Source organism: Lemur catta, chromosome 7 (assembly GCF_020740605.2).
Source record: "Lemur catta isolate mLemCat1 chromosome 7, mLemCat1.pri, whole genome shotgun sequence".
Taxonomy (NCBI): Eukaryota; Metazoa; Chordata; class Mammalia; order Primates; family Lemuridae; genus Lemur; species Lemur catta.
The window spans coordinates 84,938,549-85,041,504 of record NC_059134.1 but is presented as its reverse complement, the minus strand read 5'-3'; the positions used below and the strand labels follow the sequence as shown (position 1 = coordinate 85,041,504).

The 102,956-nt window shown below is 43.0% G+C and overlaps 1 protein-coding gene and 1 long non-coding RNA gene across 14 annotated transcripts; both read right to left on the bottom strand.

The window, feature by feature from the left end:
• Nucleotides 1-2,564: 2,564 nt before the first annotated feature.
• Nucleotides 2,565-7,842, bottom strand: LOC123642594. Its single transcript, XR_006736492.1, has 3 exons — nt 7,828-7,842; nt 7,193-7,340; nt 2,565-2,684 (listed from the first exon to the last, which is right to left on the bottom strand). It is a non-coding gene; the product is annotated as an uncharacterized LOC123642594 (long non-coding RNA).
• A 7,670-nt stretch (nt 7,843-15,512) lies between these two features.
• Nucleotides 15,513-94,232, bottom strand: CD44 (CD44 molecule (Indian blood group)). Of its 13 annotated transcripts, XM_045557812.1 has the most exons (18): nt 93,959-94,232; nt 61,766-61,931; nt 58,139-58,272; nt 52,865-52,936; nt 51,807-52,040; nt 45,335-45,463; nt 43,932-44,057; nt 41,377-41,490; nt 40,786-40,902; nt 37,856-37,984; nt 36,288-36,416; nt 34,136-34,237; nt 32,291-32,380; nt 31,210-31,416; nt 28,142-28,207; nt 24,713-24,784; nt 22,485-22,563; nt 15,513-16,428 (listed from the first exon to the last, which is right to left on the bottom strand). In XM_045557812.1, exons 1-18 carry the CDS (start codon nt 94,023-94,025, stop codon nt 16,224-16,226), a joined length of 2,238 nt encoding a protein of 745 aa, XP_045413768.1. In that variant the 5' UTR covers nt 94,026-94,232; the 3' UTR covers nt 15,513-16,223. The 13 variants fall into 13 exon arrangements, with proteins under 13 accessions (XP_045413768.1, XP_045413756.1, XP_045413757.1 ...); XM_045557800.1 differs by lacking the exon at nt 45,335-45,463 and having other exon boundaries at nt 40,786-40,905; XM_045557801.1 differs by lacking the exon at nt 45,335-45,463.
• Nucleotides 94,233-102,956: the final 8,724 nt, after the last annotated feature.

Genomic DNA, 102,956 nt, shown 5'->3' with positions numbered 1-102,956 from the left:
CCCCTCACCTGTGGAATAGGACAGATCACGAGCTAGGGGATTTGATGACAGCACATCCACAAAGTGGCTAGCACAGTACTTGGCACATAATGTTCAATCAGTGACAGCTGTCATCATCATCACCATCACCATCATCTTTATCATAATCACTATCATCATCCTTAGCATCATCAATCACACCTGCTTTGTGACTAAGCTGGAAGAAGGCCTTTTCCCTAACCATATCCCATAGACACACCAGCAGGTAACCCACAGCTCAGCTGCCCTCCCAAAAATCTGAGCTTTGTTGACCGCCCATGACCTCTACTGACCAGCCTGGGATAATTCCTCCTTTACTCCAGAGGAGCTTCTTGGACGTGATGCGTTTGTGCTATCTGATGTTCCAGATGCCTTCTGTTACTTGCAGAGGCTCTGATGCTTGGCAGTGAGGAAGGCACTGGATTTCTTCAGGGAAAGGAAGTGAGTCTCAGCCTGGCCAAAGTGGCCTTTCACTGGGATGGGAGCCTGAGTTGGCCCCTCCAACAGGAAACAAGACATCCAGAGATGAAGCAAGTCTTTCCTTCCCTGGAGAAGTCCCTCAGGGAGTCCCCGGCTGAGAGCCTTGCATGTCATGAGAAAGGCCATTTCTGTGGAATGTGCCCAACCCGGCAGGACCCTCCAGAACTCCCTTGGCTGGGTCTATTCCCAGCAGTTTCCCTTCCCATCACCATGTTCTCTGTTGCCCGGTCTTCTTTCACAAATGATGTTCATTTTCTCACCCAACCCTTCCAAGAGCTGAACTTGGGAGAACCTCTTAGGAGCATTTTGGCTGGGGGAGCTGCTCCTTGGCTACGCTAGAACCATCTGAAGATGGTGCCCTCTGTGGTTTGCAGCAGCTTCAGAGCACTGCCACTATCTTAAAAGTCTGCTATTTATTACTAATAGTAAATTGTTGACTAATAATTATGTTAATAATAATAATACAATTATTGACTGTATTAGGTGGGGATCCCTAGAGGCAGAGCCTGAGGCAGGATTCAAGTTCACATGATGTTTTGAGAGCATGCTTTTCAGGAAGCCTGTGAAGGCATGAGGGAAGCAGGACAGGGAAAGGAAGGGCAAGAAGAGAGGCTCAGGGAAGGTCTCATTTTCAGTTTCCCCCCTTGAGGAAAGGAAGTGTATCTTCGGGCACCTGTATCAGTCAGTCATTGGCTGCGGGCTACTTACAGAAGCAGGTGGAACCTCTGGGTATAGGGGAATGGCTCCCACCTGCAGAGAGCCATTTGCTGGAGAAGGACTCAGCTGTGAGTTGTTAGCTGTCAACCCGGCAGTTGGGGGATGAGTGCACCAACCTGGGAAGGAGATCTGGGCAGAGCACCAACAGCATCTCCCAAATCTTCCATTCCCCACATGCCTACTACGTGGCAGGCTCTCATGCACATTAGCTCATTTAATCCTCGTAAAAACTCCGTGAGGTAGGTGCTATCACCCTCCCTGTTTTCCAGATAAGGAAACTGAGATTCAGAGAAGGAAACATACACACCTAGGAAGAAGCTGGCCTGGAAGTCTTTCTAGTTTCAACACTTCCCACTCAACTAGCTCTGTTTTCCCAAAGAATCCAGCAGAGTATATTGCCACATTATAAGTTTCTGGTGGTGTTTGAACCTCTGTGCTGAGTGCAACCCTCCTTGATGTCTCATCTTGAAGCCCAATCATGCATGAGACTTTAGGGCACTCAAAGAGGATTGGTTGTGTTTGTCACCCCATAGGGTTCCACATCACCTACTTGGCTGCCTCCTGGAATCATGAAACCTGTGTTTGATAAAGAGGAGATCACAAAGGATTCCTGCAGCCCCTATATGCACCTGTAATAGTTGGCCTAGCTAGTTAGAACAGATTTTTCTCTTCTCTAAAGCATTTGCTAAGTCAACAGGCCAATGAGTGTCACCTTGAGTGTCAAGTCTGATCAACTGAGAATGAGGAAGATTCTCAGGCACTACCTGGGCTCACTAGGAAAGACTCAGAATTGATTGCAAAGGAAGAAGGAATGGGGGATGACTCATGTTTGTCTTATATTTGCTATCCTTAAAGGTATCCATCAGAATGGGCTGAGTTGTGCTGCAGTGACAAACAATAGCCAAATGTCAGAGGCCTCAACAATCGAAGTTTATTATTGCCTCTTATCATAGTTCTACCACAGGTCTGCAGAAGATTCTGCTCATTGTAGTTACTTGGGGACCCTACCTGACAAACCAGCCACTATCTTAAACAGGCTTATGTTGTCATGCCAGAGGCAGAAAAGAGCTCTAGGAAAGTCCTTGTATGAGCACCTCAGCTCACAACCCACTGGCCAAAACTAGCCACATAATCCCACCCAGCTTCAAGGGAAAATGAAATGCAACCCCACCATGCTCTCAGAGGGGGAATTGGGGGGTTTAGGGAGGATGAGGGAGATGGTAGGTAGAGGGAGAGATCCAGAAACATTTGGTAAACGGCACACATACATTACAACAGCCTGCTTCTCTGGCCACTTCATATTTGGTACACTTTGTTCCCCATATGCAAAATGCACTCACCTCCTCCCAAACGGAGACCACATAAAAGTCCCATCCAGTCATGGCATCAAGCTCAAAGTCCAAGAGCTCTGTGGGATGTGCCGAAGTCTCTACATACAGTTCCGATGTGGCTCCTGTTGCCCCATAAATCTGTGAGCAGAAAACACAAATTTTCTGCAGCTCTTCCTCTCCCCCCTCCACCTCATGCACACACACTCCAACGGCGAAACACAGACAGTTCAGTTACCATAAATACTTCTGTCTGGAAAGGGGACCACTGGTAGATTCATAAGTCACTGAACCACAGCATTTCAGAAATCCCGGTGGGCACACATGTGAGGGCCCCAACATTATACATAAGGAAAATTTCTTGATTAGATCCTGATATGGCCCCCCTGGGAGGGCTTCCCCCATCCATTTCCCCCTGTGGCCCTTAATTTCACCTTCTAGGAAGTCCTTCCTTTTTCTTTAGACCCCTTTGCTGCATCCAAAGAGAGCACTAGGGAATCATCTCTCCTTCAGCAATATCCTCTGCTTACAGAAAGTTAGAGTTCAGAGCTCATTTTAAGTCTTGAACCGTTATAGAGTTTTCTAATTGAAGTCCATGGTTTCTTCGGAATCACAACTCTTAACATCTCTGCTGGTTTTTATCTATTTGACTCCAATCAGCCTCAAATACCAACAGCCCTTTTAAAAACATACCCCTTTCTCTTAATTATGGGTAGCTTTAACCAATTAGGCTTAAGGCAGAGAGAGACATCCTCAGATTTATTGTTCCCTTAGCCATTTTTTAAATGAGAGAATATGCTGGATGCAACATTAGTTCATGCAAAGGTTTTAACAATAGTGATGGTGACCATGCACTTGAATTGATTTTGCCTTTGAGGCTGAGTTGGCTTTTACTGCATAAAGCATCTCTCTATTTTATCTTGTATTGTTTGGGATTGAGAAACAATTGCCTCTTCCAGCTCTACAAGTATTTACACTTCTAAAACCTTTCTTTCCCTTTAGCAGGTAATAGAAACATTTTACATGACAACTGTGCCATTGGTCAGGGTCTGTGAGTGACTATGAGGACAGAGCCTGTCTGGGACCTGTAAGGAGTATGGTATGAATGAGCAATAAATCTCTGTTATTTTAGGCTACCAGGAGTTTGCAGTTGCTCATATTGCAAACAACTGACTAATACATTAGGCAAATTTATCTCCTGCTCCGGTGTTTCAGCTTAGATGTTTCTTCTCTGGTATAACGTCATTTGGAAACAAACTAAAACACTTCTTAAAGTGCCAGTAATAAATAGTGCCTTATGAAAATGATGTTTAACTGTCCTGAAGAAATCAGAACTCAGTTACTAAAGAAGGCTTCCAAAGGCAGGATGGAGGAAAAAACAGAATAGATAAAGTCAGTTTCTGCAGATGTAATGTAACAGTTGTTTTCCTAAGCTTAAGCCTAGAGAGTTTCAGAATCACAGAAAATTATTTTTTCTACACCAATTTCAAATTAAAAATGAGATTTAAAAACAGCTATGTTATTGGAAGCTAAAACAATGGATTGATTGATTAAAAAATAATCAAAAACTAATGTTACACCTTTATTTCTACCTCCATGGGATGGATCTGTAGCTATCCCCTGAGAGATGGAAGTCTTTTTCTCCAGCTCGGTTCTTGCTGTAGGAAAATGCCTAGTGGAGCGCAGAGAGGATGCTCTCGTTCAACACGCATTGAGCACGTCCTAGATGCCAGGCACAGGTCTATGTGTATCTCATATGTATCGATTAACTGAATCCCCACAACTCAATGGCATAGGTGCCTGTATCAACTCCATTTAAGAAACCGAAGCCCAAATGCATTAAGTAGGATGCTCTCAGGCATAATGTCCAGTAAGTAATGATCAGGAGGAAAGGATGCCCCAGTTCTGTTTTTTTCTTTGATATTTGGAGGTTGTGAGGAAGACTAATTTTGCCAAAATGCAAACTTCAGCCAGTGAATTAGGTTCCTCTTTTTTTTTTTAATTTTTTACTACCTATGATGTCTCTTGCTATCATTCATTTGTGCATTTATTCAACACACATGACTGAGTATCTCTGTCCCAGGTACTCCTCTAGGTGCAGAGGATGTTACAGGGAACATGAAACTTATTACGAAGATTATATACTCAGCTACTGGTTGTTTGAAAGCCTCACATAATGATAGTAAGGGTGGGATGGGGAGAGGGACACTGGGTTTCCTTACCTCTAAGCCACAAACTGGCGTGTGTGTGTGTGTGTGTGTGTGTGTGTGTGTGTGTGTGTGTGAGAGAGAGAGAGAGAGAGAGAGAGAGAGAGAGAGTTGCTTCCTCCTGGAGAGGACAATGTGAAGAACACCTTCTTCTCCTCCTTTTAATTCCTGGGCCTCATCTTTCTTCCTTTAACCCCATCTATCTCTGGTGTCCCCACAACCCTCCGTTTCTCTTCCTACCCACAGCCCCTTCCCATAGAAGACAGATGGTCCCCAACTTGTGATGGTTTGACTTATGAGTTTTCAACTTTACAATGGGTTTATTGGGATATGCAGTGCATTTTCAACTTAGGATGTGTTCCAGGGACATGGCCCCACTGTAAGTCAAGGGGATCTGTGATCCACTCTCTGCCCACTTCAGCTCTCTGTCTCCCCTCCGCTCCCCTAGCCTTCCATGTTGGCCACCAATTGCTCCCCTCCTGCATTTTGCAGTTGCTCCACAGGGACAAGGGTGAGCTTGGGCTCCGTGTCCTCTGGATTCCCCCGAGGCGAGAGCTTGTCTCTGGAACTGGAGGGGTAGGAGAGGGAAGAAGGTGAGAGATGGCCACCGTGGGCTGTGCTGGGTTTCCCCTGGGTTGCCTAAAATCAAATACATCTCACTATCTGCAGGATTAATTTCCTTCAGAAACCCCCTGCTCTAACCTGTATGACAAATGCCGTTTTCTCCCACTCATTTTGACTCTCTTCCTAGCAGAATTGATACCCTGGAATTGTTATCCTAAAAGAACATTTGCACCCACCTTACCTCTGAGGTAATTTATCAGATAATTTACTGTTATTTAACAATAAATAATATCTTGTCTGAATCATGCTTCCCTAACCCCTGGAGGCAGAGGGGAATCTCAGTTCAGCCAGTCCTGCTGATACAATTTGAAACGTGATCCATTTGTGTAATTTGTTAACAAGATTAGAGGATGCTTCTCAGAAGAGAAAACATTTCTAGCGTAAAATTTCTGGGAATAAAAAATTTTCCTGAAAACAGATATTTGGTTGTCTATTTACCTTTCTGTAGAAATGGAAAATAGGTCATCGCTTTTGTATTTTCAAAGTTAAACTCTTTTTAAGGAACAATTAAAGATAGCAAATAAGCCAATCTCTTCTTTGAGTAGTCCTAGATTCTTTTAGCAAATCCATTTAGCCGAAAGAATCATTCCAAATGAAAACCAAGAGCCAAGGATTGGCATAGTATTGATCTTTTCCTCAAACACCAAATGGAAAAGTAACCTGCGCTACTGTTAGAATTAACTAATGGACATAAACTGTTTTAAAGTCCTTGATAATTCTGAAACTTGTTTAGTAGCTCATCAGTGGGGACACCAGCCGTCTTTAGAAACTAACGAAAATTATTCCTGTTAAAAGGATTGGTATGTTCAGGCAGAAGCAACGTGGCATAGGAATTAAGAGAGCATGTTCTGGTTTTGGGCTGCTCATGCTGGCATCCAGCAGTTACTGGCAGAGTGACTATGCTCCCTGTGACTTGGATTCTCCATCTGCAGATACAAGATAACATGTTACTTTATCTCACAAGGTTGTGCTGCGTCTCATTCCATTTTCTCATTTTAGCACACACTCAGTGTGCTCTGTGCCAAGCACTGTTCTAAGACCTTTAAGATATTAACTTGTTTAATTCTGATATCTTTTTAAACTATATTCTATTATCTAATAATATTTAATTATGGAGAGGTTAAATAACTTGAGTTAATACATACATCATGGGCTGAGTGCGGTGGCTCATGCCTGTAATCCTACTACTCTGGGAGGCCAAGGTGGGAGGATTGCTTGAGCTCAGGAGTTTGAGACCAGCCTGAGCAAGAGCGAGACCCTGTCTCTATCAAAAATAGAAAAAATTAGTTGGGCGAGGTGGTGTGCACCTGTAGTCCAGCTACTCAGGAGGCCAAGGCAGGAGGATCACTTGAGCCCAGGATTTTGAGGTTGCTGTGAAGTAGGCTGATGCCATGGCACTCTGGCACTCTAGCCTGGGCAATAGAGCAAGACTTTGTCTCAAAAATAAAAAAATTAAAATTAAAAAAATACATATAATCTGTTTAAGTGAGTGCCTGGTAAACAGGAAATGCCTGATGTCAGCCATTATAGCGCAATACTCTCCTATACAATCCTTTTTCATAGCAGGTACTTGGCTGCAATTGTCTGTGATGCTGAGATGAGGATGTGTAGCACAGCACGTAGTAGGTATTCAGAAAATGATGATTAAATGGCAACTATAATGTCTCCTCTTCATGATCTATACATCCTTTTCAATACACAAGATGTTGATCATAAAGAATAATGTGGACCATCAGTTGTACCCTGACCTTTTGTCCCCCCCAGACAACCCAGTCCCACTCCCATGTCACACTAAGCCTTGAGTTTGAGGACACTCACCAGCACCCTCTTCTTCCTGGTTTTATCTTGAGGACTCAAGGACTGAAGTCAGGCAGCGGAACTCAATTTCCACGTGGACCAAGGGGACGTTCTGAAGCCTCCACTAGGGGGCGCGTGATCAACAGGCCAAAGAAGGCCAACAAGATGGCTGAAAATATGAAAGAAAACAATTTCTGGAAAAGATGTGAACCTAGATGGAGAAATTCCCATTCTTCACATCCTTGGCTTGCCAGATGAACACAGAGGACTTTTCTCAGCTCGTATGCAAGGGTTGAAATTTTGCCCCAGGGGAGAGTGATCTAAAACTAGGAGCTAGGGGTTCCTTGGTTGTTGAGAGAGGTCCCAGTGTGGTGCTGCCCTAAGAGAGAGCCCGGTGTTGCCAAGGACTCTGCACCCCAGGCCAGGCTTGGTACTTCTGAGTTGCTGTGCCCCCAAACCCAGTGACAGTGGGTTCAGAGGGTGGAAGAGAAGAGAGGCCCAATGTGGCCAATCCAACCTGCTCTGGAAATGCAGCCAGCAAACCCCACTGAGAATTAGAGGAGAGAGACTGAGACTCTTTGGGGATTACTTTATACCTATCAGGACTTATATATCTGCTATATATACATAGACAGTCCTATTAAATAGCTACTCACTTTATTTTATTCAGAACAATTGTTGAAATCTTGCTCTTCTTGGCATTCCTCTAACAATTTTTACCCTTCTGGCAGGTTTTCCTGACATTTCTCCCTTCATTTCTTAATGAGATTTAAAGAATCCTGGAGGAGTTGAAAATAAAAAGTAAAGCTCTTGCTGAACTCTAGTAACCCAACCCAAAATGTGAATTTTCCATAAGCCTTTATTACTGCAAACCTGTCTCTCCACTTCTGCATGGATGAGTTCCCAAGGTCTAGGATCTTCAGGATCTTTACAGCTGGAATTTCAACCCCATTTCTTCTCTCTCCCCATCTAGGAGCCACCCCAAACTTGACTCTGGTAGGGCCTTTGTGTGGTAAGATGTTGGCAATAATAAATCTGCATATTCCATCTTTGCTCAGAAAGCAGGAGGGGGAATCTCTTTTCCTTTTTGATGGCTATTTGGAAATCTTAGGTTGGGAGAGGGTGGGCTTTTAGGACTCCAATTCTTAGAATGGTTTGGGAGAGGCTCAGAAATTCTTGGAACACCTCCGACTTCCTACAAATCATGGTTCATATTCGATCTAGGTCCCTACTACATATCCACACACAAAAAGTTTTGAAGATGGCAGGAATGAGGGGAGGAAATCTGTATACATCTACTATATTCCATCATTTTACATAAATTATCTCATTTAATCCTCCAGCATTCTTCCCAGTAGAAATTATTATTCCCATTTTACAGTTGAGGAAACTGAGGCACAGAGCTGTGCAATAACTCAGGAGGTCCATACCTAAGTAAGTAGCAGGAGTTGGATTTGAACTGAGAGTCTTATTTTAAAGACCACCTTTTTATTAATAAAACTAAACTTCAGCTGCCTCTCCTGAGGTTCTTGCCATTCCTCTTTGGGGAGTGAAGAAGGAGGAAGTGGTTTAGACAAGACTTTTGGAAAACAGCAGTCAGTACATGATGAGATAAGCAGTCTGGAAGCCTAAGGGGGCGGGATGGAGGAGGCAGTTACAGGGAGGCATGACAGGCAAACTACTGGTGTTGAAGACCAGATGTCAACACAGGCAAGGAATGGGGCTTGAGGCTAGGGTACTCAGCCAGACTTCCTGCTCCCCTGACCCTTCGCCTGAGGCATCATGGCAACAGTCCTGTTTACACATGACCTGATTCCTCCCCTCCCAATAAACAAAGCATCTATGAAGTTGTTTATGGTTTCCTAAATTAACTCCATTGTCAATATGGCCTAAATAATGAGTGTGTCTTTACTTACTCATCCTCAAATCTTTCCAGTGTTTTCTGGAAGCCTTCTTCGCCCCACCAGGCACAGAAAGCTCTGGAGTGCTGACCTGGTTTGCAGCATTTGGAGACGATCCCTTAACTTCAACAAATTCAATTTACCAAGCTTCTGACAATAGGCAAACAGGCATGTTAGGTCAGAGACTTTGCACAGAGCTGAACTCCATTCCTGGTTCTACTATGTGTGGTTTGGGGACCTTCATGAATTACTCTGCACCCTCAGGTGACTCACCTGTTAAAAATGAGATAAGGACTTCTTTCTCATCAGTTTTTAGGGAGAATTCAGAGATATGTAAAACCGGTGCTCAGTAGTGTTAACTTTTGAGGTTATTGTTGAGCTGAGTTTTCTGATGTGCATTGGAGGTACAAAGCCAGATTCTGCTATCAAGTGGCTTTCCATACAGTGGAAGAGACATGCTCATAGGCAGAATAATGAAATTCTAGAGTGAGAACTACATCAACAACATGTGGACAAAGTAAAGGGGTAGAACCACAAAGAGGGGAATGAGGTCAGCCCAGTTAGGGTTGGGGTGAGACAACTTCCTGGAGATCATGATCAAAGGCATGGGCGGATGCCCAACTTTGGTTAATCTGCAGCCACAATTTGGATGGCCAAGATTTCATCAAAGGATGCCAGCTATTTGCTTCCTGGACTCCTTGCTCTTTAGCCTTGCTTTGAAAGCAAGACTTTCTATTAACGTCAAAAGGCTTCCTTCAAGAGGAGTTTTGGATTCTGAAATAATCTGGTTCCAACCACCCTAAATTAAAAGCAACACACATTTAAAACTCGTTAGGGTTCACAAAATTGGAGATGATGGTGAAGGAAGAAGTTAAGTGCCTACTGTGCCTATGTGGAAGATGGCAGGTACGAATTAATATTTTTGAGGACCTCATATACACCATGAACAGTCATGTAATTATTACCTCATTTAATCCTCATAGGCACCCTATGAAGGTTTGTTTTACTATCCCTCTCTTACAGATGAGAAAACCAAGACTTGAAGTATTTAAGATGTGTGAGAATCTAAGAGGGTTGCACAGCTAAGCAAGTAGTAGAATCAGCATTAAAATTAAAACCCAAGTTTGTTTTTGTCCAAAGCACATGCCTGTGCCAGGCAATCTCCCAAACATATATTTACACATGACTTTTCTCCCTCCTTTTCCAAGAACCATGGTATTTATGAAATTGTTTATGGCTTTCTAATTTATTGCCAACCTGGCTCAAATGGTGAGTGTTATTTTAAGCATAAACATGAGAGGTGCCCTTGAATCTTTCAATATATCTGTAAGAGACTGATTGTACTAATGACCCTGACAACTGCCCTCCTTTTAGCCAGAATCTTTGTAATGTGACTTTGCAGCTTCTCCCATTAGAAGGTAGAATCTATTTCCCTTCCTTTAAATATGGGCTGCTCTGGTGACTTGCTTTGGCCAATAGAACATGGTGGAATGATGGAGCGCTAGTTCTGGGCCTTCACCTTGAGAAGACAAGTGAGCATCTGCTGTCACTTGGAACCCTGCCAAGCCTGGACCGGCCAGTTCTGGGCATGTGAGAGACACATGGAAAGGAGCTCCAATCATTCCAGAGGAAGCCATCCTAGGTCAGACAGCTTCTAGCAGACCTGTTTGTTGACCACACATACATGGCATGAGTCAAGTCAGCGCTCCCCAGAACAGCAGAAGCACCCAGTCAACTGGTGGACTCATGAGAAATAAATAAATACGTTTGCTGTTTTATGCTACTAATTTTGAAGTGGCTTTTTAATGCATCAATAGTTGGTTGATATAACCAAAAAGTAATTGCCTTTTTAATTAGAGGTCAATAAAGGGAAAACATTGATTCAATTACTAGTCAGTACTCCAATTGGGACTGATTGTTCTCTAGATCTGCTGAAGCTGTCATCTCAGAATCTCCCTTTATCATCATTTTGGGAATGCCCTTTACTTTGTTTTCTAAGACTTGTGCCTTCCCCTTTCTTGGTAACTCCCTTGTTTTGATGGAGTACATCTTCTGGGAGTTGCCTGAGAATGGGTGAATAGTTCTGGAGACTATGCATACCTAAAATGTCTTTATTCTATCCTTATACTTAATTTGTGGTTTAGCTAAGTTGGAATTCTAGCTTGGAAACAACTCCCTCAGAATTTTGAAGGCACTGTTTCACAATCTTTTATCTTCTAATGTGGCTGTTGAGAAGTCTGATTCTATTCTGATTCTTTTTTGTTTGTTTGTTTTGCTTTTTGTTTTTATTTTTATTTATCTATTTTATTTCAGCATATTACAGGGGTACAAATTTTTGATCCCCTATATGATACCTATTTCTCCTTCCTAGAAGCTTATAGGATCATCTCTTTGCCCTAAGTATTATGAATTTTTAAGATAATATCCATTAGTGTTAAGTCTGTTTTCATCCATTGCACTAAGCACTCACTTGGCCGTTAGTCAAGATATTCATGTTCTCAAATTGCGGAAATTTTTCTTGATTTATTTCTTAGATGATTTATCCCTATTCATTTTCTTTGTTTTCTTTGTCACTCCAATTATAAGAGGTGCATGTTAAATTTCCTGTACTGGGTCTCAATCTTTCTAATATAGTCCACTCTGTTTCCATTTCTTTGTTTTTGCTCTATTTTCTGGGGTATTTCTTCAGTTTTAGCTTCCAAACGTTCTATGGAGTTTATTTTTTAAATTTGTGATCACACATTTAAATGTTTAAAAGCTCCTTTTTTTTTTTTAGGTGTTCTCTGTATGTTCCTCTTTATGCTAGCATTGTGTTTTTGCTTCATAGACACATTATCTCCTCTTATCTTGCTGAAGCTATTAATGATCTTTTTTAAAAAAAAATTTCTTCTCTGTGAAGCTTTTTTCTGCCAAGTTGTTTTTTCCTGTGTACTTTAGTACCTGTCATTAATATTGACACCTTCTTCAAATGTCTGGTGCTACTTGGCTGTGGCTCATGTATGAGAGTGAGCCACACGAAGCTGACTGAGAGTGCTGTGTGTCTGTTGGGGTTTGAGTGAGATATTCACTGTAGATTGCTTTGTTGGGTCATTTCCATCGGAAACTGGGGAACTACCATGTTAGTATCTTTAGGGTTTTCTCTTGGGCTTCTAAGATTCCCCAGAAAGACTGAGCTTCTTCCTGGAGGATATATGCTTGGTTGCCGGAATTCCGGGAGCCAAGTTGTGGGGAGAAGTCTTGGGAGCTTCAATATTCCTTACGCATGGTTTCACTTTTTTGGTATGGAATTTCTAAGGTCAACTGTGTACATCATGCTGCCCTTTAACCAGAAACTCTCTATTTTGCCCTTTTCAGAGTATAAACTTCTAGACTTTTGCTGAGATTGGGAAAAGAACAGGACTCAGCTACATAGAGTAGGGAAGGGGACCTGGGGCTCTAACTGCTTCTTAAACAGACTTTAAGCCTATTCTAATTTTAGCCTCAGCTTCCCCGCCACTTCCAGAGTAGCTAATGAGCTTGTTGGTGGTTCCGCCATGTCAGTATAGTGGCTTCTCGACTTTTACCACCACTGGCCTTGGATTCAGTTTTTCCAGATTTGTTCAGTTTTACTAATTAGCCACCACTTTTCAGCTTCAAATTTTTGTTGCTATTGTTTCTTCTCGCAAGCTCTTCAACTCCTTCGTTTTATTCCTTTTGGGGATAACTCTTCACTGTCTTTTTAAAGATTTAAATGAAGAAATGGAGGTGAGTGTGTTCACTCTCCTCTCTTTAACTGGAAGTTCAGGAGTAGTTCTTGGCTTTTAAAGAAATAACACTTCATAGCATCTCATTTAGTTTGAAAAATGTGGACCACACACCTCCTGTGGAAAATCAAACTTTCTCCATAAGAAGACTCTCAAGAGATGGAAACCTATGATTTTTCCTTTTAGAAAAAAGTGAGATGAGTGTGAGCCTCAGCTACTCAGAAACCTTTGACTTTGTGATTCTAAATCACCCAGACAGCCAGATAATCACAGTTGTGCCTCTCTCAGCCTCCCAACCCCTTAAATTAGAGATTCCTGAGTCCATTTCCTTTAGTCTTTTAATGTTAGCCTTTTAATATTTTCCAATAAGTGCTTTCAACTGAGCAACATACATATCATGCTTTCCTCATTATTGGTCCATCAATAAATATACAAAAATTGTAAGAAGGGTGTGCTCTGAAAAATCGAAGTAGCAATAACAATGGTCATCGTACAGTACATGCATGAACAATGAGCTATTCTTTGAAAACTTAACACAAATGATTTGCCAAAAGACATATTTATGACAGAAAGGTGAAGGACTATGTTATTCTTATTCTTAAGTACATTTTACTCTTCCAGAGAAGTAGATTGTTTCCTTCCTTCTACTCCTCTGCTGTAATAGTGTTGAATGAATGTTGGCTATAAAATCCATTCTTGGTCTCATGGACCTCCATGGAAAACTTTTCGAAAGGTTCTGCTGGAAAAATCCGTTCTGCTAGGATGGAAATATGGATTTGAAGGTGCCTTTTGCCTCATTTGATTTTTTTATTCAGAGCTAAATTTAAGAGAAGCCCTCAGGAGACATAAAAGATTTACAGTTGCAGGAAAAACTACATCTTAAGCTCTCAGGTTGCTTTGCAAAATAATTAAATTCTGGCCCCTTACTTTTATTAACAAGACCCAGTTTAATGAATTAGCCCAGGTCACATGGTAGGAATGTAGTCAAGATGTGCTTCCAGAGTTATGGCCATTATGGTCAAGGGGGTGAGAAGGCATCCTAGTCCATGAACTTCAGTCAATATTTCAGGGTTATAACAAAGACTTGGACAGCTCTCCACTCATGGTGGCCACAGAAGGGAAGCTCTAGACCTCCCTTATTTCTATCTTGAGAACACAGAGGTGTATCCAAGTGGGAGACTACAACAATAATAAAAGGAAAGATGATATTTAATTCCAAAATAAAGTTGAAAACAATCTCCTATTCTAGCCTATTTGTTGGGAATGTCTAGAAGGGGTGGAAAACCATCCCCACCTGTGAGACTTGTGTGACTGTCCATGGCCCCAAGCAGAATCTGGGGGACAGGCAGAACCTGGCACAGCCCTCTTGACTCTGGTCCCAGAGTGGCATATTGTGTTTGTGTTAAAGAGCCTGAGTGAGCCTGTTTGGCTCCGTGGCAGACCCAAGAAAGCTCTGGGAAAATAAGGAGCAGTTAATACTAGTGGCAGTAACAACACAGAGTGGTCTAATGTCCTCTTCTTTCAACTTGAAAAGAGAATATAAAGAAAACCAGACAGCTGAATATAGAACTGGCCAATGATATTCACAGAGGAAGAGAAGGAGGTTTTTCAAGATCATGGGGTAGGGGTGGGAGGGAGGGAGGAGAGAGGAAAAATGCGAAAGAGCAGAGGTTGGGAATGAGTGCAGAAAGTTGGCATCTCTGCTTTAAAGATATCTATCCTTCAGATCAACTCTTTGTATAAACCCAGCCCTGATTTAGGTTGGAGCTTTTCTTCTTTTCACTTTGTGGTCTGAGAAATATCGCCTGTAAGCCTGTAAGTTCAGGTAACAACTGACCTTTTATGGGAGCCTAAGAAAGGGGGTCCAACTTTATAGAAATTCTTACTTTAATAGATTCAATGACTTCTATTGCAAGTGGCCTTTGGAAGTTCCAGGACCAACGGGACATCCTGACTAATGAATAAATACCACAAAGAATGGCCAAGTGGGGGAAAATATGAGGTCAGAGGATAAAGCTATTATTCTCTTGTTTGGTCCTAAGCTTGCCTATCTGGTGATAAGATTCCAATGGTGGGAAGCCCTGCAACCTTTTGAGGGACTTCCCAGGCACTTAACTCATCCTGAATACCAGCTACCTCAGGGACAGACAGAAGCTTGTTAAAGTATATACACTTACAGCCATAACAATAGTCAAACAAACAGGAGCTATACTTCATCCTCCCCGACTGCAAGCCATCCAATCGGTTGGCCACTGACCATACTCTTTCATTTCTATTGGCTTCCCCTTTTATTATCACATGTCAAAGGCACTGCATATCATTTATGGAAATCACTAATAGGGTTAGCATCTATGAAATGGAACCCCACAAATGATAGGTCATGCAAACTTAATGTGGTTATTCAAAGCACTTAACGAGAGAGAAAAGGTGGCCGTTAAACCACAAAAGTGACTGAAGCTCCTCCACTCACAATTCCGACTCCAGGACAGGACAGGAAGCCTTTGGGCATCTCAGAAATCAAACAGTGCTGCCTTCCTTGATCTCCCATGAGATTTGGCTGAGTGGATCTGAGTGGGGACTGAGGGGCTCAGAGATGAAGACTTTAAGGAGTCTTCCTCCCATTCTCAGATATTCCTGGTGAGCTCTAGGGACCCAGACCTTGCTGGTTTAGAAACTGAAGGATCACAGCACAAAAGGTTAAGATGGAAGAAGTACAGATGTTTATTACGACTCAGTTTGAACCCCTTTATGCCTCTGACAAAGTAACTTTAAAAAATCATACTGATCAAAGGACCTCCAGGGTTTAATATCTCAAAAACACAGATAAATAGCTTACTACAGATAAATAGCTTCACCCTTTGGGTGTCTCCCAGAAGTATCTGAAAATTTTCTAGGAGGTCTGTAGAAGGGGATGCATAACCAGTACACCCCAATCCCCAAACCCACGGGAAAGCGATGCCCAGGGATTGGGCTGCTGAGGGGGCAATAAGGACCCTATCAAATTTCCTCCCAGGGACCAATCCCTCTTAGCCCTGGGGAACGTCCTTAGCTGATGGCTGTTACCTGGGAGTAGGGCTGGGGAAGGTTGGGGATCAGGACTATGTATTTGTAGCTTTTGTTAGAAGCCGTCCTTAGCACACCCAGGGGAGGAAAGGCCTCTAGGCGGGAACTGGAACAGTCACTGATTATTAACTGGGCCCTCATTTCAGAAAGCAATGCTGTTTTTATAAATTGGACCTGACTTTAAAAAACAAAACACAAAAAACAAAAAGGAATAGAAAACTTTATGCTAAAAAAAGATTCCCAATGAAACAATCAGTAGCACATTGCATCCATTAAGTGTCCCAGTTCCCTGTAATATAGTTATGTCTCCAACTGTTGTTTCTTTTCAAGATAACGGTGTCAGTGCTACACCCCAATCTTCATGTCCACATTCTGCAGGTTCCGCGTCTCATCAGCTGTCATAAACTGGTCTGGGGTCTCCGATGGCTCCTTGTTCACCAGATGCACCATTTCCTGAGATTTGCTGGCTTCTCCGTTGAGTCCACTTGGCTTTCTGTCCTCCACAGCTCCATTGCCATTGTTGATCACCAGCTTTTTCTTCTGCCCACACCTAGTAAGTTTTGGAAAATGGTATGAGAAAGGTGCAACGACTCAGTCATCATCATGACGATCATCGCCCTTGTAGAACATCATCACAATCATCGCTGTGGTTTATGATGGTCTTAGTATGTGCCAAGCACTGTGCTGGGTGCCTTCCTGACTTTATCTAAATGACTCTTGACAACCAGCCCTTCTCCAAGTTAGGTCCCTGTGCCAGAAGTAAAAGCATCATCTGGGAACTTGTCAGAAATGCAAACGCCTAGTCACACCCCAGACCTATTTAATCAGAAAACTCTAGGGCTGGGACCCAGGGTCTGTGGTTTAACAAGCCCTCAGGGGGCTTCTGATACACAGTCAAGTTTGAGAATCGGCACCCACAATTCCAGGAAGCCGGTGCTATTATTATTCCCCTGTTACAAGTAAAGAAGCCTTAAGGATCAGAAAATTCAGTAACATGCTTCCCAAGTTACTGAGCAAGTAATAAAAGAGTCAGGATTCAAATCTTGCTCTGTGTGATTCCCAAGTTCTAGTTCTCCTTCCGCCATACTGGGCAATGGAAATGTTTGTCTCTTTTAATCACTCTAGCAGTCTCTGCAAGCTGAGCTAAACCATCAACAGGATGATTGTAAATCATTCTGATTTGTGTATTCAAGAAAGTCTGGTTACTTCCTCTTCCAGTCAACACTTTTTTGGCCTTGCCAGTGTTATTATTACAAGAACTGAGAAGAATAAAACATTTTTCTAGAAGTATAAGGTCATATTGATGTTCTCCTAATGTTGGTCAACTTCCATATAATCCTGGCATAGGAGGTTTAACAACATAAGACAAAGTGTTCACTGTTCCTTTAAGGTTTCTCAAACATCACATAAAGTTTACGTGCAGATGAGGGTTTCTGTGGAAGAGCATGACCTTGATCTTATCCCCCAGTACTGTCCATTGCCTCATCCCACCCAGCCTGACGAAATGCTTCCTCTTTGCTGTAACACGTCACTGCTATGCATATCGGTGTCAGATCATGCTTAATGGAAGCAAAGTTGCACAGCCTCACAACTACAAGCAAGATGGGGAGGGGGAAAGTGGACTAACATTTATTGGATACCTCCTGAATGCCAGACAATTCACCAGTAATTTCCTATAATTCTTAGAATAATCCCACAAAGCAGCTACTATCCCCATTGTAAAGCAGTGGAAATTGAGGCCTACAGAGGTTTAATAACTTGCTGGAGGTCACACAGGGAGTAAGACTGACAGAGTCAATATTCAAATCTAGGCCTTTATGACCCTCTGCCTGGCTCTGCCTGGCTCTACCCATGCTGCCGACCATCTGGAGATTTGGAAACGTATGAAGTTGGAATTGTTCGCTTTGCCGCTGGATATTTGGGAGCGGTAGAGACAAAGCCTCTATTATTCATGATCATGGGCCATTCCATGTAAAACTGCCAAAGCCATAAACTTTAATCTCTTGTTTGGGGAAATGGAAATTATACCTCCTCAACAAGAGGTAGATCCTGTCTCCTCTGGCGTGAGGCTTGATGGTGGGGGGAGGAGGACGTGAGAACCATGAAACAGATCACGGAGGCTGGGCACAGGGACAGAGACCACAAAGACAGCAGAGCACACTGGTCAAGAGGAGGGCTTTGAAGACCTGGTTTTGAGACCTCACTGCTGTGTGACCTGGGACGACTCACTTAACCTCTCTCAGCCTCAGTTTTGCATCTGTAACATCAGGCTATTAAGAGTACCAATTATCACAGGATGGTGAAAAGCCCTTGAAACAAGGCCTGGCACTCAATAAATGAGTCTATTATTGTTGTTGTTGCTCTTACGAACAAATGTGGGGTGACAAAACTAAGGCCTTGTGGATAAGCACTTAGAATAGTGTGTGGAACTCAGTGTTCAAGAAGTGCTGGCTGCAATTGTTAATATAACGAGAGCCACAAGAAATCAATTTCGTTTGTTTCTTCTGGCTACCTCCACCTGCCTTGTTATATTTACTATGAAGACCACTTAAAAGGCTGAAGGCAGAATGCTGCTTGTATTATTTCACATTCTCAGGTGCTACCATGTGTTCTTTGGAGGAAACTTGTCTCATTAAAGTAATTCCCATTTGCCTACCCAAAGGGTAGTCGAGAGGTGGAATGAAATATTGTGGGCAAGTAATTTATGAGCATAAAAATATGTCTGTGCATGAGCGTGGGGTGGAGATTAATGTTATTAATCTAAATGAAGCTGATTTCGAAAGGAGATAACGTCCGACCTGCAGAACATGGGAATGTCGTGCTTGGGCTTGGGCTTCCCGCATTCCCCTTTGGATTTCTGTGTCTCTATTATCTGAGTCTTTCAGGAGGATAGGACCATTCCCATAAATAACTGAGTCTGATGTTTAGTGCTGTACGCATCTACTAAGTACTTTTAAAAGACAAATTCTAGTCTTTTCATTCTTCTTAGTTACAGGAATTCAAGAAGGAACACTAGAGCCGAAGGTGCTCCTGAGATCGAGCCCAGTCTCTTCCTTATGTAAACCAGACACTGAGTCCAAGAAGTCAAGGATATTGTCTAAAGCCACTGCTACTGATGGCATGGCCAGAATCACAACTTGGATTTTCTAACTCCAAAGATCAGACATCCTCAGTGAACTGCATGTTACCTTTATCTCCTCTTTCCTTAAATCTCAGGCATTAGCTGAGCATGCGAAAACCACACAATGTGGAAAGAACCGGACTGGGACCTCACCAAAGAAACCGGGCAACATACGTTTAGGGCATAGTGGAATTTATCTTAAAAGACTTAGGTGGGTTGCTTAACAACTAATTTCATGTCTCTTCTACCTGGCAATCCTTAAAGATATTTAGGGATTTATTCTGCATTGTTTTAGAGCAGCGCCGCCCAATACAGTAGCTAGCAGCCACATGTGGCTATTTAAATTTAAACTAATTAAAATTAAATAAAGTTGAAAATTCATTTCAGTCGAACTAGCCAGAGTTTGCGCGTTCTCTAGCCAGAAGTAGCTAGTGGTTATGTATCAGACATGTGCAGATATGGACCATTTCCATCGTCACAGAAAATGCGGTTGGATGGCACTATTCTAGACAGTAGGATGAGGTCGGGCGAGTGTAGATTACAGGGAGCTAGGCTGTAGCGTAAGAGAAGGAAGGCACTTCTAATTCGTGGAAATTTATAGAGGGGACCTAACCAAGCAGAGTACGGGTGACACCCTGCTGGAGCTTATAGAAAAGACGATTATTCCCATGAAAGTGAAGGCTGGTGAATGCCTCTTCTGCACCATCAGCACAGAAACATTTTTAAATCATTCCTGTTTTGTGAAGCCTTCTCTGGTAAAGTCCTCCTATTTTTTCTCCTCTTCAGACAAATCAGATAGATTCTCTAAGGCAAAGGATTCTTCTTCTCTTGGGCCTCATTCAATATCTATCAACCCAACTGACACCCGAAACAACTGTTTGCTCTCAAGGAGAGTCAATAAAGTACGGTTTCCATTGGGAAGCTGTCATTCAGGAGTCAGGTGACATGAAGGACAGCAAAGAAAGCTGTTGTGAATGATGGCAGGGGTGGGCAAAGCTGAAGAAATAACAGAACCCCCTAAACCAGCATCTTTAAGATGACATGACTCGCAGATCGCTTCATCATGGGAGTCCTTGGTCAGTCCTTATATGCCCCCTGCAATGACTAACGCTTTTCCACTTTTGTCGTTTAACCATAATTCATATAACAATGCCTGGCACAGAGAATGTTCTCAGTAAATATTAGCTGACTCCAATTCAACAGGCCAGTACTGCCACTAACCCTCAAGATTCTTTTAGGAAATGGAAGTTACTCTTCTCGAGTTTTACTTCCTTTCCTCCTCGCTGGCGCCCATAGTCTTAGGCGCCGCTCAAAGATGTTTGCTGAATACGTGAATCCCTATTGGGGGCCCCCTTTTCAATCAAACTTTCCTTGATGAAAATAGGATTCTCTCTCTCTCTTAAATTTAATGCTGAAAGCAGCAAGGCCCCAGCCTTTTAAGAAGATTAGAAATGGGTTGTCAGCTTTAAGGGGCCCATGCAGCCGTCAACCACCCTTTAGCTGCGTGGCAAATCTGTTTTCAATTATCAAATCAGGACATAGTAATTTATGGCATCCAAGCAGCTACTTTCCCGGTGAGATACTCGCTGTGCTGGGTCCTGTGTGTCCCTGTTTGCCTGTTGCTAGGGCGACTGCCTGTCCTGGGAGGCGGGAGAGGGTAGCAAGGAGGCCTCTTCTCTGTTGCAGACAAGGCAGGGAGTGACGTGGGAGCCACCCAGCTACAATGCATGGGCTCCAGCTGCTCTTGGGGACAGCTGAGATGCTTCTCCTAGGTCTCCCCCACATCGACAGCTTCTGAGCCAACATTGCCATGGTGACATGTGCAAAGCTTAAGGACTGTGTATGTGAGCAAAAGTGGTGCATTCTAGGGCCTGGAACAAAAGGGCTGGTTCCAAACAATAGGAAATTCATATTTAATTGAGCAAAAGCAATCCAAGGGAAAATAAGGAAGCTGAGGGGAAGTATAAAGACTCTTTGTAAGGACTTCCCCAAGTCACGTTATTTAAATTCAACTGAAAAAAGAACTCTTTCCATTTAATCACACGAGCCCTTTAGAAGGTCTTTTAAATTTCTTGCCCTAGTTTTTGTTCCTTATGTAATCAGCTATCATGACTGCTTTTTTTTTTATTATGCCCTCAAACATATAGACAGCAGCACAGCTATTTGATTTCAACATAGCGCTTTTATTAACTTGTACCAGTGTAAAACGGCATTATCTGATTTTCTCAGATAATTAGAGAGGCTCCATGGACTGCGCCTGGCATGGAAATTAGCTGTTCGGTGCTCTCCAAAAGCCAATAAGAAAGAGTCTATAATTCCTTTATGTCTCCTCCCAAACCGAAGGCCCTTTTCTGTCCCGTGAGATAATCTAGGGTCAATGAAGGTGGCCCTGCTTGGAAATAAGATTCTTTTACCTTATGAGAAGCAATCTCAAGGGATTCAAAAAGTTTAATGTTCCCATGTATATGCTCGGAGAAAAATCATGTGTCTTTAAAGTATTATGGATAGGAAATTTAGATTTATACTTTTGGAGTAGCCCTGTTAAATAAAGTTCATTTCCTCTGTTGCTAGAATTATTATTTTCCTTCACTTCACTTTAGGTAGTGTTATTTCTGGAATCTGGTCATGGCTAAACCAGATGTGTGTCTGTGTGTGTGTGTGTGTGTGTGTGTGTGTGTATGTATGTATCACGTAAATAAACCCCAAAACAATAGGACTTGTTTGGGGTAGGGAGAGAGAGTGGCCTTTAAAGATATGAAAACAACCCACATGCTGGTTCTAGGAGCTGACTGTCTTCATTCAGACTTTCCTGAAAAAAAGCTCTTCATTGTTTCCTAGACCTCACGGTTAGGAAGCTCTTCCTAGGCTATAACCTGAATCCTTTCAACTGCAGCTTCCAGGAAATAGAAAATACCATCATTATGAAAACAAACAACACACAGAAACACAAAACCAATGCCTGCTTTGGGTAAAGGTTCTCAAAGGTTCCGTGGGCCTCAGATAGGCTAGAGGAGATGACCAATCCCTAAATCTTTATACAACATTTTGTGTGTTATGAATGTGCTTGCTATTTGTTTAATGAATTAATGATGAATATATACTTTTATATGCCTTCCTGGTGAGGTATTTCATGACTTTTATCAGATAGAGTCTCCATAAAGTTTAACTCTGAAAAAAATTAAAAACCACAAGATTCAACCACTATTTAAAAGTGGCATTTGAAACAATGAGATGTGTCTTCATTCTCTAAATAAAGGGACAGACAAGGGTTTCTTAAACTGTACCCTGCACACAAATTCCAGGAATCTTGTTAGAACGCAGACACACATAAGAGGTCTGGGCTTGGGTCGAGATTCTGCATTTCTAACAAGCTTCCAGGGTGCCCAGGCTGCTGGTTCCAGGGGCTACACTCTGAGCAGTGATATAAAGCCTACATTTAAATGATGCTCTTTCCAAGTTGAAATCCCCGAGGGACATCTCCTTACCTTCTTCTACTGTTGACAGCGATGCAAACTGCAAGGATCAAAGCCAGGGCCAACAGGGATGCCAAGATGATCAGCCATTCTGGTGTGGGTAAACCAAAAGACAGGTATTGAGCTTCAGGGATATGCTTTGTAAAAATGAAAATGCGCTCTATAAATTGATCTGGTCCAAACAAGAACCACAGTGAGCACTGCAGAAGGGTCTGACCAATAGGTCCAGCCAATAGGCAGATAATTCTGGAAGAGCAATTTTGCTGTAAGTGTTTGTCCAACAAGGCTTCTTACTTTAATCTTTCATCACCAGTCAGGATTTTCAAGTTCTCCCAAGAGAAACATGTTTCCAAAAGTTGAAACTTGTAGACGCCTTTGGTGCAATATTATTAAGTAGATTAAAGGAAAGTATGTGTCCTTTGAAAGGAACATTCTTTTCCTATATACGAGCACCCAGCTTACATTTTAACTAAGAAACAAAAATGGAAGCCACCTTCTATTGATAGTGTGTGGAGCAAAGGACACTCCAGGGGAGGGTGGAAGGAGAGTGAACTTGTGCCCACTCATTGGAGGGTCATTTGGCAACACTTGATAATAGCCTTAAAAATATTCATGCCTTTGATCCAGGAGTTACACTTCCAGGAATTTATAGGACCTCAGAATTGGCTATAAAGATGTTTATTACTTTGCTATTTATAATAGTAAAAGTTGGAAACAACCTAATATCCAAAAGTAAGGAATTGGTTAAATAAGTTAGGGCACGTGTATTATGTCTACAGTATATAAAAAAAATTTATATATTTAATCACATGCAAAGCTGTGGTCAACAAGTAAAGAATGTTTACTAAGCAGCATGTATGAATCATATTTTTGTACATAAATTATATTGAAAAATGACAGGAAGGACATATGATAAAATACAGTAACCATGGCATTTCTGGATAGTGAGATAGATAACAAATGATTTACATTTTCATCCTTTTGTCTAGTTGTATTTTCTAAAATATCTTCAGTAATTATGTATCACTTGAGGACTAATAAAATATTATGCACATTTTTTAAAATCAGGCTTTAATAAAATTAAAATATGACTTGACAACTCAGATAAATTCAGTCGCACAGTGGGTTTCTATATGGGTGCAATGCATAAGGGCTTGAGAAAGAAGAAGGATGGATGGCAAGTCATTCATTGTCCCTTTCTCTTTGGAAGTCTTGGTTTTCCTCTGATTTCCTGCTCGCCTTTACCTTTGCCTCACCTCTACCTGGTTTAGAGTCAGGGGGCTGGCAAGAAGGTACCATTGCTGTGCCCTCTTCCCACCCCACCCTGGCCCTGGTCTCCAGCCCTGAAATGTCCCACACTCACTCTCAGGACAGCTGAGAATCCTGATGCCTGATGACAGCCAAGACTTCCTGGTTCCCCCTCCCCCTCCTCCGGGCAGCCCACCCGTCTTTCCATCTGCGCTGCCTGCGGGTGCGCCCGGGCAAGCTGTGGCAAAGCAGCAAGCCCACAACACCCTCTTCTCTTTCCCCAGGGGTGACTCACTCTGGAGACCCCTGAAGAAGGGAGAATTAGAAGGGTAATTTACAACCTTAGGAGAACCCCCTTTTTTCTGTAATTTCCCTTTACAAATTTGACCCCAAACAAATAAAGATTTTACATCAAATGCCTTAAATCTTGACGCTCAGGAGAGCCAGTATCTCAGCTCCTTCACTGCACATGTAACACTTTCTCGGAAAAGTTTCTTCTGTCTGGATCAGCAGACAGACCCTCAACAAAAACCATGGTTTGGGGACCAGAAGAATGTTCTCACGCTACCAACACAAATGGCTCTTGAAGCTCCTCCCCGTCTGCAATGTGAGAGGAAAATTGCATGCTTCACCCCGACCCCAGAGATAAAGGGGAAACTGGATTGGGACAGGAAGGACCTGGGTATGACATGGATGCGCCAGGGCGATCACTCATTTGGGAAAGAAGCTTTAGTACCTAACACAGGACTTTTTGGAGCCAGGTCTGAATATGAGCTTAGCCAGTGTAAGGGACCCAGGGAGAAGAGAGTATTCCACCCTTATCAAGACTCTGTAATACTCTCATCCATCCTATAACTTCCAAAATGGAGCAATCGGGTTCAAAAGTTGGGCATTTAGGAGAATGTGCTTTCCAGTGGGTCTCTTCTTCCTTCCTGGGACATTCTGAGAAATCTGCTTTAAGCACCTTTTCTGCTTCACAGTTCAAAACTCACCTGGAATTTGGGGTCTCCTCACAGGACCTGAGGTTGTGTTTGCTCCACCTTCTTGGCTCCCACTTGAGTGTCCTAGGGGGAAAAACAACAACATTTCTCAACTGAGTTTGGAATGCACAACCGTGAGTTCCCTATGGAGCAGCACAGAGGCCCACTCTCCACCTTCTGAATCGCTGAGAAGCTATTCATGGATTAAAGCCACTCATGTTTATAAAGTGTTATACAAAAGATATTCCCCCCAAAAGTTCAATTTGATTAAAGCCAAAGTTTGAAATGTCAATCTATATCAAGGAACATGGGAATTCTCAGTAGGAGTGTTGTGCGGTGTTGAAGACTTTGGGCTCAAGAGCTGGGCAGCTCTGGATTCAACTCCTCCCTCTGTCTCTTGCTAGCTAGCCATGTGTCCTGGGTCAGGTCACCTTCTCCAAGTCTCGGCCTTTCTCACTCATAAGATGATGGTGGTAATAGAATCCACTTCATCATAATTTTATAGAGGTTTAAAGAAGCTCATAATGATGGTAGTCATGTGTAGTTTTCTATTTTTAATTTAGGATATTGCCACTCAGAGTGTGGTCCCTGGACCAGCAACACAGACATCCTCGGGAGATTGCTATGAATGCAGAATCTCAGGCCTCCTGTCACATCGACCAGATCAGAATCTTCATTTTAACAAGCTCCCTAGGGAATCGTGTGTTCCAGAAAGTCCAAAGTGAATCTGAAAACCTAGTATCATCATAGAAGCCAACATCAACACTAAAAAATAAGGGTTTGGAGTGGGCAGTGGCTTTTCCTACGAAAAATCATCCTATTAGAGTCCCCGCTAATATATTACTGAAACACTCCTTGATGGAAGAGGCAACATTTTCTACTGCTAAAAATAAGGAAATGAACAAAAAAATCTCAAACTGGAAGGAAGGATCCCAAGTCAAAGGCTCCCTAAAATGACAGTGGCTTCATGCTTTAAAAGAAACTTTTAAGACATCTTGTGAAAAGACTCCCCTAAATTGAAGCTTTATGGATTTTTAAAAATTCTTTTTCCATTGCTTCAAAACAAAATTTGAAAATGTCTCATTAAAATGAACTTTTCCTCCCAACTCATGGGAACCTACTACAGAATCCTGAAGGTCACCAAGGGGAGAAAAAAGCCCAGGGCCGTCTGTTTGGCTAATCAATGAATGAAGATGGTGAAAGCTTTCCTTAGAGAGTCAGACTTCAGACTGTGCACACTGAAATCTTGATTGCAGTGGTTATCTGGGGGTAGGATGGCTCTTGGGTATGCAATTTGATGTTTTGTTAGAACTCAAAAGAGAGCAAAACAAGTTCTTACCAGACGTCTGGCCATTTCAACATACCCCATCTCATTTTGACAGCAGCCTTTTATTTCCCAAGCCTCTAAAGGAGTCCAAGGCTACTTTCCCTCCCCGCCTTCCAGTGTCCTTGGTGCTTGGCAGGTTTTCACCTGCACAAGTCGTGGGACACTGGCCAACTAAACTGGAGATCTTTGGCCTTGAAAACCACCTAGGCAGTACAGTCACTCTCGCTGGTCTCTTTTCTGACTCACAGCAGCCTTTGATATTTCAAAGAGAGGCCATTAGTGGATCATAATCTCTTTATTTTGATTTTCCAAAAAAAGTGCTCCCAGCAAGGAAAGATCTGGGTGTGTGTACAACAAGATGAAACCTCCTGTTTGAACAATAGACACCTGCACAGGAGCCAAACAAAAGAGCCCAGCTCCCGCCCACCTGATTCTCACTTCAAGCAAAAGCCCAAGAAGATGGATGAGAGACAGCAGGCCCTGCCTTGGGCCCCAGACGTCCACAAATCCAGCCAGGGTAGGACTGGCCACAGTGACAAGTTCCCCAAAGAGAAGGGGCACTGGATATTCCAGCTGGGAAATGAGATCCATTCTGAGACATGTGCACAGAGATCATTCAATGGCTTCAACTGTGAGGAAAGCAGGCCAGGACGAGCTTCTCAAACTTTAATGTGCCTACAAACCACTTGGGGACCCTGGAGGTGGGATGGAGGAAGAGGGAGTCTGGTTAAAATGCAGATGCTGATTCAGTAGGTCTGGGTTGGCCAGAGATTCTGCATTTCCAACAAGCTCCTAGGTGATGTCTGATGGTTCAAGAGCTACCCTTGGAGTAGCTAGGTTCTCCCTACCTCCTACTGCTCCTACATAAAGGGTTATTCTCAAAGCCACCAGGCAAATATCCATCTTCATACTTGCTTTAAATGTGTGAACATTTAAACCTGATGGTTACCCTCACTCCAACCTGGGCATTAAAAAGGAAGAATGATAATGTTTATGGATTAACTGGTTTGCATGGGGTCACCTGGATTTGTGATGCCCCAGGAGACCACAGTTAAGGCAGAACCTTTCAGTAGCCCCAGCATTAAAGGTCATTAGCAAATCTGCCTCATGTCAGACTTTTGCTGCCTGGAGTAATGTTTACAGGGGTGTGATCTGAGTCACAACAAACAGGACTCTGTTTACCAATGCATACCTGGCAGTGATTGTGGTCATTATGGAATGCTTTATCCAGACTGTGATTATGAGAAGCCATATGAGACCCCCGGGCCTGAAACCTGGTTCCACTACTCCCTGGTCATCCCAACTCTGCCAAGCCACTTACCCTCTCTGAGGCTAATCTCTACCGGGCTAATAATAGTACTTATGTATATCACAGTGTTTGTAGGGTGACTGAATGAGTTAGTATTAGATGAATTCTGAATTCTACAAGCTTGCTGATACTGACTATTCTTGACCTAGTGATGGCAGTTTCATATGGTCCAACCTACTCTACTACAGGTAAAGTATTTGGAGCAATGCCTCTGGCACACAATGAATTCTCAATAAATTCCAGCTAATATATCATGTGCTGGGATTATGCTAAATGCTTTATCTGTATTCTATCATTTAGTCTTTAAAACAATGTCCTGTGACAATTATTATCATCCCAAGTTTCTTAGTGAGGAAATTTTGTCTCAGACCCTTTAAGCATCTTGCTCAGTTCATATGTGGAGCTGGGATCAAACTCAGGCCATTCTTATTCCAAAATCCAGGCTCTTAATCATTCTGGCATAATGCAATGTTAAGTTGGGACACTGCTTGAATTCTTCCCAAGTCGTTCAGATGCAACACTTTTCTCCAGAGCAGCAGTTTTCCAAGAGTAGTTCCTGTCCCAGCAGCATCAGCATTTGTATCAGGGAACTTATTAGACATGCAAATGCTCGGGTTCCACCTCAGACCTGCTGAATCAGAAATTTTAAGGGTGGAGCCCAGCAATGTGATTTAAGGAACCTTCCCTGAATGTATGCTAAGAAAGTTTGAGAACCACTTCTCTGGAGGCACTGACTCATACTTCATTAATAATCATCAGGTTCAACGATTATGACAGTAAATGACTACAGCGGTTCCACACTCACCAGATGATTCAGACCCGTGAGTGGTACGGCCGCCCCAGCTGGGGTCCATGGAAGGGTCTTGGTCTCCTGTAAAAAGTAATCGAGGAAAGTCAGGACTGTGCGTTTCCACATATGCTGCCATATGCATTTCCTTATGTTTGCATTTTCATACAGCCCATCAAAAGTTTATAGACTTTTAAAAGTAACTAAAAAGTGATTGCAAAAGTGCCTTGAATAGGTCCATGATATTAATTACTGCCAGGCTGGGCATGGTGGCTCATCCCTGTAATCCCAGCACTTTGGGAAGCTAAGGTGAGAGGATTCCTTGAGGCCAGGAGTTTGAGACTAGCCTGGGCAACATAGTGAGACCTTGTCTCTACAAAAAATAAAAAAATTAGCCAGGTGTGGTGGTGCACACCTGTAGTCCCAGCTATTCGGGAGGCTGAAGGAGGAGGATGGCTAAGGCCCAAGAGTTCAAGGCTGTGATGGTGCCATTGCATTCTAGCCTGGGTGACAGAGCAAGACCCTGTCTGAAAAAAAAAAAAAGGGGAAAAAATTACAGCTCTTCTGCTATTTGCTTAATCCACTGGGTAGTAGGCTAGAGCTTTACTTAAGGAAACCAGAAGAGTAAGAAGGATGACCATAGGAAGTTTGGTAGAAACTTGGGTTTGGTAGAAATCCAAAACATGTGGCAAGGACCACTTTAAAAAATATATCATGATGTCTTTGCAGATCTGAGGTTGAGACTAGACATTGTGTATTTTAAATAAGGACTATATGAATTGGATTATGAGAAATATGATCCCTGGAAATGGGTATACTCTGTCCTAGGGCATGAGACATTTAAAGAGATTTCTCTGAGGCAGGAAATCGGTCTGCAACAAAAAATTTGGGGATCGAATAATGTAAAGATTCAAAGAGAAAAGTCAACTACTTATTTTGAGAAAAAAGAGTTTGAAAATAAGTGAAAAAAATAATTCGTGAGATGATAGCTAATATGTAAACCATGTGTACCTGGGTATTAGAGTCAGTTTAAAATACTAGTTTTCAAAAGTTAAGTCTGTACTTTCAACAGGAATGGTTAATATAATCCCATTTTCTCAAACTTCCATCACCAGAAGCTTTAGATTGCGATAAACGCATGAACTGCTGCAAATCTAAATCCACAGGTCAAATCTTGAAGCCAGAATATGGAAACTCCCTCTCCTGCCCTCATTTTTCAGGAGTATACTGGAATCTTCTTCTTTTTTTTTTTAATCACAGGACAATGGTTTCATAAAATGGCTGTAGTCATCCATTCTGAAGGAGGCTGTGAGGAATGTGTACAGTAAGCTGCTCATCACCATTTCCTTGATGAGAGAAAGTGCAGGTGGGTGACCTGTAATCATTCATACAATTGTATTGAAGAGACAGGTTGCTCTGTTCTTTGGCTGACAGTTAAAATAACTGAAAACAACATTTGCTGAAGTGTCACCCCCATGCTCCCACTACCAAAGTCACCATCACCAACCCCATCACCATCACTGTCACCACCACTCACTGTCATCGCCACTGTCACCACCACCACTGCCACCACAATTCCAAATGCTTTAGTTCTTAACATGAAGCATCGAGATTACTGAGAAAATGTATGGGCAGAAATGAGACTTATATGAGTATTTTAGAAGAAAACCAAAGATGAGAATTGGGTCACTTAATCATTTAATCCATAGGCAATCACGAAAAATCTATCCATACCACCGTGAAATAGAGAAGGAATCAGCGTGGGTGAATATCATATTGATTTTGTGTAGAGCATTTCATTTACTAACAACTTGAGGATGTAAGCCCTCGAAGATACTATAACTATTAAAATTGCCGTTTAAAATTTAAATTCATTAGGTTGCACACCAGGCCTTATTTTGCCAAGAGAAACGAGGCAGTGCTCTAAGATTTATTTTTGCAGATGAATATTGACAGTGGTACTTGGAATGTTTAATATGTGACAGCACGACCCTGCTGAATAAAGAACTAGCAAGTCTAAGGGGCTTTGTTTTGCCAATGTCACTGAGGTCGGTATTTTTCTTAAATTGTTTTCCTTGAAGCCCTGGGGTGAGCAGCCCAGAGGAAAGAGGACAAGCCTGTGGCATTCTGGATTTTCTGTACCCATCACAACTGTCATCTGTTTTATATATCGGGTTCTTATTAGGTATCTTTTGCTGATTTTTTTTTAATAGGGGAAAGGATCTCTGCTCCAAAAAATAAATATGTAAAGTAGTCACTAATTTCTAATATGCATTAGTGACTGCATTAAGAAGCACTTGAAAAACTGGTATTAGGAGGAGAGAATCAGTTTTTAATTTCTTCACCAGAGTGTGTATTTTCCAGTTCCCCTTTCTCAGAGCCAGTTTCCTAATGCAAATGGAGAAACAAAGAAAAGCAGAAGTAGAGAGGATTGCTTATTTGAGGGAAAAAAGTCTCATTCAGGGTCCATGTCAGACTTAATTAAGTCATCTTCAGTCATCTCTGCCATGACAATAAGAGAAGTGGCCCCTATTCATTAGTAGTAGATTATATCATGAAGTTTTAAGTGTGCATTGGAACTAGAAGATGTTTACCCACTGACCCATCACCAAAAGTAAAATTGATCAATCCATCACACCAGAAATAATTTCAGAGCAAAGATACTAGTATGTGAAAATTATTTGTCAGTTGGATAAAACCTTATCAAAAAGGCAGCATATATTCGTTGAATCAAATGAAATTGCTAATATTCAACTATTTTGACCTACAAAATGATCAATTTCATATGGTTCAACTGGATATATCACAGGATCAGGAACAAGACAAAGCAATTCCAGCATAACAACCAATCAAGTTCGCATACACACACACACAATTGGAAAGTACACTGGCAAATGGAAGCATTATTTTATCTGAAATAAGTCCAAGCTTCCTTGCACTAGAATTGATGACTAAGGTTGAAAGCCATTGCCATATCACAAACCAGTCTAATCACAGCCTATGCAGAAAATGCCCCCTGTGATATGGAAGTATACGTTGTTTTTCTCTATAGAGAAAGCAGACCCGATACCAAATGACCAAATTACCTGGGAAGGCATGATCAAGTTTAGAGTTGGAATCTCCAACAACAGTAACTTCAGTAACTCCAGAGGACCCAGTCTTAGCAGGGGTCACGGGGACGAGGGTGCCATTTTCCTTTGTGTCTGGATAACGAGGTGTATAATCTTCCAGTAAAGTAGCTGAGCCTTCAGAAGGGTTTTGACCTCGTCTTCCACCTCTGACAGGATTCCTGTCTGTGTGGAGGTGGAATCAATGATAAACCCACATTTGCAAGATTGCCACCCACTGTGTGCTCGTCTTCAGAACATGCAATTGCTGCAAAGGCGTTTCACTTGTTATCCACAAACAAGGAGCAAAGGATGGTGAAGTTTGTCACACTGTTGAACAGAATCAATATTTTGCAACAGACACAGCTGGGCATCACTCAACAGAAGAGATTTTGGTGATCCTAATACCCAGAAGAGGCATGTGTTGTAACATTTGCCTGGGTTATTAAAGTAAGGCTTATGCTACTACAACTGTGACCTTGAAGTCAATTCAGGTACTAGATAATCTTGAGCTCTTTCTCAGTTGGATCCACCTTTGATGAAGCAGAGGAAACACACCATTGGATTGAAAGGTAAAATTATGCTGCCTGCAGCTGGAATAGGAAACGCAAGGTTTCAAAGACCTGAGGCTACTAATTTAATTATTGTTTCCTTTGCCAGAAGGGAACTCCTTTTCAGTCACCAGCACCATGGAGTTGAGGTCCAGAGGACAAAGGGCAAAAGAACTTTAATGTAAGGAATAGAGAGAGTGATATAATCAGACTTTTATGCCAATTATAAATTCTATATAAACAATCCATTATTTTTAAACCAAGTCACTAAATCTACAGCGTAAGAAACCCAACCTTTAGGAATTATAGTTTTCAGTTAATATACAGTATCTTCTAAGAGGTCTATAAAGCAGAAAAATTAGAGAACCATCACCAGACACACCTTTTGATCAAAAGTAACAGCATAACAGCAGCCAACTGATGCACCTCCACCAAAGACACTGCAAAAGCACCCATAATTTATTGATTTTTATCAATAGCTGGAGCCAACCGGGCTTTATAATCCTTACTGCTTGTTGTTGGAGAAGAAGTTGTTGGATGGTCTTTGTCTACTTCCAAGCCTTCGTGTGATGTAGAGAAGCTCTGAGAATGACTCTGCTCTGTTTCAATAAGGGATGAATCCACCATTAATTTGAAACCATGATATTAATCCTGTTATCTGCTAATGGGGAGGATACAGCTATAACAGTGTCAGATGGGTAGATACCCAGGAAGACCAAGATCTGTGCACAACATTCTTCTCTGATTGACAGAAATATGCAGACAAATTCTGTTTTACCCCTAGTTGGCTCCTAAGACCCTTGTTTCTCAGTATAGTCTACAAAGGCAAAGTGGCAAAGTGAAGACTGAGCTAAAACTTTGTCTGCCCTGGATCATCCTGGCCCAATTGGAGTGTTGCTCCCAGTCACTCAGGAAAACCAGAGAACATGGAGACAAGGAAAAAGGAATGTCTGAATTCCAGTGTTTCCATCAATAACCAAGAGCACCTAACTGTGCGTCAAGAAGTGTAACTATAGGGAAAATAAGCACTATGACAGCCTATAGTATGCCTATAACCACAAAAGAGAAAGAAGCCCATCTAGAATGACCTGATCAAGTAACTCAGATCAAACGTATACAAGGAAATACTTAGCTCCCTTATAAAGATTATTAAATTAAAGAAACCATTTTACTCTATTATTAGGTTTTTGATCTCATCTGTGGACAGGGATTCTCATCATCACTCCAAGGAAACGCTTGCCTGGGCAAACACAGGGCCCTCAGTGACATATATCAATCTCAGGTTGAACCATTGCCCATATCTGAAATCACTTTGACTGTTTCAGTTCATTTCTTTTGTGTTCTTCAAAGAAAAGGACTGACCTCTGAGTTGCAGGTGCAAGAACTTCATAAAGCACACTCATAAGCCATGTTCACCACAAAATAAATATTATAACCAGGAGAGAGACATTCACCAGATCCCAAACCCAACATTAGAACAAAAGCCAACAGTGACATAAAATGGAAATACAGGCCTATTTGCAAATCCTTTGATGCTTAACACTGTGCTATTTATATTCCTGACGGTCAACACATGCTTGCTGATTTTTTCCTTTGTCTGAAGAGCTCCTATGAAGGACTTTGTCCATTACGTGTAGCAAGCAGTAAAATAAGGCCTTCTTAATTCTTGATTTCTTTTATATTCTGCCAAGAAATATGAAATTATGAATGACTTTGGACTAATCTCTAGGATATCCCTGCACATATAGTAGAAATTAAGTGTACTAGAAGTTTAACATTGCTTCCTACTGCTTGTTTAGTGATAGAAAGAGATATTAGTAAATGTTTCTTTTTTTGGCATCCAGGACCCGGCCTCCTTTGTCAATTGTCTACAACATGCCTTGCCACTTCTCCATGGGTGGATGTGATTTCCCTACTCTCTATGATTACCTAGCCCCCACAATGTCTGTTTACAGCCATGCAAGCAATCCTACTGCTCTTCTGCCTTGACTAAAGAAAGGATGGGAATCAAAAGGAGATAGTCAGTTAAAATATAGAGGAACCACTGTCCTGCCTGTGGTCAGGTTTCACTGATAAAACTACTTAGAGAAGGAAAAGTGAGTTGAATGGAGTCCCACATCCTTTTTTGTTTTTTTAAACATAAAGTCATTGAATCTGGGAGGCACCAAGAATGAAGGCAGAATCAGGTTTAAAGAACCCCACAAGAAATGTAGACAATGAAGGCAGTTTTACACTCTGGGCTGAGCTGAGCTGCACAACACTAAATACACCATTCATCACCACCAAGAGCTACATCTTGGCCAATGGGAGCAAGAGCTGAAGCAGGAATAAGGAATACAGGTCGTTATCCTTACGCGTTGTCATCGAAAGAGGTCCTGTCCTGTCCAGCTCTTCCACCAAACCTGTGTTTGGATCTGCAGTAGGTTGAGGCGTTGTACTATGACTGGAGTCCGTATCTGAAGGAATTAAATCAATGTTATTGCTTGACTTCCTAAGCCACTACCTGAGAGTGGTTTGTGGTCTATACCTGAATTATTTTTATATTCAAACCTGAATAAGAGGAAAGAAAGCACATACTGATTTATGTCTCCAGAATTGGTATACATTATTATTTCTTCACAAGAGTATTACAAGAACTGGCTTTCCTTTAAGGGCTGAGTTGTACAAAAGCTACGACTTTTTGTTTGTGCTGAGCCTGGAAGGACTCTACGTGAGCACATGATGGGACTCCCAAGCCTTGCAGAGAGACAGAAACATCGCCCTTCTTATACACACCTGCAATCTGACACGTGGAGAAAAGAGAAAGAGCCCTGGCTCAGACACCATTTCGTCACCTCCCCCTTATAAGTCATAAGGGCTTTCTTTTAATAGCTCTTCCCTCACTTAGTCCTTTTTTGCTTCACAAAAATCATCATCCAGTACCACTTAGGTGGAAGTACACAGGGGCAAGAAATAAGAAGTAGTGGATGTCACTGACTTATTCTTCTCATAAACATGAGTATGAAGAGGTCTTTGGATTTTAACATGTACAATGTTGACTGGTACTGAAATTTCACTGAAATATTTATAAATGTTATTTTTCATAGTTATCACAGATCTATTCTGCTGAAATACCAAGTTCTGAGTGAAATGGGGGCCAAACAATCCATGAACATCATCAGTGTTGCTGGCTCTCCAATTCAGCCAAAGCCCATGCACACTACTGCCTCTGGGGAGTCTTCATCAGTTCCAGATGACTCCAGAGGGAAGTGCTGGAATGTTGGGCACCCACATCTGCACTGCAGCCTTAACATGCTAAAAGAAAAGAATCAAGATCTTTTCCAGCCTGAGCAACATAGCAAGACCCTGTCTCTACAAAAAATAGAAAAATAAGCCAGACGTGGTAGTGTGCATCTGTAGTCCCAGCTACTCGGGAGGCTTAGGCAAGAGGATTGCTTGAGCCCAGGAGTTTGAGGCTGCAGTGACCTGTGATGATGCCACTGCTCTCTAGCCTGGGCAACAGTGAGACTCTGACTGAATTTAAAAAAAAAAAAAAAAAGATCTTTGTAGGACAAAAATGCGGGTGACTCTACTACCCCAGATTTCAAAAAAGAGGAAAAGTCAGCTATCCCAAATCAAAACTACAAATGGATATTGTCCCAGAAAAAAGTCCTGCCTGCCTGCCTGATGATGGGTTCTAGACACTTGTGTTCTTCTTTCCTTTTATAAGTAGAATCCTTCAAGAGGCATCACACCATTTTACAGTTGGAGCCAATTGTATTGTCCTTGATATGTTTATCAATTTCATGGAATCTCTTTCTCTTCATCAATATGAAGTCTTAATATTGATTCTCACAATCTTTTACTGGCTTGGTTTTCCCCCATGGATGTCCTCAGAGCCCCCAGGCGCCTTGCCCATACACATGTGTGCTGGGTCTGCACATGGCACACCAGTCACTTAACATAATGGCCCTGACCTAGCCACTCAAACACATCTTCCTTTACATAAACAGATCCTCTCACTTTGACATATTCATTCTTTGGCTTTTCTTCATTCATGCTTCTCCTTACATGAGTCTCCTTCCTAGAAAAACTTCCTTCCATTTCCTTTCTCTGACTATCCAGATTTTTTTTTTCCCCCATTTCTCAAAAACCAGATCCAATTCACCTTTCTCTGATGCTCTTGCAGGGTGTGGGAGGGTTCTCTGAATTTCCTCAGCATTAATTGTTGGCAACATTCATTTCACATCTATTACTTACTGCCTCACATTGTTAGGTATGTTTTGATGTTAAATGTTTTTTTTTGCCAAAGCTCCTGCTAAATTCTATGCTTTCTGCTCAGGACTTCCTATTCAGATGAACATGCATATCATTTTGACCAAGAAAACTAATTTTTGAAGAAACCTCCAGTCCCTTAGAAAAGTAGATTGGTCTAAAACCAAGGGCATATTTCTACATATTTCCAGAACAATAGTCACTTGGTAGATTTCAAAAATATAATATATAAAAAAGTTCAGAGGCTATTACCCTTCCTTCTTTCTGTTTGATGACCGTGTCCCATTGGATGTGAGATTGGGTCGAGGAAATCAGTCCAGGAGCTGTCTTGTTGGCTCTGTGTTGTCATTCTTTGACTTGGATGGTGGGTGTAGGTTGAGGCTGTTGTGACCATGCAGTTCAAGCAATTGTCAAAGTGTTAATGGACACTTGGCCAGGGATACACTGATTTTTTAAAAAATATCTTATTCTCTAGACAAGACAATGAAACCATCTTCCTGGTATAGAGGGCAAGGAAGTTGCATAAATGCAGAATGTTTTAGCAGGTTTGGGTTCATTCATGCTCATTTTCTTAGCAATCAGCATGAGAAGTGGAGGACAAAAGCATGAACAACTTCTGCAGTGGATAGAGGATGAGTTATAGACATCAAGGGAAGATGAAGGAAAAGTAGTTCTTGACTGATGCCATGCTGCCACAGTCCCTAAGGGTGGAGGTATATAAGAACCTGAGCACATGATGTCATTCTGAGACAATTGCATTTCAACAAAATGCACATGAGGCTGGTAGTGATCTTAGGAAGAAATCAGGTAACAGCTTCTCATGTGATTAACAAGAAAGTCAATGTCATTCATCTCAAAAGCACAAATGAAATCCATTAGAAGCATTATCTTCTAACAATGGGATTCATAGCATAAATGACATGTAAGAATGCAGCACATTGCTTCATTCTGAGCCAATGGAGAAGGATAGGTAAGAAAAGATTACAATAGTACCCCCTTAGCAACAACCACACCACATAGCCAGTCACTGAATTCACTGCTCTGTGAGTAATTCATTCAGAAGTTGCCATGCACTGGAAGGACATTATGCATTATATTCTATATTGCAAATGGAAACATGGAAATATTTCTCACTGATACCAACTGAGAATGTGTAATCCACATTCTTTACAAGGCAATGCATTTCAATACTTATGTCACACAGAGAAAAAGATCATGCAAAGAATTTGGCAAGACTGAAGTCTAATTTCCACAGTCACACAATTCAAGAGTACAGAAGGTGCCTCTTTGTAAAAATAAGAAAAACACATTATACACTCAAGGAGAAAGTACCAAACAGACATGATGAAAAGGCCAAATGACATCAGATAGGTGTCATTTTTCTCATAATGTCTGGCTCCATTTCTTTAAATACTGGGGTTCTAGAAAAATGCTTTCTCGCAAGCCAGTGTTTCATAGAATCATATTGTGAAGTCTGGACCCAAACATAGAGTAGATTCTTTGACAAAACAAAAGGGAGTATTTTAGAAGATCCAGGTCTCTGCTACCACCTCACTAGGGAATGCCCAAAACCAGATCTGAAAGTGACATACGAAAGGGCACGTCCCTGAGTGTCCTTTATATGCTTGTATCCGTTCTTGTTCAGGTGATTTGTTATGAGCATATGAGGTTTGGCTCAACGTTAACTGCAATATAATTTATGAAGGAAACTAATGTCTTGTGACAATTCCTTCAGTGTCCTTTTGTTAGTATCCTCCATGCCCAACATTTAACCCAAAAGGAAGTTCCCACCCAAGTTTGCTCGTTAAGCCATCCATTACCAGCTGTCCCTGCTGCTGGATGAGAGTCTTCTTTTGGCGTTTGGGGATACTCCCCAGGCCCTCCGTTGCCAAACCACTGTTCTCTCTGGGTGGCTGTTTCTTCAGTTGTGCTACTAGGAGTTGCCTGGACTGTGAGAAGAAGGTCAGTTGTGAGCCATGACTGTCTGAGTTCTCACCCATAGCTGTTACATATCTTCCTACTTTAAGGGTATATACACAGGGAGAGAAGGTAGAAAAAGAAGGCAGCAAGGAGACATGCCACTGATAATTGAAAATGGATATTAGAAATTAAATGGATCAATCCTTTAATTTTTCATATGGGAAAACAGAGGCTCAAAGAGCATTTGATTTGCCTAAAATCATATAGTCAAATTGGTATAAAGCTAGGACTAGATCACAGCCTATGAAGTCCCAGTATTATCCTTATTTTACTGTAGCTTATGGCTTCATGTATCCTGTCTGAGAGAGTTGTTTGTTCAAGGAATAACCCCTTTGCTCCAGTCATTTTGGGGAAGGAATGTATTGAATAATGACCTATGACAAGATTAGCATAGTAGGGGGCCTTCTCAAACGGTGGTCACGTAACCCATGATCCCACACACTGGCAATGCACCAGCAGTGGATGTGCCCAGCATGAAGATGTTGGGGTGGCTGGGATGCTACTCCACTGACACTTTACGTGGTATGTCCTCATGGCATCTAAAATTGCTAAAATCCAAAAACCTACCTAACGGGTACAATGAACACTATTCGGGCAATGGGCACACTTACAGTTCTGACTGAAGCATTCTAAAAGCTATCCACGTAACAAAAACACTTATACCCCCTTAATATTTTGAAATAAAATTATAAAAAATTAAAAAATACAATTGCTAAAGTCACTTTTTAACAAAATTAATTTAGTGGAAGGAAAACTAGTCTAGCCACTTTGGGGCATTATATAAACAATAGCAATGTGTGGCAGACCTAAAATGTCAACTATTGTTTTAAAAAGGACAAAATGAACGGAATAAAATTCCATCAGCTTGCCTTCAGGAAAAGTCAGAAAGCCACTGACATTTTCGTCTGTGGCAACTCATAGTAAATTTTCAGTCCATTAAGAAAATGAGAGCCTATAAACTTGCCAACTTGTAAAATTGGATATATTTCATTATTTTAGAAAATGATACATGTGAATTGATGACAGCAAAGATATTTAAAAAATAAAACTTTCTGTCTTCATTTTACCTTTACATTGACCAAACTGTTCCTGGGGTTAACTGTTTATCCAGAGGGAGGAAAAAAAGGCCAAAATCTTAAGTTTTACCTCCTACTGACTAAATAACTACCACTTGACAAATAATAAAGTTAGAAAAACCACTGAATATAGGAATTACAAAAAAGGAAAATTTGACCCAAACATAGTGCCATGTTACTCAAAGTTTAAATAAAAGAAATAAAGAACAGTGCATGTGTGCATAGAGAAGAACTCTCTATTCCTTCTATCACTACCTTTATAAACATAATGACTTTTTGAGTGTCCAGTAACCCCCTATTGTTTTCAGCATAGATAGGAATGGGTTAGCAGAACATAGGATTTCCATTGTGAAAGATGAAAGTTGATTCTCTTCTAGAAGTTGTGATGTTCATTTGATAGAGCCCAGAGGTCACCAATCAGAATCCCTTTAAATTTTGCGAGTACAGATAACAGAATTGCCACAGTTGCCACCTTCTCTTTGTCAAGTCCCATTAAATCTGATTTTTCAACTACCCTCTAGCATTGATGCCCCTCAACTGCCACTTTTTGACAACAGGCTCATTAGTTCCAAGCTTCTGAAGTAGCTTTCTGCTCTGTAAGTACAAACTGTCTAAACAATCTCTAAGATATACTGTTAGAACCCAAAGGGAACTGGTACAGAATCCTATTCCAGAGAGACTTCTGCTTCCTCTCTATTTCCTTTTCTTATTAGAAGACTTCTTTGTTGACTCAAGCCCATAATCCTTACGCATACATCACATCCATTGGGGCAAGTGACAGGAGGTAAATCCTGTTGGATATGTTCAGTACAATACCCAGGACTTAGGAACCCACATCGTAGCTGATGTCTGAAACTTTTCTTTTGCTGTCTGAAGACATCTCTCAAACCATAGATTCCTAACCCCCTTTGGTTTCTAAGTGGCTGCTTTCTCTTTAGGCATTTTGAAGGCTGTGAGAATGATAGTTGATCTATTGTTTTAAAGAAGTTTGGATGCAAGCTGTTATCCAAAATAAATACTTCTTTGATTTCAAGTAAGATAGGCCTCTCTCAGTGGCATAGAGGAAAGAAGAGCACATATTTCTTACTGGGGGGCAGGGAGGGAGTTTATCCTAATAGTCCACTGATGGCACTTGAGATTGTTTTAGAAAACCTGAGATGTTTGTAAAACAGTAGGAGTAGTAGTAAGAACATCAAAGCCTCCCCTGAGTTACCTCGGGCTTAAAAATAGAAAAAGAGCAGTTGTAGAACCAAATATAGACTATATATTTGAAAAAGAAACTGTATTCATTAAAGATCTTCACAGAACATAAGGATCCCAAAGATCGTTTCACTTGTCAAGCTTTCTTTCTAGATTCCACTACTAAGCACCAAACAAATATACTCTTCACCACACACTTCCATAAACACACACAAATCACCCAAATGGAATCTCTAGGAACCTTTAACACAAAAATCGGATCTCAGATGTACTTTTCAAACATTGTGGCCTTTGGACAACCTAACAAGTTAGCATTTTTCTTCCAATTTCTAAAAACTGCGTGCAGATTTGGCAGCTTTTCAGGCTCTGGGGATAAAAGAAATTAGTAAGTGGAAATAGAAGATGTAGCCAGTGTCTAAACAAAGTCCTCCCTGTCTCTGGAATGTCTTCACTAACTCAGCTAGACCAGAGCTGCTGACCGCCATCCTTCTTACTTGTGCTTGCAGAATGCGGGGTCTCCTCCTTGTCGTGGTGCTCACGGTGAATGAGAGGAGGGTGTGGTTTCTCGGTCCAGTTTTCTCCATGAGCATTGCTGACACTTCTGTCTACATCTGCTGTGATGACGGTTAAATACACTGTGACTTGTTATCAACCAGCTTTTAATGACTCTGTTCTTCCATTAAAGTACCTGCTATTTAACAGCTCTATGCCTAACTGGTACCGCTAAGCATCTACTTTCAATAATTTTGAGTGACTTCACTAATCTGTCCCAAGAGAAAATCAATGGGCATGGAATTTCTTCATGATTACTTGTTATTCCACTATAATCACTTTGTCAAGAGCAGGACCATAAAAGCATTCAAATATACTCATTTTTATAACGAAGTAACATAATACCCTGTGCCCAGAAGGTATGGTTGATAAATGACTCCTAAATGGAACTGAGTACCCTCGTGAAAGTTCACTAAAAATTTATTGATGAGAGTTAACTAAATTTCCCACTGTGTCCCCATCATTGACCTTTGAAGCATCATAGGCTTTGAAGGGAAAAAAATATCTTTAATTAAATATGCATAACCCATTACCAGTCATCCTTGTTGTTGTCTGAAGTAGCAGTTCTGGATTTGAATGGCTTTGGTTCCACTGGGTCCAATCCTGGTTCTGTTTTGTGTGGTCAAAAACCCGTGGTGTGGTTGAAACTGTGATAATGATGATTGAAGCAATTAGGAAAATGTTATTTCTTGAGCCTTCACCACTTGTTTTGTGCATTTCTCCCTTCTGCAGTCTATGCAATGAATCATCTATACCAGGTTGTATAGATGGATGCATGGAAATGGAGGGAAAGCAGAAAGTGCCTTCAGCTTAATTCAGCCACTTGGTAAGCATCTCAGCGTCCTTTGCATTCTGTCATACCTTGGAGTTCAGAACATGAGATCTTCCAGAGAAATCAGCCAAAGAAGCTGCAGCAGCAGGAAGAACAGCTTTGGAAACACCAGCCCTCCACCGAGGATAACCAAAGACGTCAGAGTTTTGCCCATTCATGCAGTCTGTAGCATCCCTCTGCACTTGAAAGCCCAAGGACTTTGTGTCACTACTGCTACCTGTGGATCCTCAGGCTGCAGCAGTAGATAACTGAAAGTTATGCAATGGTGATCACTTTATTCTGTTAGTAATTTTGGTGGAGAAAGAAACACCTGAGCAGCCAGAGCTTTCCTATAAATAATTCTGAGAACAAATAGCTACCTAGACCAGCCAAATGGTTTAGCTATACATATCTGAATGTTTATCAAACACGTATGTATTCTCATCAAATACATGAGCAAGTCATTCATAGCCAATGAAAGAAAAACAAGACACATACATTCAGTAGAAAAAGGCCACAGGTAACCAGCCACCATCATAGAAGCACCAGTGCCCTGATATTGTCACCAATATGTTGGGGCTAGAATGGGAGATGCACCGAATAGAAGGATCATGATAAAATCAGAATCAATATCTTTAGTGAAAAAGTTATTTGCAAATCCATCCTAATTCTTTCAAACTTTATTTTGATACCCAACTAATACAAAATTCTTTCTAGAACTGTAATACTATCAGCTCTATTTCACAAGTTATAAAAATCACATTTAAAACCATTAACCACATTCTCAGTAAGCATGAAAAAGTGGCAGTTATCATACCCCTCAGAAGAAAGAGAGCATTCTGTTGAATTATGTGCACAGGTGCTAAGTAGAAAAGTAAACAAATAGGAAAATATGCCATGGAGATTAAAAAAACACCATAGGAAGTTCTTCCCTGTAGCCTGACCATACACAACTTACTTGCAGGTTGATCTGTTTGTTTGGTTTGCCACCCAAGGAAGTTTAATTTCTCAAGTATTAAGACAACATCTTTAGGAATGAGCCACCTGCAGGGCTGGGCCACACAATAGTAAAACTCTAGTGTTTTTGGTTATTTGTTTTTTTTCCCTGAAGTTACTAAAAAGAGTTTCCTTTTTTTCCATAGACTAAGCTCTGCAGAAGTATCAGGTCTAAAAAATACAGCACTTAAAGGTTTGTGTATGCAAATCTAGTTCATACCTATTATTTGTTGTATCAATGCCATATACCCAGATGCCTTCAAGGCCTAAGCTTGTTTTTTTTTGTTTTTTTGGATGGGGGGGCTCCTCCCTCCCTAGGTACTACCCATTTGAGGATGAAACTCTCAGGTTTTAATGGGATGGATAGAACTTCAGTGACCTGTGTTGAAGGAGTCAGGTTCAGGACTCTCAGCTCTGTTCAGCAAAATCTTAGGCCATTACAGCTATGTGCAGAAAATTCAGTCATCTGGCAGAATATTAGGCAAACCTTTGCATTTTTTTAATTTTTTAAGGACATTTTCAGCTCAATTTCCATCTCATTCTCAAAAAGTTTTATAATTGCCACAAATATGGGTACTATTATATACAAACAGTGGTTTCACTATTTGCTTTTAATGATTGGCACTGTCTTGTTCAAGTTAAAGCTGAGCTGACATTTGCCTTTCCCTTCAATGTCCTTCTGTTATATTGGTGTCCAGCTCATTTGTTAAGACTCTGGATTTGTTCTTTTGACCTCAACCAGGTTTTGATGACCTAAGACAATTCTTGAGTTCGAGCGCCCATCTTTTAAGGCTTTCTAGGGCCTTCAGTTTGGGATCTTCTACAACTTTTAATTAATACCCTCCTAATCACATTCTCCAAGTCTATGAGTTCCTTGAAGGCAAAGGTTCTTGTTTTTTCCTCTTTGTGTTCCCTACATTTAGCACAGTAGGTACACAATGAATATTTGTTGTAATGTTTTAACATGTCCCTTCTCTGATAAAGCTTGATAATTCAAAGAAAATCTGTAGCAGAGGACCTCATAGATAAAACAGGAAGAACATAATGCATTAGAGATCTTATAAGAGATATTTTTCCCATTACTTTTCTAAATATATTGTGGCTTCCATTCAAAATATTCTATTTCTTCCTTCACAATCTCATCAAAGTATAACTAAGGTATGATCATAGGTTCACTCGTTTTTCACCTTAACTATTTCCCAAGAGAGATACTATTTGGTATCACTCAGGTGAATCAGTAAGTCTTGCATAAATGGTTCTACTGTAATTGATTATTCTTACTGGTACTGGAGATAAAATCTTCATCATCATCAATGCCTGATCCAGAAAAACTGACGTGTTTGTCTCTTTCATCTTCATTTTCTTCATTTGGCTCCCAGCCTGCTGAGATGGTATTTGAATCCGTACCTGTTGTGGTGACTTGCATTAGTGGTTGAGCTGAATGCCAAGCAACCCACTTGCAAAGGAAGGAAATTAGACACAGAAGGTATAATGGATTTCCCAAGATTTTAAAAGGAAAGTGAGAAAGTTGACTTGTATACCCCAAATTCTTATGTCCTGGCTCTGAAGTTAATATATAGATCTCAAAACAATTGGCTGTGATCTTCACAACTGAACATTCTCTTTAAGGAATTTAAAAGAGTGAATACAGATATAACCCCACCAAAGAATTTTTTTAAAAGCCAGTGAAAACTCCCTCATGCTTTCAGATGCATTAATTAACTCATTAAGCATGTACTATTAAAGCTAGGACATCAAGAATAGATTGGAAAAATTTCATGTGCCTATTTTCTTTGTCAAGACACCTCCAGAAAAACCTTGGAATGTAAACCCATTTCAGTCATTTCTAAAATCCCACAGTTGTGTTCACAATTTGCTGATTCATTTTTTATCTTCCCTAGCATGAGATCATTGTAACTCTACATGCAAATGGAAGCTATAATGCAGTTCCCAACAATACCTTAGCACAGAGCAAAAAAAGTTAAGTCAATTAGCAGAGAAATAATTCCTGGCATTTATTAACTAATAAATAACTAATAAGTTTAACTAATATGACTGTAGTTGAGGTTTTGAGAAATTCTCACTTTTTTCTTTTTGATGCAATCATAAAAAAGGAGATGGAAACTTTCCACTTCTTCTCAGTGGTTATTCTAGAAGATGTCCCATTACTAATAAAAAAGAGATTTTCTGCATTTTGAACAAGATTCAGGCTATCTTAGGGAATGACCATTTGTCTTTTCATACTGTTAGTGTCTACTCCAAAAATGGTTCCATTGATGCAGATTTTTGTATATTTTATCAGATCTAGCTCTGTTATTTTATTTTTTCATGAAATGTCAAAAACTTTTTGTGACTATGGTAATTTTAGGATGTACGTGAATAATCTTTCAGAGTCACCATTTTGTTCTGTCAGCAAAAAAGACCTGACTTCTCTTCACCATCTCCATATTAGCCTCTTTCTGGGACATAATAATCCTATAGAGTAGAAAGAAGAAATCTGTATATTAGCACTGTAAAATCAAACGTATAGATCCCAGAGCTCATGAGTCCTCTTAAGTTATTGTGAACATTTGTGAGAACAGAATTGACTTTAGGCTTTAACATCAATTTTCATTGATAGGTCAACGAAAATTGTTAACGATTATCAAGGAAACAGACGATATGAGATAATCGTAACTCATTACCAGCCATTTGTGTTGTTGTGTGAAGATGATTCCTGGACTTTGATGGTTGAAACCACCATGAAAACCAATCCCGGGTTTCTTGCCTCTTGGTTGCTGTTTCGGGAGTTGTAGCACTAGAGCTCATCAAAGCTGTTGTAACCATGATTGAATTGATTGTTGAGAGATTAATTAATTGTCAATTCCTAAGAAATAGCACTGTATATGTTTGCCCTCTTTTACTTCTCATGAAAGTCATCTATATTTGATATAGATGATAGGAAGAAAGGGAAAAAGCAAAGAAATTCCATTTCTTTCAGAGGCCCAAACTGAAGTTCATAGAATGTCAGAGATGGAAGGACCTTAAATATCATCTGGTTCATGCTCTTCATCTTAAAAATGAAAAATTTATGCTAGACAGAGCCTCTGACCTGTCTGAAGTCAGAAGGCTAACTAGCAACAGACAGGTCTCAAGGAAGGCATGAAAGCTGTTTTTGAATTTTGAAAGTCTCTAACGTAAAAGAGGGATTAAATTTTTGTCTCTGGATTCATGAGGCAGAACTAGGATCTGTGGTGAGAATTTCAGGGCGATGGATGTTCTTCCAAACATTGGATTTAAAAAATCAATAACCTGAACTATGTAACAATGAACTTCTTCATATAGTATTATTATTGTGCTCCCCATCATCAGAAAGATCACTTGGCAGGAAAGTTGTGTAAGAGATTAAATGATTAGAAGTGTTGACTGAACCAGACCATTTAACATCCTCTCCAAATCTGAGACTTTATGATTCTAAAATCCAGGTGTTCAGAGTCCTAGCTCCTTAATCTTCTCTGCAATCTATCTTGGGCAACCAATATCATTCTCCAAGAATTTCGGATATGATATTTCTGCCAGCAATCACAGACACTTAATCCCAGCCATCCAAAACACAGAGAAGAACGGCATAGAAGTAGAAGATTGAAAAAGATAACTTTCCACTTTTCTCCATTTAGAATCCAAAATCTCTAGTAACCTTGCCCAAGGTCATCTCTTATATAAACACTATATTTTGCAAAGCAGTACAGATATTTTGAGTCTCATTTTTTGAAAATAGGATAATCAAACAGGAAAGACAGAGATGAAGTGATCCAATGATCCCACTAATAAGACCAGAAGCAAGAGTCTTTGATTTGAAAACTTCTAAAGATTGCCATTTCTGCAATCGTAATGTGCATCAGAGAATGTTAGATAATAGTAGACAAAAAAAAATGAGAAAAAGTTCAAGCAGAGAAGCTGAAACCATCATTAAATCCCCAAACACAAAAAGTAAGGTAAGTTAGATTTCTTTTTCCAGCTATCGAGAAAGCCCAGAAATGACCCAAGATGAAACACTGCCAAGAAGACTTTTTCCTTTACATTGTTTGTCCTACAAAGATAAATATCGTAAACATTGCAAAATAGCATTGTCATTATTTTGCAATCTCTCTCTCCCTCTCCCCAACCCAGCATGATCTTAATCACTGTGACATGAAAAGCATAACATAACATCAGCACTGTTTTCCTTACTTGATTATTTATAGAAATAAAGGGTATAATCCATCCAATGTCTTCTAAGCTAAACAAATGTAAAGAACCAATTGTCCATTTTTATTACTCTCCTCTGCAGAAAGAATGTCTAGTTATTTTGAAATACATTTATTACCTCCATCAATGAAAGTTAATAAATGAAGATATGACTGTAATCTCCCATTGTCATAGATTTTGAATCTTTTTCCCCAAAGCTCCCATATCAAAATACTTTGCAGGGATTTAGAGCTAATAGCCAAACATCCAAGGAGCTTATTAGAGGCCTAGATTCTATTGTAGAGTGACAGGTCATTTCCTAACTTTACACTTTAGGTTTTAAGTGTCCAAAGAAGTACTCAGGGCCTACACTTTAATAACAGAAGGAAACCAGCATTTCCTTCAATTATTATTGACTGTGATAATTAGATCAGCAGACAGCAGGAATGTGCATTTTCTGGAAGGCTTCTTTCTAGAGGACATTTTCTGAATGAATCACATAGTCAATTCATTCATACTTTTTCATAGTTTCATTCATTCATTCAGAACATTCATTCAGGTTTTTCTTCCTTTGAAGGAAAAATAATTCTGGTTTTATGTACACATGGCCAAAAGGAAAACAAATAGGGCATTTGGGAGTGTTCAGTCATATCCACAGATCCACAAGGCTCTTTGATAAATAAAATGGTACCAGACCCTACTCTGACTGCAGATGGTGAAGGGGGACCAGTAGGGAACTTTGGCATGATAATGGATATCCTTTTCATTAATGCTAAAGGACCTGGCATTCAGGACAGCTGACAAGCAGAAGATTTCACTGTTTACCTGTTGTTGCTGCTGTTGTGAGATCCTGAGTCTTAGGCTGGAAATTACCAAACCAGGACCACATCCAATTATTTTGCTCCTGAGCTGCTGCGTGGCTGTTTGAGTGCACAGTTGAGGTAACTGGAGCAATTATGAAAATACCATTTAGTGAGGTTCCCTCTAAAAAAACCTTTACTTTCAGTTCTGTCTACATACGAGGTCTGTATCTATTACGGAACGGAAATTAGAAAAGAAAATCTGGGCCTGGGTTCATCTTTCCAGCCTCCTAAAGTCTCCCAGAATGTTAGAACATCATCAGAAATGCAAATTCTGTGTGGATATCAATTCAATGCTATTCATTCTTCAAACTGAACCCCCCTGAATTCATGATTTCAGCAAAATCAAGCAGCAATTTAATAACCTGTAATGGAAAGAGATTTTCTGTTGACTTGATTGGGTTGGATTTATAGCTATAAACTGGAGACCTTCAAAGCAACATTTCAAAGGTTGCTTTCATTCATTTATCTTTGGGGTGCTTGCCTGTATCTTTCACATCTGTCTAGCATTGTACCCAGGTAGCTTGTGATGACAACCAGCATTTCAAAGCACCACTCACACTCATCAACAAGTCAAACTTTATATTTGAGCATGAACTTTGCAATGGGTGTGTGTTCAGAGTGTTGAAATCAGATAAAGCTTTCTCAAGTATCCATCAGTCACTTCTGCCACTTTGGATTCTTGAATTCAGTATATGTTTTTGGAAAAAAACCCAAACCTGCCAAAGTTAGAGAAATTCTGGACTCTTCTCAAATTAGAGAAAGGATAATTAGTAATGTTTTGCAATTGGAAATCTCTCATTTGACTCTCAAGTTTGACTTGAGTCCAAAATGTTCTCCTACTGAAGCAGAATGGCAAAAATCATTGAGATAAATACCTAAGCTAATCGAGATTTTTTTTAGAAAACCATCTTAAGTCATATGTTCCCTTGAAAATCTGATATAAGTTATGGCCTCTGTCCTCAAAAAAAGTAACCCTATATATGAATACTCTCAAAATTTTGCATATTATTCAGGTGGCTCTTGAATACCTCATAGCCTATCATTGAACCTACTGAACATCTATAAACCCTAGGTTAAAAATTTTGACTCTATGTATACCAAATGCCAAAGACTGGCATGATACGTTCTATGCTATGAAGAACACATTAGGTCAGAACACAGAGTTGAGCAACAGGAGCCAAGTTCACCCATGATGCTCCCAGATAAACCGGAGCAGCCCCTAGAAGATTCAGACCCCGCCTCCAATTCTCACTCTAAAAACTTCATTAGAGAAGCAAACTTCCTACCACCCTCATCTCAGAGTACACCAGGAAAAAACAGTACAAGAGGAAATAAACCCACATGACAAGATAGACATAGGCGTTATTTCTGTCTTCCTGAAAGAAGTTGTATGAGAGGGAAAAATGGAGACAGCTACTGCTCAGCCAGCAGAGTTTCCAAGTTTCCCCACCCAAGTAGGCCATGCCAGACCAAAAAAAAAAAAAAAAAAAAAACAATTCCTTTGACATGGAGATGATAAGGAAATAGAGTGTTCCAAGGCAGGAGGCTGCTTCCTGAATTAGTTTAAGTTTCTTGATTCCAGAGAGTTGCAGATCACCAATAGGAAGAGGCTGATGACACGCCTCCAGGAGGGCTCTTCCAAAAATAACACTTATAATAAACAGCTGGAAGTCCAGCACTACCCAGATGGTTGTTCTTATTAGCCTTCCCTAATGCCACCCACTAAGGACCCTTAAGGAAGGAATGAGCCAGCTAAGCCAAAGGCAGCTTCTTCTGTGCACTCAGCCAGCCCCCTCTTGACCTCCACCCTTTTGCAATCACTCCCTCTCACCCTGTCCCAGCTCTCAGTCCAACAGCGATAAGGGTTTGGGAATCTCCTCACTGGACTCTGAAAACATGATTCCATTTAGGAACTTATCAGTGCTAACTTTTCCTGGTATGTCATGTACTACATTTTAGTTTCTACCTGGTTGGTTTCTTTGATGCCCTTCTTTGCATGAATTGATCTTCTTGGAGTTGCCATTGGCCTTCATGGATCCTACAGTACTTCAATGACTCTCAAGTTAGCCCTGGACTCATCTGGTAGACAACTTAGTCTCTTTCTTCTTTAACTACTGAAAGAAACTCAGCTAACTGCTCTGGAAGAAGGAAAGCATAATTCTTTTCTCAGCTCAAATCCTGAACTGTATTTTATTGATAGTTAAGTCTCATAGCTCTCCTTTTACTAGATTTCTGAACTAGTACATTGTCTCCATGAAGGTAGGTCCAACTCTGAGTTCCCAGTAACTACAGCAGTATCTGACCCAGAGGAGAACTCAAATATTGGCTGAATGAATAAATATCCCACTAATCCTTCCTTTTCTTCAGTATTACTTTCTAAGTGTTTGCCACTGGATCCCAAGCATTCTAATAGGCCTGATACATGGTAGGTCCTCAAAATAAATCTGTCGACTAACTTAGGCAGGAAGAATGGAGTCCTTAAGAGATGTGCTATGGATGCTAATAAAATGTGGTAATTGCCTTTTCTAAAACGCATATGAAATACTGTTTTATATAGGCTATTAGTGGCTTGGAAGTTAACTTAATCTAGTCCTCACAAGTTATGTTTTGTCAAGATTTTCTTCTTTGGTGGGAAATGGTACTTTAGGGCAGACCTGTTCTGCTTCCTGCTGAGACCGCTAATTATCGTGTTGGCCAACATTTGGCAAAACTACATGCCCTAATGATAAACATCTCCAACATAGTTACTTGAAAAAGGCCAGAAACTCAAGAGGCAGCAAGTAGCCAGCTGCACTGCCTCAAGAAGTGTTGCCCACGGAGCTACAAACAACAAGGTGATATCATCTCCAGAGAGCCAATAACCCAGGAAAGCATGGGCAGTTTGAAAATACTTGCTTTTCCAAATGCTGCAAAGAATCTGCAGGGAATCATGGGAACTTCAAGCCTATTTCATATCACTCCCTCCCCTCAGCCAACTACTAACAGAAATTTAAAACACCGTTGAGCAAGTAATGTTAAATTAAATCAGAGTGCTGTGGGCATTTCCCTGGCTTCTGGGTGACACGGAATAGGAAACAGTCCTGTCTTGCATATTCACAAGCCAGTACATTTCTGCCACTGCATGGAAGCCAGAGTTCCACCCCTCCGGAGCTGTAGCCAGGAAGAGAGAAAATGCACACCATACTAGGAAAACTGCTTGAGATTGCAGATGCCCTTTTTGAGTTGGACTAATCCTTCACAGAAGGAACAAAGCCAACCTGGAAACCTGTTTTAAAACAAACCACAGGGGAAAAGCAAAGAGGGAAGCAAAGAAGGGGACGAGAGGGAGATGTAAACACTGCCCAATGAACTGAAGCACAAGGCACAAAAACCCAAAGAAACATAATGCCGCGTTTGCCCAGTTCCACTCTTGCAGCCCCAAGGAACGAATCACCCACACACACCAAGTAAGCATGCAGAACTCGCGCCAATAGGCTGGGATATAGAACTCTTAAGCTGATTCGATTTGATTATAAAACTCCTCCAGATATGCTTCCTTGGGCCAAAAAACAAAGGAATTATTTAGTAAGTCATGGTCGATGAATGTGACTGAATATTACACAATCAATAACACAGGTATAAATCAGGTTAAAACATAAAAACACAAAGTTAGGTTAAAAAAGGTGCCAACGGAATGGTATGCATACTCTGTGATCCCAACTTCATGAAAAGAGTCTTATCCATAGTTGGATAAGAACAAGATGGAAACATGCAAAAATAAAAATAGTTTTTGCATCAGGCTTGAATTGTCATCATATGTCCAGGGACAAGAGAATAGGGGGAGCTCTTCTAAAAAACTTCTAATATGGCGCTTCTTATCCCAAGGTAAGAAAAATAGAGTTATAGATGGAAACAAAAAATGTAGGCAGTAGTAGTCAATGTATGCAGAGCACTGACAACCACAACAGCCCACTTCCCCAAATGTCACCTACATCTCGATGTCCACAGACAGGAGAAAATCAACACGTGAGTGGGCAACACTCAAGAAGATCAGAGATATTTTCCCAAGAAATCGCTATTGGAAAGCACAACGATTCATTCTCCTTACTGGTAGCAGAGGTACTCTCTGTGTTGTCGAAGATCAAGGAACCATCTTGGTCTGTGGTCGGGTATGTGGTTGGAAGGTGGGTGTGGAAGATGCTGTAACCTCCCGACGTGCTCCTTTCACCAGGGGATCCACTGCTCATATCGTCCTCAGGAGCATTGCTGGGGTTGATGTCATCAGGGTTTGTTCTGTATTCCCCTGTCTTGGTGTAGCGAGTGCCATCACGGTTAACAATAGCTGGGAGAGAGAGAAGGTACCTTCAGAACGTCATGGCTGATATTTTGAGTATAGGAAAGATGGCAGATTATCATATAACATAGTGACTTCAAAGCTATTTTCTTTTGTACTAAGAAAAACAACACCTAGTGGTGGGAGAGAGTGGCTGATGCCCTAAGAAAGTTCCCCATCCCCTGGAAATGGGGAGGGAAAAGAGGAAGTTCTGGGGAGTCCTCACGTTTGAATCCCAGCTTCATATAGCCCTAGACAAGGTAAACTCTCAGAGCTTCAGGTTCCTCATTCATAAAACGGGGACCATATAGTACTACTTTGCCATTATGAACATTATGAGATACATTGTAAGTAAATTGCTCAACACAGCATTCAAAATAGAGTGGATGTTCAGTGAATGAGCTAGACGTTTAGCAGCTAGACATTAAGAACATTATTTAATTTTTCTTACATTTAAATTTATTATTCAGGTTGCCTTCTCTTCATGAGAAGTGATGTTGGTGTTTTCCATGTGCAGTTTCTTTTTTATAAATAAATGAATTTAGGTAGAAAGGAATGGGTCAATCAAATGGAAAACATCAAGCTGTGTACATGGATATGTCAAAAAAAGGTGAAAGTGATTTTCAAATGACTGAAGTTTGAGGAACATTAGAGTAAACCAGGGAGCAATTTTAAGCCATTGCAGAAAAAGGGGAAGGGACACTGAATCACAGCCAACCATCCCTAGCCCTAGGGAAATGACTAATATTCTATTCAAATATAAACCATAAAGAACACACTGATCCTTTTCCCAAGAATGAGAAAACTCAATCAAGATTAGAAGAGACACGTACTTATGCGAATTTCTCCAGCAAAGGCATTGGGCAGGTCTGTGACTGAGGTACAATCTTCTTCTCCCTCTGGAGCTATGGGGTTGAAAAAAAAACAACCATGAGACCTCTTAAAAAATACAATCAAAATCCATCTCCATTTCTATTAGTGAGTTAGGATGGAGTTTTATTATAACTTATACCAGATAATTTTCTTTTTCTGAAACTCGGCAAGTCTACTAGGAATGTTTCTGCCCTTCATGACACATTTTCCATTTTCATTTAATTTCATAAATTCCTGGAAACCTACTTACCACCCCTACCCCAGAAAATTCATTTGTTAACAAATATACATGTTCTATATCACACACGGTGGAAGCCTGGGGCTACCATAGTGAATGAGACAGGCGTGGCTCCTTCTCCAATGCAGCGTATGTTAGAGAGAATTTTTTTTAATTTACTAATATAAAAGTAATATGGGAACATCATAAAAAATTTTAAAACTAAAGAAATGTATGAACTATCATGAGAAAATCATTTATAATTTCAGAAATCCACAGAAATGATGGGAAAATATGGCAGACATGCATGAGCGAATGTCCATCAACATGAACAGCATAATATCACCAACAAAGAATTTACTTGATCAAAATATTTAAAAACAAATGAATCTCTAGTCTTTCATTGACATAGTAATTGATCTTGAAGCTGATCTTTCTAAGTGCCTACTCTGTATAGACTACTTCTCAACATGTGGCTTCCAAAGTTGGCCACGTTTGGTCTAAGTCCCCAGATTTCCCAAGACTGCTATTTTGGCATATCTTATCACGGGCACCTCTGACTCCTTTTTTGTTTGTTTTCCATTTAATCTTCTTCTCCTTTACTGCTTTCTTCAGGAAAAAAGATTTCCACATGTACTTTGGGCCTGCCTGATCAACCATGGATGTTACTGGAAGCCCTCTGGACAACACTGTGTGAAGCCCTCTGAAACAGGCTCTGAAAATTCCACTCTGCATGCGATCCCTTGGGTCGTAAAAGCAGACAGCGCAGTAACTTAACCAACCATTCCACTCATGCCAAAATGCTCCATCCTGCGACTAGAACTTGTGTTGAGCTCTGAAAACTCAGAGGGTTTTAAACTGATTTTGCTGTGATGGGAAGGCTGGATCCATTTGTGCATTACAGCTTTTATGCCGTGTGTGTGTGTGTGTGTGTGTGTGTGTGTGTGTGTGTGTGTGTGTAAATGCTTAAATGTAAAATGACAATTTATTTGTTAGGTTTGTTTCTCCCAGAGTTGCTTTTGGCAAAGAGAATGGAAGAAAGAAATGGACGGATGGATGGAGAGATGGATGGAGATAGGTAGGCAGGCCGGCAGACTGCCATCACAAGGAGAGCTGTTATTACAAGTATTTTATGTGACCTGCCATAAATTTTTGGGTTCTCATAACAATGGACAAAAATACAAATCTAATAAACAGGTGTTGTTTGCTTCGCAGTACCCGGGAGCATCTTTTCCCAGCAAGTACACCTACAACGTTAACCTACAAAATGGTCTGCACATATATCTAAGTTAAGAAGCATTTAGATAAACCCTGATTGGTAATGGCATAAGAAATAATTAAAGAAAGCTACAGATATAACTGTTCATTTATTCTTTTTAAGCATGTATGTACTCAGCACTCATACACCAGACCATATAAGAAAAAAAGGAGAAAAAAGATAAACATGATTCTGTCCCTGGCGGGGGCGGGGGGAAAAGGAGCAATAATAGTTAATATTTCTTTAGCTTTTTACAGTTTTCAAAAAATTTTTCAGAAATTCTCTCACTTGAAAATAAAGGCATATGGCCAACCTGGGAGATGTGGGAGAGTAATCTACCTGTGTGTCTTAGAAATGCCACCAGAGACCAGCCTAAGCTATGAGACACTTCTGATATTCATATGTTGCACATACCCAGAAACGGGCCTTGGGTTATGGCTTCTTGATGCCGGGGATGGAACAACCACCCCCAGATTCAAACACAACTGCAGATAACAGTGCACTGGGAATTTCCAGGAAGTTAGTTGTAACAGGATGGGGCATGATGTCAAAAACGCTAAGACAGTTTTGTAAATGATTAGAGCATTTGTTCAAATGGACCCCCTTCATGCTCCAATTCACCTTAACTTTTACAAAGAACATCAGATCTGGCAAGTACACTAAGATGGATGGTGACCCAAATGTGCAACTAACATACCCATACTCCCATGAGTGATCCCAGAGCCTCATTAGACAGCCTTTCATTCTGTTTAATGAGCACTGTGCTGCTTGGAAAGTTAGACCTGGTGATGTGTCCATGAACCAAAGGATTTTTTAGAAAGTCTCTAAGGTGGGAATTCTCAGAAATCTTGGCTCCAACTCACCAAAATAATCAAGAGAAACATTAATTATTCAGTGTAATCACTAATCACTGGGTGCCAGATAGAAAGGTACCTTCCTTAAAGCTTGACACATTCTAGGTCTCCCATAAATATTTTCAAATAGTTGTTGAATGAGTGAATGAACAAAAAAATGAATGTAGAATATTCCCTGTAATTCTACCTTCAAAATAAAATGGGGCGCTTTACTGAAAGCAAGCTAAATAAATGAACAAATTCAAGTCAGTTCTCTGTGTTGTTCATACAGAAGTCACCAGGCTCATGTTGGGCCTTAACTACTGAGCAATGAGACATGAAGCCTTTTCAGGGTCTGCCTTATTTTCATTTGTAAGCCACAGGCCATGTTTTCCCAAAACTACTGGTAAAAATTTTAAGCTTATGGACGCTATCTGCTAAGATTGAGCTGGCTTTGGTCCCTGTGGCCAGTTTATGGGGGGATCACAGTACTGGAACACGACCACCTGCTGGTAGTTCTCTAAGTTAGATTCAAGGATCTTTCCAGAAAGAATCTTTGCATGGAGCAGAAGCTTATCAAGATCTTTAGCTCACCCAACACCCCTATCATCTGATTCCAATCTAAGACATTTAGAATTTATTTATCCGTGGACACATTTATCCTCTTCCCCAGTTTCTTTATTCTTTGTCTCTGTCTCACTGCTTCAACAAGATTGTTAATTTAAGACAAGAAATATAGCTTTTGGTTCTTTCATACACCCACTCTGCCTAGCACAGTATTGAGCATGTAGAATTGATCAATAAATATTCTCTTTAAACTTAAAGAAAAACTCACAAAAGCAGCCTATCAGCATTGAGCCAATTTCGAAAATAGAGAAAAGGACAAACATGACTTCTAGCTGTACCATTTAATGTGTCCATTTGGGTACGCAATACACCCCCATCACTTCTCCAACTTTTCAGCTGAACTCCAAGGAAAGGAAAGTTAATCAATGCTATTGATTCCCACTCTGGGGATGGGTCCAACCTCATAAGCAAAATTAAGGGTGGGGAGAAAATTCTCAGCAGCAGCCTGCCTGGATGGCTTTCACTCCGGGCCATAAAACCATGTGAGTGTCTACCTTTCTGAGTTAAGGTTCTTTCTGGCAAGTGCTACCAACTTATAAAGCAGGTGGGACAATGTGGATTTGCAACTACATAATCTATTGCATACACATACTCAACAAGATTCAGTGAGAGATGCAACAAGCAGTGCCCGAGACTCTCAGGAGCAGTCTCACACTAGCCCTTTTCCACTTGAATAAGCCCCTCATCTAAAGCACAAGCTCTTCCCAAAGTCTTCTTCAGACCTCTTGCACCAAGATGGAGCTAGCTAGACCACATGTTGCTCTATGTCGATTTCCTGTTTATTCCTATGTGGTTTTTCTCATTATAACATCATTAGAATGGACATCTGGGTATGGTCTGGGAACTGGGTATGTATGGGCCACGTACTTTTCAGCGGCAGTTGGATTTTTCTCCTTTTGGTCAAACTTTATCTGTGTTCTTCATTCATATGATAGGAAGGATTAAACGTTCTACAGTTTTCTCCTCCTTGTTTTGTGTGTCTCTCCATAGGTTTAGTGACCTGCAAATATTTGCCAAACTTTACTGGCTTCACATGCTCCATTTCAACTAGCCAGCCCTGATGCTTTCCCCTAAAGCCTAGATTTCCTCTCTCAATTTCCTCTCTGATCCCTACTGCTCATGCAACAATGGGTTGGTGGAGTAGCCTAAAGCCACTGATGTAAGCTCACTTTTAATGTGTTCTTTTTTTATGTCTATTTTCTTATTGACAGGTAGAAGTAAGATCTCACAATTAATTTGATGTTCCTTCTTTAGCTTAAAAACCCATGCAGATTTTATATTGTACTACCACATATATCTGTGTTTATCTCATGTAGACAATATCTTAAGTCACTTTTCAGCTAATTTCACATGCCCTTCCCATCTTTAAGAGAAACTGACACTCCAGGAAGATGTACTAAGTTTACCTCCAGGCTTCCTCTTTCCCTTCTCACTACTTCATATCTTCAGGGGGAACATAAGGCCCAGTTTAAGAAGTAAGACTTTTTGTTGGCACCCAAAAATTCGATAATTGTGGTTTTGATCCTTCTCAAAAGACTCTGAGAAAATTCATGATGGATAGAACTCTTTAATTTTGCTGGGGCTCAAACGAGACTTGTAAGCATGAGTTTCTAGGCTACTGGTTGGAAGAAAGTCCCATAGACAGCAAAGGAGGCTGGCTAGCAGCCCAGCATCTACATCTGAACTTAGCTTCTTTATTCTCTGGTTGTCTCAACCATTGGGTAAGGGACATTCAAGAAGGTCAAAGACCTACTGTATATCCTCCCAGCCTTTTCTCTGGCCCCCACATATAATAAATACCTCTCAGCTCAGACATTTGGCTTGCACCTCAAAGCTATCATTAGATTCATGTCACTCCCCTATTTAAAACCTGCAATGACTTCCCATCACACTGAGAATGAGTCACCTTACGTGCTCTGGCTCCCGCTACCTCTCTGACTTTATTCCTTGGCATTCTCTCCTCTGATCACCAGACTTTAGCCACCTTGGCCTCCCTCATGTTCTTAGAACAGGCCAGGAGGAACTCTCCCCAACCACCATCTCCGAAAAAAGCACCCTTAGTACTTTTTGGTCTCATATTCTGCTTTCTTTTTTATCACATTTATATCACTCTCTGACTTCATATAAGATATTTAATATTTCTGTGTTTACTGGCAGCCTCCCCAACTTAGCATGGAGACAGGAATCTTGTCTCTGCCGCACAGGTATTTAGTGAGTATTTGTTACATGAATGGAAGCTATGTGAACCCCCACGGAAGGCGAGAGCAAAAGGCCACACAGAAACACCCCGAGAACCAACCTGAAGCATTGTAGCAATACGTGTCATACTGGGAGTTTTCGGAAGTGAGGATGTACACCCCTGTGTTGTTGGCTGCACAGATGGAGTTGGGGTGGATCCGAGGGATGACCACGTGCTCGTCTATAAAACCGTACCTGCAAAAGAAAAACAAGAGGCTGTCGATCGACCTGCAAGGCTGTGACGGGAATTTCATGACACTCCATCGAATGACATTTAATGCAGTGCACGGCTTCCTTCAATTCACCCCCAGGGATGTTAGAGGTTTCAACAACTGAGTTATGTGAAATCCAAGAATAACAGCACACACAGAGACTGAAAGAGATCAACAAGGCCAATACAGACAAAGTGATTTCACTTAGAGAACTACAAAGAGCTTCTCTAAAAAAAAAAAAAAAAATAGATTTATGAAAGAAAAAATTAGTGTCAAATAAAATTTGTGGTCAGCAGTATCAAGTCGGTTTGAACAAGCAGAAGGAAGCCTGAGTCACAGAAGAGAGAAGTTATGATGTGAGATTCAAGCTGGCTCTCAGTTACCTTCATATTTTCCAAAAAAATACATGAAATGGCCGGCTCCCGCAGATAGGAAGAAGTGCTTCTTCATTTCTGTGCACAAATTTCAGACCTGCTCACTTACCCCTCTCCACTCTTTGCTCCTGGCCTCACCTTTCCTGCAAACCCCTCTCTCCATACTCCATGATACTGAACAAAAAGCCTTGTTCATGTGCCAAGTACACAGCACATTCTGCCTCCTGAGCTTCTCAGGCATAATTCTATTGCCAGTGGAAATAAATTAACTGCCATTACAATGGGAATAATAGCAATTAAGTAAACAGATAGCAGTGGCTTATTTAGCCCAGGAACTTTCCAGAAGCAGCACCGCCAGAGAAATGCTCAGCCCTTCTCCCCTAACCAAAGTGTTTGTGCGAGTTCGCTATAGCCGGAGACCCTTTCAGAGACGCCATGCAGAGCCCCGCCTCTCCTAGCAGCATCCTGGTGGCCAAAAACTCAATTATTACACAATTTTTTCCGAATAGAAAATGTCTCCAAAAAATGAGATGTGGGCTGAGAAAATACCATGTGCAAGGGAAGCGGTGATGCAGGCAGGGGGAAGACAGAGAGGATGAAGTTAAACCCAGCAGGTTTTTGAAAATGCGATGCTGGCTAAAACGCATGGCATAGATCCTGTCCATCCTTCCTGCCAGGGGCAAGAGCACAGAGCTCATAGCCCTGCAAGACCCACAGAAACGTCTGTGAGTTTGAAGGTTTTCAGCATGTAGAAATCATTATGTCTGTGTTGCAACGGTAGCTCGCATGACTAATTCCTCATCTGAACAGACAGACTGGTTTCCCCAAAGTCTCCTTAGCTCGGTGGGGGGAGGGGCACAATTAAATGTTAATAAGTTTTCTTATATCTGAAGGTTGCTACTTGTCAGGGTGGGGCAGACAAAAGAGAGTAGCTGCTAAGGTTTTATCCCAGCCTAGGAGACTCTGCCATCTGTCCTATGGCAGATCTCTGATTCATAGCTACCTAAGCAAAATTACGGAAATGAGTTTTGCAACACTTAATACCAGTTATGCTGAAATGATAGATTTCTTTGGCACGGTTTTTCCTTTTCATTTTTCTAAATAATCCCCCTTGGTGGGCCCACTCCTCACCCCATTCCCACCACATCGTGTTGATAAGGATGTATAACACCGACATTCTAGAATATAACGTGCTCCCTTTGTAAGTTACTACTGAGTTTTCAGCACCTCATGTTGCCTGACAGTTTTATGTGTCGGGCGATAGGTGAGTTGGGGACATTAAAATTTATATGTGTGTGTGCAGCCTGAGTAAGTTACTATTCACAGGGAGGAAAGAAACATTCAGCAAATGCATGTAGCATACTTCCCTTTTCTTTTGCTCTTAGTTCCTTGGGCTTGGTCATTAAAAGTTTGTCTGGGCTCAGAGTAAGCAGGACTAGAACCCTGGCTCCTCTAAGGGTAAGTTGTGTGGCACAGGGCAAATTTCAGAACTTCTCTAAGCCTCCATTGCTTCACCCATAAAGTGGAGCGATAATATCAATGCCTAGTGCAGTTTGAGGATTAAGTGGGAGGACGTGGCCAGTGGGAAGCAGGGCTCCCTGTAATTAAGTGCTTCAAGACTGATTGGCCAATGGCAGTAAAGAGAACTCCTCTGGTTCTCAGCATATGAGACCATCTCTGTATTTTACAAGTATGTCTTCTCTACATTTCACAATCAAAATTCAGCTTACTAAATCCACTTTCCTAGGCTAGTGGCCTATTCAGGGCCATAGTTAAACAATTAGCCTTGGGAATAGAATAAATGGATTTGCTAATTGGCCTTCCTTCGCTGCAGCAGCCTCCAGCGCAGGTTCAGTAGCTTCCAGAGATTTCTCCCTTGTCTATGTGCATCTGCTCTTTGTTTCAGGGCGGTACTGCTCAATAGGACTTTCTACAATGATAGAAATGTTCCGTAATCCGTGGCATTCAGTACAGTAGCAACTGGCCATTGGCGGCTAATTGAAACGTGGCTGGTACTAGTGAAGAATTCAAGTTTTAATTTCAGTAACTTTAATTAATGTAAGTGTAAGTCGCCACATGTGGCTGGTGGCTACCACGTTCGTTAGGCAGTGCAATTTTAGATGAAAGATTTTCCTTTTCCCTTTCAGCAAAAAGGGCTCAGCCACCACTCATAATGTGGGTGTATGACTCTGTGACCAATCCTGGGGGACAGATGCATTTAACTTACATGTCAGGGTTTCCATAAAGAGTTCTGCAGCTTGACTTTTCCAAAGCAGTCTGTGTGCATTGCGGAGAAAGGGGAAACATGTCACTTAAGGACATTGCAGAAGCACAGAGGGGTAGCTACAGGCTGGGATGGAGACGACCAGACCTCTTCTACTGAAAGCAAACCAAACCCAAAACACTTCACGGTGTTGGTCCCGCAGCTTGCTCTTCCCGTGTACCACTCCCCTCAGGGCCATTGGAAATTCAAAAAATAAGGCCTTTCCCTGTTATGATTTTCCTGGAACCAGTCGGTTTGAAGAAGCTTCTATGGAGCACTGAGATACCTCTCAAGCCTCCTAATAATAGTGTATCTTAATATAATATATCTTAATAACTTTCATGACTTTTTATTTACTTTCTCAAATCAGACCAACACAGAAGAGAAATAAAAAAAAAAAAAAAAAGAGAGAGAGAGAGTTGTTTGAAAATCCTTCTTTGAGCCAAGTCTTGCAGGGCCAAGACTCTACCAGCCACATATTTATTTTAAACACTGTTATTTGGTTTACATTTTCTTGTGGTTCCGACAGTGATCCTGCAGCTTCTTCAAAGCCAGGAGAGCGCTGTGGAAGCACGTTAGACAGGAGGATTCCAACCAATATGACCCTTAATGGCTTCCTCTGGGCTCCCCCTACTATGACTCATAAAGGTGTCTTTAGCAGACTTTAAATTCTGGTTGTCCTACAGGTTCCAGATTGACTTGGCCAAATTAATAGGTGGGGCCGACTCTTTTGGCAATTATCCATTCAGCTGTCAGGGAGGAGCCTTCTGGCTCTAACTCCTCTGCTCCCTGGGGCCAGGCCACCAGCTTTCCCCAGTGCCCGGGTGCTGGTCCCTTACCTGCAGGTCTCAAAGCCAATGCTCAGGGCTTGCTTCATCTGCTCCATGGTGGGCAGGGTGCTGTTGAAAGCACTGCAGAGGTCAGCTGCCTCCGTCCTAGAGATGCTATAGCGACCATTTTTCTCCACATGGAATACACCCGAGTAGCGGCAGGTGATATTTAAATCTGTGGGATGAAACAGAAATGTTAAGATTATTTTGCATAAATAATTTGGGAACAGTAAGAAGCTCATATTAGGATATACTCCTTAAGAAGCCAAATACAATTCTCAACTGGCCAGAGCCTTCAAAATTCACTCCAGCATTCCAAAGTGCCATTACATTAAACTCAAATCTGAGATAAGACACGTTAAGGTAGCATCACTCTTACATTCTCTCCATCAGCTGCTCTACAACAAGGTTTCAAAAGACATGATTTACCTCTGACTATTAAAGTAATACAAACTCACGGAAAACATACAAAATTCAGGGAAGTAGTAAGGAAAACAAGTCCACCACTAAGAAAACTGTAGCAAACATTTTGCTGTAACTTCTTCCAGTGTTTTTACTGAATGCACACACATGCTCATGCACACACGCATACATGATATATATATTGCATCATATATGATATATATACACACATATGTTTGCATAGTTGAAATAGTACTAATTCTACAGTTCTAGTGTTAGGAGTCTTTTTTCCACTTAATCCTGTATTACAAGCATTTTCCACAATCAAATGCTGTTGCTCCCTGGCTTATAACCTCTGATAGCTTTTGGTTGCCCCAGAATAAATTTCCTCGTCATGGCCAAGACCAACACAATCCGGCTCCTCTATCCCTCTCTAATGTCAAAGTAGCTGTCTCTGCTCTAAGCACAAAGTTTTCCTTCAATTCCCTCAGGCACTCTGAGGTCCTTCCCATCTTAGAATATTGATGTCTGTCCACCTTCCCCTCTGTCACCTGGGTGGTTCGGCTTTTGTCATTCAGAATTTCAACTCCACCCCACCTCACCTTAGAGTCCTTCCTGAAACACCTTTATTCAACCCTGTCCTCTCCCTCTCCTCATCTGGCTTTTGTGTCTTCAGGACAACAATGTGTTCATCTGTTTGTGCCCATGGCGATTGTCCATCTCTCCTTCCTGTAATAAAAGCTCCAAGAAAGCCAGGGCCTTCTACTCATTCGCAGCTGTTTCTCCAACACTACAACAGTGCCCAACAGAGAGTAGATGCTCAGAAAGCACTTCCTGAATAAAGAAATGACTCATTGAAATTTCCTCAAAAACACACTTTTAATATATTGACAAGATCCAAGACCTGCTATTTCTCCCAAGAGTTAATGGCATTGAAAAGGAAACCAACCACTGTCAACTGGGTAAAGAATTCTACAAGGTCTGCTGTGAGCTTTGTAGATATTAATCTGAAATCTCAATAGGAAGCTGGAAATCATCCTGTTCCACTTGATCCTGAGTAATAATCTCAAAAGACTGCAAAGACCTTAACTGAAAATTCATTATTCTTCTGGAACCACATTATTGCGTTTGCACTTGAGTAAACTCCACACAGAAAGGTTAAGTCATTGAGACTGTCCTGGTGAAGTCTGATTCCTCCTGAGCACTTTCTTGGGTCTCAATGACAGTCCTTCTCCAAGGAGACAGGCTGACACCGTCTCTGGGCAATGGCCCAGGTGCCAGGCCAGGAACCACTCTGTGTTAGTTAAGAGCCAGGTCTGGAATCTGACATAAGTGACGTTAACCCAGACTCTATCTCTTCCTTGCACAGGTCCAAAGGTGTCTGAGAAGATTCTACATATTTACCAATGAGAAAATTAAGAAGTGGGTTGCCCAAGGAAGTGAGTATTTCTTTCTCAAACCTACTGTCTCCTTCCTGGATGCCAGTTGCTTTGTTCTACTTCTCTGAGTTGACAGAAATAAGGGAGGAGACCTATTACTGCAGTGTCCCTGGGTACCCAGCACCTCTAAGGTTCTGCGTTGCATCATCTTCACCAGAACCCTGAGAGGTGAGTTTTATGTATTAAATATGTATGTACTATTTATAGGTGAAGAAATTGAAGGTCAGGGAAATTAAACGACTTCCTAAAGTTACCCAGCTCTCAAGTGGCAGAGCTGGAAATCCATCTGTTTAACACCAAAATCCATGGTTTGAACCACTTTGCTATGTGCCCAGGGATTCTTTCATATCATTAGCGCAACTGGAGAAAGAAGAGAGCACATCCAAACAACTGTTAAATAATGACGAAGATAGGGTCATTTCTAGGGAACGATACAGGCAACAACTGCTTTCTGCTTCCTGAGGAGGAAGCAGGTTTCAACCACTAGAAAACAGTGTCTGACAAAGGCAAAATGAGATAAGAGAACTGTTAAAATTCTATATTATCTGAAAACAGTAAAAGGAAATAAGAAATAGAGCTTGCAAAGACATAAGCGTCTTTTGTTTGCATCCTTAACAGATCGGTGCTTAAAAAACTCCAAACATCAGAACTAGGCGAAATGGAGAAAACATATTTTTGTGCAGCTAATTCTTTTTCCGGCCTAATGGCATCCTCTTAAGACACTCACGCAACACTTGGCCGACGAGGCACCCAGAGCGACAGGAGGGAAATGTTCAAGGCCCTTTTGCAATCCTATTTGTTTTTACTGACATTTTCAGCTTGGGCCTCAGTTGGCCAATCTCACAAAGGGAAATTGTCACTCTGCATGACAGCCCTTCTGGGGCCTCTTCCTTGTCCAGCACATGAAAGAAAAACAAAGCATCCCAATCAGCTTCTTGGAGGTGAGGCTGATCGGGGAGACTTCAGTTGGATGCCAGGAGTGGCAAATTATTGGCCTGCATCTAGCCCAGGTGCTTGCCGTCACTCAGGTTAAAAATAAAGTCTGAGGCATGGACAGTGGTTTTGAGCTAAATAGCAGTTTTTTTCTTATTAAAATCATTTCTAGCTTGCCACCTGGAAGACAGAATATGCAAATGCAAGAGGAACCAATGCAGGCTGAGACTTTTGAGTAAAATCCCTAGAGTTTCATGTGCAGCAGGCAACATGACTTCATTGACAATGCATGCATTGTGTAAGTGTGTCCACATGTGTGTATGCACGTGAGTGCGTGGTTTTGTGTGTGCACGTGATCAGCCAATATAGGATGAAACAGATAAACCCAACCTTCAGCTTTCCCAGGCTCGGAGGCTTAAACAGGGCCTGACACATTGTAGGTGTATGCAAAGGGCTGTGAATGAATGAAGAAATTCTACACAAAGTAAAAATTCCACAGCTTATATTTATCTTCATCTCGTGAAAAAGTCCAGCTCATAAACCTGATGGCCTTTAGCCATAGAGGAATCGCAATGATAGTAACAAATTCTTCATTTCAGGACAACTATCCTATGAGTGTTCACAATTCCCCTCCTCTGGGCTCCTCCTGCTTTAAAAGGGATCAAATACTTCAGGGCTGTGTATCATTTAAATCTGGATAACATTTGAAGACATGCCGTCAGGTTTCCTTAATACATGTGCAAACCCAAATTATTACCCCAGAGGGTATTAATAATACCAAAGCAATAACAGTGGCTAATACTTATTGTGTACTTATAATGTAGATGGCAGACACTCTTTTAAGCACTTTAGAATCATTAACTCATTTTATCCTTAAAACAACCCTCTGAGGGGTAATATTATTATCCCCACTTTCCAGATACAGAAACTCAGGCACAAAGATGGGGAGAAAAAAAGAAACATCCCTGGCTTCACAGAGGTGGTAATGGCAAAGCCAGGATTCAAACCCAACCAGTCTTGGCGACAGGAGTCCACAGGCTTAACTGCTTGGCTACTACTCCTAACCCCAGTTTGGGTAACTTTTTCTGACCTCTCAGCATCCCCAATGCATCGCTGCCAGTATTCCCCAGGTTTGAGTAGAGTTAAGGTAAGGTTGGGATGTGAGTAGCCACAGACCACAGAACCCTGCTGGGCAGAGCGCCGAGGTGTCTGGCAATGGCACTACCCACACTGCAAACCACTGCGGAGAGGCAGGACTCCTCTGCTGTTTGCGTGTGTGTTCTGAGAAACAGAGACCTCTGTGATTCAGGATTCACTTTGACTCAGGAGGCTAATAATATAAATGGCTGCTTGCATCTCTCAAATAAGCCCTTCCAGTTGGAAATAAATCAAGAATGTTTTCCGTTGAGTCCTCTGGTCTCCAATAAATCTCCCGTATCATGTAATGAGTAAACTGTCCCAAGTCCCTCCCTCTGAGAGACAGAATGAGCTCAATGGAAAACAGTGACTGTTTGAGGCCACTTTTGGCTTCAGAGAGGAGACTCCCCGAGGGAGAAATGCCACTGGACGTTCAGGGCCTCATCACCACCGGGCCCAGCGTCCAGGAACCTCATCTGCCCCTGTGGGAAGAGGTCTGCTAGGGAGCTGTCAGGAAGGCGAGGAAAAGGAGCTCTCCGGGAGAGTTACTTTATCTGTAAAGCTAGTCTCCAGCACCAAAGTTATATGAAGGTCGGTAGCTCAGTCTGGTTTAGACCTGCCCGTACCTGGTTCAAATCCTGACCCTGCCACTCACTCCAGGTTAGACAGCTAGTTAGTTACTTAACCTCTCTGACAGTCAGCCTCCTCCTTGACGGGATGACAATGCCAACCTGTCAGGGTTTGTGGGACTGTTAGATGAGATAAGATAGGTCAAACACTTGCTACGGTGTTTGACAGTTAATAATTAGAGCCAATGGGTATTGCATACTCATTAGGCTCCTTATATACATCAGCTCATTTAATTCTCATAGAAATGCTGTCAGGTAGGCACTATTGCCAAACCCATTTTAGAGACAAGGAAACTGAGGCATAGAGTGGCGAAGTAACTTGCCCACAGTCATCCAAGCAGGAGAATCTGGGCCCTAACCTCTGTGCTTTGCTGCCTACTGTGCAGGCTCCTGGTTAAATTCACTCTCACTTGGACAAACCATAGTTGACCCATCCCACCGTTATCTTATCTATATTTTCCACTAAACCTCGGGTCAAGGAAAACATATCTCTCTAATAAAATCGCTCAGCATATTTCAAAACGTTGTCTACATTGTAGAGCCTTAAAGGGATAGCTTCTTGATCCACCATAATCATTTTCCAAGTGGTAGAAAATCCCGTCTAGTCCTAGGGAGAGAGTATTGTGTAATTTTCACAAAGTTGCCATTCTCTACGTCTTCCCAAACTTTCCTGAGGAGTCAGGGTGGTTGACACAGGTGCCTAGTGATGGAGCTGGGAGGCAAGAAGTTTTCAACCTGGAATCCAGGAGTTGGTCTTCAAGGTGTCTATGAACCTGTGAGAATGTATGCAAGATTGTGTGTGCATGTGTGTGTGTGCATTTGTGTGTGTGTGTGTGTGTGTGTAGGTGTTTAGGTGGAGCAGTGTCTCTGGGTTTTATTGGTTTCTCCAAGTCTGTGACACAACCAGGCAAAGAATTACAAGAAATTATTATTTCCAAAGTCTTCTCAGCAATCAGAAATTCCAGAATTCTAGAATTTTGGAACTTCCCTGTGTGCTTCATGCCCGCAGGAATTGTGTCACTCTTCCCCGCATTATATCCCCAGTACCTCGCACAGCCACCCATAGGAGGCAGATGTTGAAGGAATGAATGAACAAATGCTCCCTTTCTGCTCTCCCCTCCAGGAAACAGACATACGGGGTGCAAGAGCATCACCTATCAAGTCGCTTCCTCACATCACATCTAAAAAATGACCAGCTGGTCTCTGTTGAGAATTCCCCACTGGACACTCAAAATGTCTTTTACCTGAAACTTTGCTTCTACGAACATTTAAAGCAAATGTTTCAGGGAGCAACTTTCAGTTTTGTAATTGGCTTTGTCTGTCTGAACGTTCAAGCCATCATCTCAGCAATGTCACGTACCATCGGAGGGCCGTCTCTGAGGCAAATGTCCTGAGAGAGGACGGCAAACGCAGTGCATCCCACATGAAGACCACCAGGAGACAACCTACATCATACCACGCCCAGAGAGAGGACTGTCAGGTCTCCAGACCAGGCTTTTCCAGATGGTCCAAAATGGATGGATTTGTTTTCTAACATGAGCTGCCCAGATGTGCCTGGTCTCTATCTGTCATCTCTTCAGGACAGATGAGGCAGAATTAAATTTTTTTTTCCCACTGATTTGGTCCAGAATGGGATGTGTCTGGAGAGGTTGCTTTATCTTGAAGATGGGAATAAGGCCAGCTCCTGTTGTCAAATTCCCAGGGCTCACTTGTCGTGGGCCGTGATTATAACAGCAAGCACGTACTAAGTGCCTGTTCTGGGCTCAAGTATTCCACGTTTTACGCCTAATAATTCATTTGGTTCTCACAGCAGTCCCATGTGGCAGGCACTTTTCTTATCCCCATTTTACATACGAGGTAACTGATTCATCGAGAAACATTAAGTAAATCGAGCTAGTTGCTGGTGGGCTCACACTGGGCAGTCTGACAGATGACTTTACAATGTTCATTTGTAGCTTATGCATGGGACAGATACCAAAACCACAGGAAACTCCATGTTATTTTTAAAGTGTGCAGAGGTGATCATTAAAAGAGAGCGCTCGAGAAAATAATTTGAACATATTGAATATTATTTTAAGATCAGAGTTCTCTCAGTTTTGGACCACAAGGCTTAAAGGGGCAGGGACTTTGCTCAAGGGCTTGGTAAGGCTTCAGTGAAAAAATCTGCACTAATGGAACTTCCACTCTCTCTCTGGGGAGAAGCTTCTGAAGGCTCAACGTTCACTGGCTTTCCCCAGCAATGAGCCGGCTCCCTCTCTCTGATTCTACCCGTTGGTCTTCCCATGATACCCTTGGGAATTGAGGGTCCAACCCCAATTCACCCCTCAGGCCTCCTGCCCCTCACAGCATGAATGCTCTGGCTGTGGCCAGGCAGAGCAAATGAGGAGAGGACCTGGGACCCAGCCTTGGCCCAGGGCTGGGCTGCTATACCACAGGCCGTTCTTGTGACATTTTGAGATGTCTGCTGCCAAACCCAAAGACCTAGACCATCCAGGCTGAGACGCCCGGTTGATCTGGCTGGAGCATGGCACTCTGGGCTGACAGCATCCAAGGTGATCCAGCTCCTGGGAGGCAGCCACACACAAACCACTTGGGCAGTGACAGCCAGAAGCATTGGTGAGCTCTCCAGAGTTTTCATTTTTACAGTGTTTATCATTAAGAAGCCAGGATTCTATTTCTGTCCTCTGATTTGCTGAGCTCATGTCCAAAACAGATTACACAACTCATAAGCCTAACTGAGCTGATTCTGATCAGAAGCAGAGAGGGGAAAGGCCAATGATTGTTTTTAAAGCATTATTGCTAATTGGATCATCTACATATAAAGCCGAAAGAGACAATGGGAAGCCTCTAACCAAGGTCTCTTGTGACACAGAGCCATAATATGCTGAAATAAAAAAGAAAAAAAAAAAAAAAAAGAATGACTGAGCATAGTCTCCCAGCCATTTATGAGAAAAGCAGAATCCCAGGGATCCATAAATGCAGATTCTTGACTCTCAGTCCAGTGCTCTCGCTACTGAACTGTCTTTTGCAAGAAGTCTAAGCAAGCTGTTCTCAATAAAGCCACAACCTACTGCCTTAACAGGACATGAAGAAGTCTGTTTTTCATTTGTTTGAAGTCTTCCAAGCCCAGAAGTTTCTATCTGGGAGTCTCTCTAGCTCCTGGAGCCCCTGCTGCCCCCAGGCCTGCCAGTCCAGAAGGCCGGCAGCCTTCCCTGTGCCCGGCTTCACCCGCCCCCATCTCCTGACGCCCATGTGATGGGCGCCTGGTGAAAGGGCGTATTGTTCAGCATCCACTTCTGAATGAGGCCAAAATCACACTTGGTGGCCGAATCGCCTTTGGCTGCCCAGTGCAGACCATGAGTCTTGAGTGACTCAGTCTCTCCCGGAATTGCCCTGGAGGCAGATGAGGGTTTAATGAGCAGAGAACACAGTCATGCACAATCATACCCAGAGAACTTCCTCCAGAATGTGTCTTGGGTTGCTTTCAACTGAACTATTCATCACTTGACACTTACAAAGGAAATGCACCCCAACTTCTTGGCGCCTGGCTGGGATCCCTGACCTCTCAGCTTTTTGTCCATGGAGCACAGACCCTGTCATGGCAGCCAACCCTGAACCAACGGGGGCTGGTCACACTCACTCTATCGGAGAAGAATGCCGAAAGGTTCTCTCCACTGTTACCCTGGCCCTTCAGCTAAGGCCACCAAATGCCCAGCCCAATGCATAGTCTAGCAAGCTCTTGGATCATTTTCAGAGTTGGAACAGAGGCCCTGTCTCTGCCTCCTTGTGTGATGGTAGGACTGGGGAAGGGAGAGGGTTTGGAGAACCTGTTTAAACCCCTACTCCCGGTCCTGGATCTAACAGAGTCTTTCTGGCAAAGGAGAGCATGTGTCCCAGAACGGTTGCTTTACTGCACAAGAATTCTGTAAGGCCAAGGGGACTTTGGTGAGAGAGTCTCCAGGGAGAGAAACAACAGTATATACCCCTGTGTGTTGTCATGGCAATCAGGAAATCCTCTGGCCTCAAAATCTTTGTTTTTTTCTTTTTCGGTTCTTACTGATTTAGCAGATTGATGAGCACAAACCCAGGATGTGGTAAATGAAATGAAAAAGCATCTCTGGGGCCCACATAGGGGTTTTCCTGTTGCAAGTAGGAAAAAAAAGATGGTTCCACTTTGTTTTGTAATTTGTGTGTTCTTCCCCCACCCCCCAGGTAGTTACAATGACTGCGACATCACCTAACCAGTGTACAGTTTCTGCTCCTAACTGTAGCTGGCACTTTGAGGAACTGGTTCACTTTGGTTTGAGGGAAATATCTCATGAGAGTTGAGGTAGGCTGAGAAACTGTTACTCACAGGTAGTATCTCCAGTTCCGGGGTGATTAATGGGTCACTGATGGGCTGATGAACCAGGGGCTCCCACCTGGGAGTAAGTGCACTAATTCTAAGTCTAAATCCTGTTAATTATAAGCTATGTGACCTTGAATAACTCACTGAACCTGTGCTCCCCCCAGGCACATCGAGCCTTTCTACCTCCCAGGATGAAATAAGAAGTTACGAAACCTTTGGAGCTTGTGGGATAAAAGTGGGAGTGTTGCTATGCACACCTGGGACAGTATTCAAATCTCAGAAAGCTTCTCCAAAATCCCATATGAATGGAGACACATTTGGGCTCCACCCTCAACAGAATAGAAGGGATCACAGCACAGCAGGCTCTGGTAATCTTGCCACATACGAGTTGTCTCCACCCACTACGAAGCACTTTCACATCCAAAAGCAGCCCCATGAGGCCCAGAGGGTAGGTGCTATGGATCCATTTAACAGATGAAGAAATGAAGGAATAAGAGCTCGAGACTCAAGAGTCTTAACAGAGAGTTTGATAAACTCAGATTTTCCAAGTCTGCTGGTTTTTTCCATTCACCTGTGGTGCTGCTCTTGCCGTCCGGGCTGTCAACAGGCAAAGGGACCAGTGGCAGCACTCAGAGAGGGGCGTGATGGTTTTCAGACTTTCCTTCCTCTCCCGGCCATGATATCTTCGGCAGAACCACAATATTTAAGATGGCGAAAACTAGAGCTTCCCTCATGGGAGCTGGAGTGAGGGTGGAGGGGCAGACCCAGAGCCTCGTTCCCCCAGATGCTCATTCATGCCCAGCACCCATCCCAGCCCACCCATGGTCCTGGCACCCTCCACAAAGCCCTAGAAGACTGGGAGGAACAATCTGGAAAACACTGAGGTAGGGGCCAATCATAGCGATGACAGCCACCACTTAGTAAGTCCTGCAGTGTGCCAGGGGCTCCAAGGCACTGGAAGCCTTAGGAGGGTAAGTCACCCCACGTGCTGGCTTTAGAAAGAGACAGTCAGAGAAATTAGCACAGGGTCCTGCAGCCCAAATGAAATGTGTGGCGTAAAAATGCCATAAGTGACATGGGCTTCATATGAGTAGTTTTGTGTTTTTTTTCCCCTCAGTATCAAGAATAAAAATACTCTGCATCTTAAAGTTCTTCATAAAGACTGTCCCTAGTTCACCACGCAGAGAGGAGATGGCAAAGCCTCGGTGTCCAATCCTACCCTACAGGGACCCGCGCTGGGTAAACAGTGGCCTTGACCGTGATTACAGAATCAGAAGCTGCAGTAAGGCTACCTGTCCTTTAACATGGAGCCACCCAGACAAAGAGGAGCAAAAGGCCACCCCCCAGCCCCCAGAGTCCGACTTCAGCACACGGTCCAGGGCATCTCCAATTTTGACATTCTTCCCTTTTGCTTGTCTCTTTTAGCATCCTCTCAAGTGAGAAAGAGAAGACTCTGGAATGTATGGAGCTGCTACTCTGCACTGGACTGTAGGCTAGAGGCCTTAACAGATGTTATGCCATGTGATTCTCAGAGCACCTTGACATCAAATTGTCATCCCCACATCACAGACGAAACAAGTGAGGCTCAGAGCACAACTGATCCAACATTTTACTAGGAAAGTGGCAAGAGCCAAGGAGTCAAACCCCAGGATAACACCTGGTCTCTCAGCCAAGACTCAGTTTACCAAAGCCACACCTCGCTGCTTGGGATCTGCAGATTCTCCTATTGGGGGTGTGAAATGCAAGTGAACTATGGGCTAAAGGATGTGGTTGGGACTCTCCTACTGCTGAGCCCCTGGCTGGGCTTCCCAGTCACGTTAACACAAGAGCACCTGCTAGGTGCCAGGCTCAGTGCTAGGTGCTTGGACTAACCCATTTAAACCCTGCAATATCACATAAGGTAAGTACTATTGCTATCATCAAACCTTCTACAGATAAGAAAACGGAGGCCGAGAGAGGTTAAGAAAACTCTGCAAGGTTGCACCATCACGGGTCAGGTAGACCGATCCCTTCTTTCTCGGCTGCCACATGCCAATGCCTCTCTCTTTGTGGCACTTGACTTCAGGAAGAGGCAGGTGAGAAGCAGAATCATGCCAGTTCTCAGGTAGTTTGAACGTCATTGGGTTAATATTTACTAATGTCGTGCAAATACAGCTGGAGGATGGGAGCAGATTACTACTCTCTCCTCCCAGGAGGAAGCTAGCTGACCAGAGGAGATGGGGAGAATTTCATAGAAAAATCAGCCCTGCGCTGGGACTTCGGAGGCCTGAGCTTAAATAGGGCTGACCCTCTAGGGACCACAGTAAGAGGAAATGCTCAATGAATGGATTGGATTTCTGCCTGGCTGGGAGAGTAGACAGGTCACTACCTCTGTTCTTCCCAGGACAGATGGCATCTGGTTCAGATAGCCCATAATTTGATGCTTTTTAACCCCTTCCCCCACACCACCACTTCAATTCATAGGAGGCGCCATGCCAGTCACACTCCAGTGGGAACTAAGTGCCTTGCAATCGCCAGTGGCCTCTTTCCCTGTGACTCAGAGAAGCTTATCTGGATGCAAGCGAGTGCGTGTGCATGCTTTTCTAGGAATAAGCATGAGCTTGCTGCAGTGTAGAAGAAAAGTAAGTCAGTTATAAACCTTGGCAGCTGGTGGCCAGTAGCCCTGCCCTACGGTTTACCTTACAGCCAACACTGACTTACAGTTGGTCTCCGACAGAACAAGAGTCATGCCTTTAGGTTACCCTTTTCCTCCTCAAATGCTTCAGCAGCAAATAACGTAGCTGCAAAAATATTCATTTGCAACAACAAAGCATTGCAAGTGACGAAGTGGAGTTCTAGATTTCCACTGATTCTGAATTCAGAGGGCTTGGAAATCGCCAGGTCACGTTTGAATAACTCTTTTCTCATCCTCTTTCCCTTTTTCACATGCGCACAAGCACACATGCACAAGAAGCAGGGTCCCCTCCCAGTCTAAGAACCCTAGCACTCACCGCTCATTCTGCAGATATTTTTTGTAGTTACGCAAACATTTCAAAGCAGAAGCGCTACAGAAGGAGACGCTGGATTGTGGGGATATTTTAAAAATCTGGGCCAAAAGATTTCCAGGATTACTACAGTTCCAATTGCCCTGTGAACTCGTAGCTTGTAATTCACACCTCTTCCTGAGTTTTCAGTCCATGAAATCTCAGCTGTAACTGCAGATGCCAGTCTCAAATGCCAAGCTCCAGGGAATTCATTCCTGACAAGCTTTTAAACCCAATTCAAGCCACAGGGTTTGGACCAAAATCTTTACCATTTCACGTTCAGCTGGAGCCAGCCAAACATAACTTCCTGCTTTTAAGGAACACGGCCCATGCAAAGATCTAGAGGCTTGGAAATGGAGGAAGTTCCAAATGACCCTTCTGTGGAGCTGTCAAAAAAAAAATAATGACTTGATTTTCCTTCAAATAAATGGCTGGCGAGCATGACAAGAGACCACACCTGGTGAAGGCCCGTTCTTTCACCACAGGCATTGGACGGCAGCTCTAGAAAGTCGGGGTGAGGACAGCTGGGCCTCCTCCTGCAAAACCTGTGCCTCCCAAAGCCTCGTTAGTCCCCACAGGGCGAGGTGCAAGGTGTTATGGATATTACGTGCCAGATACGATCCTGGTTTCTGGAGAGACAGACATGGTCCCTGCCCTCCAGGAGCTTACCTTCTAATGTGAAGAGATAGTGTACAGGTGATTAATACATGAATAAGGTAATTTCAGGTACTGATAGTGCTCTACAGAAGATGAAAGAGGATATTATAATTGAGAATGACAGCGCTGCTTTGACAGGTGGTCAGTGTGGTCTGGGGCTCACTTGTCTACAACCTCATGGACATAGTTTACTTATTCACATAGGGCTTTTGTTGGTCCTGGATACCCAGCAAAAGGAAATGTACTCCCCCTCCCATACACCCAATTAAATCAGATTTGGAATTCATCTTGGCCTTCCAGGGTCCATAAGGAGATGTCCCTAGAATCTGGACTTAGTATGGTAGACAAGGGAGACTCAGAAGGCAAAAACTGCAACAACTGAATGACGTGGCTTTAGGGACAAGAGTTCCATTTGGGTCACCAGCTGGGTACAGAGCTGGTGTAAGTGGGGCTGCATCTGCCCCTTCTGGGTCTAGCCCAGATATTAAAGGGAAATCAGACAGATTTGCAGAGCAGCCCAGCAGAGCACACCTGTCATGTGTCCACTCCCAAGCCCTCTGAAGGCTTGCGAGAACCTCCTGGCCCCCTGACAACAGTGCCATCCATTATTTCACAGTCACTGATAACTGGTGACTGGAGCAATGTACCCCATGGCATTGTCAGATCATAGTGGCCAAACTCACCGTCTTTTACATCAGGAAGACTTGGGTCCAACTCCCAGTGTAAGCTCTTGTGAGATGTTGTTTCCTTAACCTTTAAGCCACAGTTTCTTCATTAGTAAAGTGAAGGTCGTGCCTTCTTATGGGGCGCTTTTAAGGATTAAGTGAGGTAATACACCTAAAGCACTGAGCAAAGAACTTGACTCTTAGCAAAGTGCCTAGTACTTCATAGATATTAGCCAATCATCTCAAAGATTAAAGTGCATTTAAGGCAGCTTAAATGTAAACTGCCTCTTATTTGAACTTAATTCTTCATTAACTGGTCAGCCACTTGCTGTATCCTTGGTTGTGGCCACACAAGACCTCCAGACCTGCAGTTAAGTAGGAGCCAGGAGCCTAATTATCCCGAAACATGGGCTCTTACTCTATATAATATATGTTCTCTCTTTATGGATAGATACATAGATAGGACAGATTTGAGATAGATGGGTGACAGACAGATGAGATAGAGAAAGAGAGAGACAAGAGAAGGGAGCAGGGGTCTACCTATAAAGCATCATTCTAGGAAGAACTCTGTCTCAAGCGGTACCAACCCATATGAGCAAAATGGGTTCCCATGGGACCAGGCCTTATCCATCTTTGTATCTGCAGCGTCTGACATATAGTATGATGGCCTGATAGATGTTTCTTTGGTTTGGTGAGAAAGGCATTAGGTTGGAAGTCCCGAGACCTGACGTTTAGCACCAGGCTTCTTACTGAGAAGCTGTGAGTACTTGGAGAAGTCACTTTATCTCTCCAGGCCTCATTTTCTTTATCAAACAAGGAAGAAGTTGAATTTGAACATCTCTAGGTTCCCAGCCAACCCAGCCCTCTGCCTCCAGAGGGAGAAGTCTACATTTCTTTCTCACTCACTTTCCAAACCCTCTAGGAACCTGAGTGCTGCCTCTTGCCTGCAGAGCAGCGGCATTTCGCTCTGGTGTCAGAGTGGCTACGGTGTAATGGATGCGTCAGGCAGAGTGGACTGGCCAGTAAAAGGAAATAGTAGACAAAGCACGAGAGAGAGTGTTACCAGCATCCTGCTCTCCTGTTACACCAAATAAATGCCTTTCAGCACAGAGACCAGAACCTGCCCCATTGAAGCCGGAGGGAAAGAATGGTTTCAATTAAGAGAAAGGCAGCAGTTACTGATTTCCTTAGGGAGAGTCCTCCTAAATTACTACAAACAGTCCCAGTGCTCCCTGCAGCGAATTTCGGCATCTTGGGCCAATCCAAACCAGTCTTCACTCCTGAGACGACCCTCCTGCTGGGCAGCCCCCACCTGAACAATGGGGAGTCGAGATTCACCCCCCACTGGCTCCCTGATCTTTGGTGGTCTCAGAGGCTTCACTGCACAGAGAGGAAAGTTCCCATCACCTCCCTTCCTGAAGATGCCGCCCCACACTTCTGAATTGTTTCAAGCCCCATAATTCTCAAGGAGCCAGAAAAATCCAAACTCTTAGGAAAAGGAGATGCCTTGAATTTTCAAAGCCTCAGTTCTGGGCATGGAAGAATAAGATTAACCACCAAAGCTGAATGGGAACTTGCAGTGTGGTGCTACAAGGGACAGGGGGCTCTGAGCTGAATTCCAGCCCCCCCACGTGAGAGCTGAGCCATCTCAGGCAAGTCACCCCCCACCTTATGAGCCTCAGTTTCCCAGCCTGTAAAGTGGCTCTGATAAAATTCAGCCATTCGTTTATTTAGTAGCTATTTCATGCACACCTCAAAGAGCAGTTGATGGGAGTTGGATAATAAATACTCATTAAAGCACCAGTGTAGGGTCTGGATCATAACAGATACTGAGTCAATGCCAATTTTTCCCCTTCTCCCTCAGGAAGATAAAACCCTGGACCACTGGCCCCAGCTCTCCCTGATACCAACGGGACTCTTGAGTTCTCATTTACGATGTGTTTGCACCATGAAAAAAAAAAAAAACATTTACACTTTGATAATCTGCTGTTTCATCCCAAACGGCAGCCCAAAGCTACACTCTCATAAAATTAAAAGCAAGATGAGAACCTGACACATATGCAATCACTGCTATTAAAGGGTGCAAAAGCCTTACTCACTTCTGAGGTGTGGCTGGGAGTGGCCAGATCTTCCTTTCTTTAGAGAAGAGCAGAACTGAGCAGTGAAAGGCTTAAAAGGTGTAGACCTGGGACCTCTCCCTCCACTCTTCAGCCCTGGCTGTTCCTGCTGGGAATGCTTCCAGCAGGAAGCACCTTCCACCTTTTAGAGATTTGAGAATTGATTTAAAAAAAAACTATTGACAGGTGTGAACTTTATGCACTCAGAAGCTGGCCCCTCATTCCCAACCAAGAAATTCTAAGCTTGGGCTTCTGGGGAGGAAGCAGGCTCTGGGCAACTCCAAAATTCCCAGAGTGAGAAGGAAGCTACTGTGCTAAACTGCCTCTAAAGGCCCCTCTGCACTGAGATCAGGGAACAGCACGGTAAAGAAACATTTCCACCGAAAGGAGAAAAACACCATCTCTTCCTCCAGCCCCACCACCCCCTGCCAGGACGGAAGGCAGGAAGAGGCTGATCCTGCTGAGACAAGCAGCCGGGGAGATTGACTGTAATTGTGCAAGTAAAGACAGGACCTGGAGTGCCGTTCCCATTCACTTTCACCAGCGACAGCAAGAACCAAGGTTCCCGGAACATCCTATGCTGCTCCAATCTGCTCAGCGACAGTTGTTCCAGTAAGCACGCACGTGGCATCAGAGCCCTTGTGTGCCCTCCCCACCTAATTAAATGAGATTTTATTGGCTGATGTTTTGCCCAGAAATGGAATTGAAAATCTTCCAAAGGCAGCTGGAAGCATTCCCAGCAGGAACAGCCAGGGCTGAAGAGTGGAGGGAGAGGTCCCAGGTCTACACCTAACAATGATCGTAATTATTACTGTTGGACGCTTACTCCACACCAGTCAATCTGCCAAGGGCTTCATGGACGTGATCACATCAGTCCTTACACAAGCCTTAGCCATAAGGATTAGAACCCTGTTAGAGATGAGAAAACTGAGGCACAGGGAAGTTCAGAAAATCACTTCAGGCCACATAACTGGTGAGTAGCAGCACTCAGCTCTATCTCCATGAGCGCCCAGGACACCAGAGTCGAATCCCCCCAGCGCAGAGCCTCAACTGTGTGGGACACCGGGCTCTGAGAGACACTGTTCCCTGCTGGCCTCTTTGAGGAGGGGCCTGTTTCTGAATGTCTCCCGGGGCTCTGGGAAACTCGTTATGGAGAAGAAGCCACATATGTTTTCCAGAGTCTTTAACAATGCAAACAATGCAGAATACAAAAGCGGCTGTTGACTTTAGCCTTCCAAACAATGTAAAGAACAGGAAGCTCAGGCAGATAATAAGGCTCCTCTCCTCTACCATGAGAAACGGCCCTAAAGGGAGCCTGGGATTATCTGATGATGCTTATTTGAAAGGAGGAAGAGCTGCCCCAAACATGTCCCTGAAGTGAGCCACAGGGAGCCCCTCCATCTGCCCCCAGCAAGGAGTGGAGTATCCAAGTCTTCCTCCCCAGACCTCGCCGCAGCTGTCCCTTCCCTAGAAAGAAAATGTTTCCTCCTTGTCTTTCACACCCATCCTGAGTGGTCAGATGTTACATGTAGTCAGCTTCCCTTGTGGTGCCCTTGCCCAAAACTGTGGAAGAGACCGTTTCTTAGGTGATGCCAGCCAAGGAGGCAGGTGAGGGAACTGGGATGGCACAGAACCATACAGCTGAAGGAGGGAGAGAAGAGGTGGCCTGTTCGCTGACCCTCGTTTGCTTTCTAAGCACTTATCTCTCACTCCCATAGTAATAGACAGATAGGCAGATAATAGCCAGACAGATGAGAGGTAGACGTAAGTAGATAGAGCTAGATAATAGGTAAATAGATAATAGAGAAGGATGGTAGATAGATAGATAAACAACGGTTTCTAAAAAGCTGAGTTTGGAATTTACAGGCTGAATCCACCAGAGTAAGCCACAATCCCACCAAAACGACCACCACCCCAGCACTGAAGTGGATACAGGCCTTCAGAAAAGAGAAGAGGATCTCAGTCCCCACCCCACTGATTCTACAGGCTTCATCCAGTCCCCCCATGTGCTGGGCACTGTGTAGGCACAGAAGGGAATGAATGAGGCAGACAATGTCACTGTCCCAATGGAGGTTATGGCCCAAAGGGGAAGACAACATTAAACAAGTTGACAACACAGCATGATAAACGCTGTAACAGAAATACAAGGTGCAGCGGGAGCTGAGCTCAGTCTAGAGGGGAGGACTTTGCTGTCCCCAAGGCAACCCCCCTCCTGAGGAAATGCCATTTCAGCTGAGAACTGAGGGATAGATTAGGAACTAGCCAGCCAGTTGAATGCTCAACAACGCTTGCAGTCAGGAAATTCACCCTCAAAATAAAGCATAAATCATTTTGGTTTAATAGAATCCATTTCCTCAGCTCTTTCACCATTAGATACTTAAAAGACCCAGCCCCCTTCTTGTGTAAGAAACAATCACATCCTTGAGGTCCATCTTTAAACATCTCTGGATGCAGAATCATAAATCTTTTAATTATATTTTGGTGATAAAAAAAGGAATGGGAGACAAACAAAATCCTGAAGCCTTCCCTCACATGACACAGATTCCAACAAGCTAGCTGCATGGAGCAGGGGACTGGCCCAGAACACCCTCCTGTTCATCTTTGGGCTGATTAAAAGGTAAAGATGTTGGACCCTTGAGCTTTGGATTCCAAGAAACTAATAGGAAGGACTTCTCCTGCTTATGAAAGAGCAATTATTAATATAAAATTCAATAGTCAATTCCAGACCCCTTGAAAGCCAGTCAGGTCTATTGGGAGCCTAGTTTGTGTGGTGACATGGACATCAACTCTGGGGTGGAAACTAGGGTTCAAATCTGCACTTATTAGCTATTACATTGACCTTAATGACCTTGGAAAAGTCATTAAACTTCCCTCCCGTATAGGAGGACAATAATGCCAACCACAAAGTTAACGTGAGAGCTGGATTAGATAATGGAGCTGAAAACACTTCACACACATTAAAACACCCTAGGAGTGTAGTAAAAAGAAAAGCAGGCCAGCGTCCTGCTGTTCCCTCGAGTGTCATCATCTCACAATTTAGAGGAAGAGATGCACATCAAAGGTCATAGTAATTCTTTCTTAATGGATCACGACAGAGCAGTGGTCCCCGTGCATGGTGCAGCTCCAATAGCAAAAATGAGTTGCAAATAATGAGTTTCTAATAATAAAGTACTCAAGTGTGCAAAAGATTGACTATTTCTTGTAAATTATAACAGATTTAACGTTATTCCCTGATATGATTCTCTTTTGAAAAGTATAAAGTTATAGCTATTATGATTGAATATAAGCCGAGGACCAGCTAGAGCCTCAAACTGTAGTGTGTCCCCCATGTGAACTCTATCCACGAGGTGTGTCTTCTCAGAAAAAGGTTGAGGGTGTGGCTCAGGAACACAAGAACTTAGCTTTGCCTTTCTTCTTTAGCCCAGACAGAATCTCAAACCACAGCTCTACCAGGTGGATGGATATCCTTTGGGGCCTTACTCATTGTAACAAACATGGTTACTAATGCAACAAAATTCTTCTAACTAAACCTCAGTTTTATTTAGAAACCTCAAACTTGAGTTTCAGAGGAGGTAAGACCCTGACTCTCTGCTCCAGTGCGTGGATCAGGATTGGTCTAAGTCAAGCACTGTGGTCCAAGTTCTCCTTGCCAGTGATTGGTTAGATGTGGGCAGGTGACCTCATTCATCCAATGAGGAGTAAAGAGAAGTCAGTTAAGGGTTTCTGGAAAAGCCATTTCCTTTAATTTAAGAAGAGATGTTTGTGAATGAGCATACCTTCTTCTGTTGCTGGATATTTATCTTTTTTTCATAGGATGCCTGGAACTGTGAGAGTCAGTCTAGGAACGTGAGGGGGGCTAAACTGCAGGAAGACACTAGGAGTGGCAGAGTGGAAAGTTGGGGGAAAAACCTGGGTCTTGATAATATCATTGAGCTCCTGGGATCATCCTATCCCCAGATTTTATGAGGGTTGATTGTTCTGTTACTTCAGAGATATTCATCTATGTACTGACAGGGGCATACCAAAACATACATGAGAGATAACAATCACACCGTGCACACAGCATGGTTGGATGCACAGAGAGGTTGTAGCTTATGTTCAGTCACGGTAGCTATATCTCTCTCCCCATCTCTCCTACCCAAGAAAGCCCGTCTGAGTAAAAGTGAATGAGAAACACGTGATCACCATCATTGGGGGAATAACTGGAATCTATTCTCATTTACAAGACACAGTTGTTTACATGAACCATTTGGATGAGCTGGTGCCCACATTCTACCAATTTTTAAATATTTTATTATTACATGTGCTTGCACCTGAAAGCATCTTAAGTGATGTTTTTGTTTTCTCACCACATCTGTCTCACTGTTCTCAAAGAGTCCACTCTGGTCATCTCTAAGATATCACTAGCAGCAATGGAGCTAAAGGAGTGAGGCCGTTGGAGCCAAATGGTTGAGTATCTGTATCCCAGATTTCTCACCCAGTCCTCCTGCCTGGACCCCAAGAGATGCACCTGCTTGGCTATTGAAATCATCCTGCAAACCACCCCCTACACCCATACTAATGGAACTCTGGGCCCAAGCTTTGGCCACAAACCAAGAAACTTTCAATAAAATGGCTAAGATTTGACCCAAGATCCCTAAGTAAATTATGGATTTTTACCTCCATGGCTTAAAATAACTTTTACACAATATAACACCTTTTGTTTCTTCAGTAGTTCCACTGCTCTCCCAGCATGTGCTTCTAAAAGCCTGAGCCAGCTTGGAGTTTCTCATAATTCTCTTCCCACCACTGTCTATTACAGGGCAGATGTGATAAACCAGTTGCTTTCAAGAATTTTGAGGAGTAAAAATTTTTTTTTGTTGCTCTCCTACTCAGAATACTCAATGAAGAGACAGTCAGAAGAGAGGCTGCTCTAGCTAACACTGCAGTGGGGAGCTTTGATCACACCCACCAGACTGTCCCCTGGTCCTGAGAGTTGGTGGGGCTCTGAGAAGTCCAACAAGTAGGGTCCCCAAGGAACTGTAGGGATCCTGCAAACATAGTTACTGCTATGTATCCTATGGGTCTTGGGAGGCTTTCCCTGCTGCTTTAGATCAGATGGGACCTCCCTGTTAACATCTTCTCCCAAGATCCTGTGCTTCTCCTTCATAGCACTTACCACAAGTGTAATTAAATAAAGGCATCACTAGTTGTTTACTGTCTGTCTTCCAGATAGACTGTAAGTTCCATGAGAGAAGAGATTGCCTCTCTTGTTTAAAGTTCTGTCTCTAGCACCTAGCACAGTACATACATATTGGTGTTCAATCAGTATGTGCTGAGTAAACAACTGAATCATTTGAAAACCATTGATCATTGACTCAGCTCACAGAATTGCTAGGTCAGATCAGGTTGCTTTGGACTGTCTGGTTTCCAAATGCTCATTACATCAAAAACGATCGAAACAAATGCCAAATGTGGATGTGCAAGTTAGTGCATAGGGAACCAGGTCCAAGTGTAGTGAAGGCTCCAGTGGAGTCTAAACATCTACACCATTTCCCATCATGCCACTAAAAAAAAAAAAAAAAAAAAAAACAAGACTCTTTCCTCTTCCTGTCTTTTCACATTCCAGATCTTCTTGTCCTTGTCAGCCCATTGTCCTCTTGTTTAGTGCCCTCTCCTCTATTGTCTCAAAGGGTAAAATAGAAAGGGTATTAGATGCATCAGAAGACCAGGGTTTCGCCACTAACCAGTTGTGTGATCTTGGGCAAGTCACTTGCAGTCCTTGAGGCTTCCTTTCCTTCTCTTTCCAATAAAACAAGTGGGCTACATAATTTCTACCACCCTTTCCCATTTCTGACACACCATCATCTTTGGCTTTTCATCACCGGCTGTGATAACTTCCCACTTAGGGACTTTCTCTTTGTCTCTTCTTCTCCCTCTTTGAACCCATACTCTGGTGCTGCTGTGTTGGCCCAGCTCAGCCTGCACCTTCTAAGCTGCCCCATCAGCCCTGGAAAAGCATCTGATCATCATCCCATCCCCACCTGTAGCCCTTTTATGGGCTACCCCAGCAAGGTCATTGAGAGCCACTTTGGCAGTGCACCTCCATCCCCCGCCAGCCTGAATGCATTTGCAAGCCTCAGGAAAGGGCACAACCAAGAAGCCTGAGCCAATCCAGGGCCCTCCTAGATAAGGAGAGGATGGCAGCTCCAAGGAGACTAGTGAGCATTCCAAAGAATACAGTTTCAGTGATTGGGGTCAACCAGCAACAGGAGACATAGATAGAAGCGAAAGTTACCCCAGGTAATAATAGGACCTTGTAGTTTTACATCACGTGCTTCTGCCTACCGGCACAAAACACTTTCACACCAGCAGGCAAAGGTGGAGAGGTCTAGGGGAGGCAGAGGGATTATTATCCCCAGGTGGTTCACACAGTATTATTGAACCATTAGACAGATAAATCCAATAGCCCAAGGTCAAACAATTAGGCTTTCACAGGGTGGGAATTAGAGCAGAGTGTCCTAATCTTACCCACGGGCTATTTCTAGTAGACTCTTGATGGAGCCTTTTGTTTATACTTTGCTTCTATCTTATCTCACCTGTCCAAGTAGAGAGCCTACTTTCTCCCCTGGGGATGGGAGTGGTGGGAAACTTGAGTGGCCCTGAGGGGGCTGGCCAGCCTGAGTTCAAAATCCAGCCTTCTTGACTCGGATGCTCTGCTCGGAGCAGGACCCAGTGGGGCGAGTCTGTGGAATGCTGCTACTGTCTGCATTCGGGAGGCACACAAGAGCTCCCAGTGGCAGCTGAGAACGCAGAGGCTCCAGGGCTGATAAAAGTTGTAATTAACATGCACGTACAACCCTTTCATCTTCAAAGGCTTTACTTGCATTAGCTAGTTATTCCTCCTATCACCCCCATGGGTGAGGCACCATTTTTGTCTTCTCAGTTTGCAGATGAAGAAGCTGATGTGGAGAAGGGGCCCTTTGCCAGGAGGTCTGGCCCTTGTTCAGAGGAGATTCCTGGCTCCCAGTATCTAACTTCACTTGGGGAAATGGGAAAATATAATGGGGGTGGATCCTAAGAAAAGGCTCAAGCAACCAAATTGTGTCCTCTGAGTAAGAGGCTGCTTTTATACTATTCTGGAAGGAGGTAGAGTCTTCGTATGACTAGCTGGCCAGATTCCAAAATGGCTAAACTCCCAGAGAACTCTACATACAACTGTCAGAAACATAAACAAGAAAAGCCTGCTGCTCTGCTAGGGCAATATCCGTGGGATCCATAGCATGCCCATGCAGACATCACTAGTAGATCACAGCACTCTCCACACCTGAGCCAAGGTTTGGCTTCTTAGCACAGCACTCCAGGTAGTCTCTGGTAATCAATGCAAAGTGTCTCATAAGCTGAAATCTATTTGCTATTGATGCTGTAGGCCTTGTTTGGGATTCACTTAAATGCCACTCTCCAACCCAGGTAGAGTTGCCAAAGTTCTGTCTCAGTATTGAAGCTGGCCTGCTTCTGAACTCTGTCTAGCATGGTTGGAGAGGGTGAGTCATGGGCACTTCTGAGTTTCTGGGGCAGAAGAATTGAATCTTCTGCCAGTGGACAGTGCCACTGTTACTTGATCGCCTGGAGTCTATCCAACCACATCCCTCACTGTTCTTAAACATGGACACTCTCATCCAGGCAGGCTGGCCCCTCTCTTGACCCCAATTAAGCCATACTTATTTCCACCAACTTTAACCGATGCTTTACCTTTCCCTGGGCTTCTCTCCTCTCCCTCCCTCTCTGTCCATCTCCTTTTGCACACTCAACTCATCCTCAAATTCCCTGAGGCCTTCCCATATAATCACAGCTCATGGAGACGTCTGTTTTTCCTCATCTTCTGACACTCGGTTAGATGTTCTCTTGTATAATTCCCTCACCTGTTTAACCAACCTGCAAGCTTTCCATGGACAGAAACTAAGTCTTCCACTTCCCTCACTTCTTTCCATGGTGTCAACCACATGATACATTTTAAGGAATTGAATTGGTCAATTTGTCACCAATTTGTAACTGGGGAGACAGAGGCAACAAGTAAGGGAAAGACCTTGCCCACTGTCACCCTGTGACTAAGACAGAGAAATGCCAAACCTCTGCTGGCCACAAGTGGGTTCTCACTTCTAGAATATTATGTCTGTATGATTAGCTGGAGATACAGATGGCTAAACCATATTCAGCAATAATTGAGGGCATTGCATGTGACACGAGACCTGAACCCATCTGGGATTCTATTTCAATTCATGGTCAGTGGATTCCAGATGGGTATGAAATGGGCACAACCAGAATGGGCTGTGATCTAAGGACTTTCAGTGACTGATAGAAGGCCAGAAACCAGACAGGGGATTTAGCCTTTGAGCCACTTTGACAAACTTCTAAGTAAAGCAATCTTCATGACTTCCTCCCCACCACCCCAAGCAAGAGTTTCTCTGTTTTACGAATAAAAAAAAAATCTTAGTGGAGATCTGAAAAGCTCTCAGTAGAAGCAGCAACTCACCATCTCATGGGCCTCCCTTGCTCAGTGCTTTGATTGGGTTTTATGTATATACAACAACATATATATTTGTTCTTTTGTTTTGTTTTATGCTCAGATTGCCAGGCTCCCCTAGATGCATAGGATACTAGAACTCACCCTCTAAGTACTCCTTTGGCTGAATTTTGTGTTTCATTTGGCACCAACATGTTGCTGGGGTCCCTTGAAGAAAGCTGAGACATCCAAAGTGCTCAGGAAGCTTTGAGAGTGAAGGATACAATCTTTTCCCTCTTCCTTCAGGGGTTGGCTTTTCTGGCCACTTAAAGAAATGTTTTTTAAAGTACAGTGTGAAGTAAAGAGTATTGCATTCAGATCCTGCAGGTAATCCAGGACTGGCTTCTTGTAGTTTTAGCTATGTGACTGGGACATGTTGCTAATTTCTCTGGCCAAAGTGTCTTCATCTCTCCGCCCCACACATGCTGAGAGGATTCAGTGGAGTACTATGAGCAAAGCACTTTGTCCCCAGGAGTCGCTCCTGCCCACTGGAGTTTACAGTGTAATTGGGTCCATATGGTTGTTTCTGGCATGGATTAATAATTCACTTCTGACATTTAATGCAAACCAGGGATCACATTTTTTGACACTGCATTATAGTAGTTTTATATTCTTCTTTCCATTAGTTTTTATGAGGCTTAGGTGTTAGTAGGCCCATAGAGTGGTAGATTTATAGAACACGAGGTCTGGAAAGGACATTTACAGACCAACCAGAATCCCACCTCTCATTTTACACATGGAAAAATGGAGGCAAATAGGGGTGAAATGATTTTCTCAGCAGCATGTAGTGAATCAGTAATAGAAATTTCTATTCTTGGGACACCTTCTATGTGCCAGACATTCTGCTTTAGATATTACGTGCTAAATATATTGTTCTAGACACTTTACACATGCAACTGCCCAAGCTCACGTGCTGCTCTTAGGTGGCCGGGGAAGCAACCAAGCAGAAGTCTGTCTCGTTTCTTTGCCCTTACACCTTCTACGTGGCGAGTTTTTATGAATGATTAAGGGCAACAACTAGTAAGCAATAGGAGAAAGTAAACGTCACTTAGGAGAGCCTACAGGGATGTACCTGACCTCTAAGGCTGATACCGTGAAGACAACCAGTCCCACTACAAGGGATCCACTGCAAAGACAAACCGCTGGGCAGGACATTTCTTCCCCAAACTTTATCCCCCTCTGCATAATCAGTACTCTTGTGGGTTACTGAACCCCCGTCCTCTCCTTGCAGGCAGGTGAGGGCCCTGCAACTCACCAGTGGCCATGGGGCTGACTCAGGGACATCAGCTGATGGCCTGCAGGCTGCAAGATGGGGCTTAGCTCCATTGGCTTCTACTTTTTGGACTGGAACACTCAGCAATGGCAACATTTGTGACTATCACATAGAGGACAGCGGAGCTATTCAGGGCTTGGAATGAATGAGCTGCTCAGAATATGAATTGGAGGGAGTTTCCATCACAGCTTTTTCCTTCATTTTTGCAATTCCAGCCCCCTCCTCTGACATCACATTTTAAAAATGAAGAAGGCAAACCAGCTCTGCAACATTATGAGCCCACACACAACAAGATTGGAGTCTGTAAAAAACAACCAGAGTACTACCAGGTATAACCATGCGGGTTTCTGGGGTGCCCTGACATCGTAATACACCACGAGAAGCACTGTCATGCAGTGACTAAGAACATGGCTATATCCAGACCTCCTGAATTCCAGGCCCATCACTTACCAGCTGTGTGGCCTTAGGCAAGTTACTTAAATTCTCTGTGCCTCTGTTTCCTCACATGTAAAAGAGGGATAATAATACCACTGCCTTCCCAACGCTGGTGTTTACATTAAACAAGTTAGTATATAAGGAATGATTAGTAAGGTGCTGGCACGTACCACTATGTAAGTGTGCACTGTTATTATGAATAATGGTGACAGTTTCTCAGAACATACAACTAGCTGCAAACGACAAGCACAAAAGGCACAGAAGCTCACAAAAAAATAAAAAAAGATGAACTTTTTCAGGCACTGCCAAAGGAGACTTGCAATGACACCCTCTCAGATGCTCAAAATTGCTCTGGTCCATGTGAACAATCTTTCTCCCCCACTGCAGTTTTGCAATTAACCTTTACTCTCAAAAGCTGAAGACTTAAGGAAAGGTTTTGGGACCTGAGTTTTGTAAATCACCTCCTTGGTGACTCAGCCCCTCCCCACCCACCTGGGATCTGTCTGCCCACACTTGCACTTAGGAGGGACACTTGCCTCAGGAGGACACACCCAGACAGCCAGTGCACCCCAAACTTGGGGAGATCTGGCTCTGTGAGTTTCTGCTTCCCCCCCCCAAACATCCACCCCTTCATTCTGTTTGTCTCCCTGTCTCTCAAGCCTCGCTGGGCACACGATCCTTGGGAAGGCAAGACCCGATCCAGTTATGGGTAATTTCACACTTGGGAGTATCTGTGGAGAGGAGACACCATTTGCTGTTGCCAATGTGAGTCGCCATCAGCTGGCAGGCCTCCCTGCAGACTTGGCCCTGGAGGAGCCACAGTAGCACCAGGCCAGACAGCAGTTTGATAATTACCCAAAGAGACCCACCGACAAGGCAAGGGTCTCCTGTGAAACACTCCTACTTCTCCCCCAGTTGCCACCACCTTCCAGAGGCAGGCCCTGGGGGCTGGAAGGGTGTGAGCCTCTCACCCAATAATTCCAACCTCATTGCAGCGTCCCCAAAATAACTAGAACTCCAAGCTGGCTGCTGCTGGGGAGTATTTTATTTTGAGGCTTAAATTTGGGGTTGGTGTCATCATCCTGCTGCTCCCACTCCCTTCTCAGCCCAACTATCTAGTAACCCTGTCCTTAGACAGCCATCCCCAACTGTCACAGCAAGAAGCCACCAAAGCCACAAATAGGTGGGTGAGTTCCCTATTTGGGCAGCCCAAACATGAGCCCTGTGGTGGGCAGTTGGCAAGCCAAGGGCCCTCCTCAACCCTGCCCTGAACAACACATTTGTCACCACTGTTACCACGTACATGTAAACATATTTGCACCTTAGCTCTACTGACCAGTGTGCTTCCATATATATTTCTGAATTCTAGACATTCATTTCAGTTCAACAAACAGTTACTTGTCACAACTACGGACAAGCATCAGGATCTGGGAACAGAAAAATAAATGAGATACAATCTTTGGCATCAGGGGGCTCCCCGAGAGAGAAGGGGCTCCCCCTTCTCTTGCTGCAGAAGACAGACAAGAGAAGCTATGTCGGGTTTTTGCCCTGTTGTTGCTGCTTTCCCCTCTGAGGGGTGTGAAAGTCTTTAGGGCTCCTTGGTACCACCGGCTCCCACCACACCCACATATGGGTTCAGGTGCATAGATACTTACAGGCACACCTGCGCCGTGTGTATGCCCACATCTAGCAAGCAGGAATCAAATACTTGGCCTTTCTTTGTACTTCACACCCTCGGGTGATCAAAAAATGGACAGCAACGGAATATTCAATATTTCTCTCCAAAGTACACACTTTCCTAACCAAACATCCATTGAATCGACACCAGATTCATCAAGAAGTTAGAAAGATGTGAATTTCTTTATGTAAAAAGCCTTACAAAGTGTTTGACTTCTAATCACATGAAACCATGCATCTATTTGTAAAATATATATATGTATATATATATTAGTCAAAATAGATACTATGTGCCAATTGCTAGAATATTTGCATATTCAAGATCCTGACTGTCCCGGAGAATGTGGAACAACCAAGCACTGTATAGACACCCAGCCAGACTCCTGAACCATGAACTTTAGAAAACGCCCCTTCTGGCACTCAGTTGGGCTGGCTTTTCAAACCCTGTTGGGCAGCTTTGGGGGAGTACACTTTTTTTAAAACAAAATTTCAACCTGCTAAGTGGAGATAGAAGGAGGTAGAAGGCAGAAAGCACCAGCCTACCCTGGTAATTCTAAAGAAAACTGTGTGTCCTTCCCATTCAAGCAGGGACACAAAGGAAATTGAGTCATCAGCTTCATGCTGTCCAAACCCCTAGATTTTCTCTCTGAGGCAGAAAACATCCCCTTTGAAAACTACGCCGTGCCTGGCAGCATCTGCCACCTGCTTCAGCTCAGTCTTTCACAAGAACCACTTCCCGTTCAGGCTCCGGGTGGAGTCGGCGAAGACAGAGGTGCTGGGGAAATACAATTGCAGCCCATATCTTGTTCCCAGCCCCAGCCCCAGCCCGAGCCAGGAGGGACTGCTGAGGAGGCCCCACTACCTCCTCTCCACCGGGGGACCCCAGTCTGGAAGCCTCTGACACCACAGGCTGATCTGAAACCTCACTTGGGTGGCCATGTGTCACCCGGAGCTGCACACTGGATTTCAGCTCAAGACTCTTGACTTTTGTAGCAAACCCTACCAGCCCCCTGCCTGGGTCCTCAAGACTTTTCCCCAAGGAGGGCACACGCAACCTGGGAAGGAGCACGTGACGAGGGGGCTTGCTGGGTCAATGCATCTGAATCTCTTGCAGGGGTCAGCGTGAGAACCTCTGGAGGCCTCTTTCCTAATTTTCAGGCACAGGGCATTGCCCTAACTTGTCTCGTAGACAAGGAACAGCCTCTCCCTTTTCTCCAAGCCTGCAAATGAGAGCATGTCTAGAAGGGCAGCTGGACTCTGATAAGGGAATTGACTTATTTTAATAACAAATAATTTGGTTGACATCTCTGACAGCTGTGGCCAAGCTTGGGCAGAGACAGGCCAGAGAAGGGCAGGGCGCCAAGAGCCAGTCCACAGCCTGCCAGGGGTGGAGAGAGAAGCCACTCATGCGAGGCTTCACCTATACTGGCCACAGGGGACAGGGAGGGTAGGAGAACCATGCTCAGTTTCCAAAGTCCTCCAGAGGCAACGTGATAAATGTACGGAGCATAGACAGTGGAGTCTAATATGGAAGGATGTTACACAATGGGGAAATCCCAGCTCCACCACCAGGTCCTTGGGCAAGTGATGCCACCTCCCAGGGCTGCTGTCGGGCTTATGTAAGATGACCTGTGCTAACCCCTGGCTTTATGCCTAGCACAGTTGGTGTCACTAAGAGTTATTTCCTAGGGACATAGGGCCCTGCTTTACACAGGACCGATGGTACAGTAGCAATAGTCAACCTTTTAAAACGTGGGTGCTCCTAACCTTCCAGTGATGTTCCAGGCAGTGTTAGAAGCCTCAGGACAACACAGAGAATCTTTCTCAAGCAACAATTTTGCTTTATGGTAAGAAATGTATATCATTATTCTTATATTAAACTCAAACTGAGTATATTGTGGAGTAAAATATAAAACTGTAATGAGCATGTAAGACAGTATTTAAGGTGTGAGCAAATGCCCTTACCCCGGCAGACACACCCTCCCCGCCCACTACGGGGGGTACGGGTGGGGCTCCCACAGTCCTGGATGATAGGGGCATATCAGAGACCAAATTGTATGAAAAGTATCCTGCCCTAGTACCCTGACAAGTCTCAGAGAGGTGTCACCAGTTCTTCTCTTTCAGGGTGTGTTTCCTTCTTGGGAAAAAGAAGGGGTTTTTCTAAACGATCGTTAGAGTCCTGGTCTCTGAGTCTATGACAGTGAGTCAGGAAATACTTCCCGAATGAATGGAAGATCTGTCATAAACTAAGAATTTCATGCTGTCCAGCATCTCCTCTTGTGTGGGGCAATTTGGAAGAAAATGCAACTTTTTTCTACTGGCTGCCAGCCTCCACGACATGGACTTGTCACCATGCCTTTGTAGGAATTAGATGTCCGATGTCCAAAAGGGGAATAACTGAATTCCTTGATGCTAACCTCGGCAGGGATGGGGCTTCTTCACGTGGGAAAACACAGCCAAAACTCTAACTCCCTGCAAGGGGAGGAGTCTCTAATGCTCGGAAAGGTGGATGCCACCCCCAGGCCCCAGGGCTCTCAGATGCTCCCCTATTTCTCAACACTAGGGGGCAATTCCCTAATGACGATCTCTGGCCCACAAAGAGAAGGAGTTACTTGCACGGAGGACTCATCCCCTCTACCCTCTCTACCTAGGGCCGCTTTCTTCCTCTCGCACAACACCTAATTCAACATACCTGTTCTCCAACTCAGTTCCTGGGTCCAATGTAACTACAACTGATCATTTCCCTACTTTTTGCTTTCCTGAACAAAGATTGGACCCTTCCTTCCTCCCCAAAACCTTGCTCCTTTCCAAAGTTTCCTCCTGGTCTTCCAGAGCCCACCGCTCCCCAGAATGAGGTAACAATAGTTCCTTTCCTTCCCCACTCCTCTTTCTTCTCCCACCCTCACACGCCGCATCCGCCCAGCCCTAAACCCAAGTCATGTCTCCTTTCCAAGTCTCAGTTCCTTCCCAACAACTTTACAAGCACATGAAAGCTGGGTCCCAGGCAGTTATTGCTACCGGCACTTTGTGATGCTTCTTCCAAATGGTTCTGCCCAGAGAGACCATGGACACTCAGGGTCAGAGTGAGGCAGGGGTGAGCCTGCTGGTCTCTGGGAAACCCTCAAGGGTTAGGACAGCACCAAATATTTGGGGGTGGGGCCCTTTAGAAGAATCAGGGAGACAGGTTGAAAGGAGTCAGAATTCTCAGAGACAAAGCAGAAGTCCACACTGGTAGGTAACATCCAAATAAACTTCCCTGGAGGCCATAGGGAAACCACCATGGCCTCTCCTCTTAAAGGCCAGGCTCGGGGCTCTCTCTGCTCTTGAGTCACCCTCTTCTTTCCCATCCTGAATGTTTCTGCCTTCCAAGGGCCTGTTCGAACCCCAGTTCCCTTAGGAAGCCTCTCCTGAGGTCCACCAGCAGCTCACCTTCCCTCAAATCCTCTCCGAGTTTGCCCATCCCATACAGTCTAACTGATTCTGAGTAAGCCTCGACTTTGCAACTCAGTGGACTTGGGTTCACACCCAGCACATTCCTAGCTGTGTGAACACTGGCAAGTCACTTAACCTCTCTGAGCCTCAGTTTCCCTCCTATGAAACAGACCTATTAACAGGACACTTCTCACTGGGCCATTCTGAAAGTAAAACTAGACGCCACATGTAAAGGATTTGGCATAGCGCTTGGTGCAGTGAAAGTGTCAGTAAGTGGTAGCTAGTGCTGTTATTGCTATAATTATCATTATTTCTTCTGCTTCAGGAATCTAAATGCTAGATGCCCAGATCCCCACCTATCCTCGGTAGCCATGTGGGACTGTGTGTTTTGCTTCCTTGGTACCCCCCAAAACTGGGTTTAATAAATACTTGCTGAGTAGAATTAACTGTAGGCCGAGCTGTCTTAATGACCCAGCTGGCACTTCTTAAAAGAAAAATTAATTTTGCTAGCAATAAGCCAATCAGCCATGTAATTATCTGTACCTACAGAAACAAAGAAAGGGAACGGTTGGGGGTGAGCCACGCTAGAACACCTCACGGCGGCCCCTCCCCTCCGCAGCCATGGAAAGGCGCCCACCCTGTTTGGATGTGATACTGGGGCCCCAGCTCCAGGGTCCCTGATGTTACCCTGGTATGAGATTCCCCTCCCAGCTCTGAGGCTGCCAGGCAGGGAACACGAGCCACCCTACCGTTTGGATTTCCCCAAACTGATTGGCAGAGACAGGAGGTTGCAAGGACTGAGCAGCTGGCCCGGTCTTGCCCTCCTGTTCATACTCCCTGCCCCAGGCTGAAACCTCATGGAGACCCAGGGCCTCGGCGCAGAGCTGGTTCAAGTTCCCACAGGCTAAGGTGGTCAGTGACAGGGAGGAGTAGACTGTAAGCTTTGGAAGCCGGCCTCGGTGGGGAGCCACAAGGATCCAGGAGCCCTTTCTGGAAAACCCATTGCCACCCGCTCTTACGCACGCAACTGGGAGCCCCTCTGTGGCCACCTTGCCAACAGCCTCTAGCCCTGTCCCAGCCCAGGCTCCAGCCCCGGTCCCTGCCCCGCCCAGCTCTGCCCTGCCGGCCACAGCCCCTTGGGCAGCGGAGCCTGTTAGTCCAGACTCCTAGTGCGCGCATCCAGGAGTACAGTTACTTTCTGCCATGTGCTCCAGCTCCAGCCACCTCACCCAAAACTGCGCGACGCAGCCTGCCCGGCAAACTTTCTCCTTTCTCTTTTCCTTTCAACGAAAGAGTGCTTCCCACCGACAAACGCTCCAACAGCTTAGCGCAAATCGCTAACTGCTTTCCTGAACGCAACGCTTGTCACTCATCGCCCACTGGGCTTCAGCCCCCCAGGGCCAGGGCCGGCTTAGCCTGCGGGGCTGCCGCGGCGCCCGGGCTGGGCACCCCTGGCACCCGCTCCCGCTGCCCCGGCTGCGGCGGGCACTCACCGATCTGTGCCAGGCTCAGCTGCACGAGGCAGATTCCCCAGGCTGCGCGCCACCAAAACGTGTCCATGGCGTCGGGGCGAACCGAGAGAGCAAGCGAGTGCAGTGGAGGGTCCCGGGCGCGGGGCGGGGCCGGCGGACCGAACCTGTCGGAGGCTGGGGTCCGCTGGGCAATGAGGCCGCCTCGGAAGTTGGCTGCAGTTTTTATTCGAGGGTTGAGAGTGACCTAAGACGGAGGGAGGGAGCGAGCTAAGGACACACCCAAGCGAGGGGGCTGTGACTAAGCAGCCGGCAGAGGTTTAAAGACGTACCAGCCCTCCTTCGCGCTGCCCCTCCGCCCCGCGCGCCTCCCTACCGAGACGGGGAACCGGGCGGCCGGGGCGGGCGCCGGGAGGGCCGCGGGGGACCCTGCCCCGAGCGCCCACTGGGAGGGCGGCCTCTGCACGGAGGATGACAGAGTCCTAAAACCTCGCCCCGTTGTATTCAGCCTCCAGCCTCTCCCTCCCCGCTAAATTTATCTCTGAACCCGGCTGGAGAATGATCCTCTGGGTTTCCCAGGCAGCTGGATGTCCCGGGAGAGGAGCTGGGAAGGGGCGAGGTCCTGCCCTGGATGGTGGCGCTTCCCTGCCCGCGCTGGGGAGTGAGGGGTGGGGAGCTTGTAATTCGTCCCAGGGGAGGGAAGAAGAGCTCATTCCTCTTCCCCTCAAAGAGAAGGGAAGTCCACTTGGCTTGGGCGGATTTTTGCTTCTTGTCACACGACTGCTGGGGGAAAGCTAGCCATGGCCAGTCATGGGACTGGTATTTGGCTCCACTAACCCATGTGTTCCTCCGGCCCGGGCTGGCACCTCTATCCATTCACCCACGCACATACTCATTCATCCTCCCAAATATCCATCCATCCTCTGGTGCACTCATTATCCACTCGCATCCATCCGTCTTCCATTCATCCATTAATCCAGCCACACAACCTTTCATCTAGCCTTCCATCCAACCACCTATTCTTACATTCAGCCTCCCATACTACAACTTATCTATCCATCATTCCATACATCCTTTTTCACATCTCTTTATAAAGCTACATCCACCATCCTCTTCTCCACCCACCCACATAACTGTTCATTGATGTATCCACTCATCTCCCATCCATGCATCATCAACATATCCATCCATCATTTTATGTGTCCTCTCATCCACCCACACATTCATCTACTCTTTCTTGCTCCTATTTATACTCCTTTCTGTGTAAACACTAACCTGTTTTTCTCTCTGTGTTCTACCCAGTAGATCTCAAAGAGAGTAGGGGATTGTGATATTTTTCAAGGGAAACATTTTGAGTTTGAAAAATCATACTTTGAATCATAATTCCATATCTACCTATGAGATACTATGGTTTAATATTTGGCACTCAAAAGCAGTATTTATTTTTAACATGAACTACTGAAAGTAAGTCTGAATGGACTTCTTGCCTGGCAAGTTACACAGAAAATGAAAGTGGTTACCAGTGGCTGTGGCACAACCCCGAAGGAACCAAGCCAGAATTTCTGAAGGAAGGTAAGATTTTGTTATTTATTGAAAGAAATTGGTAAATTGAGAGAAATGCACCAGCCATCCACCCACCCATTCATTCATCAAACATACAGTGAGTACCCAGAGGAATCAGGATAAATAAGTCCTAGCCTTGTCTTCAGGGACCTCACACCCTGGTAAGGAATCAGACTCACAAGTAGCCTGTTACCACACAACATGAAATATGCTGCAAAATATGTGTGTTATCAGTCCTAGAGAAGGGAGCCATGCTTCTTCCTGGGGAACACCAGGGAGGCTTCACAGGGGAGGTGATATTTGAGCCAGGTCTCAAAGGAGAAGGAGGAATTCTTCAGATGAGACTGCAGGGACCAGTCATCCGCAGGGAGTACCCTGTAGAGCTGAGTAGCAAGGATGCAGGAGCCAGAATGTGTGTGTCCAAACCCTGTCTTGGCTGCTTACTAATTGTGTGGCCTTGACTAAGGCAATAAGCTTTGATTTCCTCAAACATAAAATGGGCTTAATAATATTAATAGTGTCTACCTACTTCATAGAATTAGTGAGGATTAAATGGCTCAAAAGTCCTGCATATATTAAGCACCAGATATATGTGTATATATGCATATAGTAAGCACTATATATAAGTGTTTGCTATTATTACTAAAAGCAAAATTGTATGTTAGCATAGAAAAGTGAAAGAACATGGCTTGTTCAGAGAATGCAGAGCAAGTTGGGCTGACCTGAACATTAGAGCAGATGACGAAGCTGGGAGGGGGATAGCAAGACATGAGGCTATAGACGTGGGGGGTGGGAACAGGCTGTAAACTATGCCAGGGAGTTTGAACTTGACCCTATGGGAAATAAGGAGCCAGTGTGAGTTTTTAAAATTATTTTTATTATATTATTATGTTAAAATACACATAATATCAAATTTACCATCTTACCCATTTTAAAATGTATAATTCAGTGGCATTTAGTACTTTCACGATATTGTACAACCACCGCCACTGTCTGGTTCAGTATAGGATTTCAGTTGGGGAGATCCTGTTTGACTACAGACTGCTCTTCTTGCATCTTTCAGGACGCATATTTGGGACTAATAGATGACTGTTTGGACCTACTCCCTAGCCACTCAGCGGCTGGCATGCCATGACTCAAGGGGCTCCCTGTCTGAAATGAAGCCAGTTCCTCTGAGCCCCTACTTGAGGAGGAGGCACTTTGAAAATGCTGCCCGGAGCAGGAAAGAATTGTCCCTGCTACTGTCTATGATCAAGAGGACATTTTGCTGAAACAATTGGGGGCAAACTGGCTCCCAGGTAGAGTTTCAGGCTCTAGCCATGGGAGAAACCAGCCCTGGTGGGTTTTGTGGACAAGAACATTGAGTGAGGAGTGGCCTTGAACACCTCATGTGACCTCCAGGGATTTCGGATTTCTTTTCTTGGAAGAGGGAAGTGATGTAAAGTGAGTAGTCACTAGGAATGATGTTTGTTTTACTGTGTTTCATGGAACCTAGAGGTTTCTTGGGGACCCCTCAAAAGCAGACATTGCAGTCAGAGCAAAGGGTTAGGACTGGGCTGTTTCTCTCCTTCCCCGACCCCATCCCAACCACAGAAGTTCTACTTGCATCAGTTTTATATACAAAGTACTGCATGAAATTTCCTTTTGACAAGGAGTTTACTCTTATATATAAAAACCACCAAACTAAGTCATCTCGAACCCTGGTCCCTTCTCCGTTAGTGCAGTAGACAATTCTGACAATGAAAGAAAAACAGGTATGAAAGTGCTTTGCAAACCATAAAGGGACATGCAAATTCTAGGGGTTGTAATGAGGATTATCCTCTCAGGGGGGAATATTTTCTCTGCCTGCTTCCCGATAGTTTAGTGAGGGGCTGAGATCCTTTGCCTCCATACCACAAATGACTCATTTCAAATAACTGACCCAGTGACTTACTGAGTCAGGGCAGCCTTTGGGAATTCCTGGATCACCCCTCTCATTCGTTGTCCACTCCAAACACTGCCCCCCACACCATTGGTCACACAAAGTTTCCCCCATTTGAGCCTCGATAAAGCTTAAAATCTTTAAAGGGATTAATTTTAGATGCTCGATATCTGTTGTGTGTTGTACCAGCTACCTTTCTAAGCCAAGCCATGGGATGTGGGAAACTGGAAAAGAGGTTGAATTGAACTGGGTTGACATGAGATCACATTATTTGGAAAGAATCCAGAGTGAAATCAGCAGCCTTGGACTGAGAAAGCCCAAGTCTGAGCATCGACTCTTCCCTTTATCAGCCGGTGACTTAACCTCGGGGAGTTTCGGTCATCTCAGCCACGAAACGAGGGTAATAAGACCTTTCCTGTAGTTTGTTATGAATAGTAGGTGAAAGAAAGCATCGAGACCCTTTACTGGGGTGCCTGCCTCATGGTGGGACTCAATGACCCATCAACCTCTAAGCTACCTAAGAACAGGGACATAGCTGTCTTGGGCACCAGCAGATACTCAGCTGTCAGTGCCTGACATATCCCAGTCTCTGACATATGTACCATGCTCCGTAAATAAGCATTCCATGAATGCATGAAGGACTGTTATTATTTTCCCTTCTCATCACAGGCATTTAGGAGTGTTTCAAGAATCTCATGAGCTAATAGGTGGAAGCACACAGACCATTTGACAATTTCAAATGCAAGCTGGGGTAATTGGTTTATGCAGACTGCAGTGGAGCCAGAGTATTGCTCACTCTGGCAGACTGGGATTTTTTGCTGAAATATTGGGGCCTGATGGTTTCTGACTAGTAGTAATTAATCCTGTTCCTCCTAAACAAAGAAATGTCAAATCTAAACCAAATGTGAGCAGGAGTGTGAAGAGAAAGGCTGGAAGATCTGGGGCTGAATCATGGAATTCCAGGATTATAAATGCAGCAGGTCATGGACTCTTTTATAAAGACAATATTCAATTCTTCCACTGGGCTGCTTCCCAGAAAAGGAGCAATCTGGCACAGTTAAAAAAAAAGGGGGGGGAGGCCATTCTAGTTTAACTTTAACTTTAAAATAAAAAATTCATTCTTAGTTCGCATTCACAGTATGAATTCTACACATGCAAATAAGCAGTGGTGAAAAAAAAAACTCTCATGAAATAGCTATCAGTGAAGTCTAAATAAACCAGTATCTGGGAAGCAATCGTCATGAAAAATAAATGACCTCGAATGACTACTCTCAAGCTAACAAAGTGTGATTACAGAGATGAGTCTTTAGGATGAGTAAGGCTTTCAAATCATGACAAATAAAGTAGCTAGTGTGGCTGCTGCACCCTGGAAATGCCAAAAGGACAGGTGCCTTTGTGCTTTAGATATGTCCATATCAGTCACCAAGTGGCTTTTACGTGGACCTTTGGAGGTAAAAATAGTGTGCAGATAAGACCAAGTCCCACAGTTGGATGATAACACATTGAGAAACATGAATATTTGAAGTGAGGATGAAATGTGAATTAATGGTGTGTGTATTTTATGTAGCAAACTAATTGCCAGGAAGACAAGTAAAAGAGTCTATATTTTATGCACTATTATTTAAAAGAAATATAATTTTATTTCTCTTAAGTACATGTAGTCACTAAAATTCTTATTTATTCCTCTTCTTTCCATTTCATACGAAGTGGTTAGTTTAATATCTATTGGCAGGTTTTAAGGGACCTGCTTTAATGAACATTTGAGCATGATTTGTGTTGGTCACATCTATGGTTGTTATGTAAATAGTGACTGATACCCTTGGAGCTATCTAAAAAGTGCTTGTTCTTTTTATTCAGTCACTATGTGACTACTATGTGTTGAGCAAAATTTATACATTCTTGGTTCTGTCATAGTTAATCATCACTACTTCATCACTACCACCCTCACCACCACCACCATTATCATCACCACAACCATTATCACCACCATCAACGTCATCACCACCACCATCACCACAACCATTATCACCACCATGAATGTCATCACCACCACCACCACCATCACCACAACCATTATCACCATCAATGTCATCACCACCACCATCATCCCGATTCCCATCGTCACCACCACCATCACCACTACCACAACCAACATGACTGCCTTGCACACTGCCACCACCACCATCATCACCACCAACACCACCACTAGCACCATCTGTAATCACCACTAGTATTACCATTGCTGTCACCACAATCACCGTTTTCTTCAACATTATAGCTAATAGTACTTACCACATGTCAAACCTAATGTCATTTAACAGTCACCACAACCCTATGAAAAGTTAATTCCTATTTTACAGAAAAGGAACTGAGGCATAGGAAGGTTAAGTGACTAGTCCAAAGTCACATCTTCATTTTAATTTGCAGATCTTTCCTGTCATTATGAGATATAAGGATAGAAAATTGTGATTCCTTCTTGATTCTTGATCTAGCAAAAATGCAAAATCAATGGAGTCCTAATTAATCAGTAGTCACTGAATTTTATTATAATCAGTTTTTTTTAAGGAGGAAGATCTCCTCTGAAAGCTTTTGTTGGATTTGGGGAGGTGGAAAGGGGGTTGCTAAGGTAGAGGATGGAAAATGTTGATTCTCACAGCTCCCTGAAAAATCAGAATCCTAGAATAAGGCAACTTTAAAGGTGTAGACTCAGACTTTGATTACTCACTAGACAATTTTAGATTTGCAAAGAACTATGCCTTGATTTCCTATGGTATCATTGTGAGATAGCTATTTAGTATGACTAGAAATGAACACCATTCTCTGTTTATAGCACCTGAGAGTTTATTTGGTGACTATACTACTCACAAGACACTTCTTAGATTATTGGCCCAACTTACAAGTTCTAGTTCCTTCTCTGAATATTGCCTCCAGTTCCTGAAAAGTAGCTCCTGGCAGCCATAATTTTACTATGTGACCCCCCACCTCCTATGTCCATGACTGACTGGACCTAGTGGTAGACACCCAAACCAAGCCTGGCCAGAGTCTTTGTGCTTGAAATCTGGTATTACAGTGTGGCTGAACATATAAGATGAAAACTTGGAAGCTGTGGGATATCAATATACCTCCTCCATGTGTATAGAAAAGCAGAGAAAGAAGAATAAGACGGAAGTTCTGAGTAAAGCAGAAAATACTTCTTGAGCTTGAGACAGGGAACTGCCAGGTACTGCTTTGGGTACTGCCTTGGGCATTGCTTTGGGCATTGCTGCAGCATTGCCTAACTGAGTCAGGAAGTCTTCAAAGTTTCAGATTACCCTGATCAAAATAGGATCAAGGCAGGGCAGGTTCCAACCAGTTAGAACCAAATGGTGAAACACCACCCCTGCCATGAATATTCCTCCCGTTGTTTAACCTATAATTAACCTGTTGGTTAAATAGAAAGGAAACAGGAATCAGGGAGCCGGTTCTCTTCTTCAGGGAGAACTTGCATAGATGTAAATCCACCATGATGTGAAGGAAAATAAAAGTCTTCTAATCATCACACAGGAATTTAATGGATACCTTCTGTATACATTACATGGACTAAGCACAGAGGACAAGCCAAAGATGAACAGAACCTGCTCTCTCTCCTCAGAGATTATGGTCTAGATCAAAGTTGGGGAGATCAGTTGTCTTTATGAGTTCAAGAAATATTTTGTAAGCATCTCTATGTTCCAGACACCACTCTAAGTACTAGGAATACAACAGCACAAAAAGACAGACTAGTATTTTACTATCATTAAGGAAGAGGACAGAGGTCGCAGGGTAACTTTAATAAGGAAGACAGGGAGGGTAGGTCTGTGGAGGTGACATCTGAGCCGAGCTTGCACAAAAAAGACACGGCAAATGTAAAAGCTTGAGACCAGAGTGGTGTATTTGAGGAACTGAAAAGGCCAATGTGGATGGAGAAGAGTGAATAAGAAAGCAAATAGTAGGAAACGAGACTGAAGAGGAGGGTAGGGCCCAGCTCTCATGCACCCTTGCAGGCCATGGTAAGGAGTTTGGATTTTATGCTGACTGCAATGGAATGACTTTAGCGGGTTTCCCCTAATTTTCCAGATCTGATTAATTAGTAGTGACTGTTCAGGTCACTGTGATGAGAAAGATTCTGAGGCCTTACTGCTCAGTGGATAATTCATGATGGATTAACAATGTACATCATGTCTGCAAGATGAGGTAACACTAATTAATAATTAATATTTGCCATCTCTGATCATGATGGAGGATTAAGTTGTATTAGTCAAAATCGTCTGTGTGATGCTGCAGTAACAGCATCAGCAGAAGCTCAGTAGTTTAACACAATGACCCAGGTGACTTCTTGCCACGCTAAGTCAGCTGTGGGGCTGGCAACTCTCGAAAACAAATTGTCTTCCACACTCTCTGACTCTCGAGGTTTAGATCTTACGGCACTTTTCATCTTAACACGATTGCTGCAGCAGAGAAAAAGAATAGACTTCCCTCTGAATGGAGATGAAAATTTAAAAAAAAGAGAGAGAGATAAAATAATAAAGGGTACCAGTGACTAAATGCTTTGGCTCAGAAATAATATTATACATTTCACTTCTTTTCCCAACCCACAGGCTAGAACGAGTCACGTGAACCCACCTAATTGTGTAAGGACTGAGGAAGGGTAATTCTCCCATTTGCCTAAGGGGAGAGAACAGCCCAGTGTGAGTAAGCAATAAAACTCTAGCACATAAACGGACCTTAAAAAGTCCAGTAATGCTCCTACACTAGATAAGGAGTAGTAAAGAATAAAGAAGTTCAAAGAATGGTGATATTGGCTCATGTAGTTCAGAAAGGCTCTATAGAGAAGGGGGTACTTGAGCCAGGTCTTGATGGATGAGTAGCATTTTCTTAGATGTTCACCCTCTAGCTCAGTCTTCCCCATCCCAAGCCCATTAAGCCCTCTCCTTTCTCTGGTTCAACCGCATCTACCATTCTGCAAGTCCCTTTAGCTGGCTTTTTAGACTTGTCATTTTGGATGCAATATTATATGATGTGGAAGTGCATTATTTATTTGCTGTGTAACTTAGGACAATGTACTCAACCGCTTTGAGCTTAAGTTCCTCATGTAATGCTTTATATAATTATCATGACAATTAAAGTATATAATCTAGTAATACATCTATTTAACTTACCACAGAGTTTGGAATATAGCAGCACACAAAAAAATAGTAATTATTGTTATTGATGACTCACCCTTCCTTTAAATTCTATCTTCCCTTGTTTTTATAGCTTTTGCTCTGGCCCATCTTTCATTCTACCTTTCAGATGAATATATGTTTCCGTATTTTTGGTCTAATTTTAGCGACCAATAATTTGACTCAACAATGTAGAGTGGCTTAAACACATGCAAATTTATTTTGGGGTCACCTAACATTCATAAAGTTTTCTGGGTCGATAGGATGGTGGAAGGGTTGGAAGATTCAGGCTGATGGAGACTCTGCAGTTTTCAATATGTGACTTCCAAATTTGCTGGGCTCATTTCCGTTCAGTTGG

Excerpts from the sequence above, each read along its gene's own strand:
- CD44 (XM_045557812.1), bottom strand. The coding sequence starts at position 94,025 with ATGGACACGTTTTGGTGGCGCGCAGCCTGGGGAATCTGCCTCGTGCAG. Across the intron at positions 37,985-40,785 it reads CCCGCATTCTGCAAGCACAA|TCCAGGCAACTCCTAGTAGC; the intron begins GTAAGAAGGATG and ends TTCTTCTCACAG. Across the intron at positions 22,564-24,712 it reads GAGGAGACCCCAAATTCCAG|AATGGCTGATCATCTTGGCA; the intron begins GTGAGTTTTGAA and ends TACCCACACCAG.